The sequence below is a fragment of the Cnephaeus nilssonii genome (assembly GCF_951640355.1).
Source record: "Cnephaeus nilssonii genome assembly, chromosome: 3".
Lineage (NCBI taxonomy): Eukaryota > Metazoa > Chordata > Mammalia > Chiroptera > Vespertilionidae > Cnephaeus > Cnephaeus nilssonii.
In genome coordinates this window covers 30,341,217-30,468,934 of record NC_137074.1, presented here as the reverse complement: position 1 = coordinate 30,468,934, position 127,718 = coordinate 30,341,217, and the positions used below count along the sequence as shown (strand labels likewise).

General features: G+C 42.9%; 5 protein-coding genes across 9 annotated transcripts in view; 3 read left to right on the top strand and 2 right to left on the bottom strand.

Moving 5' to 3' along the window:
• Positions 1 to 31,904: 31,904 nt before the first annotated feature.
• LRRC31 (leucine rich repeat containing 31) lies at positions 31,905 to 55,119 on the top strand (the record flags this gene model as incomplete). 2 transcript variants are annotated; one of them, XM_079766672.1, is made up of 9 exons in its annotated part: positions 31,905 to 32,094; positions 38,155 to 38,289; positions 40,839 to 41,006; positions 43,515 to 43,682; positions 43,915 to 44,082; positions 44,834 to 45,001; positions 47,955 to 48,122; positions 50,486 to 50,653; positions 54,788 to 55,119. In XM_079766672.1, the coding sequence occupies 9 exons, from the start codon at positions 31,905 to 31,907 to the stop codon at positions 55,117 to 55,119; spliced, it is 1,665 nt and encodes a 554-aa protein (XP_079622798.1). The 2 variants fall into 2 exon arrangements, with proteins under 2 accessions (XP_079622798.1, XP_079622799.1); XM_079766673.1 differs by lacking the exon at positions 40,839 to 41,006.
• Positions 55,120 to 56,217: 1,098 nt separating this feature from the next.
• On the bottom strand, positions 56,218 to 68,495 carry LRRIQ4 (leucine rich repeats and IQ motif containing 4; the record flags this gene model as incomplete). Its single annotated transcript, XM_079763526.1, has 5 exons — positions 56,218 to 56,370; positions 62,182 to 62,378; positions 63,591 to 63,729; positions 64,972 to 65,145; positions 67,530 to 68,495. The coding sequence occupies 5 exons, from the start codon at positions 68,493 to 68,495 to the stop codon at positions 56,218 to 56,220; spliced, it is 1,629 nt and encodes a 542-aa protein (XP_079619652.1).
• Positions 68,496 to 76,743: 8,248 nt separating this feature from the next.
• LRRC34 (leucine rich repeat containing 34) lies at positions 76,744 to 102,037 on the top strand. 2 transcript variants are annotated; one of them, XM_079766740.1, is made up of 12 exons: positions 76,744 to 76,877; positions 77,541 to 77,564; positions 77,843 to 77,963; positions 78,669 to 78,787; positions 80,040 to 80,104; positions 81,095 to 81,178; positions 85,327 to 85,455; positions 88,046 to 88,141; positions 92,207 to 92,361; positions 94,491 to 94,646; positions 95,656 to 95,782; positions 97,832 to 102,037. In XM_079766740.1, exons 1-12 carry the CDS (start codon positions 76,775 to 76,777, stop codon positions 98,033 to 98,035), a joined length of 1,383 nt encoding a protein of 460 aa, XP_079622866.1. In that variant the 5' UTR covers positions 76,744 to 76,774; the 3' UTR covers positions 98,036 to 102,037. The 2 variants fall into 2 exon arrangements, with proteins under 2 accessions (XP_079622866.1, XP_079622867.1); XM_079766741.1 differs by lacking the exon at positions 77,541 to 77,564.
• A 139-nt stretch (positions 102,038 to 102,176) lies between these two features.
• MYNN (myoneurin) lies at positions 102,177 to 123,069 on the bottom strand. Of its 3 annotated transcripts, XR_013813322.1 has the most exons (9): positions 122,432 to 123,069; positions 121,236 to 121,532; positions 114,359 to 115,152; positions 113,459 to 113,618; positions 111,480 to 111,658; positions 110,521 to 110,604; positions 109,435 to 109,521; positions 106,989 to 107,314; positions 102,177 to 105,412 (listed from the first exon to the last, which is right to left on the bottom strand). XR_013813322.1 is itself a non-coding variant. In XM_079766738.1 (8 exons), the coding sequence occupies exons 2-8, from the start codon at positions 121,499 to 121,501 to the stop codon at positions 107,052 to 107,054; spliced, it is 1,833 nt and encodes a 610-aa protein (XP_079622864.1). In that variant the 5' UTR covers positions 121,502 to 121,532; positions 122,432 to 123,069; the 3' UTR covers positions 106,900 to 107,051. The 3 variants fall into 3 exon arrangements, 2 of the variants coding, with proteins under 2 accessions (XP_079622864.1, XP_079622865.1); XM_079766738.1 differs by lacking the exon at positions 102,177 to 105,412 and having other exon boundaries at positions 106,900 to 107,314; XM_079766739.1 differs by lacking the exons at positions 102,177 to 105,412; positions 110,521 to 110,604 and having other exon boundaries at positions 106,900 to 107,314.
• Positions 123,070 to 126,332: 3,263 nt separating this feature from the next.
• The window catches only part of ACTRT3 (actin related protein T3), a gene marked incomplete at both ends in the record, with an annotated part of 1,691 nt that continues 305 nt past the window's right edge, over positions 126,333 to 127,718 (top strand). Inside the window, 2 exons of the mRNA XM_079763847.1 lie at positions 126,333 to 126,532; positions 127,105 to 127,718. The exon at positions 127,105 to 127,718 is cut by the window's right edge and continues 305 nt beyond it. Of these exons, the coding sequence (XP_079619973.1) occupies positions 126,333 to 126,532; positions 127,105 to 127,718 (814 nt within the window). The remainder of the gene's footprint in view (positions 126,533 to 127,104) is intronic.

Sequence of the window (127,718 nt, the reverse complement as noted above, 5' to 3'; positions counted from 1 at the left end):
CAGGCTCAGGGCCCTGCTGGCTTCCCAGTGCAGCATCACTGCACAGCCTGCAAATGCATTACTGCCTGCGGCCTCAGCATCTGACACTGCGGATTGGCCCTTCATCTCCCGTAGCCCTTGACCGCGGAGTTATTTTTGCATAGCCCTGGAGACCCACTCTAGCAAGCTTCCCAGACTGAGTCTCTACTTCTCCTTTATCACCCAAGGGGACGCAGGCACTTGGAGGGCCTTCCATTCATGCCACTCAGGGTCACTCAGAAAAGCTAATTCAGGCTCTCCCTGCCTGGCCTCTTGGCAATCCTGGATTGCTCCAGGGCACCTAGCTGAGAAGTGTTCCTCTAGGAAACCACATGAGACGCGTAACAAAAGTCCTCTGTGCTCACCTAACACAGCACTCCTCTCCTGGACTCCAGAATGCCCGGTGCCCCTGGAATCAAAGGGTAGGTCACCTTCTTCCTGACTTTCTGGGACTTTGCTGATGTACAACTGTGAGCAGCCCTCCAGTCCCAGCCCTTGATATGCTAACCAATGGGGATGATCTGGAATTAAGTTATCCATTCTCTCTGTACAAAGCCTAGTTTTAAGTACAAAGGTCTCAACTAAGTCAATGAAAAAAGAAGGTGTGGGACTCAAAGCCAGTCTACCCCAGCCTCTTTGTTGATGAAAGTTCTCACCCCCTCCCTTCCTGCCTCAACAAACCTCATGGCCCCACCTCTGAGCCATCTTAAGAAGTGGCTTCTGCCTTTGAAGCTTCACATCTCTGTATCACCCCCGTCTATTTAAATAACACGGAGTTACCTTCCAATTCTGTTCTTGCTAAGTCTTACTGACTTAACATCAGTGACTCTTCTGGGTGCGGTGAGGATACACTGGAAAACAAAAATTGTTTTTTGAACTATTTTAAGTCATCATTTGTTTTGATGCTGACACATTTCTGATCCACCAAGCCCTTGAAATTATTTTCTCCTGTAGTGTTGACAGCTCTATTTCTGGAAATTAATCATGTAAGTATAGAAATGGAGTGCAATAGGATTTATTCCAAGAACACTTTTTTTTTCCCATGTAATAAGACTTCCAAAGAAAGAATATGAAATACCCCTTCATCTGTTCTCCCTTTCTTTGCCCAAAATATAGATGCCCCGGTGCCCCTGGAACCAAAGGGTAGGTCACCTTCTTCCTGACTTTCTGGGACTTTCCTGATGTACAACTGTGAGCATGATTTAAGAAAACTAAAAAATTGGGATCTCTAGCTTAATAATATTGTGATTCATTTGTTAAAAATATGGTGGCAGCATTAAATACATTCTTCTGAAATTGTTAGATCCTATTTTATAATGCTTCTAACAATTATCAAGCCTTGTAAAAAGGAAAATATTTACTATAACATACATTACATCAATTTGCATATATTCATATCTGTAAAGTATATTACTGTATTGTTATGAAGGCAATACATTGAAGCAGTGAAATTTGATTCACTTCTTGCTCAGGCAGGATGGGGTAAAAGTAGGTTTACAGTTGTGAGTACACGAAACACAGTTTATTCTTGTTTTATTATTTATTAATTATTGCATTATTTTCCATACAAACAACTACAAGCCTACTTTTGCCCTACCCTGTATATATTGCACAAGTGGACAACAGTTTGGAAATAGTAAGATAAGAAAGACAATCAACAAATGTTTTTGTTTCTTTAGATACTAGTTTTAACAGTTATTTTTCTTAATTTCCTTAATTTTAAAAGTCTCACTTCCTTAATATCTCCAGTAAAATATAAGATTACTTATTAACTTGTCTTATAACTTAAAATCTTACTAAGATTTAGAAAGCCATGAACCCTGAAAAAAATAATACTACAAGATTATATCCCGCATGGCAAAGTGCTTTTAAAATATCATTTGATTTTAATGGCCATAAAATGCTGAGCACCATGAGAACTCTATGCCAAAGACATGGTTCTTGCTTACAATTTATCAAAAAATGTTTTGCAAATGACTTTTGTTTCTTCTACATGACTCCCCTGATCCTCTCTCTTCACCACTGAGATAGCATAAGTACTAAGCAGGAAAAATAATTGACAAGGTATAGAAAAGAAAGTAGACTAGGCAACATGAAGAAATGCCATTTTATCTTCAAACAGGAAAATCAGTTCAAACAATTGCACTTGTAAATTGCTCATTGATGGTGGTTTTTGTGTTGTTGTTGTTTTTTGGTTTGTTTGTTTTTTTTTGGTGGGGGAGGGGAGGGGCGTTGTGGTGGTGGAACCAAGATCACAGTATAAAAACTCTTCCAGGGCCTTGAATCTAGACTACTTGGCCAACCACAAAAACTTCCAAAATTGAACACATTTTTGTTATGTGGGTATTAATTGTAATGGATTTTTATTTTTTCAAATGATTTGTGTATCTCCAAATAATAGAAAGATTGCCAACAAAGGATGGATCTTGGAAAATGGGAGCTACAGTTACCATGCTCTTGTGGCTCTGTAAAATGTTGAGCTGTTCTGCTGAGTGTCATGATGATTCATGGGTAACATATTTTTCCTGCCATTAGAACACTTGCAGAAGGAAGCTAGAATTACCTCAGTTGGCTGCTATTAGCCAAAGCTCCAGGACCTGGTGCCAAAAATAAGTTCTTGTAATGATAGATGTCAACAGTTGTACAAAGCAGACTTTTAAAGATTGGTTTCAGGAAACTAAATATTGCTTGCTGTGACAAAGGGTCTATCATTAATAGATATTTAGCCCTGACCAGTTAAAATGAACAGAATTCCTTTGAACAATGTAACAATGTTTAACAGAAGTAGCATAATCATGCTAATGATATATTTTTTTTACTTTACTTAAAGTTTCTTTTTGGTAAAGAACCTCTGTGGTTTTACAAATATTACCTCACCCATACCTAAAACACCTACTTTTTTTTTTAGAAGGCAGTAATAGCATTTGATCAAGTCCTCAAAAGGTTCAACAACTGCATTTCACACGATGTGGATCATGGATGAAGTCAGAAAGGAGTGGCCTCAGGTTTCCTCACCCCCAGTGCGGTGCTCTGATTCCTGGTGTGAGCAGTATCCTGTTTCAAAGCAACCTCAAATGTCAACATTTTATACATAAATAATGATCACTTTTATGAGTACCACATGGCATGAAATATCTTTTTTTAACTATGATAAAATACACATAACATAAAAATTTACCATCTTAACCATTTATAAGTGTGCAGTTCAATAGCAAGTTCATTCACACTGCTGTGCAACCAATCTCCAGAACTTTTTTCATCTTGCAAAACTAAAGTTCTACACCCATTAAATAACTCTCCATTCTCCATGCACCCCAACTCCTGGCAACCACATTCTACTTTCTGGTTCCATGATTTTGACTATTCTGTGTAACTCATGTAAGTGGAATTACAGAGTATTTATTCTTTTGGGACTGGCTTATTTCACCTACCATAATGTCCTCGAGGTTCATCCATGTAGCATGTGTCAAAATTTCCTCCCTCTATAAGGCTGAATAAAATTCCATTTTATGTACACACGACCTTTTATTTATTCATTCACTCATTAATAGACATTTGGGTGGCTTCTGTCTCCTAGCTATCCTCTCTAATAAAATGGTAATATGCAAATTAACCATCACTCCGCTACATAAGCCACGCCCACCAGCCAAGCCACACCCACCAGCCAATCAGGGCGAGTATGCAAATTAACCCCAATCCAAGATGGCTACAGCCACAGAGAGCAAGGTTTCCCAGGTAACAGAGGAAGACAAGCTTTCCATAGCCGTTGCAGGCCTAAGCCTCCACTCAAGCTACAAAGTTTCAATTATAGAAGGTAAACAAATTCAAACAAATGGCGGCAGAATGGAGCTTGAGAGAGCAGGCCAGGGTTGCCGGCGGCAACAGGGGAAGCAAAGCTTTCCGCACACCCTGGCTGGGCTCACCCGCTTAAGGCTACAAAGTTTCAATTGTAGAAGGTGAATTAACTGCCACAGAAATGGCTGCGGGAGCCCCAGGCTTGGCTCCGCTCCAGGCTACAAAGTTTCAATTGTAGAAGGAAAATAAATTCCAGATACCAGGGCCTCCCCTTGGGTTGCCAGGGGGCATGGCCGGCCTGCAAACCACCACAGGCCCCTCGCTCAGGCCGCCCCACACCCCAAGGGAACCCCCACCCTTATCTGTGACACCCTTCAGGGCAAACCAGCTGGCCCCCACCCATGCACCAGGCCTCTATCCTATCTAATAAAAGAGTAATATACAGATTGATCATCACTGCAACACACAATATAGCTGCCCCCATGTGGTCAAAGATCCTGCCCCCATGTGGACACAAGATGGCCACCACAAGAAGGCCAGCAGGAGAGGGCAGTTGGGAGGCACCCGGCCTGCAAGGGAGGGCAGTTGTGAGGGATCAGGCTTGCAAGGGAGGGCAGTTGGAGGTGATCAACCCTGCAGGAGAGGGCAGTTAGGGGTGACCAGGCTGGCAGAGGAGGGAAGTTGGGGGCAAACAGGCTGGCAGGGGAGCAGTTAAGCATCAACCAGGCTGGCAGCGGAGTGGTTAGGGGGTGATCAGGCTGGCAGGCAGAAGCGGTTAGGGGCAATCAGGAAGGCAAGGCAGGCAAGCAGTTGGGAGCCAGCAGTCCTGGATTGTGAGAGGGATGTCCGACTGCCCGTTTAGGCCCGATCCCACCAGGATCGGGCCTAAATGGGCAGTCGGACATCCCTCCAGGAGTCCCAGATTGGAGAGGGTACAGGTTGGGCTGAGGGACAACCCCCCGCCGTGCACGAATTTCGTGCACCAGGCTTCTAGTTGTGAATAAAGCAGCTGTGAAAATATCTCTTTAAGACCCTGCTTTTAATTCTTTTAGGTATATATCTGGAAGTGGAATTTCTGGATCATACAGTAATTCTATTTTGTTGTTGTTGTTGTTAATCCTCACTCCAAGATATTTTCCCCATTGATTTTTAAAGAAAGTGGAAAGGAGGTAGGGAGGCGGGGGGGCAGAGAGAGATAGATAGGTAGAGAGAGAGAGAGAGAGAGAGAGAGAGAGAGAGAGAGAGAGGTGAGAGAGACATCGATTGGTTGCCTCCCACACGAGGCCTGACTAAGTTAGGAATTGAGCCTGCAACCCAGGTATTGTGCCCTTGACCAGAGTTGAACCTGAGACCCTTCAGTCCAAGGCCAACGCTCTAACCACTGAGAACACCGGCCAGGGCTGGTAATTCTATTTTTTAATATTTTGAGGGGCTGCCATACTGTTTTCCACAGCAGTTGCACCATTTTAGATTCCTATCAGCAGTGCACAAGGGTTCCAATTTCTCCACATCCTCACCAACACTTGTTATTTTCTGGGTTTGTTATTTTGTTGCTATTTTTGATAATGGTGATCCTATTGGACATGAGATGGTTTTGATTTGCATTTCCCTCCTAATGATTACTGAAGTGGAGCATATTTTCATGTGATTGATTATTGACTCTTAGTTTATCTCTTTTGGAGAAATGTCTATTCAAGTCCTTCGCTCATTTTTTAATAAGATTGCTTATTGTTGGTTTTTTTTTTTTTTTGTTAAGTTGTAGTTCTTTATATATTCTGGATATTAACCAGGTATATAATTTACAAGTTTTTTTCACCCTACAGAATGATATCAGTTATATGTAGAATCTTAAAGAAGTCAAGCTCATAGAAATAGGTAGAAAAGTGATTGCCAGGGTCTGGGAATAGGTGAAATGGAGAGAAGGTGGTACAATGGTACAAACCTTAATCTATGAGATGAATAAGGTTTGAGGATATAATATAAAGCATGGTGACTATAGTTGATTATGCTCTGTTGTATAATTGAAATTTCCTAAGAGAGTAGAACTTAAATATTTTTACCAAACTAACAAAAGACAAATATTGCAACAGCATGGGTGGTCCTAGAGAGTATTTTGCTGAGTGAAATAAGTCAGTCAGAGAAAGACAAATATCATATGATTTCACTTATATGTGGAATCTAATGAACAAAATAAAGAAACAAAATAGAAACAGACTCATATACAGAAAACAGACTGGCAGCTGTTAGAGGGAAGGGAAGTTGGGGGGCTGGGTGAAAAGGTGAAGGGATTAAGAAAAAAAACACCCTCATAGACACATGCTAGGACTGACCAGCAGACCCTGAGCGACGGATGAATGGATTACTCTGACACAACATTTGCTGTGAAAGAGAGGGCTAAGGGACTGCCTGGCTAAAGGAACCAGACAGCCTCGATTGCCTGCCTCGTTAGGCTTTTATTGTAGCAGCAGTTTGAGACAAAGTTTATCTTTTCAATCAGTAGGGTAAGTAATATTGGGAGGACACATGTGTTTGTAATGTTCTTTAAGCAAGGACACCCAAAGATTAAGCATAAGGATTCCAATACACACCCAGGGGTCTGCACGTGCACAGACTTGTTTGGAAAGGTCAAGGAATAATTAGGGGCACTCCCCTAAGTCGGAATTCCGATAAACAGGGCAGGCGGACTTCTGCACGTTTCCCTTTTCTCAGAATGTCCTCCTTACAAACTTTCCAACCAAGTCTTGTGTGCTCCCCAACAGACACAGGCAACAGTTTGGTGAATACAAGAGGGAAAGGAGGTGTGGGAGGTAGTGGAGAGTAAAGGGGGATAAATGGTGATGGAGGGAAACTTGGTTTTGGAAGGTGAATACACAATACAATATATAAATGATGTATTATAGAATTGTGCACCTGAAAACTATATATTGTATTAACCAATGTCACCCCAATCGATTTAATAAAAAATTAAAACAAGAACAAAAAAAAGGCAAACATGTGAGATGAGGGATATGTTAATTAAGTTGATAGGAGAATACTTTCACTATATATATATATATATGTATATATATATATATATATCATATAATCATATCTACATATCACATAATCATGTTATACACTTTAAATACCTTATAACATTGTTAATTATACCTTAATAAACCTAAAAGATTTCTAAATACTGGAAAAATGATTTCCTCAATTTTTTTGTAGTATGCTTTAAGCAACAGTTCTTAGAGATATGAAACAGTTTTAAAGTTTTCATCTAGATTCTTAACATTTTCTCGGTCACCTTCTTAAGTCTACAGTCAACAAAACAATCAATCAAGCTGTGATATGTAGCATTTTCTGATTTCTGTAGTGTTCATACTCCCTCCTCGGCTGATTTTAATCAGCACAACATTCTGCATCATTTCCACCATTCTGGTAAGTACTGGTAAATAACCTCAAAAGCATAGAAATAGTGAAATGTGGTAAAATAATTAGGAAGTGATGAGTTTTGAGTATGTACTACCTTCATTTTAATAGAATTTATTTAATTCTGCCTATATAGCTTGATTTTTAATAATGGCTGTGTTTACCAACCAACTAACAAAATTCCTGAAAATGTAATAATCAGCTCCTGTGAGTGGGTACAAACTGGCACGTTACTGCTCAGACCACTTCTGCCCTCAGCCATTCACATTCCTTCCATTCCCCAACAATGTCAGCGTTTGGCTTGGGTTTCTAAAATCGTGTACAACTTTAAAATCTTCCTTTAAAATCTTTCAAGTAAGTCTTAACTAATTGGTATTCACAGTCCTTCTAAATCTGGCCCCTGCACACCTAGTCACAGTGTTTCCACACCTCATTAATGTGAACCTTGTTGCACTTCCAGTCCAGCCAGGCGCCTCCCTGCCCTGCTCTTCACTCAGACCTTGCACATTCTTGACTCTGGGCCCAGCATCCTCTCTGTTTCTCTGGGAAGCCTTCCCCCTTTCTCACCCAAGTTCAACCCTTCCTTCAGGGACCCGCTCCAATTCCACTGACTCTACTAAACCTTCTCTCGGCACCTCAGCAATTTCTCTTATCACTTTATTACGCTTACAGCTTCTACCGTAAGATGCACCCCTTAATGAAGTATTACATTGTACTGATGGTTTATTGTTGTCACATCTTGTTCTTAGTTTCCCAAGTAGGATGCTGGAAATGTATGACATCTCCAGTTAGAATGCAAGGAAAAGACTCATGTTTATTTATACTTTTTGAGCATCCTCCCTATGCATATTCATACATTCAAAAATATTTACTGAGCACCTAGTATATATCAGGAGCTGTGCTAAGCATTAGGGATAAATCTGTGAAAGTCTTTGTAAAGGAATAAGACACAAGTTTATCTTTGCCTGCCTCAACGACAAGGGACATACCAGGCATTCAATATAAATTAATTACATTAAGTTTGGGAATGAAGTATATAAACAGAACCACTAAACTTCAGAAGCAAGCAGGGATCCTAGGCCAGGGATTCTCGGTGGGGACAATGGTGCCTCCTCAGGGACATTTTGGGATCCTGTTGAGGGTTTTGGTTGTTTGCCTGTATATATATATATATATATATATATATATATATATATATATATATATATCATATTTCTTTATTGATTTCAGAGAGGAAGGGAGAAAGAGAGAGAGAGACTCATCAATGATGAGAGAGGACCATTGATCGGCTGCCTCCTGCACGCCCCCCACTGGGGACCAAGCCTGCAACCCAGGCATGTGCCCTTGGCCAGAATTGAACCTGGTACCCTTCAGTCTGCAGGCTAATGCTCTATCCACTGAGCAAGCTGGCTAGCGCTTAATATATATATATATATATATATATATATATATATATATATATATATATATATATATATATTGATTGATTTCAGAGAGGAAGGGAGAGGGGAGAGAGATAGAAACATCAATGATGAGAGAGAATCACTGATCGGCTGCTTCTTTCATGCCCCCTACTGGGAATCGAGCCCGCAAGCCCGGCATGTGCCCTGACCAGGAATCGAACTGTGACCTCCTGGTTGACACACAACCACTGAGCCACGCCAGTTGGGCTATTTGCCTGTTTAGATGCTGTTAGGAGATTTTTGCATGGTTACAGGGATAGGGGACATCCTACAATGTATGGACAGTCCTTCTCAACAAAGAAGTGCATTGCCTCACATACAGTTTTAAAGTGTTTTGCTGGGAATTTATGAAGACAAATTATAATGGGTAGAGTTTAAAGCTGAACTTTACAAAACGTTCTCTTGCGTGGTTGTTGACATACACTGAATTTTTCAGGTATTCAACTATGATATAAGTTGAAGGAAAATGTCTTCCTTGTGTTCCAGCTTTATTAAGTGCTTGTTCATCATAACAAAAGCGATCACATCACAGATGGCAAAGCCATTCACAGTATTTGAGTCACCAAATCAACACATTGTATTTTTCTGCATACTTAGTCATTATCTACATGTATTTATTTATCTATCTATATAAAACCTCACAATATGTATGATATACTAATTTAGTCCTGATTTCAAAATGTCAAATAGTTTTAAAGTAAAAAACAGACCATTGGAAATAAATAACAACACATTATTATATTCAATACCCTTTAAATATTTTGATACATAATAAATGAAATATTAAATACAGTAATATAAACAAACACATAAAAGTTAGGTAAGATATTTTCAATGTAGTGGGTATAAGCAGCTGACTTTTCATATGTCTCAGTGTAGCTGTGCTGGGGTATTTACATGTTAAAATAGATATGACCTATTAGATGACTTCCCCTGCTTTTCTCCTTTATATTCCAATTAGGGTATGATATTGATTTTCTGGAAGTGTGTAGGCAGGTTGTATTATCTATGAATTCCACTTCAGGATATTAAGGGGGTGTTTCAAAATGTTTGTTGTAAGAAGGGGCTTTGGGTCTAATGAGAATGACCATCGCTCTGCAGGACCAAGGAAACCTGAAATCACGAGGGTTTCTATCTCTGCCTCGACCTTGTTTCATTGCTCACCCTCCTGCCCTCCTTGAGAGCAGGTGCCCCTGGGACAGGGTCCGTGTTCTTTTGAATCTCAAGGCGCTGGTACTCTGAGTAACTCATGATGACATGGATGCTAAAATAATGGAGACTGCCAAAGTGCAATAGGATATTGGGCAAACAAAGGGAGAGCTTGCCTTCCGTGTCACTCACAACTCATAAGGGTGGTATGTGGAAAAGAAAGAATGTCTTCGGTGGTAGGCGCCGTCCTAAGAACTGGAGTTCAGACCCCAGGGGAATTAAGCTAAATTTTAGTGTCTCCTGTCCTTTCCCCCTCATGTCAAAGTTATGTTTCCTACAGAAGAATGGAGGTTTTAACACTCATCTACGAAAGATGGGTTCTAAATACCTCGTTGTTTTGAGTCAAGCTTTAGAAAACGAGGAAAGGCAAAATGCTTGAGAATGTGTCTGGGACACTTTGAAAGAAAAACAGCCTGGCAATTATTACTCAGCGAGCACACCCCACCTCATCCTCCCTGTCCCCTGAATCCCCACCCCCCAACAACACGCACAAACACTGAAACACATCAATCACCACTTTACATGTTTTGGTTTTGTTTCTTTGTAGTATCATCCTCTTGGGTCAAAATGGCAGCTGAGCCCAGCTGGCGTGGCTCAGTGGTAGATTGTCAACCTATGAACTAGGCGGTCATGGTTCGATTCCCAGTCAGGGCACATGGCTAAGTTGTGGGCTCGATCCCCAGTTTGGGGCATGCAGAAGGCAGCTAATCAATGATTCTCTCTCATCATTGATGCTTCTCTCTCTCTCTCCTCTGCCTTCCTCTCTGAAATCAATTATATATATATATATTATGATCTCTGAATGCATAATAATGGCCAGATTATTATGCATTCAGAGATCATAATATATATATAATTGATTTCAGAGAGGAAGGCAGATAATATATAATATATATATTAGAGGCCTGGTGCATGAATTTGTGCATGGGTGGGGTCCAGCCAGCCTGGCCAGGGGGAGGGAACATGGGCAGTTGGCCGGCCTGCCTGCTGGTCGAACTCCTGGTCGAGGGGACAATTTGCATATTAACCTTTTATTATATAGGATAGACACTGAGTGGCCAGATTATTATGCATTCAGAGATCATAATAATCTGGCCACTCAGTGTGTGTGTGTGTGTGTGTATGTGTATATATATATACACATATATATATATTTTTAAACTGCAGCTGATATTCACAAAAGATTGATAACTAAGTATCCCCACTATTAGCTAACTTACCTAAACGAATTCATCCTTGGGACAAACCCTGATCAAAGATTTATACTTCGTGCCACACCCTGGGGCCATAAACCTGGGCTCCCTCAACTGGAAGAGCGAACACCCTTCAGAGGGAAACAGGCTGAGGCTGGTCACCGCGCTAAGTAACCAAGGTGCACGGTTCACCCACCAGTTCACCCACGTAGGGAGCACCCATGTAGGGAGTCTGGGACCTGGGGCGTGAGCCAAAACCAGTCAGTCAGGGAGAGAGGTTAATGGCAAATACAATCAACTGCCAGCATGCCAAGTGATTTTCTGGTAGGAATGATGAATTGTTTAGGTATAAGAGAAAAGTAAGTAATTTTCTCTTTTGTCCCTAGGGTAAATGCATTTGTTTTCCTTCTCACTAGGTATTTTCTCTTTCCTCTTCACCTGCTGTTGCCCTTCTAAAGACACACTAAGAGAAACAGGGTGATCGCTTATCTTTTCCATCTATTAGTGCAAAAATGGAATTTCTGCCTCTGCTCCTGCCCCAGAAACCATGGCGACGGCCTTTTGACCTGGGTGGCTGCAGCTAGAGTTTCAGGCTTGTGACTTGCGAGGAAAAGGCTGCATTGTCAGCACCTGCAATCAGAGAGAGCTTGGGATCCGGGTCCTTCCAGCCGTGCCTTCCGGGACACAATCCCACTTTTGTGGATGTTTGTTTCGTTTGGTGAGAATGATGAGCTAGCCATCTTCTGCTGAGTCTGTAGGAGGTGTGAAGAGAGGGTGGTGATGAAATGTCATATTGGGAAACGAGCCTCCGTCTTACAAAATGCCAACGGAATCCAGCAGCTCTGCCCCAGCCTTTGGGAGAAAGGTGCCAGCTTGTGTTTCATAGGATCACACTGACTGGAAGGGGCTCATTTGAGTTTAGAGAGAGGGAATTCTTTGTCCATAAACACAGCATCCAAGGCCAAAGGAGTTATCTTTGTTTCTTCTCCAGAACAGGGCCTCAGGACTTATACAACAACAATGATGACATTTATTGAGCACTAGGAGCCCAGCGTGCGATTCGAAATCGCACGGCGCCGCCCACCCTCGAGTCGCCAGTCTGGCCCTGCCTCGCTCCCCTGGTCCGGCCCTGCCTCCCTCTCCAGCCCTTGAAGCAGCCCCGGCCGCTGCTGATCAGGCCCTCCACCCGCACAGGTGCGAACAGGCCCCTGCCACCCAGCTCCTGACGCTGCACACGCAACCTCCTCCTGTCAGGTCGACCCATTATGGCGTCCTGGTTAATTAGCATATTTCTCTATCTTATATATAGCTATCCTCTGTACTAAACCCTACGCTGTGTACTTCTTACACATCCTCTGGTGCATTCATTACAGCAGACCTGTCAGGCAGGTATTCTTATTACTTTCATTTTACAGACTGGGATGCTGAGGCAAAGCTACCATTAGGCTTGCATTGCTAGTAAGAGATGGCATGTGGGATTTGAACCCAAGCCTGTCTGGCTTTAGAAGCTTCTCACCCTCAGACACTGCTTTAGGTTGGAGTGGAGTGAACCGAAGCCAAACTTGCTTCCTTCCACACCGCATCCCAGGGATGTGCCATTGGGATTTCTGGGTCTTTTCTTGGTTCTCCTGCTCCTGGTCCAGTCTCCGCAGGTGACTCACTTTTTCTTGCAGTTGAGGTCTCAGCATGCAGTTATGACTGTTGTCTGGTGACCTGGGATATGACTGTCCGCTCTCAGAAAACGCAAGGTGAGCATAAGCGTCTGAAAGTTCTGCGCTAACGCTTGTCTGGCGCCCTTTAGCTAAGAGAACATGAGTCCATAGCTGCCATCTCTCTAGCTCTAATTTTGGAAGCATCGCGATTAGGAACGCAGCCCGTCTAGGTGGAAGTCTACTTTACATGTCTGAAAGGGCAAGGCTTTCCTTGGCTTGTTCCGGGCACAGACTCCAAAGAGCAGGTGAAGATGTTTCTCAGAGAGCTGGATGGAGGATCCCTCCTTTGCACATTGGCCCTGGGAAATCTTGAGTATCACAGCAGGCTACTAGGATGTCTATTTGCATGAGAGCCCCTCAGGGTCTTGGAAAAATGAGGTTGTGAATTTTGGAAAGTTACAAACTCCTAGAGAACCAGATGAAGGCTGCCCTTAACTTAGGGGATTCGGGGTATCCTGAGAAGCAGAGAATGATCTATGTCTTGAATGAGGGAAGGAAAACCGACCCCTGGGAAAAGTTCAAGGGCAATAGGGGAGAAATACACTATCATCTGCCCACATTTCTCTAGATCTGGGGACTATATCCCAAGTTCCTCCAAAAGGAGCAGGCTACTTTTCAAAGGGGGTGGGGGGTCAAAGCATCTAATAGTAGTGTAAGGCCAGGCCACTGGAAGTTTAGCCAAAAAAAAAAAAAAAAGCTGCTTGCTGGCAGAGGGGAACGCTTCTTCAGCTGTAAGGGGTAGTGTGGTGAAAGAAAAAGAGCCTAGAGCCATATTCCAGTGATAGGAAGGAACGGCCCTTAAACCAGGCCACCAAGAGACAGACCAGGCAACACGAACCACAGCTGTGTTGAGAAAGCTCCAGGAGCAAGGCCAGGAGGGCTGCCTCCGAGCCAACAGGAAACGGAGGGAGCCTAGTTTCTTGGGGCCTCCTAGCCCAGTGACTTCCTTGGAAAACGCAGGGTCTGAGCTGAGTGTTAGACTCCTTCCCCACACTGGAGTGCAGTTGTCCCCAAGGACGGGGAGGTCTGGAGAAACAAAGGCCACGCAGTGTTATGGGTCGAATTGCATTCCCTCAGAATTTATACGTTGATGTCCTACCCCGGGTACCTCAGAATGTGACCTTATTTGGAGAGAGGCCCTTTATGTAAATAATCAAGTTAAAATGAGGTAATTAGGGTAGGCCCTAAGCCAAGGACAGGAGTCCTTATAAAAAGGGATTTTTAAAATATATTTTTATTGATTTCAGAGAGGAAGCGAGAAAGAGAGAGAGAGAGAAACATCAATGATGACAGAGAATAATTGATTGGCTGTGTCCTGCACGCCCCACACTGGGAATTGAGCCCGCAACCCAGGCATGTGCCCTGACCAGGGATTGAACCACTGAGCCACGACAGCCGGGCTAAAAGGGAATTTTGACACAGATATGCATACAGGGAGAACACCATCCTATATAATAAAAGGCTAATATGCAAATAGACCAAACAGCAGAACAACCAGTTGCTATGACGTGCGCTGACCACCAGGGGGTGTGTGCAGAACATGGTGGGCGTTGGTCATGGCGGCATGGTGGAGCAGGTGAGCGGGGACGCCAGACCAAGGCAGAGCGCCGATTGCTGTCATTGGGGAGAGCCTCTGGTGGTTACTGAAAATTCTTTGCTCCTGCACGCCGTGGTCCCATCCGGCGCTTGCACCTGCTGCCAGCACCGGCCCCGCTCGCACCTGCAGCTGGCACTGGAGCTGCTGCTCATACCCGCTGCCAGCGCCTGGCACTGGCCCCAATCGCTAGGTGTAGTCAGCGTGTGCGAGCGGTGGTTGCCGGCCCCGATCACCCCTCAGGGCTTCTCCACCTCCCCCTGCTCCTGAGGGGAGATCGGGGCTGGCAGCTGCCTCTCACACCCACTGCTGGCAACGGCCCCGCTTGCACCCACTGCCGGTGCCAGAGCTGCCGCTCACACCCACTGCTGGTGCCAGTTCTGATCGCTTTGCACAGTCAGCGGGTGCGAGCGGGGCCCGCACCGTCAGGGTGTGGGAGCGGCGGTGGCAGGAGCCAGGCTGAAGGCAGAGAGGGGACCAGGGGTTGCCACAGGAGGGGCTGGGCGAGGGCATGGAGGATGGGCCGAGACCCGCCCCTGTGCCCACCGTAGCTTCGTGGACCATAGTTTCTTTCAAGGTGCACGAATTCATGCACTGGGCTCCTAGTATGTACCTAAAGGAGGCAATCAGAGTGATGCTCCTATGAGCCAAAGTATGGTACAGATTGTCAGCAAATCCCCACAAGCTAGGAGAGAGCCAAAGAACTGATCCTTCCTGACAGCCCCCTGAAGAAACCAACCCGCTGACACCTTTATCTCCACTGCCAGATTCCAGAACTGGGAGGTGATGAATTTCTTTGGTTGAAGCCATTCAGTTTGTGATACTTTGTTATGGCAGCAAAGCCCTCAGAGCACCAGGTATTGGAACATTTCAGTTACAATATCCGGGATTGAAGGGATGGTAGCTCCCATGATCACAATGAGGTTATGCCCCATAAATTGTATTCTCTGTCCAGGCCACGTGCTGGTGAATGCTAGAAAGAATGACCTTTCTCTTAAAGCACAAGTGTAAATCCTATAAAACACTATATGCACAAACATTCATTCAACGAACACTTACAGGCAACTACTATATGCCCAGCAACCTTTAAGATTTAAAACATATGACAAATGAAATTGGATTAAACAGTCATCTTTTAAAAATATTTTAATGAAACTCATCTCCAGCATTGCTGTCCAGCCCAGTCCTCCAGAAGTAGGGTGGGGTGGAGAGGGGGACTTAGCACTTCTGAGCATAACACAAGGTTTCATTTGTTTCAACAACACTTTATGGTTCCTAAAATTTAATCGAGAGCACTCACCCCGACAAGATTTCTCTTTTTAGAGTGGAAGTCCTATATGGCCTCTCTTTTTGGCTTTTGCTTAGAGGTTAGATTGGAACAGAAATTCATTGGTCCATTCAACCTAATTTTGTTGGATTTCATAGAGCATTTGAAATTCTTGTTTTTGAGGAACGTTTTCTCTGGTATGTGCTTTAGGAATACAAAGGAGGATCGTGGTTGGACATTAGCCTTTTTAAAAAACAACAACAACAAAAAACCCTCTTTATTATAGATCATTTCAAACATATGTTAAAGGAGACAGACTAGAACAGTAAACCTGAATGTACCAATTATGTAGCTATTATAATTACAAACTCATGCATACTCTTGTTTCATTTTTGCCTTCTTCGTCTCTTTCCCCACACTGGGGTATATAAAGCAAATGCCAGCTTGATGCCATCTCATCCACAAATATTTCAGTATGTATCTTTAAAAGAAAAAGACCTTTTGAAAAATTACCATGAAACTATGACCACACCACCGAAAACATTGACAATTCTAAATGTCATCTATTGTCCAGTTAGTGTCCAAGTTTTCCTGATTGTCTCATAGTTTGTTTTTCTTAAGTTTGCTTGAAAAAGAATCTAAAAAGCATTCACATGTTACATTTGGTTTATGTACCTTGAGTTTCTGTAAAGCAAGCATGTCAAACTCAGAGGCTAACACGGGCCAAATAAACGGGGCATGCGGCCTGCGGGCCGCAAGTTTGACATGCTTGCTGTAAAGCTATAGGCTCCCCTTCTCTTTCTTGTTCCGTGAAGTATATTTGTTTAAGAAAACAGGTTATCCTTCCCAACACATCTCCCACAGTCTGGTTTTGCTTATTGCATTTCCCTGGTGCCTCCGTATTTCCTAAGTATTAGATTTAGTTGCTCAATCTGACTCAGGTTTAATATTTTGGCAGGACCCCTTATTTTAAAAAAAATATATTTTATTGATTTTTTTACAGAGAGGAAGGGAGAGGGATAGAGAGTTAGGAACATCAATGGGAGAGAAACATCTATCAGCTGCCTCCTGCACACTCCCTACTGGGGATGTGCCCGCAACCGAGGTACATGCCCTTGACCGGAATCTAACCTGGGACCCTTCAGTCTGAGGGCCGACGCTCTATCCACTGAGCCAAACTGGTTAGGGCAGGACCCCTTATTTTTTAAATCCTCACCTGAGGATATATTTTTGTGCTTTTTGTTTTTTATTTTAGAAAGAGAGAGAGAAAAACATCAATGCACTCAGACTGGTGAACTGGCTGCCTGGGTATGTGCCCTGACCGGAAATCAAACTGGCCACCTTTTGGTATATGGAAACGCGCTCCAACAAAGTCACGCTGGCCAGGGCTTGCCAGGGTCATTTTATATAAAGTTGGTGTTGGATTTTCCACCAGGAGACTTACCATGTTCATTTCTCTCTCTTCCTCTGATATTAGTTATTGATGGTCACAGCCTAGATCTTATTTCACTTGAGATTTGCCAAATAATGATATTCAAATGCCATTATTCCTTAAGAGGGAGGGTACAGCTCACATACTAGTAGGAAAGGCAGGTCCAATGCATGATTCATTCAAGAATAATTGGCTCGCTGACATCCTCCAACGGTGACCAATGAGTTGGTTTTTAAAAGATCATTATGAAGTCATGACATTTTAATTTATTTCACATGTTTTGATCCATGGTTTGTATTAATGCTCCAATTGGCCCATCATTGGCCATTTGGAGCTGTTGCAAGTTGGTTCTTGAGTCTTGGACATAAACTCTGAAACTGCCCTTGGGAGAAGGTCATAGAGACCCTTTCCAGAACTTTTACTCATAGAGCAGTGGTGTCCAAACCTTTTAGTTGTGAACACCCATAGAAAATATCTTTAAGCATGACTCCCCTCTATAGGCTCACTTATAAATTATACACATGAACAATTGTTTAATAGACTATCCTATATAATAAAATTCTAATATGCAAATTGTCCCCTCAGGCGGTCGTGCGACTGGGAGTTCGACCTAGAGACCGGGAGTTCGACCTCTCGCTCTGACGTGTGCTGACCACCAGGGGGTGACACGGCACTGCCAGCAGGCAGCAGTGGAGGCACTGCTGGCCCCGATGGGCCCCGACGAGAGCGGGACTGTGATAGGATGGTGGAGCAGGTGAGAGAATAGTGCCAGGGCAAGGCAAGTGCAAGCAGGGGCCCGATCGCCTGGCCAATAGCAATGCAGCGGCTGGAGGGGCAGGGGGACGGGGAGGGCTCCCCAATCAATTGGCCCACTGGCGGGATGGTGGAGCAGGTGAGGAGGCGGCCCAGGCCATGGTGGGGTTCCAGGCAGGGCTGTGGGGCTGTGAGGCTGCAAGGCCGGGGGCAGGAGCTGGGGCTGCGAGCTGAGGCTCAATCCCTGCAGGCCACCCTGAGGAACCCCACCCGTGCACGAATTAGTGCACTGGGCCTCTAGTGTACATAATAAAACACCTCCAAGTAGAAATTTTAAATGATCAGATCAACTTGAATGTCTTTAAAATGATAGCCACCTAGGAAGTCACTGTATATAGCTCCCTCAGCCAGAGCAACAGGGAGTCGGGGGAAATCGGAGCCATGGCGGAGACTCCACCTTTGCCGGCCAGAAGCCAGGCATCTTTAAAGAGACCAGGCTGCTGGCCTCCAGCTCTGGGGCCTGGAGAGCTCAGCCCTGTTTCCTGCCAAGAGTTTGTCCATGAGCTCGGCCGAGATTCCTCAAGTGTCCTGGCGGCCCACCAGTCTTTTTCCATGTCCAACAATCTGGTCAGCCGGCCCGAGTCGGGTAAATGTGCAAGAGAGGAGACATGCAGGCTGGATTCATAGATGTGGAAACAGAATCATATATCTGTCTTCTCTTGAGAAGGAAAAATCTGAAGTTAGTAAAGTGGGACTTCCTTTAAAAAGGGAATCGACTTTACTGAAAAAGAATTGATCAAGCAAGTTACTGTAAAATTACTTCGTCGTTGCCTCTCTATGCTGATAAACGAAAGAAAGGATAAACATACCATTTGTGACTCGGGCTGCTCCACCAAGGACTTCAGTAACCTGGTTGAGACAAACTCTCCCGTAAAGAGTAGGCCCGGTTGCCTTTTCATGATATTCAGTTTAAAACGTGAGGGCTCTCTAGTAACCTTAAATTGTTTTGATATCCACCTAAATTGCCAACCTTTGTGTTTCTCAATAACTCTAAAACACGTTTTGAAAATTATAAAACACCAGAAAGAAAGGCTGGTGTTGTAAGTAAGGGTGCTCTCTGCAAGAAACCTGTTGTTATTCCTTCAGTGTATCTGAACACAAAATCAACTCCGACCGTTCCCAACAAAAAGCCAAACCTTTGTTCTCCAAAACAATCAAAAAGTCAGAACAGCATCTGGCTTTGAAATGGTAGCCCCAATTCCTTGCCTCCCTTTTGTAAAAAGTTTCAAAGCAAATTTGAATAAAATAAAATTTCTCTTCTGACAATTTCTAAATTTAAACATGAAACTTTGCTCATTGTGTGCAGTTCTAGCGAAGAAAGTTAAGAGCTGCAAGGACCTGAGAGAGTGAGATCATCTTCAAAGGGAAATAGAAACTTCCAAATAGTTTAGCATCCGAAATTTTTCTCTGAGGTCGTCATTCCGGGGAGTCCAAGGATGGCGGACCCTACAGAAAGCAGTACGCCTGGGAAGCAGGGCGTCGTCGTGTTGCTAACAGTTTGTGTGAGTGAGTTGTGTTTCCTGTTGATTGGAGGGACGCAGGCAGAGCCACTTTGTAACTTGTGGGTGAAAGCCTCTTCCAATGACGGGACTTTTCTGATTCATTTTTCCTATGGGAGCCTTTAAGCCCTGTTTTAGTAATGCCGCCCACAATTACTGAAAAATAAAATTTCACCCACTGTAGGATCTGTTTTTAAAGCTGTATCCCCAAAGTTCAGTTCTCAAAACTGAAAACCAAAGGCCAGCGCTGAAACCGGAAGAGCCCCTGTTTTATCACAATGACCTTCACCTGCAAGGAGGGCTGTCTGGCTCTTCAATTATGTGACGTTAACCTACCACCCTTACTGCTTCACTGATAAAACACCTCGGGTTGCTCAATAATGTTTCTACAAATGCTCAGCATCACCAACCTATCCAAAAAAAAAGGGCACAAACAGATCATCACATCATCATGGAACATTTTCCCATTCCCTTTATTTTCCCAGCTGGATTAGGTTGTTATAGACCCTGGCAGGGCCTTGAAAAGGTGACAGGGCCCTTGCCATTATGTTAACAAGTAAAAACTTTCAAATGATAAAACTCTTGCAGAGAATCCAACAAATTATTTCTATTACCTATGATGACTACTTCAATTTTTTCAAATTTACATTTTTTTCAAGAAAGGGTTTTTGGGCCCTGGCCGGTGTGGCTTAGTTGGTTGAATGTTGTCCCATACACCAAAAGGTCACCAGTTCAGTTTCTGGTCAGGGCACATGCCCAGGTTTAGGGTTCGTTCCCCTGTCCAGGTATGTAGGGAGGTAACCAATCAATATTTCTTTTCTCTCTCTCTCTCTCTCTCTCTCTCTCTCTCTCTCTCTCTCTCTCTCTCAAAAATCAATTTAAAAAGGTTTTTGGTTCTTCTTTTTATTCTGATCAGCTTGTGCCTGGTGTTCCCCCTAGGCCAGTGTTCGGCAAACTCATTAGTCAACAGAGCCAAATATCAACAGTACAACAATTGAAATTTCTTTTGAGAGCCAAATTTTTTAAACTTAAACTTCTTCTAACACCACTTCTTCAAAATAGACTCACCCAGGCCATGGTATTTTGTGGAAGAGCCACACTCAAGGGGCCAAAGAGTCGCATGTGGCTCGCGAGCCTCGGTTTGCCAACCACTGCCCTAGGCTGACCCAATCCCACATGTTTTCATCACAAAAGACAACTTGCTACAGAAAGTGGGCTCAGGGCCAGGATTTCAGTCCCTTGGGAACAGGCTTATCAGTTAATAAACAGATTATTGTTAAGCATTTATTAATGTCCAGTACTCTGCTAAGCACTGCAGGGAACTCCAAGACTTTTAAGTATGAAGTGGGTATTTCATTCAAGGAGTTTATAGAGAAAAATGACTTACATAAAAAAATGAGGCAACAACCAAATATCAGTTGTTGAGTAACATGGATCTGGAATTAAATATCTGGGAAGCACTTTGGAAGAAAGTTGGACTAAGGAGTTGGACTCATGAGTTGTATTTTTATTACTTATATTTTACTAGAGGCCCAGTGCACAAAATGTGTGCACTGGTGGGGGGGTATCCCTCAGCCCAGCCTGCACCTCTCCAATCTGGGACCCCTTGGGGGATCAGGCCTAACCTGGCAGTTGGACATCCCTCTCACAATCTGGGACTCCTGGCTTCCAGCAGCTTGCCTGCCTGCCTGCCTGATTGCCCCTAACCATTTCTGCCTGCCAGCCTGATCACCCCCTAACCACTCCCCTGCCAGCCTGATCGATGCCTAACTGCTCCCCTGCCGGCCCGATCGCCCCCAACTGCCCTCCCCTGCAGGCCCAGTCACCCCCAAATGCCTTCCCCTGCTGGCCTGGTTGACCCCAACTGCCCTCCCCTGCAGGCCTAGTTGCCCTTAACTGCCCTCCTCTGCAGGCCTGGTCGCCCCCAACTGCCCTCCCCTGCCAGCCTGGTCACCCCCAACTGCCCTCCCCTGCTGACATGGTTGCCCACAACTGCCCTCCCCTGCTGGCCATCTTGTGGTGGCCATCTTGTGACTACATGGGGGTGGCCATCTTGTGTGAGAGCGTGATCATCAATTTGCATATTACCTTTTTATTATATAGGATTTGCTATTTTTTAAAAAATGTATTTTATTGATTTTTTTACAGAGAGGAAGGGAGAGGGATAGAGAGCTAGAAACACTGATGAGAGAGAAACAACGATCAGCTGCCTCCTGCACACCCCCTACTGGGGATATGCCGGCAGCCAAGATACATGCCCTTGACCTGAATCGAACCTGGGACCCTTCAGTCTGAAGGCCGACGCTCTATCCACTGAGCCAAACGGGTTGGGGCAGGATTTGCTATTTTTAGTAAATAAAATATTCCCAAGGTTTAACATTCTAAAGATTTTCTTTTCTCCCCTTTCCTTCAACTCCAACTTCCCTCCACAATGGCAGTCAATGTTACTGCGCTTTGGTGCATTTTTTCAAAGATATTTTGTACATATTTATTTATTTATTTATTTATTTTAAATTTCTTTATTGATTAAGGTATCACATATTTGTCCTCATCCCCCCATTCCCATCCCAAACCCCTCCCCATGCATGCCCCCACCCCCCTGTTGTCCTTGACCACTGGTTAGGCTCTCTACACATTTAAATAAATGTGAATAGATATTTCCTCCCCCTTTGGTAGCTGCTCTGTGCCTTGACACATAGAGCCGGAGTATTGTAGAGCTCTTAACAGCTGAGGCTGTGGAGCCTGTGTTCCAGTCTTGACTCTGTCATTTATTACAGGTGTGACCATGGACACACATCACTGAGGCTGTTTCCTGACCCCTGAAATGGAGGAAAGTATGAGTAACTGCCTCTAAGGTTGGTATAAGGATTAAATGAGATAATCTATATTAAATGCTTAGAACAGTGCTTGGCCTTTAGAAAGCACTGTAAAATATAGACATTACTATTTTCACTTAATATATCTTAGAGAGTTTCCTTATCAGCACAAATAGAGGGCTCATTTAGTTATTTACAAATGCTTAATATTTCATTGAAGAACCATATTGTGCTTGGTCTCAAATGATGAATAATATTTAGAAAATTAGGAAAACAGTGATATTACAGGGCTGTCAGAAGGTAGAGAAAAAGTAACAGGTTATCACTACATACTTTTCATTGGCTAAAACTTAAAGGACGGACCATACTGAGTGTTAAGCAAGGATGTGGAACAATTGGAACTCTCTCACACACTGCTGGTAGGAATGTGAAATGGTGTGATCATGTTGGAGAACAGTTTGGCAGTTTGACAATTTCTTATGAAGTTAAACACACACCTGCCATGTGATTGAATTGAAATAAAAACATGTATTCATACCGATTTGTACACAAATATACATTGGTTTATTTGCAATAGTCAAAACCTGAAAACAATCCAGTGTCCATCAACAAGTGAATAAATAAACAAATAAGTTTTGGTAAATCTATACAATAGACTTCTACTCCGCAATAAACTAAAAACAAATGCAAAATAAATAAATTTCAAAATAATTTTGCAAGAGTACATACTTTTATATAAAACTCTAGAAAATGCAAACTATTGCAAACAGAAAGCAGATTAATGGAAGCGGAGGGTGAATTACAAAAGGGCAAGAGGAAACTTTTTGGGGAATGATAAATATGTTTGTTTACCTTTTGATAGTTTCACAGGTATGTGTGTGTGTGGAAACTCATCAAACAATGCATTCTAAATACGTGCAGTATTTTTAATAATAAAATATACCTTAATAAAATTGGAAAAGAAAAAGAAAATAATTATATATATTCAAAACTAAGCTAATAGAAAACTGAAATTTTTGAATGTCCAAATACAGTTAATTTGACTATGCTTGTAAACATAACATAAAACCAAAATAATCTAAAAGTCGTTTGCATTTAGTTGTTATTTTGGGTGTTTCCTTCCTTGCTCCCATATTCAAACTAAGTATGTTTACAGGAGAGGAAAATATCTTTCTTTCTACCCTTCTATTTTCTCAGCTGGGATTCCTCTAACAAAGACATATTAATAAAAGAAAAACGCACAGAAGTTTGTTAACATGTAGATCTCATGCAAGCATAGGAGAGGCTCAGGGAAAGAGAAAGAGTAACTAGAAAAGGTGGTATAGAACTTCTACTTATAGAACACTAGAGGCCCGGTGCACGAAATTTGTGCATTGGAGGGGTGTCCCTCAGCCCAGCCTGCACCCTCTCCAATCTGGGACCTTTCAGGGACTGCTGGCTCCTAACTACTCACCTGCATGGCTGCCTGATTGCCCCCTAACTGTTCCCCTGCTGGCATGATTGACACCTAACCACTCCCCTGCCAGCCCGATTGCCCGCAACTGCCCTCCCCTGCAGGCCTGGTTGTCCCCAACTGCCCTCCCCTGCTGGCCATCTTGTGACAATGTGGAGGCGGCCATCTTGTGACAATGTGGGGGCAGCCATCTTGTGGTGGCCATCTTGTGATGACATGGAGGCAGCCATCTTGTGGTGGCCATCTTGTGATGGCATCAGGGCGGCCATCTTGTGACAACGTGGGGGCAGCCATCTTTGTGACGTGAGGGTGTGAAGGTCAATTTGCATATTACCTCTTTAGTATATAGGATTTTTAACAAAGAACAATCTATCTGTGGAGAAGTGGCAGATAAAGGTTTCCAGTGGCAGCAAACTATGGAAAGATAAATATGCGGGAGGGAACTAATAAAGTGAAGTTTGTTTGCAAATTCCTCTGGTGCCATCTCTTGGCTGATAAGAGTCTAGAAACATCTCCAGTAAAGGAGAATTTATGTCCTGCTTTTATGCAGAAAAAGCAAAGTGTAAAGAGAGCTTTTCCTGTGTTTATTGTGTCTTACTTGCCTTCAGCTCAAAATAATTTTATGTCAAAGAAGCATATTTTGGGGTGGCATGTTCTAGTTTCTTCCATCTTCATTATTCAGTTGGAGAATTTTTTTCTTTTAGTTACTTTGTTGAGGCACTTAATATTTACTTATTGAATTAAACTTTTTTTTATTAAGTAGGAGATAAAAGGGAGTTTGATTGGTGTGTGTATGTGTGTGTGTGTGTGTGTGCGTGCGCATGCGTGTGCGCATGCTCTTTGAAGGAAGATGTGTGGAGAGAAGGCTAGTAGTGGTAGAGATGTCTCAATTCAAAGTCATTGCTGTTCCCCCTTACACCAGCAATTCTCAAATTCTTTTGGTCTCAGGATCCATTTTGCCCTAAAAATGTATTGAGTGCCTCAAAAAACTTGTATATCAACATTTAATATATTAGAAATTAAAACCCAGAATGAACTCATTGCATGTTAATATAAATAACATATTTTTAGGAAGAATATATTTAAATAAATTTTTTTAGTGAGAAGAATGGCATTGTTTTCCATTTTTGCCAATCTCTGAAATGCTTGACTTAAGACAGCTGGATTCTCCTACCTGCTTCTTCATTTAATCTGTTGTGACACCAGATGTCACATAGCCTCTGGAGAACTCCACTGTACAGTCATGAGGATATGAGAGTGAATAAAATGAATGAAATCTTAGTATTGCTATGAAATTGTTTTCACGTTATGGACCTCGGGGAAAGGGGTTTTGTTGGCCCAAAATCTCTTCTCTGGGGGAGACCTTGAGCCACCTGAGCACGATCCGGATGGCAAAATCCCTCCTTTCTCACAGTCCCGGAGTTCTTTCAGATTGTCTGTTTCCCTTCAACCCTGTGTAGTTTGGTCCTGTCAGTGTAGTGCAGAGACAGGTGGTTTATATCCCGAGGGCTTTCCTGGGACTAGAGGGACAGAACTTGGGATCTAAAGAATTCAGCCCATTGCAGTCAAGGACTCGTTTTGCTCTCGAGCAAATTGATGAGTGTTCCCACTGTGTGTGATTAAAATATCTTTCTCAGGAAAGAAATTGCACATTAATAATTATATGTGTCCTTATAAAAATCTAATGGAATTGATTAAATTTTTGGTATTGTGTAGTAAAGAATCTAACCTTTACTACCAAAAGAGTTCTGGCCTTTGTCCTCGGCTTCCTGAAAGGAGGGTTTCCGTTTGCTTGGGGTCTTGGGCCAGTCAGATAGTGACATTGTGACATAGGTTCTGGGTTTTTAGTTACATGGTATCAGTTGATCTCCTGAGGGCTGGAACCTGAGATGACCTCCTAGATGAGGCCCCAGTAAAGCTCTGGACCCCAAGGAATTGGTAAACTTCCTTAGTTGGTGACACTCAATGCATATTGTCACACTCCAATGCCAAAAAAGTGGCAGTGTATGACTCCAATAGGGATGTCAGATGGGACACGAAGATGGCTAACGTGGAGAATGGAATTCTGATATTATTCCAAATGCTAGACTTCCTAGAAGATGCAAAATTTCTAGAATCCCAGGTACAATTGTGACCTGGGGGGAGACTTGGAAGTCAGACTGAGATGACTAGACCCGGGGCATGCGTGCGCTGCTTTCAATAGTTCTCCCACCACGTTGGCAGATACTTTCCAAACCCTTCGATGCTCTCTCTCCTCCATCACGGTTGCTGATCTTGTTCCTCTCTCGGGCTCTCCCTAGAAATGTGCAGGCCTAGAAGGGAGATCCATACTCCACTCCCTGACACCCACCACCATCCAAGCCCAGCTCACCCTCCACGTTCTTCAAAGACCCTGACTACACGACCCCTTATGTTGAGCTTTCTTGCCTCTGAAATTATTTTATTGCCTGACCACCAGTATTGTATGGAAACATACAGGGTAATACTTGGTAGGTTTACATATTGTTTCCTCAGCTGGAAGGTTATTTTCTTGAGAGTAGCAGCCATGAGTTGTATTTCTTTGCACTTCTCAATACCTGGTAAAGGAATGATAGGTCACAGAAGTTGAGTAAGTGTGTGGTTGATGACTGATGCAGGCCCCACTCTGCAGAGCTCCAAGAGCAGCTAAATTTCAAGGCAAATGAATGAGAGCGACAGCAAACCCATAGTTCCTGTGTAACAAAGGGACTCAATCTGCTTGTCCTCGTTAAGCACTGAATAGATGATGAGCCAGTTTGAGTAAGCAAATTCTGTTATTGACCTCAAGTTCCTTTTCACAGGGTCATTTCTGGTAAAGCCCTGAAGCTTAGGACTGCCAAGATAAGAATGCACATTAGCCAGCAGAGAACATCACAATACAAATGAAAAGGGAAAAATATGCCTCAGAGCAAAGAAGACAATGCACTTGCTTTAGCAAGTAAAACTCCAGTCACTCGTTATGGGATCATCAATGCTTCCCCTTAACCCAACATTAATGTTTAGGCCAGCTTCTTGTGGTAGGGGGCTGCAGCAGACCGGTGTTCGAAGTTCTCTTCCCCTTCCTGGATCTCCCTTTGAATGCAGGTGGCTTCGTGACTTGCTTTGGTCAACAAAATGTTAGTGGAAATGATGCATGTTACTCCCAAGCAGAAGCATTTAAGGACCGGTGGCCAGTTCTCCAAACTGTCTTCCCTTGCAGAAACAATCATGGAAACAGGTATTCAGAGAGAGAGATGCAACCAATTTGGGGCAGGAAGATGGAGTGTATGCACGAACCACCAACTTACTGGCCATCAACCATGCCTCATTGAGTTCCTCTATAAGGTAGTTTGCTCCAGACTGTTTAAAAGGGAGCAGAAGTAATGCAACTGGAATTAGCTACATTAAGCATCCAGCTTAAGGACCAGCAGAGGGTAGATATAGTAAACCCCACTGGGCCTATATTACTTTCTGTGACTAATTGGGCAGTGCATTCACAACTCTAATTGTCTTTACGTTTCCTTTCTCTTTAGCTGCTTTCGTGATCAGGATGTGTCTAAAGGAAACTTCGATTCTCAGGATTTTGTGTGAGACTTGATGTTCTGCGGATGCTAGGCATAGGGGACGTGACATCTAGGGTAGGAAAATGTTGAGAGCATCTAACGCATTTGCTTACTTTTTTGAGCTCAAATGGATATGTTCCTCGTGTTACAACTTCTCGATAAGGAGACGGTTCACTGCACGAAACAACTAAGGCCCAGCATACAAAAACAGGACTGAGGACCCCACGGACAGGTCTGTTATTATGTCCTCCGTGATAACGCACTGCATGATAAGGGATGCTTGGCTGTATGAAGATGCCAGGGACTAAATGGTAGGAGGGCATTGCCTGCACCTAAGATCCTGCACTGAGCACTGGTCTCTGTCCTCTTTCTGTTACCTTGGGATCCCAGACAGACCTTCAAGCATATGTAGAATTTGGCATTATATTGGGAGCTCTGTGCGTATATATGCAGGAATTCATTTAGTTGAGGGACTCTCAACAGTTATTATCTGTAGGCCTTTTCTCTTAGGCTGCTCAGGTTCCCCAGTCGTGTCCGCCCACAACCCTTTATTGGGTGGTGGAAGAGGGTGGTTAAGCTTCATGGCCATTGTGTTCTTAGAGGAATCAAAAGGGGAACGAGAAAGGGTCTCGTGGTTCAATATGTAGACTTTACCTAACCTCCCTTTCCAATCAGGTACTCAAAACATGGCCAGATCCTCTATGTTTCAACCTGCCCTGAAAAGAAACTTTCTGTCTTTTGCCAGGATGGGGGAAAGGCAGTCTGTCTCCTGGCTGCCCTGGCTTGAGAAACCGAATTTAATAGTTTAACTTCTTACAAATTTTAAACTAATCATCCTGTTTTCAGCTCCATCCATACTCACCTTCTCCTTCCGAGTTGCCTGGTATAATCATTGGTTCAATTACGGAGCCTTTTGGGGTTCTGGAGTTTGAAAAATTTGTTCCCCCAACCTTTGCAGGCATTTTAGTGTCAAGTCCGTTTAACTCACCCTCGTGCTGTGGATTCCAAAATTATGTTGGCGTCTATCTAGTTCTCTTTATCTTTACAGGTTAATGAAGTGTTTTTTAATCCCTTAATCGTCGTTGAAATAGATTCAAAAGGAGTGGGCGTATTCGCCTGTGTTGTCCCTTTAATAGAAGTTCTGTTATCCTTTTAATAAATTCCCTTTCCTGCTCAACTTAACTGAGGATAATCGTATCAATGGAAATACTAGGAACAGATCTACAATAATGCATTTTCAAGGCAACAGTTCTGGATAGGGCTGAACCACGCCCCCCAGACATGTAACTTGAGACACTGAATGCCCATGGACACAGACAATAGTGCGGTGGGGAAGGTAGAGGGGGTCAATGGGGGGAAATGGGACGTCTGTAATACTTTCAACAATAAAGGTACATTTCTAAATAAGACACTGAATGCCACCAGGGGCTTTAGAACGAAGTGGCTGGATCAAGTCGTTTCTATTCCCTAGGAGTTTTATACTTATTAAAACCTACTTAGACATATTTAAGCATGGATTTTTTTTTTTTAAACCACACTTGTATATACATAAAAAGAAAAGCAGAAACTGATTAAGGTATTCCTAAAACTTCTTTGCATTTAGAGCCCTGGTCCTCTGAATCACTTTATATACGTTTACATATGTATTTTTATGTGGTGTTTTTTTAAAAAAGGCATAAAAATTTTACCACCTTAACCATTTTTTTAACGCACAGTTCTCAATCATCTTTAAGTGTACATTCACATTATTTTGCAACAAATCTCCAGAACTTTTTCATCTAGTGAAACTGAAACTGTGTACCCATTAAACAACTCCTCATTTACCCTGTCTCCTCTCCCCACCCCCACCCCCACCCCCACCCTCAGCCCCTGGCAACCACCATCCTGCTTTCTGTTTCTACGAATTTGACTACTTTAGACACCTCCTAGAAATGGGATCATACAGTAGTTGTCCTTTTGTGACTGGCTTCTTTCACGTAGTATAATGTCCTCAAGGTCCATTCATGTAGTGTGTGCAGGACTTTCTTCCTTTTTAATGACATTTTGTGGGGAAAGCAAAGTGCATTTCCCTTTCACAAACAACACTGAAAATATGATTCACTCTGAAAGAGGATCAAAATTTTTAAGTATATGTTAAGCCCAAACCTAAGGTTGGAAAAGAAAGGAAAGGTAGCCTCACTTTTGCAAAAATCAATAAATAAAAACCACTTAAGTGCAAGAAATATTTTATTGTCCTTGGCATTTCATGACAAATAACCTTACCTACTGATAATACTGTAAATATTGAAAGTAATTGTTCAACTAACATTGTGAAGTTGAAATGCCAGCCACTCGTTTTCCCAAAGGGCTCTTGAGTAAATGCTTCTGATCCGGGGGGAAGAGACAAAACCCCAGTATTTAGCTGCTGTAGCCTGGTGGTTATGTTGTGATCTGCAAATTCCCCCAAATTCAGTTTTCAGGGCTTACCTTCACCAAGGGGAAGAGAAGAGGTTTGTGTGTGAGTAATCTTAAAGCTTGAATTAGTATGGGAAGCCTGAGTACTTGTTGGAGTTTGTATACAAAGAGCAATCTCCTAAACATACTTTGGAAACAATTTTTTTTTTTTGTAAGTGTGAGCATGATGCCCTCCTATACGGAATACTAAGAAATTTGCTGATGCTTTTACCCCTGTGCTCACACATCTGCCTTCCTCATCCTTGCTCCTTTTCTGACTCCCTCTTAGCCTCTCTTGTGTTTCTCTCCTTTCTGCCTCCCCAGTTTGCCCACCGTTCTTTGGTTTCCTCTTCTGACCCCTGGAGTCCTGTGCAGTTTCTTGCCTTCCCTGGCTGCCCCGCCCTCCCCATTCTGCCCCACAGTGGACTCTGTGCCTCACAGCCGGGTGGGGTTTCACTTGGGTAAATTACCACATCCTGGAGCACCGTCCAGCAGTGTTTCCTTAAGACGTAGGAGTTAGAGGCAGTGCATTTAGGGGGTGAGGGTGGGCGGAGTGAAACCATTTCCTGGGATGGCTCTCCAGAGAATGGCTGTGTATGTCTCCAAAAGGTGAAATTGAGTGAAGATGACCCTGGAGGTAAGTCTTGGGTTGGGGCAAAAGGAGAAGGGCCTGTAGGGTGATGGTGGAATCACAATGGGGCAGCTGGGGCTGCAGGTTGTGGCTGGATTCATGAGCTGAAGGTTTTCCTTCCTTCCTTCCTTCCTTCCTTCCTTCCTTCCTTCCTTCCTTCCTTCCTTCCTTCCTTCCTTCTATCCTTCCTTCCCCCCGAGGCTCTGGTCAGCTGTGAGGCAACTTTTCAACCTATTACTGTGTCCTCCTGGGTAAACCTGGGCTGAGTGGACCCTGATGTAATTTGTAAAGGAAATGTAAAAAGAAACGGGTGCCCATTGGTGACTTCTAAAGTAGTACTGTGGAACATCCATCCTCCAGATGTGAAGGTGGGTTCTGCAAGGTCTTTTTTAGGAGTCCCGTGTAAAACGTTCCTTGAACCATTCTGAAACATAATCTTACAGAAATACCTCCCGTATAGCAAGAAAGTCATGAACATTTGAAGAATGTAAGACTATTGGGCCCTGGCCCAAGAACAGGATCGAAATTCTGTTAACAGAATTTGAAATTCCATTTACAGGCTTTATCCCTTTAGTTTAAGTCTTTAACCTTCCTTGAAAATGCAAGCAAATCCCAGGAGGGGTAACAGAGTGACCCTCATGAACACCAGACCCTCCGCTTACCTCCCACATATCTTGCTCCCTTAAAACCAGAATCCACTCCTGGAGCCAACCACTAGACTCTGCATGCCTATAAGCAAGTGAGCCTGCTGTTTGTTTGTTTGTTTTTTCTGCCTAGGATACTTTGCCTTCTCTTTTCTTTTCAGCTAATTCCTAGTTCTCAAAACCCAGGCAATGTCCCTCACTGCTCCAAGTCTGTTCTCCAAAGCAGGCTCAGTCCAACGGTGGGGTCTCTGACTATTTGGGCCTCTCCTCGCTGATGGCCCTTCTCCCATTGTCCTCATTGGCACACAGGTCTATCTTCTCATCAGGTCATACATGAGCTGTGTCTTGTTCTTCACTGAATCTCTTGAATCTCAAATAATATCTGGCCCATAGTAGGTTCTGTTTAGGGAATGGATGAATTCTTTCCCGCCAAGGTGTTTTTAATGGGTGGTGGTGCAGGGCTGGAGTAGAGAAAGTAAAAATGCCAAGGGAAAGAGAAGCAGTGTGCAAAGAGAGGAGGCTGGGGACCCTGAAGGCCCACTAACTCCTCTGGGTGACAGCTTTGTGAAGGTCCAGGCAGCTTAATGGCGTGCGGCATCGTCCTTCACTAACTTTCTTAGAAGGTAACGGCTAACTGACGGCTGAACTTTAAAATCTATTGACACATTTGATGCACTTGCCAAAGCTGTGTTCAATGACCCGCATTCCACACAATAACACAGGGCAATGTTGAAAACTCTGGATTGACATCTGCTACCATCTGTTGGTTCCCGGATCCTGGGTTACATCATTCTTATTTTTATGTTAAACATTACCAGTAATGAAAAGGGGGAATAAAAGCCCGTATAGGGAGGTTCTGATTCCACCCAGACTTGACAGACCTATTTTCTTCTCAGAAATCCTAGAAAACAGAAAACAAGAAGATGTCTTGTTGAGAAAGACCTCCTTCAACTTGACCATGAGTCAAACGAGGAAGAAAGGCTCCTCAGATGGAGAAACCAAACCCCGGACTTCATTTGTCAGCAAATTCCTCAGGGGCTCAAAACTCAGGTCCTCCAAAGCGGAGAGCAGAAACGAGAGCAATGACCTTAAAACAGCTGATTCCCAGCCCAGCGATGAGCCACAGAAGACTGTCACCTTAGACACCGGTAAACTCCTGACTGCTGTCAGTTCTTTGTTTCTTAGAATAATGTCTCCCCCTGGAGATCATTGGGTTAAACTAAACCTAATATGAGTCTCTGTCTAAACATTTATTACTAGAGGCCCGGTGCACAAAATTCATGCATGGGTAGGGTCCGTAGGCCTGCCAGCAATCAGGGCCAATCGGGGCTTTCTGGCTGCTGGTGGGGCCTCCCTTCATTCCGCACCACCCCCTGGTGGTCAGTGCACGTCATAGCGAGTGGTCAGTCTTCCAGTTGAACTCCCACAGGGACAATATGCATATTAGGCATATATATATATATATATATATATATATATATATATATATATATATATATATTAATTAAATACTTTGCTAATTTTACTTTTAAATTATCAAAAGTATTATAATACTACAGAAAGGTGTAAATACCTGATTTCCTTTCATTTTCACGCAAATGATCATTTTTTTCAAGATTCTTTTCAGTCTTTTGTTCATGTGCATGCATTTAGGTCAGTCAGAAACCATTCATTGAGTTCCTACTATGTGCCTGCCACTATATTTTGTAAGTGCTCAAAATACAGCCATGAAAAGCAGGACCTTATGTAAACAAGGAACCAAATGCAGATACAATTTCAGTGCTGATGAGGGATGTGAAGAAAAGCAACGCAGGCTAAGTAGAGAATGATGGGATGGAAGTGCTCTTTTCCACAGGATTGGAGGAAAGGAGTCTCTCACTTGGTGGCATTGGAGCAGAGACAGACTTAAACTAAAGGGATAAATAAAGTCAGCTATGTAGAATGAATGAGTAAAACCAGCCACATAGATAAATGTGGGAATAGCTTTCCAGGCAAGGGAACTGTAAATGCAAAGGCCCAAGGTGGGACTGAGCCTGGAGTGTTTGAGAGGGAGCCAGGAAGTCTGGGATGCTGATGCAGGGTGAGAGGTGGGGAGAGGGAGAGGAGTAGAGACAAGTCAGTGAGGTAGCTGGGGGCTAGAACAGGTATCTCCTGGAGTTATAATAGCCTAAAAATCCCTCTTGAGTTGTATGAAGCAGTGATCCTACTTCTGAAACATATTATTATACTGCTGAATTCCTACATTGCTTCATGATGTTCCTATACATAATTTTAACAGCTGCATAATATTCCATTACATTCATATGCTATAATTACTTAATGAATTCCTTTTTTTTTTTTTTTTACCCTTCAGTAATTATCTTTGGCTTTCCCTCTCCCATATTCTCTGCTTCATGGAATTTCAGCTTTTTTTAAAAAAGTATAAATTCCAAGAACAAAAATTATATATTCAAGGGTTATGAAAATAAATATTGCCAACTCTCTCTCCAAAGTCAGAATCATATTATTTGGCAATATGATGGCATATACATGCCACCAATTTATTATCCATTAGGTTAAATGAATTTTAAAAGCATTTTAAACTTTTTATGCAAACATATACAAAAGTAGAGAGAACAGTATGAGTCCCCGTGATCACCTCTCTAACAATTATCAGCTCATGGCCAATCTTGTTTCATTTATTCCTATCCTCACTTCCATCAAATTATTAATATTAAATACCTAAAATAATATCATCTTACCTATAAGTAGGTTAAATGTATTTTAAATATATTTTGGTAACTAGGCAGTGAAAGTCTACTTCTAAAGGAAGACAATCTCTACCAGAAAATTGTTGGCATTTGTTTTAAAGTATTGTTTGGAGCTTCAGGAACATGGTTAATGAGTATCTGAAACCATGAATAAATCAACAGTGCAAGACCAGGCAGCGGTAAACACCGGCTGCTCAAGCCATTCATGGCTTCTCTAGTTCCATTATCTCAAAATTCAGTGGCTCCTAGAGTCACGTTAATTCTGCCTCCCAAATGGCTCTTGGATCTGGATCCTCCTCTCCACTGCTATTCTGGTTCTCGCTTCTTGCCCGGACCACTGTGCCAGCTTCATAACTGGTTTCTCTGTCTCTAGTCTTGCTCTCTTGCCAACCTGTCCTCCACACTGCCACAGGCTGCCCTTGTAAACCACAGAGAATATGGTGTCTTTCAGCTGCTTAAAACCCTTTCCTGGATCCCTCTCACTTTGAAGAGAAAGTCTATACTCCCAAGAAAGGTCTTCAAGGTATTGGCGATCAGGTGGCTATCTCTCCATGACCTCTGCCTTCCCCCAGCCTCACATTCAGCCTCTCCTCCTGGCATTCTGATTTACTTGCAGTTTCCTAAACTGGCCATATTCCCCCAAGTTGGATGCCTAGAAAGACCTTCCCTTGCATCACCATCTTGCCTCTTCACCCCTCCCCTTTTACCTCTTCCTCACTTCCACCCACCTGGCTGGCTCACATTGGTCCTTTCAGGTGCAAATCATGCATCACTTTCTCTTGGAAGCTTGCCAAGACCCACCCACCAGACCAGAGGTTCTTACCATCACCCTCTGCACGCCTCCACCATTGCGCTTCTCTGTGTTGTGACCGTGGCTTTCTTGTGTGTCTCCTCCATTAGACAGGTAGCTCTTTGAAAACAGGAATTTGTTTTGTTACAAACGTAATAATGTTTTTATGAAAACCTTGGCATTCTTGGTCATAAACAACAGAAACCGACCCTCACAGATTTAAGTTGGAAAAGGACTCAATGAGAAGATACTGTTTAGCTCACAAAATCACCTGGATGGAGACGCCAGAGTTCAGGTCAGCGGGAAAGCAGCCGGAAAAGGCCCCAAAATCACTCGACAGACTGCTCAGGTGTGATCACTTTGTCCCCTCCACGGAGTGCCAGCCCTCCCACCTCAGCCGACCTGCAGCAGCTGTGACTCATCAGTTTTGTATGTTGAGCTGTGACACCGATAGTCTTCAAGGAAAGGGTTTCATAGTTCAAAAGAAATACACGGTCTGTGACGAGATGTCTAGGGGTGTCATAAGTTGATATTCACATTTATATGTAGGTGTTTTGAGAAAGATTTATCATGTTGATTTATTTTGGTAATTAAGAAACTGCAAAGCTAATATTCATTCACTCACTGATTCATTCATTCAATTATTTGTTCGTTCAACAAATATTCACCAAGTATGTCTCACGTAAGACTCTGCAGAGTCCCATCTCCCTGGAAGACCCTCGTAAATTTAAGTCACTATACTCCCGAGAAAGGAACCGGGCAGGACTTACAGTCTTCCTTTTATAGATGCATAAACCAAGGCTCAGGGAGGTTGTGACTTGTTCACCCACTGGATCCATGATTTCAACAAGATCGTCCAACTGTGCTGTCTTAGACTTGCCAATCATATCAACCATTACAGAGTACCCAGGTTCGATGTGGTCTGAGAAGAGATTTCTGAGTCTACCCATTGGTAGGTCTTTGCTGGTGACTTTTGAGAAACAATTTATTTGAGTAGGTGAGTGTGGCAACCAGATGTAGCAGGTTCGTTGGTAAATGTGCTGAAGAAGTGGAGGGAGGGAGCAAGGGGGGGAGCAAGTACAAACCACTCTTTCCAAACTGTTGATAGTAAAGGAAATGATTGACATGGCAGTGGCTTGAGGAGAAAACAAAGAAGAAGAATTGGTGGGGCTGGTTGTAGGTTGAGCCTATGGAGTTAAAGAAAGCAATAGGATACCATGTGCAGAAATTTTTTAAACACAAAAAATTTAAAACACACAGAATGGGCTTTGGAGCAGACTGTTCTGGGTTCAAATTCTGACTCTGCTACTCAGTAATTAACAGAGTCTCGGTTCCCAAACCTATGAAGTGGTAGAACTGTGACTATTTCCTTTAAGTTTAACCAAAATGTTCTGTGCTCACTGGCATGTAAGAGGCAGTCCCTCCCCATCTCTCATCCACAGCTCTCCTTTCTGCCACCCAAAATTAGGGTTGCCATGTAAAATAAGTGCAATATTTGGGACATCTTTTACTAAATGATCCTGTTTCCTTGAAGTCTAAATTTAATTGGGCATGCTGCTTTTGTTTTCCTAAATCTGGCAACCCTACCCAAAATACCTTGTATCCAAGTGCCATGATAAAAATTGAAGGCCTGAGTAAAGAGGTAAAATGGTGGAAGGTGCTGCCCCCTACTGGTGGAATGTGGCAACAGCGGCCATGCCAGCAATGCTGTATACCCTACAGGTGGCTTTCTTTAAATTAGCCAAGTCAGTTTATTTTGTTCATTAGATTCCACATATAAGCAAGATCATGTGATACTTGTCTTTCTCTGACTGACTTACTATGGACACAGACAATAATGCAGTGAAGGCCTGGGGGAGCGGGAGAAGAGTAGAGGGGGTCAATGGGGATATCTGTGATATTTTCAACAATAAAGATACATATTTTAAAAAGCAAAAACAAAACAAACAAACAAAACACACTGACAACTAGCATTGGACAGGAAAACAGAGCCACAGGAACATAGAAATCTTTTAAATAAAATCAATAAATAAAAATAGCAAGCCACAAGACTCCCTGTGGAAGAGAGATGAAGTTTTCATTATCCTTGCTAACATTTTAGTCTAAATTTATTATTACTGTAATCCTACTATCTTTTAATTTTCACTGGTACCAATATATATGTATATATAGTATTCAGCTATGTTTATATTTTTTTTTTGTCAGGGTTAGTAGAATATTCCTGCACATTCATAACTTATGTCTTCTTATTGGATTCCAGTCTACTTTGTGTGTGTGTGTGTGTGTGTGTGTGTGTGTGTGTGTTTTTAAATATATTTTTATTGATTTCAGAGAGGAAGGGAAAGGGAGAGATAGAAACCTCAATGATGAGAGAGAATCATTGATCAGCTGCCTCCTGCACACCCCACACTGGGAATCAAGCCCACAATCTGGGCATGTGCCCTGACCAGAAATTGAACTGTGTGACCTCCAGGTTCATAGGTTGATGCTCAACCACTGAACCACAGTGGCCAGGCTCTTTGTGTATGTTTTAAATTGTACATTGCCACTGACAAACCTCTTTAAAGTCACGGTCAGTACATGCATATTTATTTTCCCTTACAAAAGTATAATGTGTTTTACATATATTTTAAATGCTGGCACATGCAATAAGTGAAGCACTGGTACATAATAGGTGCTCAATAAAATTATAGCATTTTTTAATTACTTTAGTGAGATCACATTAGCATCCTATATAATAAAAGGCTAATATGCAAATTGACTGAATGGTGGCTATGACATGCACTGACCACCAGGGGGCAGACGCTCAATGCAGTAGCTGCCCCCTGGTGGTCAGTGCGCTCCCACAGGGGGAGCGCCACTCAGCCAAAAGCCAGGCCCAAGGCTGGCGAGTGCAGCAGTGGTGGCGGGATCCTCTCCCACCTCCGCAGCAGCACTAAGTATGTCTGACTGCTGGCTTAGGCCTGCTCCCCCTAAGCCATCAATCGGACATCCCCCGAGGGCTCCTGGACTGCGGGAGGGTGCAGGCCAGGCTGAGGAGACCCCCTCCAGTGCATGAATTTCGTGCACCGGGCCTCTAGTAGTGTTATAACAGAGGAATTTGGTGAGGTGCCTCATAAATAATTCCTAATAACAAGAAGGACAAATGAGGCTTTCTGAATGTGTTCTCCAGCAGGAGCTCAGAATATACAAAAGCTTCCCCAGGCACTAGCTCTCAGGCTTCCTCAGTTGAAGGTGGAGGAAATGAGCAGCAGCGGTTTCTTTCACGCCCACCCTGTAGCCATCTGAAACTCACCAGCGGTGATTGCAAGGCCTCCCCGTCTTCACCGGCCTGGTTAGGAGGCAAACACCTGTGCTTGGCCCAGCAGTGGCATTCGCCAAAGCTGTCTGTCATGGTTCCAGCACTGCTCGCTCGCCTAACGCTGTGCTAACCAGCTCACCTCGTCTTCAGGAACACAGCTCTGTCTCTGCGCTGAGAAGCCCAGGTCAGGCCATGAAAGAAAAGCCACCAAGCCCGGAACGGAGGTTTTCTTCCTGGTGAATGCTTCAGGTTTCACCAGGGACCAGTTCAGGATGATTGCCCGCCTTTTCATTTGTATTGTGATCATTATGCATCTTTAATACTATCCGTCATTAACAGCAAATCCTTCGTTATTCTTATAATGTAGCCACGCCTCTCACTTCAGAAATGGAACCGGGATGCAGGGTGGAGCAGTTCCTGCAGAAGCTGGGCAAAAAGGCTGCGGACACGTGTCTAGATCTGAATAACTGCGGGCTCACGACAGCGGACGTGAGGGAGATGGGTCTGTATGCGGTTGACTTTGCACTGACGGGAACATGGGGCCTGTAGGTTGAAATGAGCAGGCAAGTGCTTGCTTCAGCAGCACATACACTAAAATTGGAACGATACAGAGATTAGCATGGCCCCTGCGCAAAGATGACACGCAAATTCGTGAAGCGTTCCATATTTTTATAGAATCAGGGGCATAGAAAGGGAGTGGACTGACAAGTCTCAGGGGGGAAAGGGGTGTGGGGGGTGCGGCAAGAGACTGGACAAAAATCGTACACCTATGGATGAGGACAGTGAGGGGGAGGTAAGGGCAGAGGGTGGGGTAGGAACCAGGTGGAGGGGAGCTATGGGGGGAAAAAAGAGGAACAACTGTAATAATCTGAACAATAAAGATTTATTTTTTTTTAAAAAGAAATGAGCAGGCAAAATACACTCATTATTCACTTGGTAACCCAAGGTCTGAGGGTGGCCCCAGACTACTCAGAAACAGCAGCTGCACTGCTAAAGAGAAAAAAAAGTTAATTTATCCTTTCTCAAGCTTCAAAGATTTGAGTGGAGGAAGTTCATTTGTTTGTTTTTCCTGAGCATTTTTACCTCCCTACTGATTGCCTCTGGCCCCCTGCAAAACATCTGTTCTTATATAGGATATAAACCCATGAAACTCAGCCTAAAACCGAGCCTTCTTGGGAATTTAAAGGGGTACTGTGCTGTTTGGTTATCTGTGGAATGAGAAGCACAACTACCAGCAATTATTGCTTATATATAAAATTTTTTATTGTCTAAAATTTTACATGTCTCCTTTGCTTATATTTTTTTGTACACAAAAGTACCACTACCCTTTGTTATTCCTAAGCAGGAGTGTGATTGTGAAGAACCCTGTGCCCACACCACCATCACCACCTTCCCCCCTCTTTTTCTCAGATACCTTAAATTAAGCCTTTAATCAAATTGGATGTGTCTTCCAACAGAGATGCATCAAAAAAACTGCATTTTGAATGAGGAGTCCCTGACTATTTTAATTAAAATCCTGGCCATTATAATTTGGACGGTACTCTGGAAGGGAACTCGAACCATGCCCGTGGGTGTCCAATGCCCGCGTGTCAAGATCACTTGTGGAGCCTGTAGAAATGCAGGCACTTGAGTCCAACCCAAACCCACTGAATGGCAATCTCTGGTTTTGTTTTGTTTTTTTTTCCATCCTAATATGTTCAATGGACTTATGCTTTATAATAAATTTAGGATCATCGTGAACATGCTTTTTGAAAAAAATATTTTTATTGATTTCAGAGAGGAAGGGAGAGGAAGAAAGAGATAGAAACATCAATGGTGATAGTAAATCATTGATTGGCTGCCTCCTGCATGCCCCACACCAGGGATCGAACCCACTACCTGGGCATGTGCCCTGACCTGGAATCAAACCGTGACCTCCTGGTTCATAGGTCAATGCTCAACCACTGGGCCACGCCAGCCAGCTGAACATGCTTTCAATGCTGGTGAAAGGAAAACAATTTTCCGCTCGAAGTGTGGCCTCAGCATTCCGGAAGGCTGGGGTTGCTGTGCCGGTAACGCAGAAGCTCAGCCTGCTGTTTCCGACGGCTGCCACCACTTTAACATTCAAGACAGACCTTTAAAAGCAAAGATGCTTTACCGCCTCTGTGTTGGCATTTCCCCTCAAAAGTCTTGTTGCATCAGGAGATACGATGGCCTTGGAGGGTCCTTTGCCCAGAGAGCAACTTCACTTTTAATGAGCAGTAGCAGAGACCCAGAGAACGTTCCCATCATGCTGTGTGCCAGTCTAAGTCTCCATATGTTAGTCTGTTTAAGTATTACAGCAGCTTTTTAAGGTGGAGATGCCCAGGTAATCAAGATAAAAAAGAAAAGGTAAGAGGCACCTGCAACCTCAGCAATCCTACCCCAGAAAGCAGTCCCCAGGCCACCAGCCTGAGGAGCCAACAGGATGACTGGCTGATGGATGTCAGAGAGTTTTGCAAAATACAAGGACCAGTGCACACTTCACAAGTGGTGGCAACAGTAGAATTACCTTTTCCTCGGCAGTAAAAAAGATCCTATGAAATCTTATAGAGACACCACTGTACTTTCTTTTTAAAAAATATTTTTATTGACTTCAGAGAAGAAGGGAGAGGGAGAGGGAGAGATAGAAACATCAAAGATGAGCGAGAATCATTGATCGGCTGCCTCATGCATGCCCCCTACTGGGGATCAAGCCCGCAAGCCGGGCACGTGTCCCCGATCGGGAATCGAACTATGATCTCCTGGTTCATAGATGGATGCTCAACCACTGAGCCACGCCGGCTGGGCACCACTGCATTTTCAGAGTGAAAGTATTTGTCAAAAATAGAAAACATCCCAAGAAATAGAAAATGTAAACGTCATAATCTCTCTAATTACACAGCTGAGAGACCTCTGAGAGAGCCACATGCCCTCGTCCCCTTATTCTCTTACAGTACCAAACTATGTTCTGTGCGTACAGGCAATGGAGCCTACTTACTGCACATCACAACGTACTTATGCAAATCTGTATGTTCTTTTGTTCACGTCTAGTTGCTTTGCTGCCTTTTCTCCCGGACCTAGAAACACTGGACATTTCCTGGAATGACTTTGTGGGTGGAACCCTCCATTCAATCACTGAGCAAATGCATCTTGTCAGCAAGTTAAAAAGCCTGAGGCTGGGGAGTTGCAGACTTACCACAGATGACGTTCGAGCACTGGGTATGATGAATGCTTCTCGTAAAAGACTTCACTTACACACCTTGGCAGCCCGGCCCTCAAGGGCGAATTATCTGGGTCCCCACACCCTCGGTGCTCATGGAAAGTGTGCTGTGCCTGAGGCGATGTACATGATGCCTGTGGTGTTGAGCACTAGCATAACTTCTAAAGAGCCCGTAACCTTACCTAGCATTGTGCTAATTTCCGGGATAGAGAAGGAAACAAGGCTGACCAGGTACCCACTCTCATGGAGTTTAAATGCAGATCATTGTAAAACCGGCTCACTCTGCGTCTTTTACCTCATCTGTAAAATAGAGTTGAGTAGATAACGATTAGATTCTTCTCCAACTCCAAAATAATCTCTTCTATTTTCCACCTCCATTTTTAAAAAATTGACCAAAACAAGGCTTTTCAACTAAAAGAAATGGTTTAAATCAGCGGTCGCCAACCGGTGATCCGTGGACCACTGGTGGTTCGTGAGGTCCGAGAGGTTGGCGACCGCTGGTTTAAACAGCAGTAGAATCTCCAGTAAGCTAGTTTATATGCTGAACAGAGAAGAAAGAACACAGGATAACATTTGTCACACTACTAACCCAACTGCCTTACGAAAATGCTTGCTGGTTTTAGATGACAGTAATATTTTAAAATTTTCTTATGGTCTGAAGTTTCTTATTTCAGTTATGTATTTTGATCATTTACATCTCTGCAAAGATTTCTGCAAAAACAATACGGTTCATGCCAAGGTATTCTCTCCAATCTCTCCCAACAAAATGGGGCCAGCTGCTGACTCCTGGCCCCACCCTGCCTATAGCTGAGGAAAAACGTCATACATCTCAGAGCTGGCCATATCCCAGTTCAAATCCTAGTCCCACTTCTGCCCAGCTTGTGATCATGGACAAACTAACCTTTTGGAGCCTCAGTTTCTCATCTCTGAAAAGGGGGTGATACCCACCTCAAAAAATGACTGTGAGCTAAGTAAATTTCTGTGAAGTGCCTACTACATACCAGGCACATAACAGATGCTCAGTAATCGGTAGTTCCTCTTTTCCCTATTCCCTCATCCAAAATGTCCCTTCTGTGGTTTTACATGAGGAATTTAGCCCCACCGGTTAGCAGCTGGTTATCGTGTAGAAGGATCACAAATGTTACACATTGTTACTCAGACGTGAAAAGAAAATGGAGTTTCTGTCTTTTCTTTGATTAACCCAGTGGTCGGCAAACTCATTAGTCAACAGAGCCAAATATCAACAGTACAACGACTGAAATTTCTTTTGAGAGCCAAATTTTTTTAAACTTAAACTATATAGGTAGGTACATTGTTAGTAACTTAATTAGGGTACTCCTACGCTGGCCTCTGTAGTCTGAATGCAGATAGGGAGAATAAATGGTGGGCTGGTAAGCTAACATAAATCAGGAGCCATTCCCACATTGTTCCACCTGTTACAACTGGGTAGTGCAGGATGGCCAATGCTGGCCGCCCCATCCCGTGAGCACTGCAGATAGCTAATCAACCTTACACGCTTTCTCCCTGATCCTGAGCTTCAGGGCTGTAGAAAGCCACCCCCAATTGGCTGGCGATGACACACAAGGTGACACTTGTGCAGGAGGAATATGCCTGTTAACCCGGGGCTCCGGACTCCTGAATCCTTAGCCCGCACAGTGACTAACCAATGCGAGGTCCACGCCCAGTAGGGGAGGTGGAAGAGGCTCCGGACGTGGGGCTTCCCAGTTCTTGATTGTTTAGGATTGAGACCGAGGCTGCATGCTGAGAAGCGCATTTTCCCTGTGTGGCTCCCCACCCTTCTCCCCTGGGCAGCGAAAATCATCCTAAGGATCCCCCCCCTCCCCACCCCACCCCACCCCCCCCCCGTCACTTCCCCTGGTCTCTCCCAGCCTCCACGCTGTAGCCCCAGGGAGCTTCCCTGTGTGAGGTGGTTTCAGAAATGTCATTGCACCCCTTTCTCACGGCACCCTCCTCTGCCCCGCGGGCCGAGTAATCTTGTGAGCTGTTAGTGCCTGGTGCTTTGTTATTGGTTCTTCTCTGCCGTGGTCGGTTCCGTTGTACGTGACACTGTAGATGTCAATGTGAGCTTTCCCGCTGTGGGGGCCAGTGCCTGGCTTTGTCTCACTTCTTACCTCCGGCCAAGCGTCTCAGCATTGCGGCTCCCAGAGAGGGTGGGTGAGAGAAAGTAATGGACTAGTACACATGTTTACTACCACCAAAAAATCTCAGTAAGAAATACCTTATGAGTAGGTGAATTTTAAAAAAAGCAATCTGTGCTCATAAGCATGGCTGCAGAACTTTGGAGGGAGCAGTAGACGGCGCCTGTAAATATGGAAGCTCCCCCTGCTGGGAGTGAGCGGGAACTGCATCCTCTTCTCTGTGACCCGGCACCTAACCAGTCAGACCTGGCTTGGCTTCCACAACCATAAATAATGGTTGGGCCGATTGTGAAGGGCATTCTCTGCTGTGCAGACCTAGTGATCAATCTTCGGGCCCCTCTGTGACAGGAGCAGCACTTAAAGCGATACCTGACCTTGAGGAGCTGACTTTGTCCTGGAACTGTAAAGTGGGGGGAAACTTGCCTCTGATCCTCCAGAAGTTCCAAGCCGGGAGCAAGATCCGAACGCTGGAGCTGGTGGATTGCGCCCTCACCTCAGAAGACGGGGCATTTGTGGGTAAGTGGAGTTCGGAAGAGTTCTTTCCAAAAATTAAAATTAAAACGTGAAGACACCCATGATTGGATAGCTTGGGAGTCAAAGTTGGCTGTTTTCTCTTTACCCTGAATTGCAAGAGTGGCTCACTCCATCCCTGGGTCCCAGGAGGCTGCACTCCCCGCCTGCCCACCCCAACTCCCACCCCTGCATGTTCACTGAGTTGCCCTTTTTGTTCGGATTTCCTTCCTTCCAGGTCAGTTGCTACCTATGCTGCCAAGTCTTGAAGTACTTGATCTTTCCATTAACAGAAACATTGGCGGCAGTCTAAACAGTATCGCTCAGGGGTTAAAAAGTGCCTCAAATCTGAAAGTCCTGAAGTTACAGTCGTGTGGGTTATCACAAAAGAGTGTCAAACTATTGGGTAAGTAAGCAGGGGCTGAAGTTCATATACATAATTTTATGTATGTATATCATTTTATTTTATATTTAATTTTTTAAACTATTAGGAAAAATAAAAAGTAAACAGTGGTTATGTTGAGGAATAAGGTTATGGGTAATTTAAATCTTAATGTTTTATGTACTTTCTTTTAGAGCAAGAGTATACTTTCATGATTACAAAAATAACCTTTTAAAATGGCTGAATCTGAAAAGGCCAGTCTATTTTAGGTTTGAGATAGATACAGGGCAAAATAAAAGTTTCTGTGCTATTAAAGCACTTCATTGTCTCTTATTTTTGAAACTCCCAGCATTATTTTATGCTCAATAGTAAGAAGGAATTGGTACTGATAAAAAGAACGGCTTCAGTGGTATCCATAGTTAAAAGTCATTTCCCTGTATAGAGCATCCACAATAAAGGAGAATGTGAAATGAAATTGTGTTTTCCCTTCAACTTACAACGCTTGTAATATCCTTCTCACTGGCAGTTTGAGTAAATCTAGAACTCTATGAAAACGCCAAAGCTCAATTGTAGTAGGAAAACCATTAATGGCAGAACCATTGTGTTTGAGGTCATTGTCAAATCCGAAGAGGGCTAGATGGTAGCGAGTCTACAGTTATTCCCCTGTTTGGGCATTTTTCTGGGTGTATTTTCTCAGTTTCCTGTGTCTTCCCCTGCTCCATGCCTGCCTACCACCTTGTAATATGTCAGATTGAGATTTTGACTTTCTCTGCAGATGCTGCTTTTGGATACTTGAGTGAGCTGAGGAAACTAGACCTTTCCTGCAACAAGGAGCTGGGTGGGGGTTTTGAAGACTCGCCAGCTCAGGTGGCCACGCTGGAGCATCTGGAAGTCCTGGACCTGCACCAGTGCTCACTAACAGCAGGCGACGTGGTGTCGCTGAGTAAGTGTGTGGGGTAGAGCCAAGGACATTGGAGCCTTGGCATATGTTTAGAAATGTGACAAAGTTGAGATATACCCTTAAACTTACTACTGATGAAGCTCCTGGGAGGCTCAAATCATAACAGTTCTGTGACTTCCCCAATATAGTATTTATTAAGTGCCCAATAAGTGTTAGCGAGTCTGAAGTCCTCCTACACACGTCAGTAAATGATAGTGATGGCACTTGAAGGAGAACACTTTGGGTTTATGTTGCCGTTTAGAAGTGAACCTGTTCATTAGATTCTGCATATGAGTGAGATCATGTGATACTTATCTTTCTCTGACGGGCTTATCACATATCTCACTCATATGCGGAATCTAATGAACAAAATAAACTGATGAACAAAATAGATCCAGAGACATAGAAGCATGGAACAGATTGTTCAATCTTAGGGAGAGGGCAAGGGGGTAGGTAGGAAGAGATCAGCCAAAGAGCATAACCCAAGGACTCAGACAATAGGGTGGTGAAGGCCTGGGGCAGGAGAGGTGGGGGTGGAGAGGGCAGGGGAGGCAGGGCTGGACCAGAAGGGGTCCATGGAAGATAAAAGGGGACATCTGTAATACTTTCAACAATAAAGATTTCTCAAAAATAAAATAAGTGGAACAACAAAAAGAAAGAGATGTGTTGGTGTCACCTAGCTTATTACAGAGAGGGTTGTAGAGAGAAAGCCAAAACGAAGGGTGTTGAGGCTTTCAGACTAACAAGTATGTTAAGTCAGATACAAACGAAGGTAGAGAAAAAGTCAGGGGGGTGGTGCATAGCAGGTGTACATTACACATAGGTTACTACACTTACTTTCTACCCCAGACACAGTCCTGTTATTACTACAACTTGTAATGTATGTAAGCAGTTTCCCATAACAAACAGCAAGCACAGCCTTGAGAGTAAGTGTTCTATTCCATCTGTAACCACAATAAACCTTCAAAATACATCCAGAATCTGATCGTGGTTCACCATTTAGACCTCTACCACCCTGCTTTAGCTCATCCCACGAATCCAAATGGTCACACTCTTCCTATGTCACTGCCTTCTTTCTCTCCCCCTCCCCCTCACTGACCCTATTCCAGCCACTCCTTCACACTGCCCCTCACGCTCACCAGCCATGCTCCATGCCCGGGCCTTTGCCCTTGAGCCCTCTTCAGGTCATGGGCTCCTCCGGGGCAGGGGTGCGTCTCCTTCAGCATCTCTCCTTTGCTCACACCCAGGGGCTGGCACATAGTTGGCACCAGTAAATGTTTGTTGAATATGTGATTGAATAAATGAACGACTCAATGAACACAAATAAAAAGAATGTTTTAATTGTTTTTTAGTACCATTTGGAGAGGAAAACAGTAAAATAGGTTTTGAGGTCTAACATCTACCTTTTAGTACTGCTTGGTTATTTCTTAGGCTTTTATCCCTCAATTTTGGAAAATGAGGTCAAGGCTTGGAGATTTTAAAGTAACAAAACAACCCCTTTTGGGGCTCCAGGTAGAGCTTTATGAGGTATAACCACCCCTCTGTTGATGAGTGTCATACCTGGGAGAGATACTCCTGAGTTAGCAGTCCATCAGATTCTAAATAATACATTCCCCTTAGTATACTGAATAACACGAATATCGCATCTCAGCTTGTTGCCCAGAGGAAGATTAAACTGCTAAACGGCCTGAATTGTTACCACTAACGCAACAGATGGACAAGCCCGTCTTATCTAGATTTACAGCCACCAGCAGGCCTTGGAAAGCTAATGATTATTGAAAAGCTGTCGCGAATTGCACTGTTCTCCTTCCGCTTAATTTTGAAAAGATGGAAATGAAAATACATCCTGTTGATGTGTTATGTACTAAAAACATAATGCCTTATGATGTTAAAGAATTATTTTTTAATATTAAGCATTCTTTTATCTGCTCATTCTAGACAGCTCCAAAGAAATGGAATTATAGATCATTTAGCCAACAACTGTTGATTAACCATCTAATCGTACCTGGCACTGTGTTGTGGGCTTAGGACAATTCACATCCCGGGAGCTTCAGTCTGGAAGGGCAGTAGCAAACCAATAAATATCTAAATTGCACAGTGAACTACGAAGTGCTGTGGGGATTCAACGAGGGAGGGATTGTTACATCTGTTGGGATCACAAGTGCTTGCCTTTCCTTCTCTTATTCTCCTCCCCTCCTTACACAGTTTAGAATTCTGTACTTATTTGTAGGTTCGTGCCTCCATGTTCCAGATTCGGATACTGTTCCTACACACAGAACTCACCTTCAGTGAGGGAGGACAGAAGGCAAACACATACACAAATATAACATTACATAATGGGGGTGCTGTGCGGAAAATGAAACAGGGCGATGTGATACTGACCAAGGGGTTACTGTGACCAGGCTCGGGTGGCTGGGAGCCTCCGAGGTGAGCCAGCCCACAGAGACCCCATGCATCTCAGGGGCCCTCGGGACCCAATCCAGTGCTGTCACCAGCAGATATCTGTTCTGTTTGCTTGACCTCACTGCCTTCCTGGCACTTACATTCTGAGAAAAGAATGATGATATCAACCATTAATGGAGCAGTTGATGTGCGCTGAGCACTTCACATACACCACGTCGTTTTATCTTCCCACTGGCCCTGTGAAGTAGAATTGCTACGACTGTTATTGGGAAAACTGAAGTTCAGAGATGTTAAGCAACGTGTCCAAAATCACACAGTTCTTTAGCAGCAGAGCTGGGATTAGAGCCCAGTTCTCTGTCTCCAAAATCTTTGGAAAGAGGCTTGGAAGTGGCAGAGCCCAGGCCGCATACTGGGAAGAGTGGCTGGTTCCTGTGGTGTGTACGTGTGTAGGGGAAGGCAGGGCTTGCCAATCAAGAAGATTGTGGGAACCAAACACCCAGAAGACGCTTTGTGGGACGGGGCCTAAATCGTGTCACTGTTGCTGTTTGAACAGCCCAGGTTATCCCTTTGCTCTCCAGTCTTCACGGATTGGATTTATCTGCCAACAAAGAGATGGGCAGCTCTTCTGAAAACCTACTCAGCAGGCTCCGATTTTTACCAGCACTGAGGTCACTACTCATCAACAGCTGTGCTTTGCAAAGGGAGACTTTTACTGCCCTTGGTAAGAAAATTCCTCAGGAAGCACGGTATTAATAACACCTGTGTGTATGTGTGTGTGTGGGGGGGGAAGGGGGGGCTCCCTTTCCCTATGCATGAATTTCTTTATTCTAAGACTCAGCCATAAGCAAAGGTGTGACATGCTAACGTGTCTTCTTTTCAGGAACTATGCTTTCTTAAAAGTGACCTTCTGAAGGGCACATGAATGACTCTGGCATTTGCATATTTAACCTTTAAAATTTAAAGTCTGTATAACCAACTCTGGAGGTCCATGTCCACAGTAACTTGTCATTTCAATGAGGCGCCAATATAAACTGGGAGTGCTGTCTGATGGGGAAAGGAAAGCAATTACTAGGCCTCCCTATTCCCTGGAATTGTCTACCCCCCGCCCCCATTCTTTTCTGGGGAGCTCTGATTTCAGGTCTCAGTGGAAACATCCCCTTCTAAGACAGCCCCACTCAATCTACATTAGAAGCCCCTGAATCTTCTTTGTGGACTTTATCAGAATTAATCATTATATATTTATTTGGTTGGTTTTTTAATGTCCACATTTCTCTCAGATTTTAACATTGAGGGCAAGATTTGTGTTTATTCTTCGCTGCATACCGAAAGCACATTTTAGACATTTCTACATATTAAGTAAGTAGATAGACAGATTAATTTAAGGACTCCATTATCCCCCCAATAGTTAGGTAAAACAGCATACACACACACATTTCACTGTTCAGACCGATGTTCACGTAGAAAAGTTCCACAAAAAATAAATTTTGGTACAACATGATGTTTCAAAAATATACTTCCTAAATATACTTCAGATTCAAAATTTGTTGAAATTTTTTATATTTTGTTTTTAATTTTGTGTCTTCTGTAGAAGACACAGCTCTTTCCAATTATAGCTACAAAGTCAATGGATCATAATCAAGTAGATACTACACTAAACTATCTCATCTAACATAAATCTATCATTCAATCTTAAATTCAATCTGAATTAAGAAGTAAATCAAGTAGTATATATTTCTCTGTATCATGTTTAGAAGAAAAAAGTTTGATTTCTTATTGAGAGGTCTCTGTACCATATAACTGGGAGGGGTTCTCTTATTTGATATTATAAAAGAATGTATATTTTCCCCTTGAATATATTTTAATTTTTTAGAAAGAAGGCAGAAGGAAAGAAGTTTAAAGTATAATTAATGACTTACCTTAAAAATTAGTTGTTCTGGTTGATTTTAATGTTAGGGAAAATTGAGAATTAAACAGAAAGTTCTTTTAATACCCTTTAAAAATCTTTCCTAATACATCACTTCCTTTCTTAGTCTCTGTAACTACAGTTAAGCAAGCACAGATACATTTTGGAGTTGCAGAGTCCTAGGGAGGTTTGGCCCTGTCTCAGGATCTCAGCAGTGACTGCACGGTTGGTGGGATATGTAAGCCCAGTGCACACTTTGGAAATCTTGACCAGCCTGTGAGCCTACCTCTCTGCCTCTTTCTTCATCTTTTTTGATGTTGTTAATACTCACACAAGGATATTTTTTCCATTACTTTTTAGAGAGAGTGGAAGGGAGGGAGGAGGAGAGAGAGAAACACCAATGTGAGAGAGACACATCGATTGGTTGCCTCCCACACTCAGCCATCTGGGGCCTGTGAACAAACCTGCAACCCTGGCATGCCCTTGACTGGGAATGGGTGCGTGGGCCGATGCTCTACCAGTGAGCCACACCAGCCATTTTCTTCTTAAATGTGAAGGAAAAGAAGGAAATTCCAGGTAATAGTGAATTCAATTTAATTAGGTTTTACTTTTCTACAGTTTCCAACATTTCTCCCCAATAAAAATAGACAACATAAATTGAGGCCATGAATTTCAGGTAGGAGTGAGCAATCTCTACAACTTTCTGAACCTCGCTTATGTTCATACTAGAGGCCCGTTGCATGAAGAGATTCCTGCAATAGGCCTTCCTTCCCCTGGCTGCCGGCACTGGTTTTCCTCTGGCACCAGGGACCCAGGCCTTCACTCTGGCCGCCGCCTTCAGTCTTTGCTCCGGGCAGAGCGCAGCTCCTGTAGCTCCTTCCGCGCCCCCCCCCCGACCCTCCCCCTCATAGCAGGCGTCCCGCCCCACCCGGCTACTCGGTGTGCCTGCATGCGTGCTGCCCAGAGGCCTGGAGTGGCTGGGGGGTGGGGCTGCCACCATCTTTGTTGGATTAATTTGCATACTCACTCCTGATTGGCTGGTGGGCGTAGCGAAGTGACTGTCAATTTGCATGTTTCTCTTTTATTAGTGTAGATGTTGCCCTAGCCTTGGTTCCTCAAAGTGAAGGCTTATGACCTCTAAGGAAGCCTAAATTATTGCTCTTCTTATTGCTCTCATTTAGCTGAAGCCTCCATTCACCTCCCTGCCCTGGAAGTACTCAGCCTTTCTTGGAATAAGTGTGTCGGTGGCAACCTGAAGCTGCTTCTGGAAACACTAAAGCTTTCCACATCCCTTCAAGTGCTGAGGCTGAGCAGCTGTTCCCTGGTGACAGAGGACGTGGCTCTCCTGGGTTTGTATCTCTGGGTTTCGAAGCAGTCCTGGCAGGCAGAGCCTGGCGTGCCCGCCCAGCAAGTGCAGGGGGATGGAGGTGCAGAAGGCAGCGAGGCCTGGGGCCCTCTTTGCAGCTTCCCTTCTCCTGACACCTGCTCGGGAGTGAACTGTTTAAAACAAATAAGGGAGATTCAAAAACCAAAAGAAACAGTGGAGGGAAATTTAATATTTGGGATCTGATGAACTGGTAACTCAGGAGGGTGTTTCCTAAAAGAAGATGGACATAGAAGTGGTGGTGGGAGGTTCCTGCCAGGTGACTAGCTCCACATCTCGCCATACATGAGCGCCTTGGTGTTCTTAACCAGCTCCGTGTTAACTGAACTTGAGTCATCTACATTCTACCTTTACAAATTTTGCCGTAGCCACATGGTACCTGTGCTATGACTTAATTTTTTCTTTACGTTGACTCTTCAACTTAAATGCTTTTATTTAAACAGGAAAGTGGTCATCATAACTGAAATACAGGTATCATTTCTCATTGATAGACGTCACTAGACTGTTGCCAGCTGAAGTAGGGGACTAGGTGAGGCAATTTAAGTGTAATGAACATAACTGTTCAGGCTGAATGATGGGGGCATGGGTTCACTCTCCTCTCAACTTTTTGTATGTTTCAAAAAATTTCCCATAATAGGAAATATTCTGAAGAGAAAAAGCATGCACATTGTCTTACTTAGGCCTTGCGAATATGCTGAGTAATAGGCTGAAAGGCTGAAAGAAAGAACACACATGGACATCTAGGGACTTAGGGCAGCTGTTGAGTGTACGGACTGCTAAACTCTCAAGGGCACTCTGGAATCAAACTTGTCGCAAGTGAAAGTAATGGGAATGGAGCATCTGGCTGGGTCTGGAAGCCATAACGTACAAGAAATGATCGAAAAACGAAGGCATGTTTAGTCCTAAAGGAGGAAAATTTGTGGGGACCTGACTGTTGTCCGACACGGCAGGGCTAACACAAGGAAGGAGCTGGGGTTTCAGGCAGGCCAAGGCGGGCAATGGAGGAATCACCAGGAGGTAGATCAAGGTCCCAAAGGAAGGGCATCCTCCTGCTGAGAGCTGCTTCACCCTCTTGGGGCGACCTGTAAGGGTGCTGCAGGCAGACTCGGGCTGGTCACCATAGAGAAGCAGGGAAAGGGATCCTTCGCCGATCATTGATCTGGAGGTTGAATCCTTGAGACCTCCAAAGTCCCTTGTAACTCAGATTTTACACCACTCATCTCATCTCTATAGTCCATTTCAACTTTTGACTAAAAAGAAAAGCATGTACTATTAGCCTTGGGTGTCTCCCCTACCTTTTCTTACAGAAGTTATCTTCTCTTAGCTTCATCATTATTATTTATTAAGTGCCCTTGTAGGTAGTACTGTGATATGTGCTACTCAAAGACAAAATTGTTCTGTGATTAGACATCTCTCAGTTGGATTAGAAATTATCCAGGTATATTTTGCACATGGAAAGTGCTCAGTTAAATAATTGTTGGCTGAAGAATGAATGAGAAATGAACAACTAAATAGTATTAAACAGCAAGAAGATTATTTACTAACTAGAGGCCCGGTGCACGAAATTCGTGCACAGGGGCGGGGGGTGTCCCTCAGCCCAACCTGCACCCTCTCCAATCCAGGACTGCTGGCTCCCAACTGCTCACCTGCTGCCTTCCTGATTGCCCTAACCACTTTTGCCTGCCAGCCTGATCACCCCCTAACCACTGCCCTGTCAGCCTGATTGATGTCTAACTGCTCCCCTGCCAGCATGTTTGCCCCCAACTTCCCTCCTCTGCCAACCTGGTCACCCCTAACTTCCCTCCCTTGCAGGCTTGATTGCCCCCAACTGCCCTCCCTTGCAGGCCTGGTCCCTCCCAAATGCCCTCCCCTGCTGGTTGCCATCTTGTGGTGGCCATCTTGTGTCCACCTGGGGGCAGGATCTTTGACCACATGGGGGCAGCTATCTTGATCTTATGTGTTGGAGTGATGGTCAATCTGCATATTACTCTTTTATTAGATAGGATAGAGGCCTGGTGCATGTGTGGGGGCCAGCTGGTTTGCCCTGAAGGGTGTCCTGGATCAGGGTGGGGGTTCCCTTGGGGTGTGGGATGGCCTGGGTGAGGGGCCTGTGGTGGTTTGCAGGCCGGCCATGCCCCCTGGCAACCCAAGCGGAGGCCCTGGTATCTGGGATATATTTATCTTCTACAATTGAAACTTTGTATCCTGGAGCAAAGCCAAGCCTTCTGCTTGCTCAGTGGCTGCCTCCATTTCTGTGTGGATTTGCTTACCTTCTATAATTGAAACTTTGTAGCCTTAAGCGGAGGCCTGGGCCAGCCAGGGCAGGTTGAAAGCTTGGCTTCCTCAGTTTCCAGGGGCAACCCTAGCCTGCTCTCTCCAGCTCCGTGGCTGCCGCCATTTTTCTTGGGATTTATCTTCTATAATTGAAACTTTGTATTCTTGAGTGGAGGCCTGGGCCCGCCAGGGTGTGTGGAAAGCTTGGCTTCCTCTATTGCTGGGGAAACCCAAGCCTCCCTCCTGCTCTCTTGGCAGCAGCTATCTTGGTTGGGGTTAATTTGCATACTCACACTGATTGGCTAGTGGGCGTGGCTGGTGGGCGTGGCTTGTGGGTGTAGCTGAGTGATGGTTAATTTGCATATTGCTCTTTTATTAGATAGGACTAGAAGCCCGGTGCACGAAATTCATGCACGGCGGGGGGTTGTCTCTCAGCCCAGCCTGTACCCTCTCCAATCTGAGACTCCTGGAGGGATGTCCGACTGCCCGGGCAGTTGGACATCCCTCTCACAATCCAGGACTGCTGGCTCCCAACTGCTTGCCTGCCTGCCTTCCTGATTGCCCCTAACTGCTTCTGCCTGCCAGCCTGATCACCCCCTAAGCACTCCGCTGCCAGCCTGGTTGATGCTTAACTGCTCCCCTGCCAGCCTGTTTGCCCCCAACTTCCCTCCTCTGCCAGCCTGGTCACCCCTAACTGCCCTCTCCCGCAGGGTTGATCACCTCCAACTGCCCTCCCTTGCAGGCCTGGTCCCTCTCAACTGCCCTCCCTTGTAGGCCGGGTGCCTCCCAACTGCCCTCTCCTGCTGGCCATCATGTAGTGGCCATCTTGTGTCCACATGGGGGCAGGATCTTTGACCACATGGGGGCAGCTATATTGTGTGTTGCAGTGATGATCAATCTGAATATTACTCTTTTATTAGATAGGATAGAGGCCTGGTACAGGGGTGGGGGCCAGCTGGTTTGCCCTGAAGGGTGTCACAGATAAGGGTGGGGGTTCCCTTGGGGTGTGGGGCGGCCTGAGCGAGGGGCCTGTGGTGGTTTGCAGGCCGGCCACGCCCCCTGGCAACCCAAGGGGAGGCCCTGGTATCTGGAATTTATTTTCCTTCTACAATTGAAACTTTGTAGCCTGGAGTGGAGCCAAGCCTGGGGCTCCGGCAGCCATTTCTGTGGCAGTTAATTCACCTTCTACAATTGAAACTTTGTAGCCTTAAGCGGGTGTGCCCGGCCAGGGTGTGCGGAAAGCTTTGCTTCCCCTGTTGCCGCCGGCAACCCTGGCCTGCTCTCTCAAGCTCCATTCTGCCGCCATTTGTTTGAATTTGTTTACCTTCTATAATTGAAACTTTGTAGCTTGAGTGGATGCTTAGGCCTGCAACGGCTATGGAAAGCTTGTCTTCCTCTGTTACCTGGGAAACCTTGCTCTCTGTGGCTGTAGCCATCTTGGATTGGGGTTAATTTGCATACTCGCCCTGATTGGCTGGTGGGTGTGGCTTGGCTGGTGGGTGTGGCCTATGTAGCGGAGTGATGGTTAATTTGCATATTACCATTTTATTAGAGAGGATATATATATTCTTTGGGTAGGGATGTGGAAAGAGAAAAAAAATAAATTTTCATGTTGTACTTGGGATGCACAGAAAGGAAATTTGTTACTAAAGTAATTTCAGATGTTCTAAATAAAATAGCTAGCTAATAACAAAGCATTACTAATGACCAATCTTGTCATTACCAGTCTGGAGCTATCGCATTGTGTTGTGTTACTGGAAGTGGGAAACAGCCATGACAGAAAGTATTCTTGTATTTTGGCAATTAAAGTGATTTTGTTTTTCAGCATCGCTAATACACACAGGTCATCTGACCAGGCTGCGGAAGCTCGACCTGAGCTATAATGACAGCATCTGTGATGCAGGATGGGCCATCTTCTGCCAAAACGTGTGGCTCCTCAAAGAGTTAACAGAGCTGGATATTAGCCTTCGGCCATCAACTTTTCGGGATTGTGGACAATGGTTTAGACACTTGTTATGTGCTGTGACCAGACTTCCGGAGATCACTGAAATAGGAATGAAAAGATGGATCCTCCCACCTTCACTGGAGGAAGAACTAAAATGTTTGGACCAAGATCGCAGCAGCAGCATTCACTTTGACCATGGCGGGTGTCAGTAAACTGGTTTCCCAAGGTCACATATATGATTCCATGTATATAACATTCTTGAAATAATAAAATTATACAGGCAGAGAACAGCTCAGGGATCAAGAGAGGGGTAGGTGGTAGATGTGACTAAAAGGAATAATACAGTAAAGACCTGTGGTGATGGAACAATTTTGTATCTTGATTTTGGTGGTGGCTACATGAAGCTACATGAGACAAAACCGCATTGACCCCCGCCCCCCCCCCCCACACACACACACACAAATGAGTGTATGTGTAACTGATGGAATCTGAATAAGTTCTCTTGATGGTACCAATGTAGATTTTCTGATTTTTTTTTATTGTATTCTAGTTATGCAAGATGTCAACACTAAGGGAGGGTAAAGAGTACATGGGCCTCTCTGTACATTTCTTTGGAACTTCCTATCTTATATAATAAAAGCCTAATATGCTAAGTGTCCATTTGTCCGTTCAACCAATCAAAGCACAATATGCTAATGATATGCTAAGGCCACTCAACTACTTGCTATGATGTGCACTGACCACCAGGGAGCAGACGTTCCAACCGGTAGGTTAGCTTGCTGCTGGGGTCCGGCTGATCAGGACTGAGCGAGACGGGCCAGACATGCCCTGGAGCCCTCCTGCAGTCCCTCCCTGGCTGGCCAACCTCCCATGTTCCTCCCCAGCCCCGATCAGGCACCAGTGGGGTCCCATGGCTGGGTCTCTCGCATCCGGGCTGAGGAACCCCCCACCCCGAGTGCACAAATTTCGTGCACTGGGCCTCTAGTGAATATGTAATTATTTCAAAACTAAAAGTTTGTTACAGAATACTATAAGGAACCTCCATGTAACTATGAGATATTTCTGCAATTATCAGCTTATGTCCAATCTTGTTTCATTTGGATCCCCCACACTTACCTGATATAATTCTGAAGCAATTCCTGGGCTTCATATCATTTTCTCATAAATATTTCAGTAAAAGTAAGAATATTTACTTTTATACATAACCATAATTTAATGAATAATTTTAGTGTGGTGGGCATCTAATTCCTATATATTTTTGCCTTCTTAATGCATCAGGGTTCATTTCCTCAAGTCATTAATATACGAAATTATTTCTTCTTTTCCTTTGCAGGTTTTCCTTTTCCACCCTTCTTTCCTGACTTAGATTTTAGAGAATTCTTTCCTTTCTTTCGCATTTTGAACAATTCAGAAAATCTCCCAAGTCCTTTCCGTACCATAATTCCACGCCACCAGGACTGAATCTGAAAACAGATAAACCCAAACACTATTAGTTGGTATCATTGGGGATGGTTACATCTCTTTGTTCTGACATGTGGTTTTAAAGATGTGAAGAATGGAATGTGATGAGAACTCTAAGCCTTATTTTCTCTCTTTCTCAATGGGCCAGTCATCCAGGAATTTTTTTTAAAGTATTGAGTGCTTTTATGCACCAAGCCCTGTTCCAAACCTTTGGGAAACAGCAGTTAAATACTATTGTCACTGACTTTGTGGAGCTCACATTCCAGTGAAGGGAAGAGACAATAAACAATAAACACATCCTATATAACAAAGAGGTAATATGCAAATCGATCATCACACCATCACAAGATGGCAATGCCCACAGGGGGGCAGGGCTGGCTGCTCCACGCGCCTGCAGCCGGAGTCCCCTCAGCCCCGCTGGGGGCCTCAGGTCCTCCTGCACCCCTCCCCCCAATGACTGACAGGTCACCCAGGCTCCCCCAACAAGCTGCCCATTCCTCTCTTCTTCCCTCCCCCAAAGCTGAAGCCTGACTGTGGTGTCCAACAAATCGGAAGTTATAACTCATGTCGTCGAGAGTATCCTCCATTCCTCAGCCAGGGCCGGCCGCTCTGCACACCTGCCGCCAGAGTCCCCCCAGCCCTGCCGGGGGCCTCGGGTCCTCCTGCACCCCCCACTCACTGAGGCTCAGGCAAGCAGGGCCAGCCGAGGCGCAGGCAAGCCTTGGATGGTGGCTGCCCAGCCACCCAGGGCCACCCAAGGCTCAGGTAACCAGGGCTGGCCGAGGCTTGCACTGCCGGCAGTGGCAGCAGCAGAGGTGTGATGGGGGGCCCTGATCGCCGGCTCGCCTCCCACCCCGGAGGGCTCCAAGACTGTGAGAGGGGGCAGGCTGGAGTGAGGGACCCCCCTCTCCAGTGCATGAATTTTCATGCACCGGGCCTCTAGTAAATGTCTAATTAGATGGTGTTTGGTGGCCTGGAGATGGCAGTGCACAGTAAGGGGAATCGGACGTGCCTCTACCCTGCCTTCCTTCTTGTTACTAGTCTTCCTGTGCCCCTGCCTACCTACAGCCAGCCCACCCTTGTTGCTTCACTCAATCCTATTCCCTCCCACCTACTCAGAAACATCCCTCCTCTAGAAGTAAAAAAAACTCTTTGAACCTTTAGCATCCAGAACCAGAACTGTGAGAAAATACATTTCTGTTGTCTAAGCATCCTAGTCTATGGTCTGTTGTTATGGTAACCTGAGGCAGTCATTTTTCCAGTGAAGCCTACCATGACTATCTCATTTAAATTGAAATTCCACAATACACACACAACTTCTGGTAATCTCAGTTCCTCTTAGCTTGAACTTTTTTTCCAACACCACTTATTACTTTCTAATACAGTATATAATTTTATATTATACTAGAGGCCTGGTGCATGAAATTCGTGCATAAGGGGGTGTCTCTCAGCCCAGCCTGCACCCTCTCCAATCTGGCACCCCTCGAGGGATGTCTGACTGCCCATTTAGGCCCGATCCTATCTGGATCAGACCTAAACTGGCAGTCGGACATCCCTCTCACAATCCAGGACTGCTGGCTCCCAACTGCTCGCCTGCCTGCCTTCCTGATTGCCCCAACTGCTTCTTCCTGCCAGCCTGATCACCCCCTAACCACTCCCCTGCCAGCCTGATTGATGCCTAACTGCTCCCCTGCCAGCCTCATTGCCCCTAACTGCCCTCCCCTGCAGGTATGGTCACCCCTAACTGCCCTCCCCTGCAGGCCAGATCCCCCCCAACTGCTCTCCCCTGCAGGCCTGGGTCCCCCACAACTGCCCTTCCCTGCAGGCCCAGTCACCCCAACTTCCCTCCTCTGCCAGCCTGGTCACCCCTAACTGCACTCCCCTGCTGGCCTGATTGCCCCCAACTGTCCTCCCTTGCAGACCTGGTCCCTCCCAACTGCCCTCCCCTGCTGGCCATCTTGTGGTGGCCATCTTGTGTCAACTGGGGGGCAGGATCTTTGACCACATAGGGGCAGCCATCTTGTGTGTTGGGGCGATAGTCAATTTGCATATTATTCTTTTATTAGATAGGATTATATAGGATAGAGGCCTGGTACAGGGGTGGGGGCCAGCTGGTTTGCCCTGAAGGGTGTCCCGGATCAGGGTGGGGGTTCCCTTGAGGCGTGGGATGGCCTGGGTGAGGGGCCGTGGTGGTTTGCAGGCTGGCCACGCCCCTCCAGTGACCCAAGCGGAGGCCCTGGTATCTGGGATTTATTTATCTTCTATAATTGAAACTTTGTAGCCTTGAGCGGAGCCAAGCCTCCTGCTTGCTCCGTGGCTGCAGTCATTTTGTTGGGATTTATTTATCTTCTATAATTGAAACTTTGTAGCCTTAAGCGGAGGCCAAGGCAGTCCAGGTCAGGTTGAAAGCTTGGCTTCCTCCATCGCCTGGGGGGCAACTCAAGCCTCCTGCTCTCTCCATGGCCGCAGCCATCTTGGTTGGGTTAATTTGCATACTCGCTCCTAAGTGGCTGGTGGGCGTGACTTGTGGGTGTATCGGAAGTATAGTCAATTTGCATATTACTCTTTTATTAGATAGGCTATTTGTGATTTTATTCCCATCACACTAGACTTTAAGCAATATGAGGACATATTATGTTTTGTTCAAACTGATGTATTTCCAGTGCCTAGAACAGGGGTCCTCAAACTTTTTAAAGAGGGGGCCAGTTCACTGTCCCTCAGACCGTTGGAGGGGAGTCGGAGAGTGCGGCGCACATTCCACACATGCGCACTGCGGGCCCGGGATGAGTCAGCTGCTAAGCAGGACAGGCAGTGGCGGCAAAAACACCAGATAAATGTCCTCGGCGGGCCGCATGTGGCCCGCGGGCCGTAGTTTGAGGACCCTGGCCTAGAACAATGCCTGGCACATAGTAGAAGCTCAATAAATATTTGTTGGATGAATGAAAAAGTTAGGTGGGGGTATGCTGTTTTATATAAGGTGGACTAAGGGCAGGTATGAGGATATTTGAGCAGAGACTCAACTAAGTGAAGGCAGAGTTTTGTCCATACCAGGGGAATTATCTCTGGGCAGAAAGAGCCAGTGTTAAGATCCTGAGGCAGGAGCATGCTTGAACCTTAGGAACATACCAAGGATCCTGTTTGTGACTCAAGTAAAGTAAAAAAGGGAAAGATGAGACCGGGAGTGAAAGCAGCAGATCAGTTAGTTAGGGTGGTGATTTTCCAGGGGACAGTGCTGCCCTCTAGAGGCCTTCTGAAAATGTGCAGAGCTTTTTGTTGTCAAGGTCTTCAATCCTGTGACATGCACCCTGGCCCACAAAGAACATTCAAAGGGTGTGCAGGCTTGGACAGTTTGGAAGCAATCCGTTTTCAAAATTTCAACTTCCATGCATACCCTTTTCTAAAATGTACCTGCCTAGGAACACAGCTGCCCCTCTGGCACCCCTCTCACCCACCTGAATCTGACTAGGGTGTGTTGCCCTGGACTTCAGAAACCTCTGGGACACATAATAATAATAATAATAATAATAATAATAATAATAATAACAACAACAACAACACTGATGTTGGCTCTAAGGACAGAGTAACCAATCCTTTTGCCTTCCAGCTCTTCGCCTTCAAGAAAATTGAAGGTAGAACAGTTGATTTGTCTGCTAAGAGCCTGCTATCTGATTTGGGGTATAAATCTGGGGAAAGTTCAAGAGATGTTTAAGACTTTGCCATTTAAAACAAAATGTGGTAAAGAAAAAATTTATCACCTTATTTATGGGGACAATGTTTCTCAGCACTTCATTTGTAAAATGAAAAACAGGCATAGAACTGATGCCAAGCCCTGTCTCATTGTAGCCATAACTAATATTGATGCAAGGATACATAAACCATGTGGAAAAGTTTCTCTCATTTGTATATGTATTTCCCCCAAATCCTATAGGTCAAATAATTAAACATCAAAATTCATTAATAACAAGAACAGATCCAGAGACTGAGAAACATCGATCAGAACGTCAAACCTCAGGGAAGGTGGGGGTCGGTGGAAGTAAGGGGGAGAGATCAACCAAGGGACTTGTGTGCATGCATATGAGCCTAATCAATGGACACAGACAACAGGGAGGTGGGGCATTAGTGGGGGGTGGGGGGTAATGGGGGAATAAGGACACATATGTAAAAAAAAATTATTAAAAAAAAATAAAAATTTTTTAAAAATAATAAGGTAAAAATGATTCATCAGGGATAACCATTTAAAAAATTCATAATAGATATTATGTTGTTATGGTCAATTTTATACTACCAATAATTGTAATAAGACTAATAAAATGTAATAATCTAGAACATAAAACCCTATGGTCACAGAAAAAAATAATTTTAAATTTTAATTTGCATAAATATTTTTGTTACCTATAAGTATGAAAGGTGATCTATAAATGACTTTAAATTATATATATATATATATATATATATATATATATATATATATATAAAAATATATATATATATATAAATAATGATATGTACAGGGTGTTCCCCCAAAATGTATACACACTTTAACAGCTGATAGCGCAATTTTGAAAATGAAGCGTATTTTAATAAACACTGCCTTTATATTTATTCAAAGTATGTGGATACATTTTTGGGACACACTATATATCACATAAAACAGTAAGATCAATTCTAAGGGGGAAATGGAATGAATATAGATGTTCAAGAAGAAAAGAATATAACAAAATGTCTGCCTGTAAAATAAAAACTTGTTCAAGTATTTTGTAAATTGATGTTGACTGACATATCAAATCAAAATAATATTTAGATTCCATTGGGTACATTTAAAATATTGATCTAAGAGCTCTATTTTAAAATGTCGATATTTAAAATTCACTGAAAAATAACAACTTTGCAATGATTTAAACCTAGTGACAAAAAAATTTATATACCAATTTTGAAAATGTGCAAGAGGGCATATGGTTTTTCAAAATGCTCTTAGGAAGACTCCAAAAAGTATTTTTATTCTTCCAAAGTAATCATTCCTGAATATATACATATTAAAATAAATATTTTAATATAAATAACTGTCCTTATCTTTCCCTTTATGTTGTAGCTCAGGCATTACTTCGATTTATTAAAAGTATGTGGTTTTGGTAGGTAATATTATCTATGAGTTTAATTTCCAGGAAATGAAAAATGGTCGATTTCAGCAGAGGAGAGCAGATCAACCTATGTTTTGACAGCATCAGTGTGATTGCTGAGTGAAAGGTATATTTTCGGGGGAGCAGGAGTGGAAGTAGGAGTGTGAGAAGATGGGGACTCGGAACAGTTGAATGAAGAACACTGAATAGTGACTGAAGTGAACACATTCCTGGTCTGTCCGGGGTACCCTTATGTCTCTATGAGCTTCTTGGGCAAGACTGGGCTCTTAGTTCTTTGATCCTCGTTAGTGGCAGAGAAGAACTCTGGTCGCTAGACCTCTGCACCATAAATGCGTTCATTTCTAATTTTTCAGCCTTATCTTACTGACTTTGTTAATATCAGCTTTTCATCCCAGTGAATACTCTAAGAATTTTAGATTGTTTTAAGATTTGAAATTTTGGTTTCTTTTGCCTGATTGTTGGCTTCTTGTCTGACAAGGAGACAAGGAACAAAAATGCTAGGACGATGTTCAAAATTCTCTCTCTTGGCCCTGGGTAAGTAAATAAGAGTCTCTACTCTCAAGGACAAGGTATAGATGTGTAAAGAGCAGCCCCATTGGCTAAGCTAATGTGTTTAACACTAACCCCTCTCCAAAGCAACTGTGAGTATATTATCCAGAAATTTTGCTGATTTACCTTTGTTGCTACTATTTTCTTATTTCTTTTCTCCTCAAGGTATGCGAATATAGCCTTTTTGCCGTCAGTGCACACTTCTTTTGGGGGATCTTCCATAGGATTGTCCGTCAGCGTCAAAACATTGAGATTCGCTAGACTATCTAAATTCTCCGGAAGTTGGGTGAGCAAGTTTTTCTCAAGCAGTAATTCTCTCAAAGCTGAAACAATATTTTAAAATGATGAATTTATCTTAAAAACAAGCAAGAATTAAAATGTGAATTCTTTAGTCCAGTCATTTTGAAAGGTTTGTTTCCTACTGTGCCATGTCACAAAAAACATCAGATTTGATGAGGCAAATTGAAGTTCTCTTCTTTTTTTTAAAAAAAATATATATTTTATTGATTTTTTACAGAGAGGAAGGGAGAGGGATAGAGAGCTAGAAACATCGATGAGAGAGAAACATCGACCAGATGCCTCCTGCACACCCCCCACTGGGGATGTGCCCGCAACCAATGCACATGCCCTTGACCGGAATTGAACCTGGGACCCTTGAGTCCACAGGCCGACGCTCTATCCACCGAGCCAAACCGGTTTTGGCGAAGTTCTCTTCTTTAAAACAACTCAAAGTTGTTGGAGTTAGTGTTAATAAGTATTAGAGACAAGAAATTAATAAACACTAAAAGATTTTGAGAATGTTACATTCCTCCAGAGACCAAGGACAGGGTAAAAATGTATAGTCAGGAGCATTACTAAAGATCCTGCATACCCACGCCAGCCTCTAATCTTTGAATGTCTTGTGGCTAGGTAACAGCTTGCACTCGTATTTCTTCATCCTCCTTTCACTAAAGAATAGTCAGTTTGAACACATATCTATAAACCTGCAGATTCAGTACACTATGGGGAGAAATTTTTTCTTTAATCTGGCCCCAGGAGGAACTCAGCAAAAAGCTTAAGTGAATGCATATGTTTGAGTGTTTAAATATGAATCATATATGACTTTTCATGTCAATCATGTAGCTTCAAAAGCCCGCCCCTTGCTGATTTCACCACTGTGAGTCAGTATTTTTCTTTTTCTTCAAGTGACTTAGGGACCTAATGTGAATTTACGGCAGGGCCCCCAACTCCCAATTCCAACATGTAGTAGGTATTCAGTACATTTTTGTTGCTGGTGTAATGACTAATGATCTTAGCAGTTGCTACTTGCTTTTCTTTTTAAATTCCCAATAAGTAATCTACCTTTGTGAGGCTCTGAGCTGTACTAGTCAGGCACCTCACCTTCCCAGTGAGCCAAGCAAGGAGGTAATGAAGTAGGGCCAAGCTCTCTAAACACTGAGGTTGGTCTTTAGAAAAGCAAAGAAGCTTTTATCAAGGGAAATGCTGGCCTCAAGCTCTACTAGGGCCTAGGCTCTGGGCCTACGAAGAGTCCCCACCTTGTGCTTGGCAGATGGCATCTGGAAGTTGCTTAAGCAGATTGTGGCGGCAATCAAGAATTTCCAGGTTGGGCATTGATCCCAAGGCCACTGGCAAGTACTCCAGGTGGTTGTTTTCTATATGCAGCTCTTTAAGAATCTGAAATAACATCATAGTATACCATAAGGATCCTTACATTGAAAAATGAATTATAGAAACTAGAATCACCTGTGCGTTCCCATGCTACTTCGGTGAGGGTTGTTATGCCTTGGAATAAAGGGAGAAAACATTTAAAGGACCATCATCAAGAAGTTATTTTTTAGTTAAACTATTAGAAATGGTTCACATTTATGTAGGGAAAAATAGAACATGGGAACCTAGTATTTCTTTGTTTCACAAGAACTTTATGAGAAAATAATGTGGATCATTTAACTACACACATCATTTGCTCCCTTTCAATGGCTAATTATCTGTGGCAGTTGCCTCAGAGGTATAATTTCCCCAAATATCAATCCAACATTGCCCAAGTGGAAGTAGCCAAGTATACAGATACGTTAACTACGTTAAAATTCGCTGGGCAAAACTTGGTATTTCACCCTCAGATTTTGGAGAGTGTGACATGATGTACAAGGAGCAAGATGACAGACAGAGTTCTATGAACACAGCATAAAGGGATGGAGAGTTCGGAATAGAAACCCTGTGTCATAGGTGCGTATCTGTGCTATACATACCATTGACCGTTGCTCAGTGCCGTGACCAGGGATAATGTAGTGGCCCACACCTACTTTACTAGTATTAAGGGTGCAGTACCAGAAGCATGACAATATAACAGTTCCTTAAAGTATGCATATAGATGAAGACACACTGGTATGGCTACCAGTTAATGAAGTGAACGTGTTGCTCTGCTAGCATTTAACACAGTGCCCTGGACCCATCTGCAGTGGGCCTGGTGCAACAGGGAAATAGATCACGATTTACATTCCACCACGTAGAGTGGGTGGTCTACTGCCCCATCCAAACTGCAGCTCCCAGCAGTTCACCTGTATGACACTTTCACTTCAAAACAGGACAACTTTCAAGGGTAACTTATGAAAAGTAGAAACGAAATGAAAAGCAGTGTGGCTCAACTTTTGCAAATAAAACTTTCCAGACCACATAGTGGAAAGGAGTATGGCATGACATACCCAGTAGCAATCACGATAAATTGTTCTTTAGGTATAAATCTGGGGGTGGGTCAGGAAGACAGTGGAAGGCTCAAAGTATGATCACGACTGTTGCTAAGAGCTGAGAATCTGGTATGGTTGATTCCACACACGGCCTGTGGAAACGGGGCCATGTTTCCCCAATGTCAGCCAACTTAAGGAATCAGTCGGTGTGTACTGCTCATCTGGGGAGGCTTACCTGTAGTTTCCCAATGTCCTCTGGCATGTAGGTGAGCTTGGCTCCCTGATCTTGCCCGATGTATAATTTCTCTAAAGACTCTAAAGAAAAGATTTCTTCTGGAAATGAAGTGAACTGATTCCCACTTAGTCCAAGTATCTTCAGTTTTGAAAGTGTACCGAAATCTGAAGGTAACTAGAAGTATTCCAAACAGATAAGTTTCAAGTCGAGATTCTCTTTTAAATCCTCACACGAGGATATGTTTATTGATTTTAGGGGGGGTGGGGAGGAGAGAGAGAGAGAGAGAGAGAGAGAGAGAGAGAGAGAGAGAGAGAGATTGATGTGAGAAACAACATCAGTCAGCTGCCTCCCTCAATGCCTCGATCAGGATGGAACCCACAACCTAGGTATGTGCCCTGAGCAGGAATCGAACCTGCAAACTTAATAGAGATTAAATCCTAGATTCTCTTCCTAAATCTTAGAGTTACTATCAAAACATTTACTTGTTGAAAGGCAGTTTTAAAAGTCTATGGCAATTAGGAAAACAAAAGACCTACCCAAGGTTTTGAAAATTGAGTAAAAAAAAATGTTTTTTAAAGAAACTCAGACCTTGCCTGGCCTGTGTACCTCAATGGTTGAGCCTCGACCTATGAACCAGGAAGTCTAGGTTAGATTCCCTGTCAGGGCAGATGCCCTGGTTACAGGCTCAATCCCCTGTAGGGGGCATGTAGGAGGCAGCCAATCAATGATTCTCTCTCATCATTGATGTATCTATGGCTCTCTCTCCCTCTCCCTTCCTTTCTGAAATCAATAACAAAAAATTTTTTTTTCAAAACCCACACCTTTTTGGCCTAGGATTTTTATAATGTCTGGGGAACACATGAGACTGGTGTTGATGGCCAGGAAAGACAGACCTATTATTTGGTTAGGTATTGAATTCCAAGTATCCCTTTTTCTCCCTCTATAGTTGTCCTTTGCTTTTCAAATAAATCTTTTTTAAATTTTAAATATTAAACAAAAGAAACAAATACAAGTATACCCAAATCTTTGTTAATAAATACAATAAAATACTGCAATTAAAGTTGAGTTCTCTACAATACCCTCATATGCTTGACTACCTCCTTCTTCCCAGAAACAGCCATTGTTAGGAATGTAGTTTTTTCCAGTCCATATTTTTATACTCTTATCACATATATAAATATCCATAAAATGTGTTGTTGTGTGTATATGTACTTTTATGTGATTTAAAAAATTTATAAGTGGCATCATTAGGTTCTGCAATTTGTTGCTTTACTTTTTAACAGACATTAACATTTTGGGATTTCTCCACATTGCTACCTGTAGCTCCCATTCACTTAAATTATTGCATAGCATTCCATTTTACAAATATACCACAATTTACTTGCTCATTCCTCTACTGACTGACATTTAGATTGTCTTCCATTACTTCATGATTACCAACAATGCTGTGATGAACATTTCTGAACAGGCCACCCTGTACCCATGGGAAAGTTTCTCTAAAGCTGTTTTTGCAGTTCCCCATGAATGGAACATTAAGATCTAAGGTTGTGTCAGAAAAATCTGCTGTTTAAGGAAATTCTGTTAGGAGGTGGTCTTTATTAAGAATAGAGACCCTGGAGTCCAGCAGCTTTGGGTGGGAATCCTGCCTTCATCACTTATAGGTGTGTGGCCTTGACAAGTTAGTTAAGCTCCCTGTGCCTCATTTTCCTCCTATGCCATTGAGGATAATATTACCTACATCAAAAATACTTGTGAGTCCCTAGCTGGTTTGGCTCAGTGGGTAGAGCATGGGCCTGTGGACTGAAGGACCCTGGGCTTGATTCCGGTCAAGGGCACATGCTCTGGTTGCAGGCTCTATCCCTGATAGGGGACATGCAGGAGGCAGCCAATCGATTATTCTCTCTTATCATTGATGTTTCTGTCTCTCGATCCCTCTCCTTTCCTCTCTGAAATCAACAAAAAATGTATTTTAAAAAAGATACTTGAGAGGATTAAATGAGATCATCCTTGTAAAAAACACTTTGCCCAGTGACTGACATACATATTGTAAATAAACAGAAGGTACTAATTGTGATTGATATTGTTCTTGGAGGGTAGGGGCGTCATAGAAATGATCGCCGTGTTGGCTATACACTGAGTGGCCAGATTATTATGATCCCTGAACGCATAATAATCTGGCCACTCAGTGTATATCCTATATAATAAAAGGCTAATATGCAAATTGTCCCCTCAACCAGGAGTTCGACCAGCAGGCAGGCCTGCCGCCCATGTCCCCTCCCCCTGGCCAGGCTGGCAGGACCCCATCCATGGCACGAGTTCATGCAGCGGGCCTCTAAAATACACACACACACACACACACACACACACACACTGAGTGGCCAGATTATTATGCGTTCAGAGATCATAATAATGTGGCCACTCAGTGTATTTGTGAACCCTGGATGTTTGCCCATACAGTCAGTTAGAAGTTGCTGATGTTTAGACACAGAACCGCACCAACTCAGGGCAGGAAGGGCCCTGGATGAGGGCATAGCGACAGGCAGGAAGGGAATCGGTACCTTCCCTATCTTATTATCATCCAGCGCCAGGATCTCCAGGCTCTTCAGCGAACAGATCTGCAAGGGGAAGCCTTCCATGTGATTCTGGCTGAGGTCCAGGAAGCGCAGGTTGACCAGGCGGCGGAAGGAGCGGCGCAGCGCGCGCAGGCCGGTGTTGCACAGGTAGAGCAGGTGCAGCGAGGTCCACTTGCAGACCAGGCGCGGCACCTTCTCCAGCGGGTTCCCGCTCAGCCCCACCTCCGTCATTTCCACGAGGCTCTCCAGGGTGTGCGGGATGGAGTGGAGGCGGTTGTAGGATATATCCAGCACCGACAGTTTGTCACACTGGCACAGGGACTCGGGGAGCGAGTGCAGGCCGTTGTGAGCCACATAGAACTTCTGCAGCCTGGTCAGGTTCCCAATCTCCTCTGGGAGGGCCACTAACCTGTTCTCATCCAGGTCAACGATCACCAGGTTGTAGAGGACGCAGAGCTCCGGCGGGAAGACTTCAAACTGGTTTTGCTTCAGGTAGAGCTCCCTCAGTTTGGTCTGGTTCACAATTTCCGTGGGCAGAGACGTCAGGTGATTTCCGGACAGCCCGAGGAGCTCGAGATGGTGGAGGTGTTTGCAGATTTCGGTGGGGATCTCCCGGACGTGGGTGCGGTAGAGGCGGAGCTGGCGCAGGGAGCGGATGGTGCTGAGCACCGGGACCCAGGAGGGGAGGATGGGGTTGTCGCTCAGGTCCAGGCCCTCCAGGTTGCTCAGCTTTCCCAGCTGGGCGCACAGCTTGCTGAGCTTGTTATTGTTCAGGTAGAGGACTTTGAGATTCTTTAAGCACTGGATGTCCTGGGGGATTTCCTCAATGCAGTTGTTTTCAAGATGCACTTCTTCTAGTTCTTTTAATGCTAAGATCCCCGGTGGAATTGTAGCCAAGTTCTGATTGGAAGCATCGAGGAAAAATGTTCTTCCAGATGTGCTGTGGATCATAGTTTGGTGTACGTTAGATGACTGTGCTACTGATTCTGTGATGCCATTTGATATTATTTAGATGGACAATTCAAATATTCAAAATCTGAAAAATTGTGAAAAGAAAAAAAAAAATCAGAGTTTACCTGCCACCAGGGTTTGGTATCCTTAAAGAGAGATAAAAATTAAAATTTAGTTGATTAAATGTAGCGCTTGACATTATGCCACAACATAAAATAAAGGTTTTTGTGATTTGTGTTGGGGGAAGAATTAAAGTGTAGACTCCTCTTTCTCCTAATAGGTTAACTAATATTTTTTTTAAATAGTCTAAATTCAGTTTTTTTTAAAAAAATGCCCATCTTGATTCTATTTCCAGGCAGGCTGTAGAAAGTTGCCAAAGATCATTGGTCCTACAATAAACACTGAGAGAACACTAGAAAAATTTTAATATTTTAAAATATTTTTTTTCCTTACTAGAGAGTTGTAGATGCAAAGGTCAGGAGAATTAAGTTTGAGAGATGGACTCGTCCTCCCTAAAAAAGTAGAGACCAGTGGGCGCTTTCATGCCTGTGGCATTTTCAAGTTTGGTGACTGACAGGGGGAGAACAAGCCATCCTCTAGGCAAAGAACCTCAGGGGTAAGGAGAAACCAGCCAAACTTTTTTGTTGTTGTTAATCTTCACCCAAGGACATTTTCCCATCGATTTTTAGAGAGTGGAATGGAGGGGGAGAGACAGAGAAACATCGATGTGAGAGAGACACATCTATTGGTTGCCTCCTGCACACACCCCGACCAGGGCCAGGGATGGAGCCTGCAACCGAGATATGTGCTCTTGACTGGAATCAAAACCGGGACCCTTCAGTCTGAGGACCGAAGCCCTTATCTACCAAGCCAAACTAGCTGGGGCTTGACTGAAAACCCTTCTTCGCATTTTAATGGGCTTTGATGTGCACAGGCAAATGGGCCCCATAGTCCAGTAACACCAGGACACTTTTGTGCTCTAGGTTTTACTTAAATTAACCTATTTAATCCTCACCACAACCCTAACAAGGAGGCACCATTATAATTCCTGTTTTACAGATAAACTAAGTAACTAAAAGGGCTCTTCTTGGGATAGAATAGGACGTGGGAGCAGAACCAGAGAAGTTGACTCAACCTCACATAAGTTTTTAGCATCATTTATTCACAGGAAGCCTGGTTTTTATTAGAATGATTCTTGGGTGTGAGGTTTCAGGCTCGATTTTTCTTTCTCAGCCTTCCAAGTCATCTGGGGGAAATGTGTGTGGACTAGCCATCCTGAATAGAGTGAACACCGTGTGTCTGGGCTTCCAGACACATGAAAGAACTTATTTCTCCTAACCTTCATCTTGCTCCATGATGAATCCTGACTAGAATGTCTGAATGTGTGTGGATATCTATTATCTCACCTTAATCAGATATCACATATGTATCTGGAACCAATTTGATGGCCCTCTGAAAGATATATATATATATATATATATATATATATATATATATATATATATATATATAATATCATTAGTGGATTTAATAAAAGGAGTTTGTGGGGAACACTTTGTAAAGTATTGTCTAACCATTATGCTATACCCTAAAACTAATACAAAATAATATTTAACATAAATAAGTAAATATATACAAATACTGGTTGTAAAGCCTGGATTTGCAACAGCTTTGCTAGTAATTCAGCCACAGTAAATAAGAAGGGGGGAAGATTGATTCCTTATTGACTATTTTTCCCCCTAGAAATTGCTACCTGAACATGGTCAAATTAACTTATTACAATCCAATGTTACTGTGGTGTTTCTAAGTGGAATCACTTGTTGCATCATCATTTAAAAGAGTCAAGGTTGGACAATTTAATAATTAGCCCTTCTTTATGTAACTTTTTTTTTTTTAATTTCTTTATTGATTAAGGTGTCACATATTTGTCCTCATCCCCCCATTCCCATCCCACACCCCTCCCCTTGGATGCCCCAACCCTCTGTTGAACTTAAGCATTGGTTAGGCTCATATGCATGCACACAAGACCTTTGGTTGATCTCTCCCCCCTCCCCCCACCCTCCCCTATCCTCCCTCTGAGGCCCGATAGTCCGATCGATGCCTCCTTGTTTCTGGTTCTGTTCTTGTTCATCAGTCTATGTTGTTCATCATTTCCCCTAGATGAGCAAAATCATGTGTCACTATAGATATACTTATAAGAATTGAATGTGCGACGAGCAATAATAGTTATGCTGACAGGCAAATGAATCAGTCTGTAGTGAGTTTCTTTCTGGACCAACAGTTCTTTTGAGACCCAATATCAATGTCCACCGGTTCCCTATGAGTACATGTCGGCACTGACCCCTCAGCTCTGGATGGTGGACAAATGGTGGTAATGCAGGTCCGACTTCCTCTGGTTTGGTCTCGGCTGGACCCAGGGGCACTGCTTCACCCGGATCCAGGGGCCCACGGCCTCACCTGGACCCGGGGCCAGGCTCACCCGGCTCCAGGGGCCCGCGGCCTCGCCCGGACCCGGGGCCCAGGGCTCACCCGGCTCCAGGGGCCCGCGGCCTCGCCCGGACCCGGGGCCCAGGGCTCACCCGGCTCCAGGGGCCCGCGGCCTCGCCCGGACCCGGGGCCCAGGGCTCACCCGGCTCCAGGGGCCCGCGGCCTCGCCCGGACCCGGGGCCCAGGGCTCACCCGGCTCCAGGGGCCCGCGGCCTCGCCCGGACCCGGGGCCCAGGGCTCACCCGGCTCCAGGGGCCCGCGGCCTCGCCCGGACCCGGGGCCCAGGGCTCACCCGGCTCCAGGGGCCCGCGGCCTCGCCCGGACCCGGGGCCCAGGGCTCACCCGGCTCCAGGGGCCCGCGGCCTCACCCAGACCCAGGATTCAGCCTCACCCGGACCCAGGGGCGCACGGCCTCGCCCGGATCCAGGATTCAGCCTCACCCGGACCCAGGGGCGCACGGCCTCGCCCGGACCCAGGATTCAGCCTCACCCGGACCCAGGGGCGCACGGCCTCGCCCAGACCCAGGATTCAGCCTCACCCGGACCCAGGGGCGCATGGCCTCGCCCGGACCCAGGGGCACGTGGCCTCACCCCGACCCGGGGCCCAGCCTCACCCCGACCCAGTTCCCAGCCTCACCCAGACCCAGGGGCACGCGGCTTCACCCGGATCCAGGACCCAGCGGGGTTTCGTCTTCTTGATCCCATTTCCTGTTGGTCAATTCCATCTCAGTAATTCCTTCGGCCATTTTCTCAGAGCTCCAGGGCAGCCGCCGCAGAACTCGTTGGGCGGCGGGCTCGGCGAAGCTCCGGTGTGCCCGGTGCGCGGCAGCGGGCTGGTCCGGGGTGGCTGCGTCGGCCCTTGGGTCTGCAGCGGTGGCCAGTCACCGAGCGTGCGCACCTGGCCGCTTCCGGGGCGTTGAGATTCTTGAAGGACTCGGAGGTCAGCAAGCGCGGAGTCTCCCACCCCATGACTCCCAGGGGCTCGTCTGTCCGTGCTCGGCAGCGAGTGGGGCCTTCCCCTCAGCCGGAGACCGCTGGGGGAACTGCGCCGAGCACGTTCCAGGCCGCCACTGTGTCGTCTGAGCCGTAGTTCTTAAAGTGTGATCTTTGGGTCGCCGGCATCAGCATCATCCCGAGTACCCCTCTCTTTTATTCTAGTTGTAGAGCGTCTGCTCAGTCAGCCCTCCGGTGGTTCTGGATGGTGTCTGCTCCGCTCTCCCGTCGTAGACTCAAAATTGTTGTGGTGGGCAGCAATCAGGCTTCCGCCCTATGCCTCCGTCTTGGTCTTCCTTTGTATAGTTAAGTCTTGATTGTTGTTGGTGTCGCTGGGAGGAATTGTCCTCCAGGCCAATTGGCCGTGCAGATCCTCTGTGTCTATAAAGGAAGAGTTGCTGTGTAGGAGACAGATTTATGGGCCGGGTTTTGGTGCAGCAAGGCTTTGGCGCTCATTGATTCTGCCTCTGGAATGTGTCCTTTATGCGAGTGGTTGAAATCTGGTGTCATCTCACACCGACCACTAGATGCCCTCGTTTCTGGGTCTCCAATGGTGTGTAGGTCAGCTACTACCTAAGACCACTCAGCAGGACTTACGGCAGAAACTGCAGTTTCCTCCTCCTGTCTGAGCGTCCCTAGAGCAGTCCGACTAGAACCGCAGTTTATCTGGTCAAGCTGCCATAGGGCAGGCCACCCACATGCAAAAGCCGTTGCTTGGAGCCCAGGTGTGCCTGCAAGACGTGCGGGGCGGGTCTGCAAAACGGGCGGGGCGGGTCCCAGGGCGGGGCGGGGCCTCAGGGCGCCACCAGGCCATGGCGAGGCGAACCGCACTGGCTGCAAGTCTGCTTTTTCTGTTTTCCACGTTTCCAAGCCCCCTCATTCCGCACTCCAGCGCAGCAAACACTGATTGCTGGGCGCACCTCCACAAGGAAGTCACTCCCACTCTCCGACAGGAAGGCCGAGAGTCCAGCCTCTTCCCGCAGGCGTCTGGGGAGCTAATCTCCCCTAGGGTTGGAACAAAAGCCACAAGTCCCTTCCCCCGACCCACGCGCCTCCGCACCTCAGCTTCTCCAGAGTTCGCTCTTTCCTCTTCTCTCTTAGCTATAAATCCACCATTCAGCCAGCTCTCCTGTGGTTCTGGGTGGCAGACGCTCTGTGCGCGGCGAAGTTCCTTTGTTTAACTTTGGAATTGCTGTGCGCGAAGTTCCTTTGTTTGACTTCGCTGCCTTCTTAGTTCTCCTCTCTCAAAATGGCTAGAGGACTTGAGTGTAAGACAGGAAGTCTTAAGAATCCTCTAAGTCGGTGTTGGCGGTCTCCGGGGCCCCGAGGATCTCAGTGGGGAGCTGGGCCAGGTCGGTGACGCGGGTGGGCCCGTCTCGCAGAAAGATGGTCTCTTCCTTCACCGAGAGCCGCTGCGCCGAGTCCGCGGTCGCCGCCACAGCAGCTGCCGCGGCGCCCACGAGCTCATGGCCCCGGCTGCGGTGCTGGCTGAGAGGAGCCGCCGCCCGGTCTGGGGAGACGCGAGCAGGAGTCGCCGCGCTCACCAGTCCATCTTTTAGTTGTTTTTCCAAAACTGCCATGCGAGGCAGCAGATCAGCCGTTCACCTCCGCCGCCATCTTCTCTGGTCTACCTCTTTATGTAACTTTAATGTCCAAGAAAACCATTTAGGAAAATGATCAGCCCTCTCAAATTTTCATCAAGTGTTGATACTTATGTTTCCATGTGTAATTACACACAAACTGGATGGATAAAATTAGGGCCCTGAGGTTACTATGGTAAGTGACTGAGTCTGATTTCTAGTTAAAATCATTTCAAGATTTTGCCTAAAACTTCAGCTGGGAGCTCTTTTTTCTTTAATACAGACAAGCTAAAAGTAGCCTTAATTACCTAGGACTAGAAAATCATGTAACAGTAACACTACTTTTGCTTTGATGAAAATTTCTTGGAAGCTATAAAATCCCTTGAAAAAATGTTGTCTCCTTTCAGCTAATACTGAACTGAAAGTTCCATACAGATTTCAGACATCAATGAAAAACTTTTCACAAGCAAGCAACTTGAAGGTGTGCTCCCATCCCCACTGTCACCAAATTATTTACCTGAAATAGCTTCTCACACTTGCTTTCTTTAAATAGACTCAAAAGTTGCATCTTATCCATTTTACAAAAGCGTTCCCCCTCAGTCCCTTCCCCCTACCACCAAACTATAGATCTAGTAACTCATTGAGCAAGCCTTTCTTTTTCTTTTTTCTTCTGTTTTTAAATTTGGGTTTTTCAAAATGTTATTTGTATCATGAGCAGGAAAGTATGGGGCACTATTTCTTTATGAATCACTGACGTATTTTCTCATCTCACCAGAAAACAAGAATGTAAAACTTTTCATGCTACATACTCTTTTATCCATGGGCCAAAATCATTTTAAAATAACAAAACACTCATTTTCCATCTGCATATTCAGTACCTAAGCGTTCATGCATGAACAACACCAGAAGTCAGTACTTCAGATACTTGTCAGAAAATCGAACCAGGCATTTATTCTGTTCCAGCGCTTGCTGGCACCTCAGCTAGGCCATCTGATCGCTGTGAAAATAGCTAATGAATATGTTAAATATTCCCCCAGATCCTTTGAGTTCTGTCTCCATATTATCAGGAAACACCATGCCTAGACCCTATTACCATAATTAAATACCACGCCGTTGGCTTTCTAAGTAGAATTACAATAAAAGAAACATCATTGAAAAAAAAATATTTCTGGATCGTCTACAAAATTATAGTCAAAGACATGTGCATTAAGTTACTTATATAAAAATATACCTACTAAATTCTCCTACTAGAGGGTACCAGAGAAACGTAAATGCTGCCCTTTATTGAAGCCAGTACTCCACACCCTCATATATTCCCTTTGGCTCTGACTTCTAGAAAGCTCAGATTCGAGTTAGACCTATACTCTGGGTTCTTGACACATAAGTACCCAATGAATCCACCTAGGTTTCCTTCAAGCTAGCTCAGCAACATCTATCTCCCCCACCTCCCTATCCCTCAGAGCTTCTCAAGGGGAGGTCTTTCTCTCCCCCCCCCCACTCCCCCGCCAACGACATCCCTCCTTTATCTGGAAATCATTTCATGAGGGGTAATGAGAAATATACTAATGGAACTAGGTTGTATATGTGATCAGTGTCTTTTTCACCACCTGTTTAGTATGCATTTTGACACTGCAGGCTGTATTTTTGTGTAAATACTGCTTTTGTTTTTGCGGAGGCAGCTAGCTAAGGAGACTAGTGCTGTAGGTTCTGTTTGGTTAAAGCAGCCCTTTTCTGTTTATTCTATTCTGACCCTGTTTATTAGTTCCTCCCTAAAACAAGAATCCGATTCTGTATTTCTTGCTCCCTTGGAAGAACATCCCTCTCTCCCCAATGGAGCAGCAATTAATTAATCCTCCACCTCTCTTTTCTTTCCTTTTATCTTCTTAATTCAAAACACTTTAAGGGAGGCATAGGAAAAGGCAGGTGCTAGATTGTACCTGCACTAGATTGTAAATACACTTTGGTATTTCAAGCCACCTGTCAACTTTGTTGGTAGCACATAGGGGAAGTGAATACATAATTGTCTGTTTTCTATCATCATCATGGTTAACCTGAAGAAGTGCTATTTCAGGTGATGTTTAACTTCTGTGGGTACAGGGCTTCAAGAGACCCCTGCCTTGTCCGGCTCAACAATGTTTTGGCAGCGGGGCACTGGCTGGTGGGACAGCATGAGGGAGAGAGGATTCAGGCATTTTGTTTTTCACCTTTGAACTGTGCTTATAAACAGCCTGGTTTCACTAGGAGGGTCTCTGTCTGGCTCCAGGGTCCTGGTCAGGGCCTTGGACTTCCTTCTCTTGAGTCCATAGCAACCCCAAACAGAAGGCCTCCCCTTCCCTCCTTCCTCTTCTCCCTCGGATGTCCAAAAACTAAATTCTGATTATGCCACCCTGTAACTATTTCTGGGATTTGCCCCTTTCTTCTCATTCCCCCCAAGTCCAGTCTTAGCCGAGGCCTTATTGTTTCTCCTGGGTTACTGCAGCTGCTTCAGACCTCATTTGCCCTGCGCTGTGTCGAATCCATTCTCCAGCAGCTGTGCCTCTGAGGATGCACAGGACTCCCCGCGGGTCCGTTCTGCCTGTCCCCTTCCTCTGTACTCTTCTAGGCAACCCCAAGTACCTGCACGCCTCCAGCACACACCAAGCAGTTCCGCCCTCCAGCAGGTTCACGCCACCAGGCAGGGCATTACCTCCTCCAGGAAGCCCTCCCAGATTCCCCCCACCTCTCAAAAGACTGATCTACAACGTCCCTTCACGCTCCCTTAGCTCCGCGCCCTGTCTGTGCCGCTGCTACCATCCATCTCCTTCTGCACTTGGCCTCCGCAGGTGTGTGCACACTTTGGGGAGGCGCCTGTGTCATAATCATCTTTGTAGTCCCGGCCCAGCCCGACAGCCAGCAGCGCCTCCTAAACCTGGAAAACGTGTCCCTGCAAAGGAGCCCAGCCTTGGTGTGACAGTAACGCCTGGGCGGAGAAGGGCGTGATCTGGACCCAGACATGGTGACCATGGAGCCTGCGTGGCATGGCCAGCCCCTGCCTGTCCAGCCAGGCCTCCTGGCCCCGGTGAGTAATGGCAGGGGATCCCCGGTGCGGCGCGCTCGGGGTCCCGCGGCCTCTCCCAGCACGCGCCCGCGATCCCGGCACCACGCAGCACGCCGGGACCAGGGCGCATGCGTGCGGTCGTCATGACAACGGCGCCGCTGCAGCCCGCGGGGAGAGAGGAGCATGAAGCCGGGCTCGGAGAAGCCCCCCTGGCCCGGGACCTCCTACCCAGCTCCGCTCCCCACGCAGATCACGGCTCCCTTTTGGGGCCGAGCCCAGGCCTTCGGTAGCAATAAGAAATAGGGTGTCCTTCGTCGCCCCAAGCGCGCGAGGAGCGGGGGAGCCCGGGCTGCGGGGTGGCGCCTGCCCATTTCGCCGGAGCAGGCTCCGCGGTGGGGGGAGGGGGTGGGGAAGGGGGTGGAGGTGGGGAAGGGGGTGGAGGTGGGGAAGGGGACGCCACCAAAGGCGGGCGGGAGGGGACCCCAAGTCTCTGCGGCGCGTCTGCCCTTCGCGTGATAGGTGGTCCTGAAGGCAGGGGTTCCCGTGGGTCTGCGGTCTCCGGGAGGGTGACTGGGTGCTCTTCTCCGGCCCTATTTGTGGGAGCTCCGAGGCTGGGGCGGGAAGAGCTTCTTTGTGCCATTCTGGCCTCCACTCAGGGTTAGGAAGAAGCAATAGAGCTGTGTGCCGAGATGCCAGCCACGCGCATGGTGTGTGGAGAGGGTATGGGAGCAGCTTAAGGGACTCGGTGATATCTCAGATCCCTTTTGTATGTAGATTCTCTGGTAAAACTGTCTTTATGTGAAGCCATTATAAGAAACTCAGAGTTGCCTTAACCCAGTGTCGCAGGGTAGAAAAGAAACTTGGGAATCAGTTTGATTCTGCACTCTGCCCTTATTAACTGCATGAGTTTGGACAAAATATTTAATTTCTCTGGCATTATTTTCCTCAGCTTCCAGGCCTGGTACATACAGAGGTTAGTTCTCCTTTTATGTCACTTCCAAGTTCGTGTCTGCCCACCCTCGGTGGGTGCTTCTGTGGACCTCGTTCTCCAAACAGCATTTTTATTCTCTCTGGTTCCTAACTTCTGTTTCTCTCCTCTTTTTCTGTTAATTCTGTCTCCTTTTCTTCCCCACCTGACTCTATACACACACAGTCATATCTTTGGAAGAAGTGCAATTTTGGGAGCAGGCGGGGTTCTGGGGTAATTAATGCGTGATGAAGGGTAATGATAATGCATTTATTTCTCAAAAGCTCCAGAACCTATTATCAGCCTCCAGGAACTTTATAACAATCTATGTATAGAAAATTCACAGAAAATTAATGATTTTATATTGCTTAAACTCAAAGGAGTGGATGAAGAAATCCAAAAGGGGTAAGGAAGAAAAATACTGGGTTATATCAATAATATTCTGTGATATTCATCTGTGTGAAAATCCTGGAATACTGAGTGATTTCAAAGCCATTTGCAAGTGCTTGGTAAAATGGACATATCTCTTTTATTTAATATATTTTATTAATTTTTTACAGAGAGGAAGGGAGAGGAATAGAGAGTTAGAAACATCGATGAGAGAGAAACATCAACCAGCTGCCTCCTGCACACTCCCCACTGGGGATGTGCCTGCAACCAAGGTACATGCCCTTGACCGGAATCGAACCTGGGACCCTTCAGGTTGGACATATCTTTTGATTCAGTGTAGTTGATTGTCACTGTTAGTAGGTCTTGGAGGTTGTGGAGTATACTGGAAAGGGCACTTGACTAGCAATCTCCAACTCTGGGTCTCCAGGTTTGTCCTTAACTCCTATTTGCTGGTAGTTATACAAGTCATTGAAGTCTTCAATGTTATTATCTACAAGTGGGGATACTTTTGTGTGTGTGAGAGAGAAAAATTAGGTTATATAGTATATATTAAAGTGCTTAGCAAAATCTGTAGAATATTTAGTAGTTTTAAGTGACTTGATGTAAATCTATATTGCTGTACATATTTGGTTCCGATAAATGCTATCCATTATGTTACTATTTACACATGAAGAATAAAATCCTCTTATTTCATTACTGACTTTATTTGTATTTTAACAGATCAGAAGGAATCACATTAAACCTCGCTGGTAACAATCACTCAATGCCAGTGGAAAGACTAACAAATGAAGATTTTTTAGCTCTTTCTAAAACTATAGAGAAGAATCCATACGTTAATGGTATGGTCCATATCTATACTATTAAATGGGTAATATGCTAATTAGACCAGACATCCAACTTCCTTCCGAACAAAGCCATGGTGGTGGGGCCGGAGGCAGAGGCAGTTATGGGCAATCAGGCTGGCAGGGGAGAGCAGTTAAGGGTGATCAGGTCGGCAGGAGAGGGAGGTTGGAGGTGACCAGGCCAGCAGGGGAGAGCAGTTGGGAGTGAGATCAGGCCGGCAGGGGAGGGCCATTGGAGGCGACCAGGCTGGCAGGGGAGGGCCATTGGGGGTGACAAGGCCAGCAGGGGAGGGCTGTTGGGGGCATTAGACAGGCAGGCAGGTGAGTGATTAGGAGCCACTGGTCCTGGATTGCGAGAAGGATGTCTGACTGCCTGTTTAGGCCTGATTCTGCAGGGCCTAAACTGGCAGTTGGACATTACCCAAGGGGTCTCGGATTGGAGAGGGTGCAGGCTGGGCTGAGGGACACCCCCCCATGCACTAATTTTGTGCACTGGGCCTCTAGTCCTACCTAATAAAATGGTAATATGTAAATTACCATCACTCCGCTACGCCCACGATTGGGCCAGCGGGAGGTGCAGGGGGCGGGACTCGGGGTGGCCGGGGTAGCCGATTGGGCCAGCGGGACGCTGAGCTCATGTCGCCAGTGGCGGTGCGAGCTCAGCGTCTGAGCCATGGCTGTGCTGCAGAACAGAAGGGGCCTCTGGGGCAGCGAGCTCACGTCCCACCGCGGACCATCAAAAGCGGGGGAGCTGGGTGCCTGTCTGCTCCGGCACCAGCGGACAGGCACCCAGCTCCCCCGCGATCGAAAGCAAAAGCATGTCAGGGACCCTACACGTGCATGATTCAATCATGCACTGGGCCTCTAGTATTAATATACTTATGGTCTCCTTAAGAATGTTTGCCCCTGCTTTTTAAAAATTTTTAAACAAAAAAAAATGTTAAACAAATTTTCAAGACAGAGCTTTATTTTTAAAAATACATTAGTATTGATTTAAGAAAGGGAGAGAGAGAAATATCAATAATAAGAGAGAATCATTGATTGGCTGCCTCCTGCACTCCCCCTACTGAGGGTCGAGCCAGCAACCGCAGGCATGTGCCCTTGATCAGAATTAAACCTGGAAACCTTCTGTCTACAAGTCAACTCTCTATCCACTGAGCCAAACCGGTTAGGTTGCCCCTGCTTTTATTTTCCTGCGTTAAGTATCCATTATAAGGAACATCAGCTTCTCTTCCTCTGTGTTCTTCAGGTTTGGATGTTAGATATAACCTCATAAGTGATGCTGGTGCATACTATGCTGCAAAACTGCTTCAGGTATTATTTTACTACAAAATGTTTTGTCTTTTGTATTTTTTCTTTCAGGGGTCAATTAAGAACCAGTCCTTTCTTTGGAATGTGCAGGGTTTGAGCATGCTAAGCCTGCTAAGTTAACCCTTTATTGCAGATTCACTTTGGAGACACCCAAACTGGAATGCTGCATTATGGTTGCATTTTATGTAAGAAAGACAGTGTGGTCCACTAATCAGAGAAGTTGTACTTAAAGAAAAGGCCTTGTTTCAGCCTCAGAAGACCAGCAAATAGGCGCTTGTCTGTACTGTCAGTTAAAATAAACTGTTTAGAGCTGTATATATCTTTTTTTTAATTTCTCCCTTATTAATTTTGCAACACCTGATCCCAACCTCTTCTTCTAAAAGCACTTTTAATGAGTTTAAAATGATCTTAAAATCCTCAGACCCAGGAAATGGTGCACAATGTAAGCGCAGAGGTGAAGATTAAAAAATGAAGAAACCATGTTATTCTCAGCAATCACAAGTAAAAATGCAACAAAATCGTCAAGACATTCTCAGGTCTATTTATAGTGAAACGGCTAAGTCTAATGGCACACCCACAAAACACTAGTTTTGCAAAATGTCAAGTCCTGACTGTGATATATTTACAACACTTGAAATGTATTGAAAATCCATTTATGCACTTGGTTTCAGTAGAGCTGGTAACTAGAGCTGCTGAGTCATCTTTTACAAACTTGTTGTACACTACGGTTCAATATACAAAGCACATTCATACTTGGAATCACTGGTCAAAACTGAAGATAGTCCTTTTCTTTCATCTATGTTGCAATTATATTTATGTTTAAATGAGAATAGTGATTTATTTTCCCCCTTAATAGTAGTTTCTTTTGCTAGACTTTCAGATTTTCTGGTTTATAAAGATTTTCTGGTTTATAAACAGTTACTTAAATAAAGCAGCTCATATAGTATTGATTTTTAATAATACATGTTTAATAGCTTCTTTTCCTTATTGTAGAAACAACACATTCTCATCTACTTAAACCTTATGTTTAACGATATTGGGCCCAAAGGTGGAGAACTGATTGCTAAAGCACTACATGTAAGTGACATTGTATTGGGGAATTTTAACTTCTGATATCTTGTAACTAACAGAATCAAATGTTAATGTGAATTTATATTATATTATTTTAATACTAGAGGCCCAGTGCATGAATTCATGCACCAGTGGGGTCCCTCGGCCTGGCCTGCAGGATCAGGCCAAAACCAGCTCTCTGACATCCCCCGAGGGGTCCCAGATTGCAAGAGGGTGCAGGCCAGGCTGAGGGACCCCACCGGTGCACGATTGGGGCTGGGGAGGAATGCGGGAGGTTGGCCAGTTGGGGAGGGACTGCGGGAGGGCTCAAGGGCGTGTCCAGCCCATCTTGCTAAATCCCAATTGGATGAACCCCAGCAGCAAGCTAATCTACGGGTCAGAGCGTCTACCCTCTGGTGGCCAGTGCACATCATAGCAACTGGTTGACTGGTTGATTGCCCCCTGGTGGTCAGTGCATGTCATAGCTAGTAGTTGAGCAGCCTTAGCATATCATTAGCATTTTACGTTTGATTGGTTAAACGGACTACCAGATGACCAGACACTTAGCATATTAGGCTTTTATTATATAGGATTGTGGGGATGTATATTTTTATTACACTTCAATTTATTAAAATATGAACATTATATGAGCACTTTTGAACTTTTTTTTATTTTAAAATATATTTTATTGATTTTTTACAGAGAGGAAGAGAGAGGGATAGAGAGTTAGAAACATTGATGAGAGAGAAACATCAATCAGCTGCCTCCTGCACACCCCCTACTGGGGATGTGCCTGCAACCAAGGTACATGCCCTTGACCGGAATCGAACCCGGGACCCTTGGAGTCCGCAGGCCGACGCTCTATCCACTGAGCCAAACCGGTTTCGGCTGAACTCATTTTTAAAAGTAGCTTAAAATATAATTCACATACATACACTTTACCCTTTTAAAGTGTTCCTTTTAGTGGTTTTTTAAATAGAGTCACAGAGTTATGCAACCATCACCATTATTAGTGCTTTCATAGCATTGTCATCCTCCAAAAGAAGGCCTGTACCCATTAGGAACCCCTCTCCGTGCTTCTCTCCCCACTCACCAGCCACTAACCCACTTTCCATCTATACCAGTAGATGGCCTATTCTGGACATTTCATGGATACGGAATCATTCAATATGTGGCCTTTTGTGATTGGCGTAATGTTTTCAAGGTTCATCCTTTTTATTGCCAAATAATATTCCATTGTATCGGTACATCACATTTTGTTCATCCATCTGTTAATGGACATTTGGGTTTCCACTTTTTGTCTCTAATGAATAATGCTACTATGACTACTTACACATGTTTTTGTGAGCACATAAGTTTTTATTTTTCATGGGTATATACCTAGGAGTGGAATTTGTGGATCATTTGGTAACTGTTTAATATTTTGAGGAGCTCCCAAACTGTTTTCCAAAGTGGCTGTCCCTTTTTACAATTTCAATAACAATAATGAGTTTCCCAATTTCTCATAGCCTCACCAGCATTTGGTACTTTTTTATTGTTTTAAATTTTAGCCATCCTAGTGAGTATGAAGAGGTTTTGTGGTTGTTTTGATTTGCATTTCTCTAGTTAGTAGTGATGTGGAACATCTTTACATGTGCTTTTAGCCATTTACATATATTCTTTGGAGAAATATCTTCAAATTCTTTGCTCATTTTAAAATTGGATTATTTGTTCTTTTGAATTATAAGAGTGTTTTTATATATTCTGGATACAAGTCCTTTATCAAATGTGTATTTTACAACTATTTTCTCATTCTGCAAGCTGCATTTCACTTCCTTAATGGTGTCCTTTGAAGCACAACATTTTAAAATTTTAATAAAGTTGAGTTTATCTATTTTTTCTCTTCTTGTTTGTGCTTTTGGTATTATATCTAAGAAGGCTTTGCCTAACCTAGTCACGAAGATTTACACTTATTTTCTTCTAACAGTTTTATGTTTTAGCTTTTCATTTAGCTCTTTGATCCAGTTTGAGTTAATTTTTGTATATGATTTGAGCTAGAAGTCTAACTTCATTCTTTTACCTGTGGGTGTATCCAGTTGTCCCAATGCCATTTGTTAAGACTATTCTTCCCCCTTTTAATTTTCTTGACACCCTTGTTGAAAATCAGTTGAGCCCTGACCGGTTTGGCTCAGTGGCTAGAGCGTCGGCCTGCGGACTGAAGGGTCCCAGGTTCGATTCCGGTCAAGGGCATGTACCTTGGTTGTGGGCACATCCCCAGTGGGAGGTGTGCAGGAGGCAGCTGATTGGTGTTTCTCTCTCATCGATGTTTCTAACTATCTATTCCTCTCTGTAGAAAATCAATAAAAAATATATATATTTTTAAAAAGAAAATCAGTTGACTATAAATGTGAGGGTTTATTTTTGTACTCTCCATTCTATTCTTTTAATCTATATATGCCTGTCCTTGTGCCAGTCCTACACTATCACAGCTACTGTATTGTTGTAGAAAGTTTTGAAGTCAAGAAGGGTGAGTCCTTTGTTCTTTTTTCAAGATCATGTTGGCTCTTCTGGGTTCCTTGTATTTCCATATGAATTTTAAGATCAGTTCATCAATTTCTGCAAGAAAAGCACCTGGAATTTTGAGAGGAATTATTTTAAATCTTAAAATCAATTTGGGGAGTATTGCCATCTTAATGATATTAAGTCTTCTGGTCCATGAATATGGGGCTGTTTCCGTTTATTTAGGTCCTTAATTTCTTTCAGCAATGCTTTATAGTTTCCAATGTGCAAGTCTTGACCTTCTTTTGTTAAATGTATTCCTAATGTTTTATACTTTTTGACATTATTGTCAATGGAATTTTCTTAATTTCATTTTTTGTCATTGCTCATATATAGAAATACAATTGATTTTTTATATATTGACCTTGTGTCCTGCAGTCTTGCTGAACTTGTTTATTAGTTCTAACAGATTTTTCCTTTTTGTGTGGCTTAAGATTTTTCTACATATAAGATTATGTCGTATGCAAACAGAGATGGTTTTACTTACTTCTTTTCCAATTTGGATGCCTTTTTAGTTTTTTCTTGCCTGATGGCCCTGTGTAGAACCTTCAGTACAATCCTATATAATAAAGCCCTAATATGCAAATTGAGCAAATGGTGGAACTACTGGTCGCTACGACGTTCACTGACCACCAGGGGACACACGCTCCATGTAGGAGCTGCCCCCTGATGGACAGAGTGCTCCCACAGAGGAAGCGCTGCTCAGCCAGAAGCTGGGCTCACGGCTGGCGAGTGCAACGGTGGCAGGAGCCTCTCTCATCTCTGTGGCAGTGCTACTGTAGCAGGGCAGGATGAGCAGGAGCAGCGTGGTAACCAGCCCGAGCTTGGGCTCCTCCCCACCGCCTGCTGCTTCGTGCACTACTACATCCCTCGGGGGATGTCAGACTGCCGGTTTCGGTCCCATCCCAGCAGTCCAACATCCCCCGAGGGGTCTGGGATTGTGAGAGGGCACAGGCCAGGCTGAGGGACCCCACTGGTGCACGAATCCATGCACTGGGCCTCTAGTGTTAAATGTGGTGAGTTTGAATTAGTTTTAAAGACAATTATTTGCACTTATTATTTGTTCATTAGGACAATGAAATGTCTGTAACTTTCTTTGTGAAAGTTATCCAAAAAGTGGAATGAGAGAAGGAATTAAACTTTGAGAATGTTTGAGAACTAGATCTTTAAAAGCGAACTGATTGCTTAATGGGACTGGGTCTCCTTTGGGGGTGACGAAAATGTTTTGCAACCAGCTAGAGGTGATGACTGTGAATATACTAAAAATCAGTGAACTATACACTTTTAAATGGTTAATTTTGTGTTACGTAAATTTCACCTCAATAAAAAAATGGTATAATATTCTTAGAAGATAAATTTATAGATTTTCCAAGGAAAAGTAAGTTTATTAAAAGTCTGTTTTATTTAGTGGTTATTGTTTGGCATTTGTTTCCTGGGTATTCTTTCTACTGAGCTACTATTAATCTAGATTTTATCTATTATGGGAAATTGAATGTCACCCTTAAAGACTATATCCAATTCTATCTCCATGAATAACTGATGAGCCTTCAAATAGTAAAATAGTCACTTAGCTCATACTCTGAAGAAAATTCTGTGGATTAAAAACTTAACCAAGGTTTGACTGTTTTCCTTTTCAGAAGAATACAACTCTGAAATACCTAAGAATGACTGGAAACAAGATTGAAAATAAAGGTGGAATGTGTTTTGCTGCAATGCTACAAATGAATTCATCCTTAGAGAAGTTAGATCTGGGTGACACTGATCTGGTGAGTAAATTGCTTATGAGAAAATCACTCAGATAATGGATCATTTTCCCTGGAAACCAGCATAGAGACCAGCTAAATGACAGCATTATGAATGATTAGACTTGCCCCTATTGTCTAATATCGGAGAAAAGGCTGCTTTAAAAAAAAAAACACACAAAAAAAACTAGGCATAATAGTGCTTACTTAATAAATCAGATTGTTGTAAATGACATTATAGAAGAATTTCCAGTATAATAAAAATCTTCCTAAATTTCCATCCATAACCTTTCTTAACCTGTGTGGGATTTTAAAAGAAAAAAACTGTATTCATTTTAATTAAACAAATACTACTTTATTAGTATGATACAATTATTTTACATTTGAAAACATTTTGAAGTGAGTAGTTGTAGCATAAAAACCTAAAATGATGCCAGAAACTGCTCTGGGCCTTCCACGGGCCTGATGAAGTGTGTGGGTTTTGCAAGTCTTCCAATTCCAGGCTTCATTTTCTGAACAGGCTTTCAGACCTGGAGGCCTAATGTTGGGAACCTGTTGTACAGATTAATGAAAATTACTGGGACACTAAAACAGTAAGATGGGCCAGGAGGCTCCTAGGAATAATAGGTTCTGCAGCTTTAAAAAGTAGTAGATGCCAGTATGGCTCTGGGAGAAGCATTAATTCAATATATACCCTCTATACATAACAGTCACAATCCTAGATTCCAAGGATCCAAGAGTGCACCGAATGTGGTCTCTGCCTTCTTTCATAAAGCCTATATTTAGTCGGGACAATATCAGTGAACAAATAGAGAAAGGTGCTGGGAAGCTGGCCAAGTACTGTTTATAATGGGGAGGAGGTAATTCGCATGATAGACGGTTGCCTAAGACCTGAGAAAGTAATATTTAGGAGTCATGAAAGATGAGAAAAAACTGCCTTGGAGAGGTCTATGGCAGAACATTCCAGGTGAGGGGTCCAATATATAGACTCTGCTAGTACTTCTCCATGGGTGGTGGAGGCCGTGTTACTGCTACAGGTTGAGGTCATTTTAATCCTTATGTACATGTTTTGCAGATGCTTTCTATTTATTTCAAGGGATTATGGTTTTCCATTTACAGTAGTGATACAAAGGTGTGTTTTTAAAATATATTTTTATTGATATCATTGAGGAAGGGAGAGGGAGAGAGTTAGAAACATCATTGATGAGAGAATCATTGATTGGCTCATACCCCTTACTGGGGATTGAGCCCACAACCTAGGCATGTGCTCTGACCAGGAATTGAACCGGTGAACTCCTGGTTCATAGGTGGACACTCAACCACTGAGCCACCTCAGCTGGGCGTGATACAGTTTTAAAATAAAGTGAAAGAGTTGACTTAATGGAAAAATATTAGGTAAATAGTAAAACTGCCCAGACAGAGTGGCTCAGTTGGTTAAGCGTCATTCTATGACCAAAAGGTTGCAATTCGATTCCAAGTCAGGGCACATACCTGAGTTTTGGGTTCGGTCCCTGGTTGGGGGAGTATGGAAGACAACTGATTGATGTTTCTTTCTCTCCCTTCCTCTCTCTAAGCATGTCCTTGGGTGAGGATAAGAAATAATACTAAAACTGATGTTCAGATTGATGGTAAAATGAGGGAGGAACAGGAATAATGAAATATGAAGTCTGGCAGGTTTTAAGAACTGAAAAGACTGTGGCTGGACAGGAGTTAAAAGAGTGCCTCACAGTGAAGGTGGAGAGGTTTACTAGTATAGGGGCCAGTTTCAACAAAGGTTGTGTGAGTTGTGGACGTGGGTCATGGGAAGCAGAGGGGATTTTATTATAAATGGAAGTCATGGAAAGGCCTTAAGTTGAGGGGTGACATGATCTGATTGGTGCTTTCAAAAGATCATTCTGGTTTCTCTGTGAAGAATGAGAGGGTGGCAAGAGGAAACCCAGTGACCACATAGGAAGTTACTGCAGTCGTCCACATGGGCGATGAGGACTGGGGGTAGGGAAGTGGCCACAGAGGTTCCCTAATCTGAGACATTTTTTAGAGGTAGAATCTGTAAGGCTTACTGATTAGCTGGATGGGAGGGTCAGAGGACTGGTGGAGTGAAAGGAAGCACAGGTTTTATGGCAACACAGCTGGGTGTGTGGTGGTACCATCACTGAGATGGGGGAGGATTAGGCCCACCCAATAGGGTAGAGAGGGAGGCCTGTGGGAGCGGTGGACATGTGATCAGTAACCCTTTCCTGCCATGTACACTTAAAGTATGACTATAAAAGAATGCTGGCACAGGATAGGTGTTCGTCGTACAGAGCCCTAGCTGGGATTCACATGAATCTGAGGGCTTAGGAACAAACCTAGAGGCAAACACCCTAGCAGATTCTCGGATACTGAAACTCCCCATGCATGTTATCAATAGGTGTCAGGGCAGGGAGAAAAGAGCATAACAGTTCACTTCTGAATTTGGTCAATCTATAATTCAAGGAGCAGGAAATGCTTAAACATTTTTAAGCCACAATTTTTGATTTATCAGATTCCAGATTACCGATCTTGAAATATTTATTTATAGGGAGGTTAATTTATATACTTTGTCAGTTTCCTTAATGAATTTACCTGTTTTTAGGGAATGCAAAGTGTGATAGCATTTGCTACAGTCCTAACTCAGAACCAGACAATTAAAGGAATAAACCTAAACCGACCTATACTGTATGGTGAGCAGGTATGTATCCCAAGTAACAGTAGTTATTACCACATGTGAATAAAATGAAGGTACTGCTTACTGAATGTTATGTCAAGGTTCACAAATGCATTGTATTTCTAGAATGTAAACTACTTTTTATAAAAAAATCTTTTAAAGGAAAATTATTACTTCTTGATATGAGTCTTAAATATGTTTTAGATGTTGCTTATTTAGGCAGCAAACATATAATTTTTTTCCTTCTCAGAAACTCAAATTCTCAGTGAGTAAACCTGTGACAGGCAAAGTAGTTACAATCCTATTTAAAAAAGAGGGGGATATGCAAATTGACCATCATGCTGTCACAAAGATGGCAGTGCCCACAGCCACAAGATGGCGGCGCCAAGTCCCCTCAGCCCTGCCTGCTGGAGTCCCACAGTCCTTTCAGCCCAGCTGGGGGGGGCGGCAGGCGCACGGTGCAGCTGGACCCGCCCTCAGCCCCCCAGGGCCAGCCCAAGGCGCAGGCAACCTTCGGATGTCCTGTCGACTGCCCAGCTGACGCCCGAGGGGCAGGCAAGCCTTGGATGTCGGCTGCCCAGCTGACGCCCGAGGGGCAGGCAAGCCTCGGATGGCAGCTGCCCAGCCACCCAGGGCTGCCAGAGGCTCAGGTAATCAGGGCCGGCTGAGGCTTGCGCTGCCGGCAGTGGCAGCAGCAGAGGTGTGATGGGGGCGTTGCCTTCCCCCCCGATCGCCAGGTTGCCTCCCGCCCCTGAGAGCTCCTGGACTGTGAGAGGGGGCAGGCTGGGCTGAGGGACCCCCCTCCAGTGCATGAATTTTCATGCACCAGGCCTCTAGTGAAAGAATAAAAGATTAGTTTTAAAGGCTGGATTATAAGGCGGATGTGAACTGTTTTACTGTTTGTTTTTATTATATTGCGGTGACTGAACCATTACATACTTGAAATCATGAGTAATCGTGGCAGAATGTGTGTGCATAGCAGTCTGGGAAGTCTGGACTTGCTCCTTTAGGTAAGCTGCATGCTGGAAACAGAGAGATAAAAATGTGGTTCCTACTTTCAAGGCTTCTTGCTTCTTTACATTCTTTTAGGTGGTTTTCCTCTCTTGTCAATTGTAAAAAGCTAGTGAGCAAGAAGTCATTTTATTATTGATCTAAACAAAAACAGAATATCTAATAAAAATTTTCCCAAGTACTTTGTCTAGTCTTTAAATTATCTATGTCATTGTTCCCCATTAGTATGAGTCATTGAGAATTAACTATATATTTAAAAAATATATTTTTATTGATTTCAAAGAGGAAGGGAGAGGGAGAGATAGAAACATCAATGATTAGAGAAAATCATTGATCAGCTGCCTCCAGCATGCCCCACACTGGGGATCAAGCCCTCAACCCGGGCATATGCCCTGACTGGGAATCGAACCATGACCTCCTGGTTCATAGGTTGACAGTCAACCACTGAGCCATGCCGGCTGGGTGAGAATTAACTATATTCTTAAAGTGTTTTTAATATTCGTGTTTTGCATTCTTTGCATAGATCTCTCCCTTTGAATCATTTCTGCACTTGCCTGTATCAAAATTTTTGGAATTTTACATGTTAATTGCTTCACGTACATAAATCTAATCTGTTCAACAAATACAGAATCCTCAAATACAAGCACCCTTCTTTAAAAGACCAGCCAAGTACCTGACTCAAAGTAAGCATTCGGTGAACTGCTTCACTGGCGATTCATTCATTTATAAACATTTGCTGGGCTGGTGTCCTCAGTGGTTGAGCATTGACCTATGAACCAAAAGGTCACAGTTGGATTCCCAGTTGGATCACATGCCTGGGTTGCAGGATCCATCCCCAGTAGGAGGCATGCAGGAGGCAGCTCATCAATTATTTTCTCATCATTGATGTTTCTATCTCTCTCTCCCTCTCTGAAATCAATATAAATATATCTTAAAGCCACCTTTAAAAATAAACATTCGAATGCAACCCTAAACCAGACACAATACTGGGTGCTAGACTAAGAAGTCAAACATACACTCAGCCCTTGTCTTCAAGGAGCTTTCTGTCTACATGGGATGAGATCAACAAGTTTGGAGGGTGATATGGTTAGGGGATCTTGGGAACAAAAGGAAGGGCAGCAAAATCAATACAGAGGGACGAGAGGTAGCTGGGAAGGTTCTCAGATTGAGGGCATGCCAGATCTGAAGGCTAAAAATTTTCTGGATTAAAGGTCCCAAGGAAATAAATGTTAAACTCTATGAAATCATATGTTGAGTGGCTTCATTACTCCCCAATCCACCCCAAAATAGTAATCAAAAGCCCAGGCCCTTATTCTCAGTCTGGAGCTTCTGGGCAGTCAGCTACACTCTGCTTTCTCTTCCTCTCCAAGACAGTCCCCCACCCTCCCCGAGTACTGCTCTCCTCTTAAATGGCTTGTGGGCCTCGTACTTTGCAGTTCCGAAATGTGAACCTGCAAACGTATTCCACTTAAGGATTTTACTGTTCACTATCTGGGGAGAATAGACAAGTATCAATGCCAGGTGCCACTCTAGGCAAATTAAGTCACAAACTTAGTGAATGGGGCTAAAAACACCCTTTACTGTTTCTACGTGACACTAGTCCTCTCTTTCAAACTTCTTGACCTAAAAATGCAATCAAGATGCACAACACAAATATGTTTTTAGTATGTCCTCCATTCCAGGCAGCACACACAGCAACACTGGACTCCCTAGGGCAGCATCGCCTACCGGTGGTCCATGAGGTCCGAAAGGTTGGCCTAGGGGTTCAGTTTGCATTTCTTAGGATGGTAACTACAGCTTCCCCTTGGGTATATCTTGTCATTGTCAAAGCAATAATATAAGCAAACCAGATACAGGATTATAGAATATTGAAGGAATAAATGCTTTGCAGTTTTCTCTAGAACTTACTTTATTTAATTCTGGTGGGAAGTATAATTTCACCTATTTAACAGAAAAGGAAACAGACTCAGATGAAATAATTTGCCCACTCATATAGCTAGTAAAAGGTAAAGCTAGCATTTGGACAGTTTTATTACAAAGCTCATGTGCTATTGCTATGTGGTTTAACTTTTAAAGTTTTTCTTAATGTACATTTACATAATTAAAGCATATATAGTTATTGTATTTATGGTCAGCATTTTAGTGACTATAAAACTTACTACAAATACAACAATCATTCAAGAGGACCAGAAAATACTTGGGCCCATTCATTTTAAGGCACATTTTGATTCTGTTAAAAATTTGAAATGCTTGGTATTCAGATCCTCATTGAGGTTATATACCTTTTGCCTAGGAACAGCTATATTTTGGAATTAAAAAAAAGTCTTCCAGGCTGGCTGATGTGGTTGAGCCTTGACCTATGAACCAAGAGGTCACGGTTTGATTCCCGGTCAGGGCACATGCCCAGGTTGCAGGCTCTGTCCCCAGTGGGGGATGTACAGGAGGTAGCCGATAATAATTCTCTCTCATCATTGATGTTTTTATCTCTCTCTCCCTCTTTCTTCCTCTCTGAAATCATAAAATACATTTTTTAAAAACTCTTCCAGTGACAAGAAAAGAAGATTAAGATATACCATATTTAGACATTTGGGATGATTATAAAAGGAAGAATCGAATATATCAGTCCGTTAAAATGAGTGTACTTTTAAAATAGAGTGGACACTAAGAAATGGCTTTGTATCTTGTCTACTATTAAGAGGAGATCAAGAACAAAGTTTAGGAATATATGGAGGGTCAGGAATGGTTTAGAGACTTGAGTGGACGGCAGTAAGGGAGTTAATATGCTCACTACATCATAAGACAAGTTGGTTTGATTTTTTTCCTTCTGGAATGATTCTTTTTCTTAATGATTATCATGGTGTTTTTTTTAACTAGTCTCTTTTACATCATTTAGTTACTGCATTTTTCAAGTGCCTGCTGCCTGTTTCTAAGACAATAAAGATATCATTTATGGCAAAGAAGGTAGAGGATCACTTATGGGGAAAAAAAAAAAAGATGATTATTTTTAGTATATGTCCGGAACAAACATCCACTACTTCAAAATTATACTTTAGAAAAACGATTTTATCTATTTTTTAGGAAGAGTCCACAGTTCATATAGGCCACATGTTAAAGGAAAATCACAGCCTTGTTACACTACACATGAGTAAGCATAATGTGAAAAATTCTGGCCTAAAACAGTTATGTGATGCACTATATCTGAACAGAAGCCTGCGCTACCTTGATGTCAGCTGGTAGGTGATCATTTATACAGTAAGTAATTCAACTCTGGGAATAATCGGTCAATATTCATAGTATATAGTATATTTTGTTAGACACTAATTACAAAGATTAGAAAACATAACCACTGTTGTCAACTTTGTATCCTAAGCCTTAGAATTTATTTAGTTTATACTGATATTAATCACCTAATAACTTGAGTGAGCAATTTAATTATGAACACCAGAATGGAAGCAATATTTTATGGCAAATATTCATTAACTTTATGGAAATTGAGTAAAATATTTAATGAAATAGAAAATACTGTTTATCACTCTGTAAGTTTTTAAGTATGTTCTCTCTATGAATAAAATAATATTTCAGCCCTAGTTGGTTTGGCTCAGTGGATAGAGTATTGGCCTGTGGACTGAAGGGTTATGGGTTCGATTGCATTTAAGGGCATATGCCTGGATTATGGGCTCAACTCCCAGTAGGAGGTGTGCAGGGGGCAGCCGATCAATGATTCTCTCTCATTATTGATGTATCTATCTCTCCCTCTCCCTTCCTCTCTGAAATCAATAGAAATATATTTTAAAAAGTACTTCATATTTTCAAATATCTATATATAAAAGGCTAATATGCTAAGTGTCCAACCATCCAATGGGTCGCTATAATGTGCACTGACCACCAGGGGGGAAACGCTCAATGCAGGAGCTGCCATGATGTACACTGGCCATTTACAGAGAAACGGCACCGTGGACCCCGGAGCAACAGCCCACCAAATCGCAGCCGATGCTGCCAAGACCCCATGGCGCAAAATGCAGCCCACAGCCAGCCCAGCCCAGCCTGGAAACGGCTATGGGCACTGGGTAATGACGTCATGTAGCAATGCCCGGCTTCCTCTCCTTAGTGACAGGCTATTTAACAAACAGCACTACAGATCTGGCACCCACAAACTAACACTCAGCTTCCCCCAAGTGGGACACAGGCCCTGCCACCACCCTGGAGCGACACCCCACCAAATCAAAGCCGATGCTGCTGAGACTCCATGGCACAAATGCAGCCCACAGCCCGGCCCAGAAACGGTTGCTGTGGGCACCGGGTAATGACATCACGTAGCATCGCCCGGCTTCCTCTCCCTAGCGACTAGCCTCCTTGAAGTTTCTTCAACCCAGGAACACGACTTGCTTTATAGCCAGGTGCAAACATTTACACTTGAACCAAATGTCTGTGAAGCGTTTTCCCATGCCGCCTCTCATTTGATCCTCACAGAAGTCCTGGAGTAGGCAGCTAGGAGTCTCTTTTCATGGCCAGAAAACGGAGATTTAGAAAGTTTAGAAACTTGACTGAAAAGAAAGAAATGATGGACCTTGAAAACGACTTCAAGGTTTTCTCACTGCGCAGAATATAGTCAAACACTGCTGCAGTTAAATATTTTGCCCTTTGTTCTCCCTGCGTGATCTACAATAATAATGTTTCATGTTGATATTTACTGCTGTGTTGCTGACAATTACCTGAAAGAGAAGTTGGGGTGCTTCACTGGGCTGGAAAAAGTTTAGCTACATCAGAAAGCAGGTCTAATTAAGCAAGTTTATTCTACACTTGAGGCCCAGTGCACGAAATTCATGCACTTGGGGGGAGGGGGTCCCTCAGCCCTGATTGCGAGAGGGCACAGGCCAGGCCAAGTGCATGATCGGGGCCAGGGAAGGACGTGGGAAGGCTTTAGGGTGTGTCCAGTCCATCTTGCTCAGTCCCGATCAGCTGGACCCCAACAGCAAGCTAATCTACCAGTCGGAGCATCTGCCCCCTGGTGATCAGTGCACGTCACAGCGAGCAGTTGAGTGACCTTAGCATGTCATTAGCATATTATGCTCTGGTTGAATGGATGACCGACGACCGGACACTTACCATATTAGGCTTTTATTATATAGGATATATAAAAGGCTAAGTTGGCTCATGCATGTGTGATACATATAAAGCTATTGCTAGCGCCAGTTGCACGCATGTGTTTCGATCTGTCATTGTATATCGTGAATTTGGTTGACACTTCTATTATATAGAAAGGGTGAATAGCAATATTAAAATATTTCTTCTAATTAGTTTCAATGTGCACAAATTTGTGGACCAGGCCACTCACTAAAGCTACCTATTTTTTCTTTCCCAGCAATAAAATAACTCATGATGGAATGGTGTTTTTGGCTGATGTACTGAAAAGCAACACTACCCTGGAAGTAATAGATCTTTCTTTTAACAGAATAGAAAATGCAGGAGCAAAGAATCTCAGTGAAACTCTTGCTTCACACAACAGGACCCTTAAAGCGTTAGTATGGTTTTGTATTTTATAACAGAAAAAACTTAAATGAAACATCAAACCACTTAACTCTTAAGATTTATGATAAACTCATTTTCTAAACTGTCATAATATTAAGTGTACAGTAAACATTTCTAATTTTCAAAAATACTTTTTAAAATTAGATTGATTCTAGTTATGATTCCTTGAAATTAATAAGAATATTCTTATTGCTTACACTGTTTAACCTGAATTCTAAAAATGAAGAATGAATAAAATAATATTGTCCTTGCTGGTGTTGCTCAGTGGTTAGTGTGTCAGACTATGCACCAAAGAATTTTGGATTCAATTCCTGCCCCAGTGAGGGCGAGTGCAGCGTGGGAGACAACCAATCGGTGTGTCTTTCTTACATCAGTGTCTCTCTCTCTCCCCCTCCCTCCCTTCCCTTTGCACTCTACTAGTAAAAGGGGAAACAAAAAGTCAATAGAAAAAAAGAAAGTATTACTTGGATGACTTTTATATTGAAAAATATGTCTGTAGCCGAAACCGGTTTGGCTCAGTGGATAGAGCGTCGGTCTGCGGACTAAAGGGTCCCAGGTTCGATTCCGGTCAAGGGCATATACATTGGTTGTGGGCACATCCCCAGTAGGGGGTGTGCAGGAGGCAGCTGGTCGATGTTTCTCTCTCATCGATGTTTCTAGCTCTCTATCCCTCTCCCTTCCTCTCTATAAAAAATCAATATAAAAAAAAAGAAAGAAAAATATGTCTGTAATCCACCCCCAAACATTTACTGGATAATATAAAACAATTTCCACAATGTAGGTAAGTCTACTAGGGGCATGAAGCATAACAAGCAGAAAACTAAGTTTCTCAGATCTGAGGAAATACATAGTCAGTATTTTGACTACTACATTAAACATATTTAAGAATAATTCTGAGACTACAAAATAACCTGTATGTAATAAATGTTGCTAACTTAGGCATTCTCTTTTTGTAGAAATACTAGTTTCCAAGGTTATTACTTTTTGTTTTTCCACAGGTTGTCAGTAGTCAGCAACAACATAAAGGGAGAAGGACTTGTTGCACTTTCAGAGTCAATGAAAACAAATGCCACACTCTCTAATATCTACATTTGGGGAAACAAATTTGATGAGGCTACATGTGTGGTAAGTTTTTTTCTTTACTGAAGTTATTTTCTAGGGTCTTCTCTATGACATCAGATATTATTTATTTATAATTATATACATTGTTTACAAGTGCATTAGGAATGATTACAAAGTAGAGCGAGACACTACAGTTTTGATAAATTTTAACATTAAGTCCTAAAAATTAGCTACTGGAAAGTTTTTTGATTGAAATAGCAAAAGATATCAAGTGCTGTATATATATATATATGTACATATATATGTGTGTATATATACATATATGTATATATATGTGTGTGTGTACACACACACACACACACACACACACACACACATAAAAAGAGGTCATATGCAAATTGTCTGGGATGCCATAACATCATGACTGCTCAGGAGGAGGCTGCACATGCAGGTGGGTGGGAGGGGACTGCGTGCACGGTGAGGCAAGCCACGGATGGCGCAGGCCTGGAGAGAAGGGGGCCTGCCAGCTGCAGTGTGCCCGCAGTCCTGCCTCTGTGCATGAGCTGCAGAGGAAACACCTTTTCTGACCGATCACTGGCTAGGCTCCTGGTACGCCACTCGCAGTGTTCTTAGTAACTTGGGTAATAAGAATCTGAGAAGGTGATCCAGGGTTTTTCCACCTCACTACTGAAGGAAAAAAACTAAGGTCCGCTGCTGGAGGGGCTAAGAAATGTCATATCCTGCCCTAGCTGGTTTGGCTCCGTGGATAGAGCCTCAGCCTGCTAACCGCAGGGTCCAAGTTCGATTCTGGTCAAGGGCATGTACCTAGGTTGCAGGTTCCTCCCTGGCCAGGGCCCAGGTCAGGGCTCATGCAGGAGGCAACCAATCGAAGTGTCCCCCTCACATTGATCTTCCTCTCTGTCTTTCCCTCTCTCTTCCACGCTCTCTAAAAATCAATAGAAAAATATCCTCAGGTGAGAATTAAAAAAAAAGAAACGTCATATCCTATGAAAGAGACATCTTGAAAATGCCTAAATAAAGTTTGTCATTTTTTCGTGGTGAAAGGACTGGACTCCGTGTTAATGAAAACACCTTGGCAGCTGCTGCGGCCGGCAGTGGCAGCAGCAGCAGGGTGATGGGGGTGGCACCTTCCCCTGATCAGCCTGGTCGCCTCCTGCAGAGGGAGGCCAGACTGCGGGACAACCCCTGAGGGTTCCTGGACTGTGAGAGGGGGCAGGCTGGGCACAAATTTTCATGCACCGGGCCTCTAGTATGAATATAAAGATCACATACTAGAAGCTAAGTTTTTACAACTAATAATGAAAAGCTAAAGCAAAAAGCAGCTAGACTTTAAAATCTTTTACCTAAATTTTTTGCCTTTCTCTATAATTGCAACCTTACTGACAAACCAGTTTAACTCACTTGTATGACACCCTTACACAGATACCAATGATCAATAAGCGATATGCAAAGTAATTTCTACAACGAAGATATCTTTAGGCAGCCAGCCTGGCCAGCATCTAATACTATGGGGATTATCTCTCTTACCCTAAATCTGTAGATTAGCTTCAGCAAGTTCATGAACTCCATATAGTTATATGACAAAATCTGTGCTTCTTTAATTTTCTGAGAAATGGATCCCTGGTTATCATCAGATCTTCAAGGACATATACAATAGCCCTCCTCCTTCATTTAAGAACCTCTGTGGGACTTGACATTTTTGACCATGGGACTTTTCAGCCCACAAAAGTGGTGTACAGAGAACTGGTAACTTTGGGAGTTATAAAAAAATAAAAGCATTTAATATATTAGAAATACGTTTTACAAAATTTTAATTTCACTATGTGAAATTAACCTTTTGCACTCGGATGTCGAGTGTGACTCGACACGGTTAGCATTAGAATAAAGGAATCGAGAAAAAAGCAAGCGAGTGCAAAGGGTTAAATGAATAAAAACCTAACTACAATACCTGAAAAGTATAAAAATTTAGCAATGTTATTCAGAATATTTTATTATAAACTGCAAATTAGCACAGCCAATTTGTTTTAAGTATTGTAAAATGAATAAGCTATTTTCTGAATGATATAGTTTTTCTTTTCTTAAATATATTAGGCATATTCAAACTTAATTGAAATGGGCCGTCTAAAACCAGACAATACAGATGTGCAGCCATATGAGGTGGATGGACGTGTGTATCTTTCAGAAGTCTCCAATGGCCTTAAAAGGCACTATTACTGGACACCAACTTATGGAGAAGCTTTCAGCCACTCATCTAATGCAGGTTTCAGTCTTGTACCAGTAGGCCAACAGCTATGACAAACAGCTCTAAAATAATTTTCACACATTGGACTTATTATAGTCACAGAAATGAACATTTTATTGCCTATTTCATAAATTAGGACAATTTACTTTTATCAAATATGTAAAAGATATGGCTATATTAAACTGTGTAATTATCCATTATGAAAAAACTGTGTACTGCAATTTTTAAAAGGAAATTTTACAAAATAGAGACTACAATTTTTATACCCTGAAGAAATCAAAGAACTTTTTATAAAGAAAATATAACCAAGTAGTAAAATAGCATTCAAGAAAAGGTCATTATAGGTATGCTAACTCTAAGTTGTCATGAAGTGGTAAAAAGGTTTCAGGTGGCAGATTCTCAGGGAATTCCAAGGGGTTTAGGGGTTGAAAAGCATTTTATATGTCTTATTTAGGTATTACAGGTGGGTGTTGATACAATCTCACAGATATAGGCAAATAGGTATAAATATACACATATACAAATACATATAAAAGTATACTTTCCAAACAAGCCAGTGCTACCAGTGAGTTTTTTAAGACAGTTCTCTCTTTTGGAGTTCTATCTTTCTCTCTTTAAGATAGTTCTCTTTTGCCAGTTAACATTTTAATGATTTGATGGCAAATAATGACTGTTGCCTGTAGTCGATCTTGTTTTCAAATTAAGATTACTATGAAGAGGCAATTGACACTAGGATCCTTCAATTAGAGGCCTATATTCACAAACTTAAGTTCGTGAGGAAAATACTACTCCTATAAAGATCCAATAAACTCAAGCCTGAATGACAATTAATATGACAAACTTCTGCCCTACACAGGTTGGCTCAGTGGATAGTGTTGGCCTGCAGAAATAAAGGTCCTGAGTTGTGGGCACGATCCCCAGCAGGGGGCCTGCAGGAGGCAGCCAATCAATGATTCTCTCTCATCATTGATGTTTCTATCTCTCCCTCTCCCTTCCTCTCTGGAAATCAATAAAAATATATTTAAAAACTTCTTACACTTGAACATCTGTCCAGAGAGTGATCACAGTTTATCAAACTACAGATACTAAATCAGCATTTTTTTTAAAGTGTGGAACATCAGTCACCTGGACAAATGTTTAAAATACAGATTCTCAGAGTCAGACCTACTGAATCAAAATGTCTAGGCAGCCTGTAGAATCTGCATTTTACAATCCAGGTCACCTTTCACCTCTTTACAGTTTAAAAACCAATGTTCTGGTTTTCTCATTCTTCAAATTAAAAGAAAAAATTATATATCTTTTAAATGGATGTATAGCATCATACAGAGAAGTACAAAAATCTTAAGTGAACAGCGAGATGAATGATCACAGTTACCCACCTATGTTAACTATGACACAGGTAAAGAATAAATCACAAGCTTCCCTCAAGTGCCTCCAAACCTCTTCCAATAGACAACCTCTATCCTAACTTCTACCACCAAAGTAATTTTGCCTGTTTAATAATTTTAAATAAATGGCATCAAACAGTGTATACGTTTTGTATCTGACTTCTTTTGCTCAACATTTTATTAGTGTGATTCATTTATGTTGTTTAATGTAGCAGTAGCCCATCTTTTATTGCGTTGAAATATTCTAGAATATGCTGGGCAATAGATGAGTCTACAGCATTCTGGAAAGACAGCCTCTAAGACTAGGACACAGTCAAGTAAACCTTAGCACTAATGCTTTTCCAGGCCTCTTCCTGTTCTTGTGTGCTATGGAGATGTCCCACTAAGTTCCCACATTCTCCCAAGAGGAGACTCAGCAGGTAGCTGATTGGGAAGCAAGTGGGTTTACCTGGAGCCCACAGTGAGGTAAACCTGCAAGCAGACTGCTTGAGAATTGCGGAAGCCTCAGAGTTCTCCATACCTAAGAAAACCTAAGTGAGGTCAGTGCAGCCAAGAACTACTGAGGCTCCGACTAGGCTCAGGAAAACCTGATCACACAATTTACAAGCTGTTGCTCAGGGCACCAGCGGCCAGCAAGATGCCCAGAGAATGGAAGAGCTGACTTCCTTGATGTCACTGTGTCATATAAAGCTCCCTCCTCCATATATCTGGATCCCATTTAAGAGAAACAAAGAGTAGAAATAAGACCGCAATATTCCATGAGTTTAAGCATTACTTTAAGATATTATAAATTATATATCCCCTTTATAAGGCTAAATTTTAAAGGGGTTAAAACTAAAAATTATTTTTTTCCAGACTTCCCACTGGTGGGAGCTCAAGAGGAAGGAGGACATGGAAGTTCTATAGGAAAACTCCACTTCCTCTGCACATGTGAACTGTAATGAGTAAATCTGCAACCATATATGTGTCTAGAGTTTCCTTCCATTTTCCTCCTAGCAACCTTTGAAGATCCAACTCAGATACAGCCTTGCATTACAGTGCTGCAAATTATATTATGCTTATTTTACAATGTTTAAAATGTGAAATAAAAAAGGAACAAAGTGATTTATATTTTAGATATCTGATAAAATAATGATCTTGTCTGTGCCACACACACTGCCTTTCAAACTAAATAGTATTCATTATGTCTTATCTACATCCCCCTGGCTTCTACTCCCAATTACCCTGCCCAACGTTGTTTTTGACTGACATCCTATTTAATTTCTCTTTACCATGTGACCAGCTTGAACCACCATTTTTTTTTTCTTTTTGTTACTACTTTCCATCTCCTTTTGTCCTTGGCTCATTCTTTAAATGCATTTTCCCAATATTTTGTCCTCATCTTTTGTTCTTCTGTACCATCTCCCAGAGCTGCCTTAATCACTTCTATCACAATAATTATTAGTCGTATGCTACAAGATCTGTCTCTCCAGTTTTACCTCTCCTGGATTTCAGGCCCCATTTCCAACTACTGCTAGACAGTTTCACGTGGATATCTCACCTCCAGTCAAACTCAGTATATCCACAATAAGAGTTTTCTCTTTCATACATGTTCTTGGCATCACCACCCCAGTCACTAAGGATCAAAACATAGGTAGGTGTCTTAAGCTGTCTAACTGCAAGGAACTGAAACTGACTCAAGCCTGTTTAAGAAAAAGGGGAATTATGCCCAGCTGGTGCTGCTCACTGGTTCCCCATCAACTTATGAACCATAAGGTCACATGATTCCATTCCCTGTCACGGCACATGCCCAGGTTGTGGTCTTGATCCCCAGTAGGGAGCATGCAGGAGGCAGCCAATCAATGCTTCTCTCTCATCATTGATGTTTCTCTTTCCCTCTCTCTGAAATCAATAAAAATATACTTAAAATTTTGAAAGAAAAAGGGGATTTACTAAAGATATATCAGGCAAAAATCACTGAAATCAAGGATAAGAAAATGAAGCATAGTTGTGTCCCAGGAATGGACCTGAAAAGCTAGAAACCCAGGCCACTCCTCTCTCACAGGGCCTCAGTTGGTTCTGCAAACCAATTTCATCCCCTTGCTTTTGCTCTACAAATCAGCTTTCTCTGCTTATTCAGCTTCTTTTGGCTTGCTTCACCGACCATGGGCCAGTTATAAATGACCTTTTTATTTACATGTGTACGTAATGGTCTCAGAATTTCATAGTTCAAATTTATGAGAGAGAACCTAACTAGCCTGCCCAGCCAAAGGTTGAGCCTCTGAACCAGGAGGTCACGGTTCAAATCCCAGTCAGCACATATGCCTGGGTTTAGGGCTTGATCCCCCGTAGGGGGCGTGCAGGAGGCAGCCAATCAATGATTCTCTCTCATCATTGACATTTCTACCTCTCTCCCTTATCCTCCCTCTCTGAAATCAATAAAAATATACTGAACCTAAGTAGACTGGCTGGTGTGACTCAGTGGTTAAGCACCAACCCATGAACCAAGAGGTCCTCCAATTTGATTCCCAGTCAGGGAACATGCCTGGGTTGTGGGCTTGATCCTCACTGTGTGTGCAGAGGGGAAGGAAGAACACACAGGAGGCAGCCAATCAATGTCTTTCTCATCAATATTTCTGTCTATCCCTCTCCCTTTCTCTCCCTCTGAAATCAATAAAAACATATATTTTTTAAAAGAACCTAACTAGCTCAGTATGGCCTAAGAATTGTTTCTTGCTGGTAAGGTTTTCAATCAGCTGTGGTCATGGTATGGAATCATGTTACAAATGTGGCTGTCTAACCCCTGCCCTTCAGCAGTCAACTGTGGTTTTCATGTGTAAGAACATGGATTATAAACCAGGCTACCCAATCCCGTTCCTTCCGCATAGGCTAAGGGCAGAGGACTATTGCAAGTAAGATGGTATAGGTACAGCTAGGCCTAGCCGGTTTCGCTCAGTGGTTAGAGGACTGGTCCGCAGACTGAAGGGTCTTGGGTTTGATTCCAGGTAAGGGTGTGCACTTTGGTTGCAGGCTGGATCCCCCCAGCCTCGGTTGGGGTGCGTGCAGGAGGTAACCAATCAATGTTCCTCTCTTTGTCTCTCCCCCTCCCTTCCATTGTCTCTAAATTTCAATGGAAAAAAATATCCTAGCATGAGGATTAACAACAAAAAAGATTGTATAACAAAAAAAGATGTTATAGGTATAGAGCTGGACATGTTGGACTTCTATCTCATTCCCATTTCATACTTTCTCTCCATTCTGCCTATCTCAGCCAGCTGCGTGCAAAGGGCTCCCATCAGCCATCTCTTCTTGTTTTCAGAACTAGGGGAGCAACAGCCCTTTCTTTGTCCATTCAACTCCCTCTGACTGCTCAACATTTCCTTTCTTGCTTTCCTCCCCTGCAGACACTCGACATTCTGACTTATTTTATTGCTAGTTATATTCAGGCTTGTCTTTCCCATTTGACTGTAAACTTAAGGGTGGAATTTACCTTATTTATCTTTGTAGCTTTATATATTCTGATTTGATACATTGTCATTAGCTAGTTATTAATAGAAAAACAAAAGGGAGGCCAGACATTATAGGCATGTCACCTGGGTAGCGTCACCAGGAAGCTACAATTTCACACTCCCCAGGGAACCACTGGCCCATCCCCTGCAGGTTCCTGGGGAAAGGGAATTCACAAAAGGGAGGATGGACACATATGCAGTGAAGTTAGGGTGACCAAGGGAAGATACTTGTCAATCAAATCTGGGAACAGAAATCATTGGCTATAAGAGGTGGAGCCAATTGCGCCCATGAAAATTGGGGGATACATAAACCCCCAAAGGAGTTCACTCATTTGACTCTCTTGACTCTCTGGTTCCTTTGATTTTGCACCTGCCTGTATTCCGTCCATAGACACATGGCCCATGGCCATGCTGACCCCACATAAAATAGACTGATGGGCTGCAGCTGGGAATACAAACTAAACTAGCCTGATGCAAGATTGGACTATGCCCTAATATGGAACAGAGACTCTGGATACTGGCTTTTGTGCTAGCCCTACTGAAGCCACAGCTACACTTCTTCCTTGAAGGGACAAAGGGAAATGGGACCTTGGAAACTCAGTGGTGTAATTCCACAAAAATAAAGCTTTCTACAATATTTCATCCTCCCATGTGAGTCTCAGAAAATTCTTTTTCTCAGGATATCGCAAGAATTCCATTCCCATGAGCAACAGGTGGGGATGAGGAACTCCCCCGTAACAATTTCGTTAATTTTCCAGCATTCGAAATACTAGCCAAATATTTTAATCCAAATATCTGTTCACAACCACGGGTTTATTTTAGTCCATTCTTCTTGAAATTGAATTATCATATTTCTGTATGATAATTTATATAAGTATTTAATTCCTTAAATACACCAAATCTCTCTTGAATGAAAGGGGGCAGGGACTGCAGAAGACAGAAGAGTAAACCATATTATTGTCTCAAGAAATTAATGCTACACACAGCCAGTGTGGTTCAGTGGTTGAGCATCAACCTATGAACCAGGTCGCAGTTTGATTCCCAGTCGGGGCACATGCCTGGGTTTTGGGCTCAATCCCCGGTGGGGTATGTGTGTGTGCGCGCGTGCGCAGGGGGCAGTTGATTTGAGGATTCTCATCATTGATGTTTCTCTCTCTCTCTCTCCCTCTTCCTTCCTCTCTGAAATAAATAAAAATATTTTTAAAAAAGAAATTAATGCTCCATAAGTAAATCTCAATATAGTTCATAAATAATGAGTAAAAATGTAGAACTTACAGGTATTGCATTAAAATATAATTTCTTTTTACTTGGTGGTATTTCTAGCTAAGTTCTACAGACTCAAAATCTCTAAGTAAAAGATGGAAAGTTATATCAAGAGCTTCATTTATAAATGCTTCCCAAAGGAAGGACATTAAAAATATTTAGGATAATAGTTCTCAATGTGTAGTATACATTAAGATAAACTCTGAGGCTTTGCAAGCACAGATATGTTCCAAAGATTGTTTGATTCAGTAGGCATAAGGTGAGGTGGGGCTTGGGTATCATTATTCTATAAATGTTTCTGATATGCATCAAATGTTAGAACTATTATTTTTGGATATTTAAAAACATGAATACATGTATATTGCCTTTATATGAGCACATTTCAACTACTCATTTGCACAATTTCTGTAGAATTAAAACATATAGAAAAATGGTAAACTATTATTGCATTAGAACTGATAGAACCCTTTTTGAAAAAAATAAATAAAACTATCTTCTAGAATTTGTCTATCAAAATCCTATGAAATTAAACATAAAACAAGTATTATTTAAAAACAGCAAAAAGTCCTTTATATATAATCTATGTTTTCTTTTTAAAAAGTCTAACCTCTAACAATACAGTAGGAAAAGTCTCATACAAACATAAAACAAAACTTAAAAAATAATTTGTTTCCCAGTAAGATCTTCAGCATCCTAAACACTTTTTTAAAAACTTAGTAATACTTAAATAATTAAGAACAGATCTTTCTCAAAACACTGCATTATGATATACATATTTAAAGATGAACTTAACTAAAACGACACATTTGATTATCAGAATGATAGCAAATACAGCTAAAATATATGTATATTATGATAAAGAATAGGATGGCATGAGAAGAATGACAAGACAGGAAATTCAGTTTTCAATCTTTCTTTACCTGTCAATTCTGGAAGAGCATCAAGCCAATTCAATTTAAAATAAAATTATTTAAAAGGCAGATGGGATTTAAAAACAAAAAAGCAGAGTAAATCAACTATAACCATTCCAATCCAATAATACTAAAAATAATAAATCTGAAGGCTAATTTATGCAAAGGCAAAGTGCTAACGATCATATTATAGGAAATTTGGTAACTACTGCCCTCATAGAATTATGACATCATTATAGTGCTTTTAAAAAGAAATTTTGTTCATTAGAAGCTTGAATTAATGAAGATATGAATTAAATATAACCTCTCCATTTCAGCAGACTTCTTAAAGAGGCTGAGTCTTTTAATTTTCTTTAAAATCTTCACATTCCAATAAATTCCTATTGAATTTAAGCCAGAATAGATTAGTTGAACATTTTATAACTCTATAAATTGTATTTAAGCCCAGTATATTACATTAATACACATGCATAACTAGATTTCTTAGATAAATAATTAAATACTATGTTTGATGGAAATATAAGGCATATTTCAAACTCAATTCAGTTAAGTCAATCCTACTGGTGGTAATTTACTGTAAAAATGCTGAGTGTGCTGTGAAATGGTGACGATTTTTACAGTTCACAAGAATGAAGTAGTTTTATTATGTACTCTAGTTGGTTCCTATGACCAAGACCCCAAAGGAAATACAATTAAAGAATCAATACCAATAGAAAACACATTAACTTTATTATAGGTGTAGTTTAAAACCAAAGCAAGCCACAACTAATGTATGGCAGAAATAAAATATAATGTCACCAAGGTGTTCGATTAGCGGTATAGGAACTGACTGATAATGTTCAAAGATCAGGCAATAAAATAAATCAATATGTGGGAAAAGTAGAATGGGAAAGAGTGGTAGCAAATATCAGAATAATACTGATTTTCTATGTTCATTAGGAAGGAAAGAGGCTACTGTGCAGCTACAAACCACCAGCAAATGTTGTGGTTTATTATAAAATTTTAAACTCAAAACTTATAGAACACTCAAATATAAAATGTTTAATAAACTGGCTTTCTGATCACTCGTGTTTACTTATAATTGAAGTTAAATTTCTTAAATCTATGTAATATAGATTCAGAAACCAAGTGATTTATAGTATGCATTGTTTATATTTAGAAAATTCTTTTTAGAATTTTCTATTTTAAAAGTGCACAACAGGTATAAGAGAAACTTATTAAAAATTTTAAAAACTCAGTATATTTTCCTCATCTTCAATAATCTAGAAACCTATTAAAACATAACCTGAATCAAATTTTGAAACTGTCTTGTAACAAAGTAAAAATACCAAATAGCTATTTAAATTTATTTTGAAAATGTAATCTCAGGTAACTCAAATCAAAAGTACTGACCATTGGTTTTCTCCAGAATACTGAGTTCTAAAATAAACAAGAATTAATATACAGTTTTTCCAGCTTTTAAGAGAAATACTTCCTTTTGTTTCATTAAAAAAGTTATCTCCAATGGAATATATTAATAGAGAAGTAGCACAATTCTTATTCAGTATCTAAATTTTCTTAGGCAGAAAGATGAAATTTTATTTTTTCCCTCATAGTTTATGTATTGGCCTATGGAGCTTAGTAACAGCAATACTCTTGTGCTGATACCATCATGGATTTTACTTAAATTTTGAGGGGAAGAAAAATTTTAAATCCCATAAGTGAAAACTGAATCATATAAACTGACAGATTCCACTTCAATAAATGAAAGGCAAGTCTAAAATGCAAAATAAAAATGGAATTTAGGCAGCTCTAAAAGAAAAGGAAACTTAACCACCCAAAATAGTGCTACTGACATAAAAGCCAAAACTCAAAACAAGCATTGCAGTTATGAGATATAGCATCAGGTGCCTTTACTTCAGTGAATGAATAATGGCCACAACTCAAATGATGGTAGTTTAAGATGAATATACGCACCTTACCAGAGATGTTTAAGTTTACTACCAGAGATGTTTTAGCAATTCCATAATCCTCACAAAGTCAGTATAATTGTTGTAAAAAAATCAATTGTGGTTCTGAATACCCATTCACAGTTGACCTCAACAATGTATCTGATGTCAGAGACTGATTATCTGTGACAGGCAGAAGCATGTGGTGGTCCTCAGTCCCAAGTGGAAGGGCTAGTGGCAAAGTCATATCAGAAGGCTTCACATCCAAAGTTTCTGATAAAGGGCTTTTTTGTATGGAATCTTGTTCACTTAACGGATGATCCTCTATACTAGTATCTAGAATTTTATCTGCCCCTGAAACAGAAGGGGAAAAAAATTATACAATCTTTAAAGACAAAACAAAACCCTTACCATTCCCAGAACTTGCATTCCAACCACCACACCTTTACTCAGGCTACTTCTCTTTTGTTGAATATCCCTCATTATCTATACAAGTTCAACACAGGCTTCGAGACTAGGTTCAAACACCAACTCCACAATAAAAATGAACTTAATTGCCCTAGCCAGTTTGGCTCAGTGGACAGAGCATAGGCCTGCGGGTTCGATTCTGACAAGGGCACAAGCCCAGGTGGGGGGCATGCAGGAGGCAGCTGACCAATGATTCTCTCTCATCATTGATGTTTCTATCTCTCCCTCTCCTTTCCTCTCTGAAATCAATAAGGAAATATATTTTTTAAAAGTTTAATAAAAGTGGACTTAATTATTCTAGTCCTGGCTGAGTTGCTTCTGACCTATTTTACTACTCATTTGTCAGTGTTTCATGTACAGCCTTGTGACATGCTATCCTTGATAATAAAAGGGTATTATGCAAATCGACTGAATTGTGGAACAACCGGTTGCTTTGACGTGCACTGATCACCAGGGGGGCAGATGCTCAATGCAGGAGCTGCCCCCTGGTGGTCAGTGCGATCCCACAGGAGGAGCGCCGCTCAGCCACAAGTTGAGCTGAAGGCTGGTGAGCACAGCAGCGGAGCTAAGGATGCCTGACTGTGGCTTAGGGAGTCCACTCCTTGCATGGGACACCCCAAGGGCTCCCGGACTGTTAAAGAGCAAGGGCGCAGGCCAGGCTGAGGGCCCAGGCCTCTAGTTTCTCTTATGACTATTAAACACTCAACTTGGGTATGCTTTGAATCCTCAACTAGACTAAAGTACCTAAGAGAGCAATATATATAAATAAATACTCTACAGTATTTGTTCACTGACTGTATTAACAAGTTGTTCATACTAGTCTGTAAATTCAAGTTCAGAGGTAAGGCACTTTCATATGTTTTCAGAGGTAGGAAATTCTGCTCTACTCAAGTGAATAGTTATCATACTGACTAAAGATACAATTTGCCTTCAAATTTTCCACCAGCTTTACCATGCTCCTGACAATCCAAAGTATTGACATGATTACAATCTCACTATTATTGTTAGACAAAACTGTGTATTTCCTTGTATAAAAATGTAACTCAGTAACTCAGTTCTTGCAGAATACTCTTCAGTTCAATCAAGAATATGGCTTCCAATTTCCTGTCCCAGTGATTCTCTTCACAATGTTGCCTGAAATGAACGCTTCCTTTCCCATTTCTAATCTCTTAATTCTTCTCTGTCCTGCAAGTTCCCCAGGATTAGGTCTTTCCAATACCTCAGAAGTAATTTAGCTCTTCTTCAGCACTCAGTGTCTCTATTATAGCCTACATTTTGTCTTGTAATCATATTGATTTAGATTTCTGGTCTCCCACACCAGATTGCAAGTTCTTTGAAGGTTAGACTACGCCTTGTTCAACTTCATATACCCTGAAGTATTGTGTACATTAGAAGTACTTAATAAATTTTTGTGGAATTAATGACTCATTGCAGTCTTCAAATGTTACTAATTAAATCCTTATATTTATGTTTCCTATCAAAGATTCACTAGCATTTCTATACACCGAAGAAGCTTGGTGTTTTGTTTTGTTTCTAACCATGACAGAAGAAAATGGTAAGCACAGTGAAACTTTTTCACGGAATTCATTTTAAGCAATACACTTTAAATGTTGTACTCTGGCTCTCTTATTTTTATATATTAGTAGTATAGGAGTCTGAGGCTTTCCATTTCCTTATTTCCACATACATATGTATATCTGGATTTGTGTTCATGATGGACCTCTCTTCATATAACTACAGTAAACTCTAGACAACCAGACTCTAGTAAAGGGAATGTGGTACATCGTTTACTTATATATGCCTTCTTTTTGAAACTGTTCATAAATCAGATTTTTGAATGGATAATAGTTAAATATTATTTATTAGAAGATCAATATGGAAAGAAATTCAGAGTGAACTTATGTACAAATTATAAAGCTACTTTTCTCATATGTATCTAGTTAAAAAAATCTAAGCTGTTATAATCAATAATGAGAGCACCAAATTTTTAAAACATAAGCCTTTACCAGAATGAACTTTTGTTTTGTGCTTCTTTAAATTTTTAATATCCGTGTAAGAATTTCCACATAATTCGCAGATAAACGGTCTTTCTCCTGAAAAATAAGTTAAAAGCTTAAAACCTCAATATTTTAGAAACTAAGCTAAGACAAAAATATCAATGCTCATGAACACAAGGCAAACATTACTACACTGTTTAAATTTAGTTTCAAATTACCATTTTAATCACCTGGTTCTAATATAGTGAAATAAAAACTTCTATACACATAGGCACCTCTTTATGTAAAGCATCCCCATTTTAGGGAAAATTGAGCATTTTCATTAACAGAAATTTTAAACTAAAACAAAAAAAACTCTTTTATTTCTATCAGACATTTAGTGAGTGCAATTAAATACCAGACCTTGGCTAAGAGATAGAGTGGAGGGAAAAAACATAATTATGGTTTCTGTTCTCAAGTAGTTTACAAATTAGAAAATCCTTTAAAAACCTGACAGAATAAAATGCTACAAAATTGTAATTCTCTTGAAATAAGAACTGTCTGATGCTTTAAGTTGACAACAAATTTATTAAATGTTTCCTAGGTGTTCACACTATTCTAGACAGAAATTATGAGGGGTAATTTTTAAAAAGAAAAAGAACAGCACATTTTCAAAGTGGCCTTTTCCTTTAATACTTTTTTTACATTTAATATTTTCTTCATACAATTTACAATTACAACTTATTACCTTTTACAATAAACATGCCAATATTAAAATGTATTCCTAAAACTTGCTGAACACTGTTTAATAAGAAAATATTATCTTATTACTGATTCCTTTTCATTTATTGGTATATCTGTGCAATTAAATCCAAATCACTTAAAAAACTATTATCTGGCATACCTCTTAGAAAATCTACACAATTCTCGACCAAATTTATTTGACACTTCAAACAACTAAAAAGGTAAGCAAATGAAAAGGTGATATTTATGCATTAAAATATTACTGAAAAGTACAACTATATATTATATAGTCCATAATGGCTTAAAAGTCAAGGTTTACATAAAAACAAATTAGAGAGAACAAAAAATAATACATTCTCCCTAAACACAGACCTGTATGGGATCGAAAGTGTTTGTTGAGCTCTCCTGAGGAAATAAAACTTTTCCCACAAATACCACATATGTATGGTTTTTCACCTAGATGGAAAATAAAAGATAGCGAAGTGGTGTACTATACCAATATAATATATATTAATTACAATAAACTAAAGTAAGCTGTTTTAAAATATTAAAATTAAAACCTCTTTATAATATATTTTAGAGGTATTTTCAGTGTGATCCAACTGAAATGAATATTAGTAATTATGTTATATTGTTCATGTAACCTGATGCTTTTGATCTAATAAAACTTTATTTTTGCAAATATACTTCTAGTAGCTAGAATCAGGCAAGAAATTAGATTTTTATATGATTAAAAACATGTCAATTCATCAATCCATATTTCAATTCTTGCTATGTACTATATCATTAAAGAGGAATAAAATTTAGAAAAAATATGTTAAAAATATAGCCTATAAAAAATGAAAACGGTTGAATAAGATTTGTTTCAAAACTGATACTTCACATTTAAAGTATCTGTTTAATTTGCAAATATTAGAATGTCTTTATAATAAAAGTCCTAAGAAGTTATAAAATCAATGTTCTACCCAAACTCACCACTACCCCTTAATTTCACTTTATAGGTTTATCCAAGGGAAATGAAACTTCAAGAGGCTAAGGAGTTTTTCTAAGATCACAAAATATGTCTCAATTCAAGTTTATATATTGTCAAAATTATCTGATTTTAATGTATATGTTATATGATAAAAATGTCACCATTTATTATTCTAGAAAATAAGTGTTTTTATATCTAATAGCTATCTAAAAATCATAAGCATAAAAAGTTTCAAAAAGCACAAACACAACAGATATATAACTACAAAGTCTGTAATCTACTTCCTGTAAAGGCTCAGCTTCCCCTTTTATTTACAATTTTCATTATTTTAAACAGTCTCTCCACATCAAATTCTTACCTGTATGTTTTCGAGAATGAGTGATAAGAGAACTAGAGACAGCAAATGCCTTCCCACAAGTATCACACACATAAGGCTTTTCTCCAGTATGCCTACGAACATGATAGGTCAGTGTGCTGGCTTGGGCAAATCTCTGTCCACACCTATCACAGACATATGGCTTCTCTCCACTATGCTTCCTATTAGTAAATAAATATAAAGTTATATGCTAATAAGCAAAACAATTTGGAGCATTTTTCATATAGTATTTTAGTTCATTTCATCTTAACAGACCAATTACATGAACTTTAAACGAATAGGTTCAATGGTTTCGTTGTTATCAAAATATCAGTTCTGAGACCAGGTCAAAAAGTTCTGCCATATCTTTACATGGTTGTCAAGTGCACCCCTAATTCTGCAGGCAATTATTTTTCCTTGTCCATTCACTCACTCTTCAAAACTCTTTCCTCAAACCTTCAGCACCTCCTCACCATCTTCACCCTTAGCTGATTTCTTTGCTTCCTTTTTCACCAAGAAAAATTTAAGCAATCATAAATTTTCCACTATCACATCTCTCTACCTATAGAGATCTGTACCTATATAGTTTGCTTTCCTTCTTGTTAACTCTGAGGGTGACCGTTCATCTGACTCCCACTACTCCCATTTGTATAATTAAGATACTACCCACTGCATTTTCCTTCATGTTACATCATCCATTTTTCCTACCCCATTGGATTGTAGCATATAAATATACTGATGTCTCCCATCTTAAAAAAGACCCTTGACCTTACTTGCTCCTCCACTTATCAAAAACTTGAGTCTCCAACTGTTCTTTCATTTCTTCCCTACTAATCTCTTCTCTACTAGCCTCCACTAACACACTGCTTTCGTCAGAAGCACTGACTGCTGACCTCTCACTTTCCTAAGTCCAAGTCAATTCTGTCTTCATCTCCCTATCATCACAATATGACAAAGCCAATCATTCCCCTCGGGAATAATGTTCTTCACCTGGATTCTGGGGCAACCCACTCTTCTGGTTTTTCTCTTATATTGGCTGTTCCCTCCTAGTCACCTTGGCTAGTTCTTGTCCATCTCCCAGAACTCTTAGTGTGTCTCACAACTTCAGTCCTTTGATCCCTTGTCTATACACATTCATTCTCTTGGTGATTTCATCCAGTTATGGCGTTAAATACTATCTATAGGTTGATGACTATCAAATTTATATCTTCAGATCAAACCCTGAATTCCAGACTTAGATAACCAACTGTATTATATAGCTCCATTCAGATGTCTAATAGCCATCTAAAATTTAACATGTTCAGAATTCTACTTACAACTCCTGTACTCCTGCTTAAATCCTCTATCCACAAATTTTCTCTATCTCAGTTAATGGGAATTCCATCTTTTCAGGTGGTCAGGCTCAAAATGTCAAAATCATCTTTGATCTTCCTTCCTTCCTTCCTTCTTCTCTCCCCTCCTCCCAACTTTCCTTCCTTCCTTTCATGCCCCACATCCAATCTGCAGCAAATTCTGTTTGTCTTACATTTATAAATATATCCAGAATCTGACTACTACTTATCTTTCCCACTGCTACCACTCTAGCTGACCAACATCATTCTCACTTGGGTTTTACCTAGAGCATCCTAACTGGTAAATTTGCTTCTACTCTTGCAATCAATCCTATAATCATTTCCAAATATAGCAGCCAGAATGATCCTCTTAAAAGGTAAGCAACATCACATCACTTCTCAATCTTAAGAATAAAAGCTTTATAATGGCCTATAAAACTGTACACCATCTGGACACCTTAATACCATTCTGATCTTATTTCCCTCCAGTCACCACAGTTTCCTTGTGGTTCCTTGACTGTGTTAAGGATACTGTATGGTGGAACCACATTTAGAACTTAATTATCCTGAATTCTAATACAGCAGTCAATTCATAAGACTATGGTGAATGACAGACTCAAAGATCAAACGTTTTTTGGGTTTGTTTTTTACCTTGCATGAATCTTGAGATTGCTAGAAGTTGCAAATTGTAAATTGCATACATCACATTTATAGGGTTTTTCCTCACCATGATGCATGCGACTATGGAAGACTAGCTGGCATTTCTGAGCAAATCCTTTATCACACAATTCACATTTGTATGGCTTCTCACCTAAAAGAAGAAGTAAATAAAATCTGTATTTAGAAAGAAATACTCTGTTTTAGTTACTTAAATCATAAACTTTCAAGAGTCCAACAGAACTAGTTTCAGTATTCAGAAAATGTTAAGTTGTTATAAGTAAAAAAGCAAATAGGATCTCTTCTTCCAGATTTATTGAAAACAACAGTAGAGTTAAAAGAAATTAGTGTTTCTTAATTCATAATAGTGAAAGGTGATCAATGAGAGAAATACACATTGCATCTTAAAAACTACAAATCTAAGTGTACCTATAAAGGAAAATGTAGATGCCGAGGAAGAAATATTGTGTAATGCTAATATTATGGTCAGAAGTTGACAAAGTCTAGGAAGCAGGTGGTGAGATGTGTTAGCAAAATCTGAGAATTGGCCTGAGTTGTAATTACTTTTTTCTCTTTATCAGTTTTTAAATCTTTGTGTTAATACTTAGTAAGCTAAACCCAAATTTATGCATATTTTAACTCTGAGAAAAAATGGTATAAAGAGCTCATGTATTAAGACTAGAAAACCAATTACAATAAAATAAATAGCGATTAAACACTTGCTCACAATTACAAAGAAATTTTCAAAACTTTAACATCCTAAGTACTTTTATGAATACAAGTATATATCAAATTTTAATCATAGTCAACACTGAATATTAATAACTTCTCTATTAAAAGTATTATTTCAGTTACAGTATACAAACAATGATATCTCCCATAAATCATTCTTACCTGTATGAGTCCTTACATGTGTTTTCAGCTGGTTACACTGGGTAAATGCCTTTCCACACAAGTGGCAAACATAAGGTTTGACTCCTTTATGTATTCTCATGTGCCTTCTCAAGCTGCTGGCTTCTGAAAACACTTTCCCACATGTGTTACACATTGGCTTGGCCTTGGAATACCTCTGATCCAGCTCTTCCCCAGAGCTCTCCAGCTCATAAGAGTTCTTGACACTAGCTATATTGGACATAGAGTGTTCTTTCAGAGCACAGTTTGGCTGTGATTTTCCACGTTTCCGTTTCACTGTAACAGTTTGCACAATATCTTGTGCTGGAAAGGTATTTTCCACAACTGATGTCAACTCAAGTTCTGAATTATCGTTTCTTTGTGCAACCTGCTCCATTACAGGTGTGGACAATTTATTTGCATCTAGAAATAATTCAACGGATGTATTCTCTAAAATGTTGCTGGGATATTGCACTGTTTTACTCTGCCCTGTTTTCTGGGAGTTGAAGGATTTCTTCTTCTTTTTAGTTTGAGATGACTTCTTTGCTAAAGCCCCTTGTTTAGGATTTGTCTGAACTAAATCTGTAGACACTTCTGATTTCTCCCGACTGTTATAATCTCGTAGAGTAAGAAGACAAGTCTGCTGATTCAATTCAATGTTTCCAGTAATACTAGATATCTCTGTAGAAGAGGGATTAGCAATAAAAGCAAAATCTTCCATCTTTATTTTACATTTAGTAACCACCTCTTCCACTTTGAGATAGTCAGCAGCCTGATGAATTTCTTTAACATTCCAACTGAAAGGAAACAAGGCTAAATGACAACATTCTGATCAAAGAAAAACTTTTTTTCAAAGAAAAACTCTTTTTGAAACAGAGCTGTGCATATATTTAAATGTCTTTTTTTTTTAAAATATATTTTATTGATTTTTTACAGAGAGGAAGGGAGAGGGATAGAAAGCTAGAAACATCGATCAGCTGCCTCCTGCACACCCCCTACTGGGGATGTGCCCGCAACCAAGGTACATGCCCTTGACCGGAATCGAACCTGGGACCCTTCAGTCTGCAGGCCGACGTTCTATCCACTGAGCCAAACCGGTTAGGGCTATTTCAATGTCTTTAAAGCCCTAATGAAGCAGAATGATGAGAAAGGTATAACTAAGAATAAATCTACAAAATTCATTCATTCACTCAGAGTAATGTTTAGGCAAAAATATCCAGCTTTACAGAACTGGAAAAGATGAAAAATAATAGTTATTCATAGCTACCTATGTACCACTGCAGAAAAATAAAATGTTAAAATGTCTACCTGTTTTAGAAATGTTTTCATTGATTTTATAAAGAGAGAGGAAGGAAGAGGGAGATAAAGAAACATCAATTGGCTGCCTCCTGCACACCCCCTAGTGGGGATGGAGCCTGCAACCTTGGAATCAAACTATGCACAGGATGACAATCAACCAACTGAGCCACACCGGCCAGGGCAAAATTTCTACCTACTTTAAAAAAAACACTTGGAACATAAAAGTAGCTGTTGGCAACTTCCTCCTCTCATTCATCCTGAGCCCTTTTCAGATAGCAACCAACTTTCCTGGATTGAAAATAGGAAGAGTCTAAAAAAAAAAAAAAAAGTTTTCTAATTAATCTTCCTCTGTTCTCCTCCTTCTGTGAGGGACTTGAATGGTGCTTTTCAAATTTTCCTATGCATGTGAACCACCAAGGGATCATTCAGATTCAGTACGCCTGTGGTGGGGCCTGAGTGTCTGCATTTCCTTTTTTTTTTTTTTTTTTTTAAGAGAGACACATTGACTGGTTGTCTCCCGCACGTGGCGGGGCAGAGGATCAAACCTGCAACCAGGTAGCACATGTCTTTGACCAGAAATCGAACCCACGACCCTTTGGTAAGTGAGCTGATGCTCTACCCACTGAGCAACTGGCCAGAGCATGAGTGTCTGCATTTCCAACAAACTCTCTGATGATGCCAATGTTGCTGGTCATCCATCACACTTGGATAAACAAGTTTTAGAATGTGCTCCCCCTTGTAAACTGTCCACGTGTGTGTGTGTGTGTGTGTGTGTGTGAGAGAGAGAGAGAGAGAGAGAGAGAGAGAGAGAGAGAGAGATATCAACCCAAGTTAGCTAGCAAGTTTGTCATATTAGAATTATATAGAAAAACTTAAGTCACCTTGTTCATCATTCCAGTCAATATTTACTTAGCACCCACCATTGTGGTACTAAGAGGGATATGAAGAAAGTCCCTGCCTTCCAGCAGTTTACAATGTAGTGAAAGGTCTGATTACTCTAGCACTGGCTCTGAAATTACTAGCTGAATTAATTATGGTAAATTAGTATCTTTGGGTGCTTCAATTTTCTCAGCTGTAAAATCAGTGTTGAATTGGTATTAACACTAAAAATTATTTGAGGACATGGACACATACATACACACACGTCCTTCAAGTAACCTTCCTACTTGCCATTTTCCCCAAATATTGTTTAATTATACAAGAAAAAATAACTTTTTCCTATTAGGTGTGAGCCAGAAAAGGGTTTTAGTTATAGCTAATAATATAAATATAGCACTATTAATACATCTTTCTTTCTTTTTTTTTTAAAAAAAAGGGGGAATAAAATTTGAAACAAAATAAAAATAACTAGTATGATGAAACTCTCAGTTCACTGAAAGTATACATACTACAGTATCTACAAATCTCTATCCATTTTCTCATAATCTAATTAAACATGCTTTTCTTCAAGTGCCACCTATATGTTTGCTCTTTAGATTTAGCATTGCAATAGCTTTTAAAATTGTCTTTTGTTACACACATAATCATTTTCAACTGACTATAGACTAGATTTATAGGCTAGTTTGGAAACCTAGTCAACAGTTTAAGGAACATTTTATTCTCTAAGAAAATCCATCCCAAGTTCCTAAACATACTACAAATACACTTTTGGAACATAATCTGTTTGCATATTAAGTCTTTTCGCTAAATAAGAAAGCGCAGTCTTTTTTTATGGTCCTTGGCTATAATTTTGGAATACACACACACACACACACACACACACACACACACACACACATATATATATACACACACACACACACATATATAATCAATGATCTTTGGAATCAAGTTAATACTCTATTTGCAATGATACAGCACAAATGCCCCAGACATAAATATAATCATTGTCTTTTATAGAAAACTAGAAGCCCAGTGCACGAAATTCGTGCACGGCGGGGGGTTGTCCCTCAGCCCAGCCTGTACCCTCTCCAATCTGGGACATCCCTCTTACAATCCAGGACTGCTGGCTCCCAACTGCTTGCCTGCCTGCCTTCCTGATTGCCCCTAACTGCTTCTGCCTGCCAGCCTGATCACCCCCTAACCACTCGGCTGCCAGCCTGGTTGATGCTTAAATGCTCCCCTGCCAGCCTGTTTGTCCCCAACTTCCCTTCTCTGCCAACCTGGTCACCCCTAACTGCCCTCTCCTGCAGGGTTGATCACCTCCAACTGCCCTCCCTTGCAAGCCTGGTCCCTCTCAACTGCCCTCCCTTGCAGGCCTGGTCCCTCCCAACTGCCCTCCCTTGCAGGCCGAGTGCCTCCCAACTGCCCTCTCCTGCTGGCCATCTTGTAGTGGCCATCTTGTGTCCACAGGGGACAGGATCTTTGACCACATGGGGGTAGCTATATTGTGTGTTGCAGTGATGATCAATCTGTATATTACTCTTTTATTAGATAGGATAGAGGCCTGGTGCACGGGTGGGGGCCAGCTGGTTTGCCCTGAAGGGTGTCCCGGATCAGGGTGGGGTTCCCTTGGGGCGTGAAGCGGCCTGATCGAGGGGCCTGTGGTGGTTTGCAGGCTGGCCACGCCCCCTGGCAACCCAAGGGGAGGCCCTAGTATCTGGAATTTATTCTCCTTCTACAATTGAAACTTTGTAGCCTGGAGCAGAGCCAAGCCTGCTGCTCCCTCTGGGGCGGCAGCCATTTCTGTGGCAGTTAATTCACCTTCTACAATTGAAACTTTGTAGCCTTAAGTGGGTGAGCCCCGCCAGGGTGTGCGGAAAGCTTTGCTTCCCCTGTTGCCGCCGGCAACCCTGGCCTGCTCTCTCAAGCTCCATTCTGCCGCCATTTGTTTGAATTTGTTTACCTTCTATAATTGAAACTTTGTAGCTTGAGTGGAGGCTTAGACCTGGAAAGCTTGGCTTCCTCTGTTACCTGGGAAACCTTGCTCTCTGTGGCTGTAGCCATCTTAGATGGGGTTAATTTGCATACTCGCCCTGATTGGCTGGTGGGCGTAGCTTGGCTGGTGGGTGTGGCGTATGTAGTGGAGTGATGGTTAATTTGCATATTACCATTTTATTAGAGAGGATGTTTTTTCCATGTATGTAGCATTTTCATTTTCTAAAAACATTATGTTTCTCCTTAAGTGTTTTTACTGATTTTGGTATGTAATCTATTATTAAATTACAATAAATGGGAGACACCATTAGAATGAAAGCCAAATTTACTTTATCATTTTGTATACTTTGGTCTCATAATTGTGTTTAGTGCTCCATAAAATGAACCATCAAACAGATAACAAGGTCAGGTAATCTTTAAGACCAATATGAACTAGCATTGTGTCACTCATTAAAACTTAATTCATACAGCCAAAACCGGTTTGGCTCAGTGGATAGAGCGTTGGCCTGCGACTGAAAGGTCCCAGGTTCGATTCCGGTCAAGGGCATGTACCTTGGTTGCGGGCACATCCCCAGTAGGGGGTGTGCAGGAGGCAGCTGATCGATGTTTCTAGCTTTCTATCCCTCTCCCTTCCTCTCTGTAAAAAATCAATAAAATATATTAAAAAAAAAAAAAACTTAATTCATACAAATTATTTCATAGTTTACAATCTCATTACAGTTAAGAGAACCAATCAACAGTTGTTTATGTCAATAACTGACGTGCTTTTGTTTACAAGCATGAAGTTACAGTGCTTGAAAATCAGCTTTCACCTTTTGAACTGTCATTGAAAGTCATTTAATTACATATGGCAGGTATCTGGCTAAATGCTTTATATGAATAATTCATTTAATCCTCAGGACATACCTATGAAATCCTATAAAAAAAAGGATAATATGCAAATAGACTGAATGGCAGAACAACCAACCAACCAACCAAAGTGTATTATGCTAATGATATGCTAAGGCTGCTCAACTGCTTGCTATGACATGCACTGACCACCAGGGGAGTTAGCTTGCTGCTGGGGTCCAGCAGATCGGGACTGAGCGATTGGGACTGAGTGAGATGGGCCGAACATGCCCTGGAGCCCTCCCGTGGTCCCTACCCCGGCCTAGTGCACCGGTGGGGTCCCTCAGCCTGGCCTGCACCCTCTCGCAATCCGAGACCCCTCGGGGGATGTCGGATAACTGGTTTCAGCCCGATCTCACAGGCCACTCCCCTTGGGAGGGTGCCAGATGCAGGGCTAATGGCCGGTGAGCGCTGCTGCGCCAGGCAGTGTGAGCCTCTCCCGATTGGCACTGACTGGGCGAGAGCCCGAGGCAGGCACAGTGGGGCCGGGATGAGCGGGAGCAGCAGGTCGGAGCTGCAGGTGGTGTTTCAGCCCGATCCCTGCAGGCCACCCAGAGGGACCCCACCTGTGCACAAATTCATGCACTGGGCCTCTAGTCTATTATGATACCCATTTTACATACAAATGAAGGGTCAAAGGTCCAAAGAAATTAAGTAATTTTTCCAAGATAACAGTGTTAGAACTAAAATTTGACCAAAGTAATCTGGCTCCTGAGTCCACTTAATTCTCTACTATGCTGTTTTCTCTCTTTCTTTGTATTTAATGTTATTTTCTTTCTTTCTTAATTTATTTTTTAAATTAATAACTAGCATTCTAGGTCTTAATTTAAAGGAGGAAGGGGAGAGGGAGAGGGGGAGGGGAAGGGGGAAGGGGGAGAGGGGGAGAGGGGGAGAGGGGGAGAGGGGGAGAGGGAGATGGGGAGAGGGAGACAGACAGACAGACAGACATCAGTCACCTCCCGAAACCTGGGAATGTGCCCTGACCGGTACCTGAACCTATCACCTCTTGGCGTATAGGCTGATGCTCCCACTAACAGATCCACACTGGTCAGTGCTATTCTGTTTTCTTAATCAATAAGTTACACAAACTTTCTATTTTTGGTAAAGTCGTCTCTTACATTTATGGCTGGGCTCAAACAATTAGCTCCTCAGGAAAGATATGTACCAAAAAAGATTGACCGAACATCTGGCTTTTATTCATGAAAGCGCAAAGTCAGATGCTCTTCAGTGTGTTCAGATCAACTCAATATTTTCCTGGCAAAGTTCACTGAGAAAGGGAAAACACTAAATTGAAGAGCAACCAAAATGCACTGGTTTTGTGGTTATTTTATATTAAATACCGTATTCTGAATTTTTAATCAGAGGCACTTCTATAGTCAACTTCTCAATAAATTCAAATAATTTATCATGAGATTAATCTATTACATTGCTGTTCCTTTATTCAACTCATACGGAACTGACTCAATCAATACACCATTTAAAAAATAACTCCAAAACTGCATGAATGTGGTCTGTTCATCAAAATCAGTGATAATTTCAACAGGGGGTTGGGGCATCCGTGGGGAGGGATGTGGGATGGGAATGGGGGGATGAGGACAAATATGTGACACCTTAATCAATAAAGAAATTTAAAAAAAAATCAGTGATATTGACTTCTTTAAAAAACAAACAGAAAACAACAATATTGTGCACATCAATATTTGACAACTCCCAAGTTCAGAGACTGAATGTAACAAATACAAATCAACTTCTGTTCTTAAAGACTATTGATTAGCTTTTATAAGTGGGAAAAAAAAAAAAAAGACGTGTACTTTACCTGTCCAGGTTTAAAGTTCCTGTGTATATAAACTCCAACAGTTTCTTGAATCCATCTGCCTTCACCTGACTCTGATCAAGAAAGACATTGTTCTCAGAAGTGCTTCTGTAGATCGCCCCGAAATACTCACTAAACGAGGCCAGCACATTCCTATGAGCTTTAAACTGGAATTCCCCAATCACTATGGTGCAGTCACAGAGAAAACCTGCTTCCCGCTGTTTGTTCAGTCTCTCTAAAAGGTGCTCACAGTGGTGCGAATACTGCATTTTGCTATCAGAATGGATTTTGACCCTTGTTCTAAAAGACAAAAAGAAACAGTAAGTCAGTAATCCTAAGTTTTCATCAAACGTGTCACCCAAGCAATTGCTAAGGCGAGAAGGGACGCAGGACATACTATGAACGGGAATAAAGTCAGTTCTCATTTTATTACCCCCCCCCACCCCCCACCCCCCCACCCCCCCCACACACACACCAGAAAATTCTTATCAAACAGATATGGTCAAGATGCTCAAGGGATAAGTCCTTTCCATCTCTGTTTCACCTTGGCCAGCTAACACAATCCTGGGAACACGTCAATAAATGACAATGGTGGAAAACACTTGCACAAGCTCAAAAAGAAGCACCACAAAATTCCTCGCCTTTGCACCGGCTGAACCTTCCAACTTTTAAGCGCAGTAGGCACACAAATGTTAAGAGAAAAAAAACTAACCATGAGAAACGGTTCCTTGGGACAGAGGAGGAAAAGACCGGTAGGAGTTCTGTTAACTGCTCTCACATCACCGAACCCTGGGAGCTTCCGCGGTGCACACAGCTGCTCCCCAACGCGGGTCGGGTGCCCAGCGGGTGGAGAACCGGCAGGGCCGGGAGTTGTCAAAGGCTCGGTCCCGCTCCGGGAAGAGGCCACGCCCCCTTTCTTCCCCCTTCTCCACTCACAGCGGTTTCGGGCGGCCACCCAAGCCCGTCCCTCCCGGCTTCCGCCGCCCTGCCCTTTGCCCGGCTCCCACTCCCCCAAATTCCCACAGCAGAGGTGGTAGCCAAGGCCAACCGCGGGCTGCCTCGACCAAGCTTCCCACGTTAACCATTTCGTCCCGCCTTGCGCTCGAGCTCCACGGTGCCTGCTCCCCCTCGCCCCCCCACAAGTGGCCCAGGGTCTGGAGAGAGCGGGGATCGCGGGCTGGGGTGAGGACAGAACTCACCTATAGCAACCCAACCGGGGACACCGTTCCTTCACTCTCTCCCCGCCATCTTGGGAGGACGTCACCACGCCAGCTCCGCCTTTCCCTTCTTCCTCCACGACGACGTCACATCCGGGTCCGGGAGTCCCTTGGCAACCCTGGAGGCTTTAGGACCTTGGAGGTCCAACACCATCCAGGGCTGAACTGCTTGGTCCACACACACACCCCGCTTCACACCAACACCTTACATGTCAGGGCACCCCCCACCTCCCCAAAATAGCGAGCGTCAAAGATAGGAGACCTCAGGGATCGCTCGGAGCGCCCCGCCTGTATTCCTCCTGCTCAGCGTTCCGGTCGGCCAACAGTCCGGGTCTCGCGCTCGCATCGCAGGCCTCTTTCCCGGAGCCACAGTGCGCAGTGCATGCTGGGGCTTGTAGTTGCTTGTCTTCTCCCATCATCCTTTCCTTCCTCGGGAAAAACTGCTCTGTGTACTGGGCTCTCGGCCATGGGGAGTTTTTGAGCTGAGACGGATGACCCCTTTTCAGTGTACATACCCGAAAGCTCTTGGGACCTCCTGGGTTTTGTTTGCATCAGCCGACTGTAGCCCACTTCCCACGATTCCCTTACCCGGGGACCGAAGTCTGACGCGTGGAAGCCAAGCAAAGATGTAGGGCACACTGGGCATGCGCAGCATTGGAGGAAGGTGGGCGTTATCCCGGAAAAGGTTCTGAGTCCGGGCTAAAAATATTTTAATGCAATTATTTACGTCGACTTCAAGTTTTGTACGGTGAAGGAAAGGGATGCCAGTTTGCATAATATACGAGAAGCGCAGAAACATTAAGATAAGTCATGTTGTGTTAGGGTGGATTCTTTTCTAGTACCTGCAGACATCATAAGTCTCAGGGAACCAAAACTTCCAACATTTTTTATTGTTAAAAGTTGTGTCAGGACCACAGGAAGTTTGCTCGCAACTTTATTTTAAAGGGCAGTCTCAACTGAACTTATTCGTTTCTTCTCTCTGAAGATTTTTCCAACCAGATTCTGTTTACTAATTTTTTAACTTCTGTCTACTCAGTAAGAAGTCTATTTGTGCATAAAAACACAGCCATTATGTTTATAAAGGAAAAAGTTGAGTCTGGTTCTTTCTTGATTTTGTCACTAAACTCAAGGGTTTCGCTGCTTGGGGTACTGTTTAAAAAAAAACAAGAGGTGATTGTTGCAAGGTAGTTTTATTTACTTGTAGCAAGTAAAGGAGATGGGGATTCATGGCCAAAGCTGTCTCCCAGAAGAGTCAAGTACACAGTGATTTCTTCTTTATAGTTGGCTACATTTATCTATTCTAGTTCCTGTCGAGCTCATCCTGTTTACAGTTAGTATATAAAATACTGTGCTACATTTTAACATTTAGCAAGAATAACATTTAGTAAGAATGACCCAGACTTTGAGACCCTTGTCCTAATCATTGTATCTTTCTGGGTATACTTTTTTTCTTATTTCACTTTTTTGTCGGAACACTTTTTGATGATTTATTAATTCAGAAATATTTATGAGTCTCTCCTAGGTGCCAAGCATGACACTAGTATAAAGAATAAGAATAAAGCATGGTCTCTGGGGAAAATTAATGGAAAACCTAATGACATAATACTAATGAGAGTGTTCAGGAGGCCACAAGGCTAAGAGTTTTCACACTGATCTTCCCTGCTAGGCTGTACATTACATTATTTTCCCAGTATCAGGTTGTGAGTTGAAGTAAAACAAACAAACAAAACACAAACAAAAAACCCTTGATAAAGAAAAAATAAAAGAAAGAAAATTAAGTCTGGAGCCCTTGAATTCCGCCTAAATAAACTTGAATTCGACGTAAATAATTGCACATGGCACGCCATGAATAAAAACATTTGGTAAACAAATCAAATAATACCCAAACCGAAAGTTGAATTTCCGAAGGGTGTACAAGTTACTGTCTTTAAAAAAAAATAAAAATAAAAAAAGCAGACTGCTTTTAGGAAAAGTTGTTTCCGCCCGGTTTCGAACCGGGGACCTTTCGCGTGTTAGGCGAACGTGATAACCACTACACTACGGAAACCTGGGTGCTGGTGGGGTTTCAGAAAGTCCTAGATATAGACATTTAATTTGCCATTCACTTACTCTTAAAGTTAATTAAGTTAACATTAATGTAACTTTTAACTGAAAGAAGAAAATAAAACCAGAAAGAGGAAAATAACTATGTTGAACAATGCTATTAGTTCAAAAACTGGAATTTGATGCACTTTTTTAAAAGCTCCCTCCCCCGCGGTACCCGCTAGTTGCCCTTCTTTTGGGTACACTTTCTTCTATGAGAAAGAAGTGTTTACTATGCATCTTTTCCCAGAGTGGCGTTGCTGAGAGTGCCAGGCGAGTTTTTGGGCTTCGCTGGCCTGGAAGGGCGCGTCCTCGCGGATCCCAGAGTCCCTGAACCCGCAGCGGCGCGCCTCACCAAACCCCAACGCAGGGATTTAGCCAGTGAGAAAGCAACTCTTCCCAGCCCCTAGTGGAGGGACGTGTAATAGCGTTTGAATTTCCTCCCTTGCTTTTGTACACCAGAGCTTCTAAATTGCGTACTTTACAGGTGTGCAAAATTGGGGACTCAGATACCATGATGCACTTTTTTGGCACGCATGGTACTTAAATGCTTCTAAGTCTGAGTGATCTTCATCTGACTGAAGGAATATCACTTTTCCTGCAAAGAGACAGACACACCCTTAGGCCTAAAAATCCAGACGTTTTCAGAATAAGAATTAGCTTCCCTATTACCCTGGGAGATAACCTGATGAGATTGCATTAATTAATTAATTTACTAATTAATTAATTAATTAATTATGTGAGATTCTACCATTTTGGTTTTGAGTGCATTATGCTTACAAACCACACAAAAGAAACGCAACCATTGCCCAGTATATAGAAACAATAATAAAAAGTTTTTAAAACCCACTTCGTTCTTTTTTCCTTTTCTTTTTTGCTCCATTCCTCCACCCCTTCCCCAGCTCCCTCCTGACAGCTACCAGACTGCTCCTCTATGAATAATGAGTCTGTCTCTATTTTGCTTGTTAGTTCTTTCTGTTCATTAGATCCCACATATGAGTGAAATTATACGTTAAAACCCACTTTACATTTTTATTGACTTGAGAGAGGGGGAGGGGACATAGATTTGTTGTTCCATTTACTTATGTATTCATTGGTTGATTTTTGTACTAGTATATGTCCGGACCTGGAATCGAACCCCCTACCTTGGAGTATCGGTTGGACACTATAACCAACGGAGAGCTACCCAGCCAGGGCTTGCTAACACCCACTTTACATCCTAGCATTTTTCCTCCTCTTTTCAGACGTTGATGGGGTTTCAAAAGCAGGGATCCTGCCTCCCCGGCGGGGACAACTTCCCCTGTCTAATCTCTCCACCTCTTCCCATAGCTTTCCCCAAGCCCCTGGACAGACACTTATTAACTAGAATTCAATGGTTTGGGGGGAAATAAAACGTTTTCTAGCTATTCGAGGTATTAGAGAAAACCACTTGTGAAGGGTTAGATTGTATTTTCGGGGAGGAAAAATTGGTGTTTCCTGATACTGGTGTTCAGGGATTCCAGGAGTTAGGGAGAGAAGCCGCGGTGACAGCGGTAATTTGGGGCTCTCTGTGCGTCCGGAGAGTCTATGGGTCCGGGGATGTCCCTGCTCAGACGCTGCGGGACCTTGCGGGCCTCGGGCTCTGCGGGACCTTGCGGGGGCTTTTGTGACGCGGCGTTCCAGGCCTTCGGCTCGCACGCATCACTGGAAGCTGGTGAGGAGGGCAGGGGCTGCGCCCCGCACCTTCCGTCCTCCTGGCGCGGGCCGCAGCCAGGACAGAGGGACGGGCCAGCAGACCCGAGGCGGCGGCGGCGTCGGCAGCATGAGCAACCACCAGCTACCGGTGGTGATCGACAACGGCTCGGGAGTGATCAAGGCGGGCCTGGCGGGGTCCCGGGAGCCCCAGTTTATGTACCCGAACATTATCGGCCGTGTCAAAGGCCAGAGCTGGGCGGCCCAGGGCGGGCAGGAGCTGTACGTGGGCGACCAAGCGCAGAAGCAGAGAAGCTCGCTGTCCATCAGGTACCGCCTTCTCCTGGCGGGCGGGACCCGCGGGGAGGGGGAGGAGGGAGAGCCCAGATGAGGTGCGCGAGGGTGAGAGAAAAGGTGAGGAAGCCAGGAGAGCGAGCCTCAGCTAGCCGGCGTTATTGGAAATGCATGGGCCACAACCCTCCGAGGATGCCAAGCATCTGATGAGTGAATGTTACTTGCTCTCTGGATCTGTACAGATGTACTCAAACATGTAAATGTATCCCTCATAAAATGCAAGTGCATGTAAGAATGTTACTTAATTCATGGTACCTTCGTCGTTTGGGTGGTTGTCTCAAATTAATGGGTAGTAAAATTGCACTGTTATGTGAACATCCCCCTCCCCCCAACTTTTTTAACTCACAAAGGGTTTTCCAAAGTGGATGTGGGAGATGGAAAGCAACAGACATTGCAGAGGGAAGTAGCTGTTCTACTTTTGCTGGTAGTTACCTTCTCTGAGAAACTCTGGCAGTCAGTGCCCATAACGGGACACTAGTGATAAATATGGGAATTGACCCAGGTTTGAAGGGTAGAAACTGCCATTGATGCTATTGTTCTTTCCACAGCTACCCAGTGGAGCGTGGTCTCATTACTTCCTGGGGGGACATGGAGATCATGTGGAAGCATGTCTATGACCATAGCCTGAAGCTGAAGCCCTGTGACCGCCCGGTTTTGATTACTGAGCCAGCACTGAACCCACTAGCCAACCGACAACAGATCGCTGAAATATTTTTTGAGCATCTGGGGGTTCCTGCCTTCTATATGGCCATCCAGGGGGTGCTGGCTCTCTTTGCTGCTGGCTTCACCACTGGCTTTGTGATGAATTCAGGGGCTGGGGTTACTCAATGTGTACCCATTTTTGAAGGTTACTGTTTGCCTCATGGTGTCCAGCAGCTACATCTGGCTGGCTTTGACCTCACCAACTACCTCATGAGTCTGTTGAAGGACCATGGCATCATACTGCTTAGTGCTACAGACAGAAGGATTGTCACAGAAATGAAGGAAACCTCTTGTTATGTGGCAATGAACTACGAAGAGGAAATGGCCAAGAAATGTAGTAGTATGGAGAAAGTTTACCAACTGCCCGACGGGAAGGTGATCAAGCTCTACGACCAGCTCTTTAAATGTCCAGAGGTCCTTTTTTGTCCATCTCTCATGAACCTGGGGACTATGGGCATTG

Coding starts and splice junctions, on each gene's coding strand:
- LRRC34 (XM_079766740.1), top strand. CDS start 76,775: ATGAAGCCGGGCTCGGAGAAGCCCCCCTGGCCCGGGACCTCCTACCCA. Junction 77,964..78,668: donor GATGAAGAAATCCAAAAGGG/GTAAGGAAGAAA, acceptor GTATTTTAACAG/ATCAGAAGGAATCACATTAA. Junction 81,179..85,326: donor TGATTGCTAAAGCACTACAT/GTAAGTGACATT, acceptor TTTCCTTTTCAG/AAGAATACAACTCTGAAATA.
- MYNN (XM_079766738.1), bottom strand. CDS start 121,501: ATGCAGTATTCGCACCACTGTGAGCACCTTTTAGAGAGACTGAACAAA. Junction 115,153..121,235: donor GGAACTTTAAACCTGGACAG/GTAAAGTACACG, acceptor GTTTCCTTTCAG/TTGGAATGTTAAAGAAATTC. Junction 113,619..114,358: donor ACATGTAAGGACTCATACAG/GTAAGAATGATT, acceptor TTCTTCTTTTAG/GTGAGAAGCCATACAAATGT.